Source organism: Rana temporaria, chromosome 4 (assembly GCF_905171775.1).
Source record: "Rana temporaria chromosome 4, aRanTem1.1, whole genome shotgun sequence".
In the NCBI taxonomy this organism is placed as follows: domain Eukaryota; kingdom Metazoa; phylum Chordata; class Amphibia; order Anura; family Ranidae; genus Rana; species Rana temporaria.
The window spans coordinates 464,398,997-464,521,258 of NC_053492.1; the positions used below are offsets into that span (position 1 = coordinate 464,398,997).

General features: G+C 46.1%; 1 protein-coding gene across 1 annotated transcript; it reads right to left on the reverse strand.

Moving 5' to 3' along the window:
* Positions 1–32,557: 32,557 nt before the first annotated feature.
* TMX4 (thioredoxin related transmembrane protein 4) lies at positions 32,558–109,236 on the reverse strand (the record flags this gene model as incomplete). Its single annotated transcript, XM_040347852.1, has 7 exons — positions 32,558–33,048; positions 45,776–45,839; positions 49,862–49,963; positions 87,980–88,025; positions 101,989–102,117; positions 103,690–103,735; positions 109,095–109,236. Coding segments are annotated over 7 exons (819 nt in total), but the record flags the coding sequence as incomplete, so codon positions are not given.
* Positions 109,237–122,262: the final 13,026 nt, after the last annotated feature.

Sequence of the window (122,262 nt, forward strand, 5' to 3'; positions counted from 1 at the left end):
ACAACACAGTCCTTAATGCAAAGCATTTTCTGATTGGACGAGGTGAAGAGCCTGAAGTCACTTTTACCCATCTCATTCACACAGTGGCAGTGCGTCCATAGTGGGCGCAGGAGCGCCGCCCCCCCCCTCCTCTCCTGCACCGTCACTCAACAATACATAGATTCATGCATTGTATGAATCTATGTATTGTCGCCGCTGCTGCCCACTATTCAGGTGGCCGGACCCCTGGTGAGCGCTGGCCATTTGAATAACAAAGGTGGGTGTGTTCTGGAAGTGTCTATCAGAGCCAGCGGCTCTAATAGGCTTCCCGATTACAGCCTGTGGGCTCTAATCGGCGTCCAAATGGTTAACCAGAGGTCACACCGGGTGTGCGTTCCCTGGTTAACACTGACACGCGTCTCAGCCAATCAGGTTCATCGGGTCTGGTTACCGGTCACCTGATTGGCTGAAGCGACATCAAGGGCGGGAGAAGACATCGAGGGATCATGAAGGAGGATGGCTGACCCGAGAAAGGCAAGTGCCGGGCAGGTGGGGGTTTATCTGGCGGTATTTTGGGGCAATCTGGCGGCATTTTAAGGGGCAACCTGGTGGCATTTTAAGGGGCAAACTGACAGCAATTGATGGGAACAGTGGCGACAATTGATGGGCACAGTGGCGACAATTGATTGCTGCGTTTGATGGCACAGTGGCGACAATTGATGGCACAGTGGCTGCGTTTGATGGCACAGCGGCTGCGTTTGATGACACAGTGGCAACAATTGATGGGCACAGTGAGGCTGCAATTGATGTTTGTTTTTCGTTTGTTTGCGCCCCCCAAAAGTTTTGAGCACCAGCCGACACTGCATTCACATAGATGCAACAGGGAGACAATTAAGTGGATTCAGAGAGAGTTAGGCCGGCGTATCAGTAGATACGCCGACCTAACTCGGAATCTGCGCCGTCCTAAGTTTAAGTGTATTCTCAAACTGAGATACACTTAAACCTAGCTAAGATACGACGGCTTGCGCCGTCGTATCTTAGGGTGCAATATTTAGGCTGGCCGCTAGGAGGCGCTTCCATTAAGTTCGGCGTAGAATATGTAAATCACTAGATACGCCTATTCACGAACGTACGTGCGCCCGTCGCAGTAAAGATACGCCGTTTACGTAAGGCATTTTCAGGCGTAAAGTTATTCCATCAAATAGCTGGACTAGTAATGTTAAGTATGGCCGTCGTTCCCGTGTCGAAATTTGAAAATTTTACGTTGTTTGTGTAAGTCGTCCGTGAATAGGGCTGGACGTAATTTACGTCCATGTCGAAACCAATACGTCCTTGCGGCGTACTTTGCCGCAATGCACACTGGGATATGTACACGGACGGCGCATGCGCCGTTCTTAAAAAAGGTCAATCACGTCAGGTCACCCTCCATTAACATAAAACACGCCCCCTCAGCCTAATTTGAATTAGGCGCGCTTACGCCAGCCACGTTTACGCTACGCCGCCGTAAGTTAGGAGGCAAGTACTTTGTGAATACAGTACTTGCCTATCTAACTTAAGACGGCGTAGCGTAAATACGATACGCTACGCCGCCTTAAAGATGCGGCGGTCTTTATGAATCCAGCTAAATGTCTGTGTGCAGTTGGCCACTGTTTTGTTGAAGTCTTCTAGAGCAGTCCAACGTAAACTTTTTGGCACCTGGGACCGGCATTGTGGATGAAATTTGTGCCAAGGCCCAAGGGGGGGTATCTGGTTGACGATGCGTTTTTTCGCTGCCTATTTGTCAGAAAATGGCTGGTGTTCGCACTTCAATCATCACAATATCATGGTTAATATGGTATAAGGATGATTGAAGTGCATTATTTTTATCATTATATTGCAATATAAAGATAAATAGTTAACTCGCCATAATGCAGAATCTGCCACCAGATGCAGCTTGCCACGGTGCCTGTAACCAGATTGCCACTTGCCACATCGCCTGCCACCAGTTGCAGATTGCTACATGCCACCAGATGCAGATTCCCACAGTCACATGCCACCAGATGCAGATTTGCACATGCCACCAGATGCAGATTGCCACAGTCACTTTGCACATGCCACCAGATGCAGATTGCCACATGCCACCAGATGTAGATTGTCACATGCCACCAGATGCAGATTGCCACATTCACTTTCCACTTGCCACCAGATGCAGATTGCCACGTGCCACCAGATGTAGATTGCCACATGCCACCAGATGCAGACTGCCACAGTCACTTGCCACATGTCACCAGATGCAGATTGCCACATGCCACCAGATGTAGATTGTCACATGCCACCAGATGCAGATTGCCACATTCACTTTCCACATGCCACCAGATGCAGATTGCCACATGCCACCAGATGTAGATTGCCACATGCCACCAGATGCAGATTGCCACAGTCACTTGCCACATGCCACCAGATGCAGATTGCCACATGCCACCAGATGTAGATTGCCACATGCCACCAGATGCAGATTGCCACAGTCACTTGCCACATGCCACCAGATGCAGATTGCCACATGCCACCAGATGCAGATTGCCACATGCCACTGTCTCCTGCCTCCTAGATGCAAATTGTCACTAAGCAGAGTGAGTTCCGCGTGAGAGAGAACAGCGGTGATGCGGGGCGGGGGCGGTGAGAGATAATGTCATCTCTCTGCTCCCCTGCTTCACCTCCAACAGTATACCGGCCGGGCTGTGTGGGCGGAACAGCAGTGATGCGGACAGGCGGTGGGAGATGATGTCATCTCTCTGATTGCCTGCTTCACACCCAACAGTATACCGGCCGGGCTATGTGGGCACTCACCAGAATTCTGAATGGGATGCGCCCTAATCACACTGATAATCCACCGTTATGTTTTCCACTCAATCAGTAGTCACACTTTCGCGGGGGGTTCAGCAACCATATATGGAAAAATTAACACTGTATACTGTAAGTATTTGATCACTAAAGTGCAAATGTTATGGTTACCAGTTTGAGATTTGGTATGCCGTCCCTTTGTAATGCAATCTATGTGCCGATTTGAGCCCCTAGCGGCTGTGCGGCATAGTTGGAGGCATGGCAACCATCGCATCTAAGGTTGTTAATTGGGGGGCGGCACCGAACACTCAATACTTAAGCTATAGGCTGCCGACTGAGATCAGGCCCTCAGACGAAGTCCTGAAGCGACGAAACGATCAGAGGCGTGATCTCGGTGGCCTAGACCGGAAGTGACGCGTGCGCTCCACGGATCGCAGGAGAACCAGTAAATCACAACCAAACGGCTGATGTACACAGACGGCTTTCCCAGTTCACCGCGGTAACCAGTCGAATACGCTCACAAATTCAATTTAGCTTGAGATATTATCTTTGTGGTACACTTAACTTGTTATGGGTTTTGGGGGGTTTAAATAAAACTTTTAATCAACCACTAGCCACCCGGCAGGCGACTATTTACGGCCGCAAGGTGGCTCTAATCTGCCGGGAGGCCGTCTATATATGGCCTCCGGCCGCGAGCCTCAGGTGCCGATGCGTGTGCCTGGCGGCTGCGATGTCCGCCAAGTACCCGCGATCGGCAGTGTAAACACAGAGCTCCACGTCCTGTTAGGGAGAGGAGACCGATGGTGTGTCCCTTGTACATAGGGACACAGATCGGTCACCTCCCCCAGTCAGTATCCTCCCCCCACAGTAAGAATCACTCCCAGGGTACACATTTAACCCCTTCCTCGCCCCCCTAGTGTTAACCTCTTCCCTGCCAGTCACATTTATACAGTAATCAGTGCATATTTATAGCTCTGTTCGCTGTATAAATGAATGTGAATGGTCCCAAAAATGTGTCAAAAGTGTCCGATGTGTCCGCCGTAATATCACAGTCGCGACAAAAATCGCAGCTCGCCACCATTACTAGTAAAAAAAAAAAAGTAATAATTCTATCCCCTATTTTGTAGGCGTTATAACGTTTGCGCAAACCAATTACTATACGCTTATTGCGATTTTTTTACCAAAAATATGTAGAGGAATACGTATCGGACTAAACTGAAAAAAAATTATTATTATTTTTTTTTAAAAATGGGATATTTATTATAGCAAAAAGTAAAAAATATTGGCCCAGATTCACAGACAGCGACGCACATTTATGCCGCCGTAGCGTATCTCCTTTACGCTACGCCGACGCAGCGCAGAGAGGCAAGCACACAATTCACAAAGCACTTGCTCCCAAAACTGCGCTGGGTTTCTAAGGCGTAAGCCGGCGTAGGTGGAAGTGGGCGTGAGCCATGCTAATGAGGCGTGACCCCATGCAAATGATGGGCCGAGTGCCAGACAGATACGTATAACGAACGGCGCATGCGCCGTCCCGTGGACACATCCCCGTGCGCATGCTCACAATCACGTCGGAACAACTGCCTAAGATACGTCGAAGCACTGCCTACGGCGTGAACGTAAGCTACGCCCAGCCATATTCACGTCCAACGTAAACTACGTAAAATACGACGGCTTGCGTTCCCTGGTTCATACCTTTGCATGGGTTGCGCCTCATATATGGGGAATAACTTTACGCCGGACGTACATATTATGCGCCGGGCGCAAGTACGTTCGTGAATCGCCGTATTTCCCTCATTTGCATATTTGAATAGAAAATCAATGGGAGCGCCACATGCGTCCAGTGTAAATATGCGCCCACTCTACGCCGGCGTAGGCAAGTTACGTCGGTGGGATGAAGCCTGTTTTTAGGCGTATCTTAGTTTGTGGGCCCGGCGCACAGTTACGACGGCGCATATCTGCACTTACGCAGCGTATCTGGAGATACGTCGGCGTAAGTGCTTTGTGAATCCGGGCCATTGTGTCTTTTTCAAAATTGTCGCTCGATTTTTGTTTATAGCGCAAAAAATAAATACCGCAGAGATGATCAAATACCACCAAAAGAAAGCTCTATTTGTGGGGAAAAAAAGGACGTCAATTCTGTTTGGAAAACAGGTCGCACGACCACGCAATTGTCATTCAAAGCGCGACAGTGCCGAAAGCTGAAATTTCGCCTGGGCAGGAAGGGGGTATATGTGCCCAGTAAGCAAGTGGTTAAGCAATATTACACTATGTGGGCAATTCATTTTTCCATACATGGTTGCTGAACCCCTCGCGAAAGTGTGACTACTGATTGAGTGGAAAACATAACGGTGGATTATCAGTGTGATTAGGGGCATCCCATTCAAAATTCTGGTGAGTACATCCCCTAGAGGGGAGGAATCCCTCCCACGTGGTGAAGTTTGGTGGAAGGCGCACAAATTGAGATCGATTACCTTATTCAACACTACTATACTCCTATATATCCCTTCATTTCCTATATGAACATTATAAGGAATTCAGGCCAAATTCAGAGTTTGACTAAAAGCGCTGCTACAGTATTATTGAGGACTCTATGAACTTTGAGTGTTTTAAACCACTTCCCGCCCGCACGGCTGTTTTTTTACGGCCGCAATGCGGCTCTCAATTGCCGGCAGTGCGTCTCCAGGCCACTGCAGGGCGCGCGAGCGGTGCCGACGGGGCGCGCTCCCACCCGCCACGTCAGTCAGTTGCCCATGCACGTGCCTGGCGGCCGCGATGTCCATCAAGCAGCTGCGATCGGTGGTCACAGAGACAAGGACATGGAGCTCTGTGTGTAAACACAGAGCTCCACGTGCTGTCAGAGGAGAGGAGACTGATGGTGTGTCCCTTGTACATAGGGACACCGATCGGTCACCTCCCCCAGTAACCCCCCTCCCCCCACAGTAAGAATCCCTAGTGTTAAGTTAACCCCTTCCCTGCCAGTCACATTTATACAGTAATCAGTGCATATTTATATCATTGTTCGCTGTATAAATGACAATGGTCCCAAAAATATGTCAAAAGTGTCTGCCGCAATATCGCAGTCCTGACAAAAATCGCAGATCGACGCCATTACTAGTAAAAAATAAAATAATAAAAAAAAAATTAAAGCGGGAGTTCACACATTTATTTATTTTTAGACCTTTTCCCCTTAGATTCCTGCTCGTTTTGTCTAGGGGAATCGGCTATTTGTTTTAAAATATGATCCGTACTTACCCGTTTTCGAGATGCATCTTCTCCGTCGCTTCCGGGTATGGGTCTTCGGGAGCGGGCGTTCCTTCTTGATTGACAGCCTTCCGAGAGGCTTCCGACGGTCGCATCCATCGCGTCACTAGTAGCCGAAAGAAGCCGAACGTCGGTGCGGCTCTATACTGCACCTGCGCACCGACGTTCGGCTTCTTTCGGAAAATCGTGACGCGATGGATGCGACCGTCGGAAGCCTCTCGGAAGACTGTCAATCAAAATAGGAACGCCCAGTCCCGCAGCCCATACCCGGAAGCGGCGGAGAAGATGCATCTCGTAAACCGTAAGTTCAGCTCATATTTTAAAACAACTAGCCGATTCCCCTAGACAAAACGAGCATCCATCTAAGGGGAAAATGTGTAATCTATGGGTGAACCTCCACTTTAAAATGTCATAATTCTATCCCCTATTTTGTAGACACTATAACGTTTGCGCAAACCAACCACTATACGCTTATTGCGATTTTTATTTTTACCAAAAATATGTAGAATACGTATCGGCCTAAACTGAGAAAAAAAAATATTTTTATTTTTTTTATTGGATATTTATTATAGCAAAAAGTAAAAAAAAAATATTTGTTTTCAAAATTGTCGCTCTATTTTTGTGTTAATAGCGCAAAAAATAAAAACCGCAGAGGTGATAAAATACCACCAAAAGAAAGCTCTATTTGTGGGGAAAAAAGGACGTCAATTCAAAGTGTGACAGTGCTAAAAGCTGAAATTTCATCTGGGCAGGAGGGGGGTATATGTGCCCAGTAAGCAAGTGGTTAATATTGTTTTATATACATTTACATAGGAGTATAAAGTGGACCTGCCATGGGTCTATACATGTATATAGAAGTATAAAGAGAACCTGCCATGGCTCTATACATGTATATAGAAGTATAAAAGGACCCGACAGGGTCCATGTGTATAGGAATGTAAAAGGATGTGTCATGGCTCAATACATGTATGTAGGAGCATAAAGAGAACCTGCCATGGCTCCATACACGTAAAGGAAAAAGTGTCCGATCTGTCCGCCGCAATCCCACAAAAAAACATTAGATTGCCTCCATTACTAGTAAAAAAAAAAGACATAAATCTATCCCCTATTTTGTAGACACAGTGGCCCGGATTCACAAAGGAGTTACGACGGCGTATCTCCAGATACACCGTCGTAACTCCGAATGCGGGGCGTCGCATCTCGGCGCCTGATTCATAGAATCAGATACGCCTCACAGTTGCCTAGATACGAGCGGCGTAAGTCTTCTACGCCGTCGTATCTTAGGGTGCATATTTACGCTGGCCGCTAGGTGGCGCTTCCGTAGATTTCCGTGTCGAATATGCAAATTAGCTAGATACGCCGATTCACGTACAACGTACGTGCATTCAACGTACGTGCGCCCGGCATATCAAGATACGTCGTTTAAGTAAGGCGTCGGACCGGCGTAAAGTTACCCCTCATAAAGCAGGGGTAAGTCATGTTAGGTATGGACGTCGAAAACGTACGAACAGCATCGTATTTTACGTTGTTTGCGTAAGTTGTCCGTAAATGGGGCTGGGCGTAGGTTCACGTCGACTAAGCATTGAGCGGGTGTAATTTACTTCAACGTGATACTGAGCATGCGCGCGCATGCGCCGTTCGTAAAAAGCGTCATTTACGTGGGGTCACGAAAAATTTACATACAACACGCCCCCTAACAGCCTAGTTTGAATTAGGCGGGCTTACGCCGTGTCAGATACACTACGCCGCCGTAACTTAGAGCGCAAGTTGTTTCTGAATACAGGACCTGGCGCTCTAAGTTACGGCGGCGTAGTGTATCTGAGATACGCTACGCCCGCCTAAAGATAGGGGTTTGTATGTGAATCTGGGCCTATAACTTTTGCGCATTCAAGTATAGAGAAATGTAACTACTAGTTAGTAGGTGGTGGCTGTGACCTCAATTTCATTCCGGGACACTGTATTGTCCCGGAACGAAGGTGCCCGGGACCAGGGACAGAGATGGCAATTGCAGGATAGTCCTGTGCAATCCAGGACACGTGGGCACCCTACACCAAATGAGTTCCCAGGAGATGTAAGAAACTCCTCCAGCCTTTATTAAAATCTAAAATTTGAATTCAGGGAGGAATGACACTATAAAAAAAATTCCTTTTATGTTTGACTTGAGATGTTTTGTTTTCCTCTGTGCAAAGGGCATGAGGATACTTCGGAAAAGTCTTGGACTTCCCGACTTAACAAAATAAATAACTGACATCAAACCCCTCGTTCTGATGACATGAGGGCACTCAGATGAAGTCAGACTACATTCCCAGCACTGTAAATACATTTGGAATTACCTTAAAAAAAAAATGTAGGTTGTGAGCAGGGCTGTGGAGTCGGAGTCGAGGAGTCGGAGTCGGGGGAAATTTTGGGTACCTGGAGTCGGAGTCGGCAAACAATGCACCGACTCCGACTCCGACTCCTACTAAATTTAGATTGGAATAAAAAAAAAAAAAGCAAGTTTAAATGTCCCAATTCACAAAAAGTTATAATTTTAGGGCCAGATTCACAAAGGTTAGCGGATCTTTAGATCCGTGTAACCTATGTGTTTTAAGATCCGCCCTCGCAAGTTTGTGAGGAAAGTGTCAAATTCACAACACACTTACCTCCAAACTTGCGACGGCGGATCCTAACTCCCCCAGCGGAATTCAAATTCCGCGGCTAGGGGAGTGTCATATTTAAATCAGGCGCGCTTCCGCGCCGATTTAAATACGCATGCGTCGTCCGGGGAATTTCCCGGCGTGCATTGCTCCCACTGACGTCAATAGGACGTCAGTGGTTGCGACGTGAGCGGGACTTGCGACGCGCGTGTTCGTGAATCGGCGTACGCAAACGACGTAGGAAATTTCAAAATCGACGCGGGAACGACGGCCATACTTAACAATACTTACCCCTGCTTTTAGCAGGGGTAAGTATACGACGGGTACCGCGCTACGGAAACGACGTAAGAACACAGCGTCGGGTCCGCGTACGTTCGTGAATTTCGCGTATCTCGCTGATTTACATATTATTCAGTGTAAATCAGCGGGAACGCCCCCGGCGCCATTTTTAAATAAAAAAAAAAGATCCGACGGTGTAACACAGTGTGACACTGTCGGATCTCAGCCCTATCTATGCGTATCTGATTCTATGAACCAGGTGCATAGATAGGACCAGTAAAAATCCGAGATACGATGGTGTATCTGAGATACTCCATCGTATCTCTTCTGTGAATCTGGCCCAATGACTTCTCTACTGTAAGAATAAAGACCAATGCATGCAGTGCCTCACGTAACCGCAAAACGAACATGTTAAGTGCCCGTGACGAAGCATGCTTTTCACGTGCTTCACTATATGGCACGCAACGCACAATTAGGAGCTGCAATACTTATACTTTCCATAGTGTTGTGTTCTGCTGTTACAGGGAACGCAGCGTCCATGGGTAACCTAGCCTCTCACTGATAAGGGATTAAATATGTTTTTTGCAGGACTAGAGAGTGAGACACTTGTATAAGTAAAGGGAATGGAGGGCCAATAGTTCAAGACTGAAGCTGTAAACCATTGGAAAAACTGCTGTCATTTAGCTAAGGCTATAAAAACTTGTAAACTCCGATTGTTAGCTTAAACTTTAAACATGACTATGGGATTCTCCTAGGAAAATCCATGTTTTAGAATAAAAAACGTTGTTTTCATTGTGTTTGTCTTTTGCTTAAACTGTGCAATACAGTAGACTGTTGGCTTTCCAGCCAGTAGTCCTGTGGTAGGTTGCGTTTCTTTCCCTCAAGGAATGTATAAAATACATTTGCATATTAATACAGAGGAGTCGGAGTCGGGGAGTCGGAAGTACATAAAACGTCGGAGTCGGAACATTTATCTACCGACTCCACAGCCCTGGTTGTGAGGGACATTTTGAGGATCTGTAACACGAGCCCAACGTCTACGACTCTGGCTTGGAGAGCCATGGATGCCAGCACAATAAAAGATTTGTCTGTGACCCCAACCTGGTTTCCTTAAAAAAAATCAGCAAGGAAATGTGAAGTGAGGGATTAAAGTCCTTCAGATCAGGCTTTCGCTGCTTTAGACAGAAAATATATTCAAATCCCAAAAAATATTTTTATGAAAGTAAAGCAAAGCAGGATAAGTGAGCGGTTTCAGAGGTTATATTATTACTATTTAATATGAACCTCATCTGGCATACATTACCACCGAGCAGAAGCTGGCATGGCAAAACAGTTCCCTGTGACCACAGCTGTTGGAATAGGAAGTCAATAGTTAGGGAGTTCAAAAAAAAATTGGGGAAGCCTAAATGTGCCTTCGGTGTACGGGCACAGATGCGTGCCGACATTAACCAGTGGCGCAGACAATAAGGTCTTGCAAACTGGAAATGCTCTTTGGTCTCGATGAAATATTTCTTGGAGGCTTGAAAGATTCAGCGCGGATATCATTGCAGAGAACAAAACGTTTTTTTGCAAGCTCCTTGAGCATGTACTATATGAAAGTCACACGGTAGGACTGAGGGAGAGCTTTATGGTGTGTTATATTAGAAGTTGTGACCTGGCTAATACATAACAGCCATCCCACATCCCCCTCCCTGCTACAGTTTATTTCATGTACTAAAGCCCAGAGGAACACTGCGGTTTTGTGAGTTCTCAGGGCAAAGAACAAAAATAGTCACCGTGCCGGAGGCTGCGCTGTGCCTTCATCTTACCAGTCTGAGGATTTGTGCTTGTGTTAGCTGTGTTCTGGGACAGCTCAACCTTCGTGAGAACGGGAAAGTCTTCTAAAACCGGCTATGTCCCAACAGTTCCGCCGAAAAAAATATTTTTTTTATAGTCAGCAGCTACAAATATTGCAGCTGCTGACTTTTAGACCCCTTTCACACTGAGCCGCTAGCGGGGCGCATTGCGGGCAGTATAGCAGTGGAGGAGCAGTAAACACCCCTCCACCGCTCCAAAGATGCGGCTAGAAGGACTTTTTTTTACCGTCCTGCTAGAGCAGGGCTTTCACACTGGAGACAATAGAGCAGCACTTTTAGGGCGAATTGCAGGCGCTATCTAATTTTTAGGGACTCATTAATGACGGGAATAGTACCACTGGATTGGCGCAGGGCCAATGTGGTGCCCATATTTAAAAAGGGAATAAAGTCTTTACCAAGTAACTATAGACCTGTCAGTTTAACTTCTATAGTTGGGAAGATACTGGAGAGATTAAAAAAAAGACCACATAGATGAGTTCTTGCTGGAAAAAAAACTATTTAAGTAACAGCATGGATTCATGAAAGACAGAAGTTGTCAGACAAACCTGATTTCTTTTTATGAAGATACCTTCACTTCTACGGCCACTAAACGCACGTACACTATGAAACATTTTACTGCTTGTTTCACCAGTTTTATAGTTTATCTTGTAACTTGTCCTTGCAAGTTACAATATGTAGGGCGTAATATCAGGAATTTTGCAATCCGGGTCAACGAACACCTGGCCAAAATCCATAAGGGTTGTCCAAAACATACTGGGCCAGATTCATGAACAATGGTGCAGATTTGCACCGGCGTGGTGCATAATTTTTAGACTACACCGGTCCAGCGCGGAGAGGCAGTTAGGTGATTCAAGAAACTTTTTTTGTCTACGATGCCCCAGCGGGGCGGATTTTAGACAGCGTAAGGCGGGGTAAGGCCAACTGGGAGCCACCCTATGCTAATGAAGTGCCGACCGTGGCGCAGGGGTCACGCCGGGGCGCATCTTAGACCGCACATGCTCAGTGACATCCAGGGGTAAATGCCCCAATCTGCACATGCTCAGAACTGCGCCCCGGCGTGATCCCTGAGCTACGCCGACCCACTACCAAAGCCCAGTCCATGAATCAGCCCAGACTTCCGCCCTGCAGGTGCAAATGTACTGAAGCTTTTTTTTTTCTAAGCTAGGTCGTTTGCATTGTGGTGGGGCAGTTATGGCTGATGAGGAATCCTCAGGTGGGCGGATGACCAATTTCAGCCCAGAGGAGAGGGCTGTAATTATTGAGGGCCTCTCCCAACATGGGGACCGCCTCTATGTGTTGTCCAGCAAGTGTTGTTGCTCAGTTCGTTTGTAACGCTGCTGCTTTAGCTGCTCTCCAGCTGACCTCTGCAAGTTTGGTGCAAAGTTACCCCTGCTTTTATGAGGTGTAACATTGCACCGGAAATTTCAGCTCCGCTCACCGGGAGTAGCCTGCGCCGGTCAAGCTTAAGTTGATGAATCGGCCCAAAAACCTCATTTGCATATTTAAAACACAAAAACCATGGCCGCGCCAGATCCGACCAGCGTAAATCTGCGCCAACGCCGCGCCGGCGTGGAAAGGTTACACCAAGGCGATGAAGTCTATTTGGAGGCGTAATCTGGTTCTCTGGGTAAGGCGCAGCGATCCGCCGGCGCAAATCTGCACTTACGCCGTGCATCTACCAAAAAAACAGTGTAAGTGCTTCATGAATCTGGCCCACTGTGTCCCGTCACTATCTAGAACATCATGATAAGGACCCCAATGGTACGCAGTTTCAAGTCATTGGAGGGGCGATTCCTGCCTATGAGGTGTTTCCAAGCTCGAGGCGTATTGGATACACAAGCTTAGGAGTTACTCACCCAATGGTATGAATGTTGATTGGGACATCAATTGTTACATTAACCGGGCGTGAGTACCCTGGGCTCATGTTCCAACCTTGGGTTGCATTATTGTCACCTGCCAAGTGTCCTGTGGTCGCCTTTTTGGCTATTACAACTGAGACATTTGTCTGTTTTTTTCATGTGGTGCTATGGGTTATTCAGACATCCACATTTTATATGTGGGCATTTTTGTGTAACACATTCAGTATCACATATATATTTTTTTGTTTTTGTTTTATTGCTTTGAATATTGTAGTGTAGGCTATGTTTGTATATATGCATCTTTCCCTCTGGGTGCGGTGGTGCATATTTGATACAAACACTAAGTTTTTACTACGCATATTGGGGAGTACATTTTTGGTATATCATCGCCTTTCCCCATCTAGGTGTTAGGTGGTGTCTATTTATTTTTCCATGTTCCCCTACTGTGCAGTTCCCACTTCTTTTCCCATCTCAAACATGGAGACTGTGGTTTGTTTGGTGTGTGCATGGCCGGGGACGCGGCGGCTCCATTTTGCATATTTAGTTCCAACCATGTGACCCTTTGTGGTCACATGGCTCTCTATGCAGGAGTTCGATTGTTCCGGTGCTTCCCCGACCATGTGACCCATTGTTATGGTCGCTGAGTTCCGCATGGTGGGTTCCCATTGGTCGGCATACTCCCATGTGACCGCCAGGATGGGCGCTGTGATCTTGCTGCAACGTAACGCTGCGAGAGACGTGGCGTTTCTCACACACGAGGGGGGCATTTCCGGTTCGGAGAGGTGTCCCCACGAGAGGATTCCCCACAGGCACTGGCTCCCTGAGTGATGCAATTGCAGCGACGATCGCTGTGACGGCACTCTGTGGCGCCATAGCACCGATTAGCGTGATTATGTCAAGCAATGTGGGATTCCCCCACGTGGAGGGCACTTCCGGCTGTGTGAGGTGTCCCCAAGTGGGGATTCCCTATAAGCATTGGCTCCCTTAGTGTTGAGGGATGTATTGGTGATATTGAAGTGGTTTAGCTCCTTATCCAAGGGGGTTAGCCACTTTGTCCATGATTGCACATACACTTATTGATTAGTCATGTTGTCACCAGATTAACTCACAGTGTCACATGCAGAGACAACATGTGAATGTTCACATTGGGGTCACTGGAGATATTCAAGAATACAGTGACTGGTGGTTGGTCAAAGCATTGACACAGGAGTTCATGAGTGTCTTGCAATGTTCTTTGTGGGGTATTTTCTAATACGGCTATCTTACCTGTTTTTTTGCCAGATTACTCATGTACATTGGTACACTAGGTCGAGAGACTGAAAGACTTGTGTGCAAATGCAAATATGGAAAGCATTTAAGTGTGTGTATTATTTTATCTATGTGTGTAGGTTAAGTTTACGCACTGCATCACTTCCTGTTTGACCCCGCACCTTGCAGAGGCGGGTTCGGGTCATGTTACATTTATAAAAGCTAGCAGTATGGGGGTGCAGTGACATGCCCCTGGTGACGGCTTTCTGAGCAGAAACGTGTCAGATCCTTTGCTTCACAGCACCCCATACTGCTTTTATTTCGTAATTTTCATGATCACTTTTATTCTGTTTGTCATTTTTGTATGACCTTTCTTTTAAAATAAACCGTTCATGGTTTTCATGACCTGCACCATTTGGAGCACTCTTTTTGTCTCTTCTATTTTTTGGAGCCTGTAGCAGAAGGTTTATTGGTCTATTTGCTCAGCTTCTGGGATTCACCCCACCGGAGTCATTGAGATCATACCACCAACCGGAGAGACCGTCCGCATTGATTCAGGTCCTTTGAGACCACAAGCACATCAGACTTACTGTTGCAAAACCGATGAGTCCACACCATATGGTAAGAGTACCCTATTTTGTCTATTTGTGAAGTCTTCGTGATTCCTTCAGGCAATTAGTCACTCACTGTTTAGTGTTGGTATTCAGAAGAATATTCCACTTTGTGTGATCACTGCACATGGACTTTTATTTAGTAGTTGCACACATTGCTTTTGTGTTCATCTGATTCATCTAGCACCGTAATATTCCACGTTGTTCGGATATCGCACATGGACTTTCACATCACTGTAGTTAGTTGTGGTCCTTGCACTAAATATCATTGATTTTATGTCACTACATAATTTTTTATGTTTGTTTGATTTATTTAGCGCTGCACTATTTATTTATAATCCTGTTTTACTTTGTTTGAGTGCTGGCTGCTTTATACACTTTCACCTGTGGGTTAGCACAGTTTTTTCCTATTTTTACATTTCTTTTTATGAAGAGGCAAGTAAAACCTTGGACAGAGGGGTGGCGGTGGACGTGGTATACTTGGACAGAGGGGTGGACGTGGTATTCTTGGACAGAGGGGTGGACGTGGTATACTTGGACAGAGGGGTGGCGGTGGACGTGGTATACTTGGACAGAGGGGTGGCGGTGGACGTGGTATACTTGGATTTTGCAAAATCATTCGATAAAGTTCCGCACACATGACTCATGTGTAAGGTAAAGTCTACAGGATTGGAAATATCAGTTTGTAAATGGATAGAAAACTGGCTAAAAGACAGAATTCAGAGAGTCGTGGTTAATGATTCTTACTCTGAATGGTCTAAGATTATCAGTGGTGTACCCCAAGGTTCAGTGTTGGGACTCTTACTTTTTAATATCTTTATAAATTATATTGGGCCTGAGATCAAAAGTAATATTTCGGTCTTTGCAGATGACACCAAGCTATGCAGTGGAATAACGTCCTTGCAGGATGTCTCCAATTTACAAGCCGACCTCAATGCTCTGTCTAATTGGGCGACTGTGGGGCAGATGAGGTTTAATGTTGATAAATGTAAAGTTATGCACTTGGGGGCTAAGAATATACATACTAAGTTGTACAGTTTATAGGTCACATTAAAAGGTGGAAAAAATTCTGAAATTATTTTTCTTCTTTTCATTTTTTTTACATCACAGAAACCTGACATATTACCAGAGGTGTGTAGACTTTGTATATCCACTGTATGTCATACCGTGCCAGCCAATGCAGGTAGCCAAAGACTGGCACTCTGAGGGAGTTGGGAAGAAGATGCCAATGAGGGACCCCTTGCAAACTTTGGACGGTTGGAGAGGAGAGAAGTATGGTAAATTTAGTTCCACTTTAAAGTGGTTCTAAAGCCTTAAGGTTTTTTACCTTTGAAAGAAAGTAAACCCTGATGGGTTTTACTTTCTTTGTATTCCCCTGCAAAGTAAAAGCATATTGGGCTCGTAAAATCAGTGAGGCAATCACACAAGCAATGCCATTTCTGGGGGGGGGGGGGGGGGGGGGTTCTGTGAACCATGTGTATTACAGAGCGCCACCAGGTGGCCATATTGCCTTTCCAGAAAATTATAGCACTGCAGATTGAGAAGGAAAAGTAATTAGTAGGAATGCTCAATAGCATTCCCAGTATTGTTATTCTTTTTTTATTATTCTTAATTTTAATTCTAATTTTATTCCGTACGTTTTTTGGCTCTGCGTAACTTCTGCATACTTTCCGCTATTAAGACCATTCAACTTTTAAAATGTTCAGCTCTTTCAGCTATTGATGGGACTTCAACTTTTTTCTACTATTTATACTTTTTAAAATATTAAGCTTTTTAACATTTTTTTTTTAACACTGAAGTCAATGAGAGCATGCTTCAAATCTCCTTCCGCTCCCAAAAGTTAAAGCTCCTTCATACTTTCACCTACAGACTTTAAAATGTTCACAGAACATTCAGCTATCCGGCTATATCTTTTCAGTTTGATATCTTTTACAGTTTTTGTGAAAAAGCTGTTTAAGTTTAGTGATCATTTCAGGAAGTTTTGGCGATTAAACAGAATGTCTATGGGGCTGGTTAGAGTGGATAATGTCATAGCTAGAGCACAGAGCTTTAAAAAATGATCTTAGTTCCTTCTCTATAAATTGCTCTCACACCCACAAGAGCTACTTGTCATACACAATTTATACATCAAAAACGTAGGTATTTTGTCTAGTTTCAGGCAATGTGCTCAGTTTTGTGATACACCTTTTACTTTTGGCTGGTTGAGCTTCCAAATGACAAGAGTGCTACACTTTCTTCCATTGAATGTACCGTATAAAATTCTTCAGATTTCCCAGCGAAACACACAGCAAACTTACTTTTTAAATCGCTGACATGCCCACATTTTTGAGATTATCAACATAAATTTTATTTTGATACGTTCACAAAGACCGTGTGTCTCTAACAGTAAAGTCGCTGTTTTGATAGCATGTACTGTTGTGGATTTATTAAGGCTTGTTTGAAGGGTTGAAAAAAAAGAGGGGGGTAAGCTGCGCTAATGGAACCCAGACTGGGTGAAACCAGTCCACACAAAATATGGGTATTGCTCCAACCCTAGGGGGGTGAGCAATGGTATAGAACAGTCCACACTAAGTGATTAAAAGTTTTTTTCCGTCTTTCAAGAGTCCGGATAATAACCAACACCCAATGCTCCTTCAGCTGGACAGAATTTTCCTGTGATAAATTGCAGTTGTCACCCTGTGGATCCACAGCACACTCTAGGTGAAAGCCCACCACCACTTATGTCAAGCAGCTTACCAGAAGGTTACCAGTATACAGCGGTCGGCTATAACCCAGCCGCGGCCTTTTAGGGGGATCCTACTTCCGGGAATCGTACCACCTTTAGCTTCCGTACGTATGACCAACACCACCATACGAATCATAAGTAAGAGAAGGCAGACATAGTATAGCACCGCAAGATATATTTATTTTTTAAAAAAAGCAATCCGAAAATTACTCACATGGTTTAAAAGTTAAACAGACGTTTAAAATTTGGTTTGTTGCCGGCCGGCGAACGAGTGAAGCGGAGCCCTTCCTTCTTCCTTTAAACGTCTGTTTAACTTTTAAACCATGTGAGTAATTTTCGGATTGCTTTTTTTAAAAAATAAATATATCTTGCGGTGCTATACTATGTCTGCCTTCTCTTACTTATGATTCGTATGGTGGTGTTGGTCATACGTACGGAAGCTAAAGGTGGTACGATTCCCGGAAGTAGGATCCCCCTAAAAGGCCGCGGCTGGGTTATAGCCGACCGCTGTATACTGGTAACCTTCTGGTAAGCTGCTTGACATAAGTGGTGGTGGGCTTTCACCTAGAGTGTGCTGTGGATCCACAGGGTGACAACTGCAATTTATCACAGGAAAATTCTGTCCAGCTGAAGGAGCATTGGGTGTTGGTTATTATCCGGACTCTTGAAAGACGGAAAAAAACTTTTAATCACTTAGTGTGGACTGTTCTATACCATTGCTCACCCCCCTAGGGTTGGAGCAATACCCATATTTTGTGTGGACTGGTTTCACCCAGTCTGGGTTCCATTAGCGCAGCTTACCCCCCTCTTTTTTTTCCATACTTATTTATGTGCATCTGCACATGAGCTGCTGCTTCCCTAATTTTATTGTGTTAATTTCCACCTGTATTGATAAGCGCAATTTTTCCTTTTGTGTGTTTGAAGGGTTCTCTCACTTATTAGGTGTGGGGATTAATGATCAAAGAGAGGCTTTATAAGCACTGAAGGAACACTGCTTGTATGTCCTAAAGATAGTGTAGTGGTTATGGTGAATGGCTTTGGTGTGGGCTTAGCTATTCAGCATTTTCTGCAGGAAAAGCATTTTCTAGTTTTTTTTTTTTTTCAAAATTCTTTATTTACTCACAACAAAAAGCGCGTCCACATGGACCACATCAATGCAATGTAAACAGTAACATCTTCATACATGCCCGTTTATATCAGTACAACACAGTAAAACGTTGGTTATAACAAAATCCGCGGTTGTGCAGCATCATGCCCTGAAGACAGAGTTTCCCCAGTCTACTCCTGATGGGCATGCCCACCAGTGGGCATCTATCTACAAGGTGCATTACGGTTTCAGTGATCCGTAGACACGCCCTTCTTTTCTCGTTATCCAAAAAGAGAAGGTGGGGGAGAAGAAAAGAAGACAGAATGAGAAGGAAAATGAGAAGGAGGTAGCAGGGGAAAGGGGAAGGGGGGGGGGGAGGGAGTGGGGGGCTGTCCGCGAGCATGGGGCTCAGCATCTTTCTGATTTGTTTTTTCTCTACCGGGTGGCCGGGCTAATCTTTCCCTAGTGGGGGGGGGGGGGAGTCCTGGGTGGGCAGTCTATGTCGGTCTCCTAAGTGTTTGTCCTTCGTCGGAGTAGGTAAAAACGTTCCACAGCTGCCATGTCTGCTTGTACGATTCCTGCCTATCACGATCTGTGAGGATGAGATCTTCCATCCTGTTGATATCATCAACCCTCCGGAGCCACATTGCCACCGTAGGTGGGTGTGTAGACTTCCAGCAGGCGGGGATGCACGCTTTGGCAGCGTCCAGGAGATGTCGGACAACCGATTTTTTATATACGCGTGCGGGGTAGGTATTGGCGTGTAGCAGGAAGTATGCTGGGTCATTCGGAATCTGGCGTTCGGTAAACATCTGCGATATTCTACTAACCTCCGACCAGTAGGACTTCAACAGTGGGCAGGACCAGAAGATGTGGGTCAATGTTCCCACATCTCCCTGGCAGCGCCAGCACACTTCCGACGTGGACCCAAAAACCTTGTGGAGCAAGGCTGGGGTGCGGTACCAGCGGGTCAGGATTTTGTAGTTCGTTTCTTGTATTTTGGCGCAAATAGAGGATTTGTGTGTGAAAGTCAGGATCTGTTGTCTTGTTTTAGCCGAGAATGTGCATTTCAGTTCCTGTTCCCATTTCGCAATACTGGGGATCATATACCCCTCTTTTGGTGTGATCAGCGCGTTGTGTAGGATGGATAGTGCGTGTGGGAGCGTGCCCGTCTCTGAACATATCTCCTCAATCGGCGTGAGGGTCGAGTTTCCCGTCTGGGGGGGGGTCATGGTGCTTAAGAAATGTTTAAGTTGGTTTGCCCGCATAAAGTCTAGTTGGAATCTCCCTTCCTGATCCATTAGTTCTGTAAGTGTCCTCCAGCGGCCCGATATGCCAAAGTGGGAGGCCTGATATACACCCGACTCTCTCAGGGCTCGAAATCTACCGTCATGGACTCCTGGGTCGAACTTCGGGTTGCCTAGTATCGGACGTAGGGGCGAATTTCCCGGCGGTGACCCTAGTTGACGCAACATCTTCGTGCAAATTTTGGTTGTTGTCCCTATCAATGGGTGAGACCTCAGGGCGCTAGGCAGGGTCGTGTCACACCATGGGGCTCTCTGTAAGGGAATCTCGCTTTGTGCTTGCTCTATGTGTGGCCACAGTTTGGTGCTCCCGTGTCGGCACCAGTCTACGAGCCGGTTCAAGTGTGCCGCGTGGTAGTAAGTGCGGATGTTGGGCAGGGCTAGTCCACCGTGTGCCTTGGGTAGAGACAACACTGTCCTATGAATCCTGGGGTGCTTCCCGGCCCACAGAAAATTTTTGAACATAGATTGCACTCGGCTGAAGTAGTCCGCCGGTATGTGTATAGGAAGAGCTTGGAGTAGGTATGTAAATTTAGGAAGGATGGACATCTTAAGTATTCCGCACCTCCCAAGCCAGGAGTGGAGGCCGGTTGTCCATTGGTCTAATAATTTCTGGGCACTTTTTAATAGTGGCGGAAAGTTAAGTTTGAAAAGTTGAGAGAAGGTCGGGGTAATGCGGGTTCCTAGGTAGTTTATGGCTGTGTCTGTCCATTGTAGACTAAAGCCTTGGCGCAGACGGTCTAATCGGGGGTTCTGGATTCCCACCCCCATCGCCACTGACTTCCCCATGTTAATTTTCATGTTGGACAGTCGTCCATAGACCTCAAACTCTCTCATCAGACTCGGCAGAGATACCTCAGGGTTCGTCAATGAGAACATCAGGTCATCCGCATAGGCGGAAACCTTGTACTCCCTGTCCCCCACTCCAACTCCCGCAATGTCCTCATTCAGGCGTACGTGTCTCAGGAAGGGTTCGAGGGTCAACGCAAATAGTAGGGGTGATAGGGGGCATCCCTGTCGCGTTCCGTTTCTGATTTGGAAGGCCTCTGACAACACCCCGTTATCCCTAACCCGAGCCGTCGGTTCTGTGTACGTCGCCGAGATCCAGTTCAACATTCTGTGGCCCAGACCGATGTGTCGTAGTGTGTCAAACATAAATCGCCAATTAACGCGATCGAACGCCTTTTCGGCGTCTGTGCTCACCAGGACACACGGTGTTTTAGTGGTGTTTACCACATGCAACAGGTTGAGGACTTTAACCGTGTTGTCTCTAGCCTCCCTAGTAGGGACGAACCCCACTTGGTCTAGGTGGATGAGGTCAGTGAGATGTTGCTGGAGTCTCGTCGCCACAATTTTAGTCAAGAGTTTGAGGTCTACATTAAGGAGTGAGATAGGGCGGTAACTACCGCACTGGCTCGGGTCTTTCCCCTCCTTAGGGATGACGGCTATTTGTGCTTGCAGGGTGGACCCGTGTAGTTTCCCCCCCATTCCCAATCCATTAAACAGCTTGACCATATGTGTGCCCAGGACAGAGAGCACTGCCCTGTAGTACGCTACCGTCAGGCCATCTGGGCCCGGGGCCTTGCCTGGCTTGGTAGTGCCCAACGCTGTTTGGAGTTCCTGCAAGGTAATGGGGTCCTCTAGGAGGTTTCTGGCGTCGGCGGATAATGTTGGCATTGCCGAGGTTGTCAGGTAGTCATGGGAGGGGTCTTCGTCCGGGTTCAAAGCTGTCGGGGGTATATTATATAATGTGTCGTAGAAGTTCCTAAATTCACGGGCGATCGCCTGTGGGACCGATATTTTCTGACCACTTTTAGTGACAATGTGGGGTATGTACGCTGCGCTATTTTGTGTACGCAGTGATCGGGCTAACATCCTCCCACACTTATTCCCCGATTCATAGACCTTACGCCTGCAGATCTGAATGTCTGCCTTGGCCTTGTACGTAAGGACGTCCGTCACCTGTCGTCGTACTGTATCTAACTCCATTCCCACCTGTACTGTCGGCGTCTGTTTATGTTTCGTCTCTAAAGCTTTCAGTCTGGCTAGTAACGTCGTCAACTGTTCTGCCCTAAGTTTCTTTCGTCTGGCTCCATGTTTGATAAAGATGCCCCGTATTACCGCCTTATGGGCCTCCCACACTACCTCCGGTCTACTGTCTGGGACGGTATTGGTGGTGAAATAGTGTCCCAGCTCCTTTACTACATCTGCCAGTATGTCCGGATCTTGCAATAAGGATTCGTTCAGTCTCCATGGATGTTTCCTTTCTATCTCCGCGTCTGACAGGGCATATATTAAGACTATTGGAGCGTGGTCCGACCAGGTTATTGACCCTATCTTGGCATCTTTGACCGCGATCAGGTTCCTATGTTGGACCGCATTTTCTAGTTTTTAATAACATTCATATACAATATGACTTGTGTAGCAATTTTATATGCTATATTATTTTTGTATTTGATATTTCTTCCTACAAAAGTGGAGTTAGCCTTTAAATGAGCCATGCATGTATTTCGTCAGACCGCCAGCAGAGGGCAATGTTGTAATGTATGAAGGTCAATCATTTGAAGAAAAGTTGGCTAAAGTGAAGCTATACCATTAAAAAAAATAAAAAAATGTTGAGCAGGTGGACCTGTTAATTGCCGAGAAGACATTCTGGGGTTGAGTCACTAAAAGGTAAAGACTATGGTCAGCGGGAGGAACAGTGCACCATCATTGGTGTCAGCGGGAGGAACAGTGCACCATCATTGGTGTCAGCGGGAGGAACAGCGCACCATCATTGGTGTCAGCGGGAGGAACAGTGCACCATCATTGCCCTCTGCAAGTGCAGTTGCTCCAGAGCTTAGTAAATGAGCAGAATATCTGTTGACTTCCATTATCCAATCATGTGCAAGCAAAAATGCATTTTTTTTTTAATTTTCCCTGCACGTGATTGGGTACTCCATGCAAAGTGAAGCTTAAGCTCATTTACTACGTTCTGGAGAAACTGCATTTGCAGAGTGCACAGTCTTTTTGCCTTTCATAAATCAACCCCTATGTGCCTATTATTTTGCAATAAAACACTTACCTGCCTGTTCTCAGTCTGCTTTAGTAAACTTGCAGCGGATGTCTATTGTATTTTCCCCAAATAACCTTAGACTGTAAGCTCTTTAGGGCAGGGACTGGTTTGAATGAACAATAGGTCTGTAAAGCGCTGTGTAAATTGTCGGCGTTATTTAAGTACCTGTAATAAATAAAAAAATTATAAATGCAGTCAACATTTACAAACTCACCGTTTGCTAAGCAAATATATGTCATCTGTGGTCGATTGATCCGTTATCATCATGTGTGATCTTCCTGGTACCCAGGGTCCACACAATGCATGTACATTATCATGATCACGCCGGGAACCCCATCAGGCTGGAATTTCCCATTTACACATGGCAGACATGGAAAGACATTAGAGGAGTCAGCCGTTCTTAAAGAAACATCACATTAGCACTTCTCAGCATGATGTAGAACAAGAAAGCTTTTCTTTATGAAGTCCTCCACACGAGGAAACCGAAAGGAAGACATTTTTTCCTTGGTGGAATCTACAAGCCATCTACCACAATGATGTCATTTCCTAACAGTAAGAACAGCACAATGTATCAGCCACAGTTCTGTTCCAGCGACTTCATTTTTTTTTTATAAATTTTTGTAATGACTTGTGAAATGTTGGAATTAGTATGAATTTCATGCCACGAAAATACTATAAGTTACCACAATAACAAAATATGTGAATAATTAAGTTACAATTATGTGAAAAATAAATTAATAACATAAATTGGAAGCAGCCTCCCTAAAATCAGTAGCCTGAACAGTAGTATGAAATTGGTAGGGTAGGGGGCGCTACGTGCAAATATTAGGTGAGCTATACCCTAATAACAAAATAAAATAAAATACAGAAAAGTCCATGCGTAGTAAAGTGCAAATAAAGTCCCAGGATATTACATTCAATGAATTCCAAATATAAACACTGAATATGTGCAATGAACGTTGATTGCTGTGAAGAAAATCTGTGCTTGTGAAAGACCTTCACCATATAGTAAACATTGCACCCGACGTGATCAGATATAAGATGGCTCCTTACCAGCTTTAGTTGACTCTTTAATTAAAAAGAAGTCAAATGCGCTTGTGTGGGAAACTCTATCCAAAAAGCCAGGGTTCCAGTATTGCAGTCAAATTTGGAGGTATATAAACCGGAACGAGAGACCATAATAGTGTGATACCGTTTATTACGGGTCTGCTGGTTGTCGGCGGTGACACGCACGCTACTTCGCTGCAGCACACTCCAACGGAGGCCCTCTCCCAATACTGACCCACGCTTTCAGCCTCAGTGCCGGGATCGAGGCACCAGACCTAGTAAGGAGCCATTTGGCTATTTTTCTATGTTTTTAAAGTTTTAATAAACGGTATCACACTATTATGGTCTCTCATTCCGGTTTATATACCTCCAAATTTGACTGCAATACTGGAACCCTGGCTTTTTGGATAGAGTTTCCCACACAAGCGCATTTGACTTCTTTTTAATTAAAGAGTCAACTAAAGCTGGTAAGGAGCCATCTTATATCTGATCACGTCGGGTGCAATGTTTACTATATGGTGAAGGTCTTTCACAAGCACAGATTTTCTTCACAGCAATCAACGTTCATTGCACATATTCAGTGTTTATATTTGGAATTCATTGATTGTAATATCCTGGGACTTTATTTGCACATTTGCACCTTACTACGCATGGACTTTTCTGTATTTATATTTTATATTATTTTGTTATTAGGGTATAACTCGCCTAATATTTGCACGTAGCGCCCCCTACCCTACCAATTTCAATGACTTGTGAAACACAAAATCTGGCTTATTATTCAATTATTCAAATAATAATATTTTGCACTGCACCGAAAAATCAGAAGCAGAACCTTTTATACGAGAAAATAATTCCAAAATCAATGAAATAATACCTGGTGATCCTGCCATGAAGGTCCTTGTTCAAGCACTTCTTGTTAAAGGCAGTGGCGGCTGGTGCTCAAAATATTTGGGGGCGCGAACAAAAAAAAAAAATAAAAAAATCAATTGCAGCCACTGTGCCCAAAACGCACCTACTGTGCCCATCAATTGCTGCCACTGTGCCCAAACGCAGATATTGTACCCATCAATTGCCGCCAGTGTGCCCATCAAATGCCACTACCAGTGGCAGCTGATGCTCAAAATTTTTAGGGGGGCGCAAACAAACTGAAAACCCCCCATAAATTGCAGCCTCACTGTGCCCATCAAATGCTGCCTCTGTGCCCAAACGCAGATAATGTACCCATCAATGCTGTCAGTGTGCCCATAAATTGCCACCACTGTGCCAAACGCAGATATGTACCCATCAATTGCTGCCAGTGTGCCCATCAATTGCCACTACCAGTGGCAGCTGGTGTTCAAATTTTTTAGGGGGGCGCAAACAAACTGAAAAAAAACCCCATAAATTGCAGCCTCACTGTGCCCAAACGCAGCTGCTGTGCCCAAATGCAGCCACTGTGCCCAAACGTCGCCACTGTGCCATGCCATCAATTGTCGCCACTGTGCCCATCAATTTTCGCTTGATAGTCTTCCAATTACAGAACCTGTAATTTCAGCCAATCAGGTGACAGGTAACAGACCCGAGCACAAAATCTGGCTTATTATTCAATAAGTCAAATAATATTTTGCTCTGCACCCAGAAATAAGAAGCAGAGCCTTTTATACGAGAAAATAATTCCAAAATCAATGAAATAATACCTGGTGTTCCTGCCATGAAGGTCCTTGTTCAAGCACTTCTTGTTAAAGGCAGTGGCGGCTGGTGCTCAAAATATTTGGGGGCGCAAACAAACAAAAAAAAAAAAAAATCAACTGCAGCCACTGTGCCCAAAACGCACCTACTGTGCCCATCAGTTGCCGCCACTGTGCCCATCAATTGCCGCCTCTGTGCCCAAACGCAGATATGGTACCCATCAATTGCTGCCAGTGTGCCCATCAATGGCAGCTGGTGCTCAAAATCTTTAGGGGGGCGCAAACAAACTGAAAGAAAAACAAATTGCAGCCTCACTGTGCCGAAACGCAGCTGCTGTGCCCATCAATTGCCTCCACTGTGCCATGCCATCAAGTGTCGCCACTGTGCCATCAAACGCAGCCACTATGCCATCAAACGCCGCCACTGTGCCATGCCATCAATTGTCGCCACTGTGCTATGCCATTAATTGTCGCCACTGTGCCATGCCATCAATTGTCGCTTGATAGGCGTCCAATCACAGAACCTGTCATTTCAGCCAATCAGGTAACAGACCCGAGCACCTTATTGGTTGAGAGGCGGTTCTGGGTTAGGAAAGCGAATATTCATTTGCTTTCCTAACACAACGCTGAGTGAACTGCGAATGCCCAGCATGGCGAACGCTGTTCACCTTTTTTGGACGCCTATGGCTCCAATCGGGTGCTTCAAAAAATACCCCGCCGCTGTAATTCAGGTACCCAGTGCCCAAAAAGGGGATCCTCTTCTTCTGGGGTCCCTCCCCTTATGGGAAGCACTCTCACAAGGGGGTTATCTTACGGGCACGCTCCCATGTGATACAGTGGCGGCCATAGCCGCCAAGTGTATCACTTGGCCCCGCACCTCGGTGCCCCACAACATTGATTTAATTGACAGCAGCGGGAGCCAATGGCTGCACTGCGATCATTCTCCAATGAAGAGCCGCCTCAAGCTGGGGGAAAGAATCAAGGGATTGCGCCCACGGAGTTTCGTGGCTCAGATAAGTAAAACGGGGGCCCGCCCACCCCCCTCCCCCAAGAGTGCAAGGTGTTTTTTCACCTTAATGCATAGGATGCATTAAGGTGAAAAAACATGAAGCTTTACAACCTGTCATGGATCTTGAGATATTAAAGTGTTTCTACTTGACATCTGTTACACAGGAGAGGGACATTACAAGCTGTTGGCTTATTCAATGCAAGGACACCTGCGTTTAAGATGCTAAGTAAGCTGAATTGTGAAAGACATTTCCATTATGTGATAAGCCTGTTTAAAGCCGTTTGATTAGCAGGTGTGGGTATCTTCTGTTAGTAGAGACAGACCGTCTGTCTAAAGATGTGGAATGACATACCATGTTCTATTGTGTGATGCCAATACTGTGTTGTAACTGATTAAGTCAAAAGGGTCTCTGCCCTGTCTTAAGGCTAACTCACTCTCCAGACGGTCCCGTTGTTCTGTGGCTGGCTATTGTGTACATTGATTGCCCCCTGGGGCTTCTGTCTCAATACACATAAGCCTTTCTATCCAAGCTATTGGGCCAATCCCTGTTGACTATTTCAAGTCCTCATTTGCATGGTCAAGGAGGACCCGAGTGAGAACTGCATATACTTTACAATTGACCAATAGGAAAGCGGTTGTTGGGAATGGGATGTTCCAAATTCTGTATAAAAGTGTGCTGTGTACTTGAAAATAAAGAGTCCTGTTTGAACTTGCATACAGCCTGCCTGGTGTTTGTTCTTAATGGGTTCGAATGGCACATAGCTGTAATTCGGATCCCGGAACCTTGGATGACTGGACCATCAGACGTTGCAATCTGCAAGCTGATCCAATAGAAGCAGAGGGGTGTTGGGAGAGCAGAACCGGGCGAGCAAAGGATCTCGTCACATTGGTGGCAGCAGTGGGATTTGCTCTCCAGTTACTGGGACAACTCCAAACCACCACCATGAATGACCAGCTATGCAGCCTGGAGGAGAACCATGCTAAAAGACTTGCTTGAGAGCCGTGGAGGGACCGGTGGGAAGAACAAGGCCACCCTGATCATTGCGCTAGCCGAGATGGATCAGAGGGATGGTGATGCAGGACCCCGGTCAGTTGAAGACTTGTTCCAGCAGCGAGTTCAACAGCGGTTGGCATTATATGGTGCTAACCCATCAGAGACCGCCATACAGAATACCATTAGAGACATCCAGCTGCAGGAACAGAGAGAACGAGAGCGGCAACAGAGAGAACGAGAGCGGCAACAGAGAGAACGAGAGCGGCAACAGAGAGAACGAGAGCGGCAACATGAGCTGAGAAGTGCAGAAATATGGCAATCGGTGACAACGTCTGAAGAAGCAGCACCAAAGGAAAGAAGAGGAGAGGTACAGATACCAGTAACCATGGAAGAGAAATTCAGAAGGAGGTTGCGAGAGAAGCAGATACAGCGCAGAGGACCAGTATCAGAGGAGGTCCTGCTTGGGTGGTCTGATTCAATCCGCTGCGAACTCTGGAAAGAAGCGCTAGCCCGTGAGAGAAATACGGCAATCGGTGGATGGGACTGTGGTCTCCACTCACAGCAACCCAGCGGAAGAGCTGGCAACAGAGCAGAGTGCCCCAGGCCTCTGCTCTCAACTAACAGGAGAGGGGGTTCCTGTGGTAGTGGATGGGACTCTGATCTCCACTGACACAACCCCAGAAAATGGTGCGGCACTGAGACAGGAGGATGTCGGTTTTGCTTTGCAAGCACCGGGGGATTTTCACCTAGCATCAGTGGATGGGACTTCAGTCTCCACTGGTATACCCCAGGAATGGTGGCCAGTTGGCCCAGATCCCCAACAGCATGATGAACTGAGCCCAGCCACCCTGTCTTCTCTCCAGCGGCTGAAAGGACTCCAGGGAGAAGGGCCAGTCCAGGCCTCTCCCCAGCGGCAGGCGTGTTCTCTGAGAGAGGCAGAGATTGGCTGGGTGAGTAATGCTCTGTTTGGGACAAGGTATCTGGGGTACTGGGTGGGTACCGGAATTGGGATCTCTCCCAGTGTTAGTCTCCTGCCAAAGGGGGAGATGTGTGACAGACCTAGCCGGCACATGGGCTTTTGGAGAGGACTGAATGCGAGCCTGTTGCCGTCCGATTATGGGCCAGGACCTCAAAACAGGAAGGCAGATGGGTCATCCCAGCAGACAGTCCTGGAACCTTAAGACTACTTTTCCAACATCCTCGAGTTGACCCGTTCGGGTCCCACTGCGGCTGTTGGACTGTTTCCCAGGGAAAGTAATGTCATGGATCTTGAGATATTAAAGTGTTTCTACTTGACATCTGTTACACAGGAGAGGGACATTACAAGCTGTTGGCTTATTCAATGCAAGGACACCTGCGTTTAAGATGCTAAGTAAGCTGAATTGTGAAAGACATTTCCATTATGTGATAAGCCTGTTTAAAGCCGTTTGATTAGCAGGTGTGGGTATCTTCTGTTAGTAGAGACAGACCGTCTGTCTAAAGATGTGGAATGACATACCATGTTCTATTGTGTGATGCCAATACTGTGTTGTAACTGATTAAGTCAAAAGGGTCTCTGCCCTGTCTTAAGGCTAACTCACTCTCCAGACGGTCCCGTTGTTCTGTGGCTGGCTATTGTGTACATTGATTGCCCCCTGGGGCTTCTGTCTCAATACACATAAGCCTTTCTATCCAAGCTATTGGGCCAATCCCTGTTGACTATTTCAAGTCCTCATTTGCATGGTCAAGGAGGACCTGAGTGAGAACTGCATATACTTTACAATTGACCAATAGGAAAGTGGTTGTTGGGAATGGGATGTTCCAAATTATGTATAAAAGTGTGCTGTGTACTTGAAAATAAAGAGTCCTGTTTGAACTTACATACAGCCTGCCTGGTGTTTGTTCTTAATGGGTCCGAATGGCACATAGCTGTAATTCGGATCCCGGAACCTTGGATGACTGGACCATCAGACGTTGCAATCTGCAAGCTGATCCAATAGAAGCAGAGGGGTGTCGGGAGAGCAGAACCGGGCGAGCAAAGGATCTCGTCACACAACCCCTTTAAATTCCCTTTCTTATGCTCAGTGTGACCTTCAGCAAGTCGTCTTCACCACGTTTAGATGCCTAAATGCATTGAGTTGCTGCCATATGATTGGCCTATTAGCAATTTGGGCTACCAAGCAATTGACTCCAAAGACATGTTGGTAGGTTAATTGGCTCCTGTCTAAATTGTCCCCAGTATGTGTATGTATGAATGTGAGTTAGGGACCTTAGATGGCAAGCTTCTTGAGGGTAGGGACTGATGTGATCGTACAAGGGCCGCCATTAGGGGGTACAGGCAGTACATCTGTAAGGGGCCCGGAGGTCCCCGGATGGCAACCCCCCTTTTTTTTAGTTAAAAAAAATAAAAATTATATAAGGGATAGCGGAGGACAGGGATAACGGAAGACAGGGATAGCGGATAGGGGAAGACAGGGATAGCGGAGGACAGGGATAACGGAGGCTCAGGATAGTGGAAGACAGGGATAGCGGAGGACGGGGATAGGGGAAGACCGGGATAGCGGAAGATTTTTTTTTACATATATTTTTTATTTCTTTGTTGTTTTTATTAAAGGGCCCAGAGGTCCCCAGATGGCTAATCCCCCCCCAGCGTCTCAATACACGTGGCAACCCCCCCCCCCGCTTCTCAATTTGAGGCGGTAGCACCCGCCCCCCAGTTCTCTGCTCCAGTGGGCCCATGCCTGAAGCGATGTAAGGGGCCCCATATTTCCTGATGGTGGCCCTGTGTATATGTGAAGTGCTGCGTAAATTGACAGCATTGTACAAGTACCTGAAATAAACAATGAATTGAACAGGTGTACCCAATAAAGTGGCTGGTGAATGTATACTTGGGTGCAAACAAATGATAACCACACACATAGGAACACTGTAAACTTTTTTTAATGTTTAATTTTTAATAAGTTGGCTTTAAGCTATAGGTACTAGATGCTCAAAAAGAGCGTATCAAACAAATAATTAGACCTTCAGGTCTAAGCTGTACATAATGACACAAAAGGTGAGCCTTAAAAATCAACATTGTGCTACATACATTGTCTTGAGCGAAGAAGAGACATTATTCTGCATTAAGAAGTTTAAAAACATCAGTAAAAGAAAAAAAAAATTCCTTCACTTTCCCAATTTGGCTTTTTTTTACCATTCACTCAACAAAAATGAAAAAAAAATAAAGAAATAAAAAAAGACACAAATACAAAGCATATTACAACAAATGGTCGTCAAACAGAGTAACAATTTATCATTGCATAAAGAAGTCCTCCACCCAAGAGGACCCTAGAATAGATGGAGAAATGTAAACATTACCCGCCTCCTTTCTTCTAAATTCCTCAACTTTAGAAACTGTCAGACATAAAAAAGGTGTTTTCTTTTTTAATGGAGCAAAATTAGCATTTTTTTTCTTTATGGAGAAAAATTTGCAAAATAAAAAAGGCGTTGCCATGAGCTTCCAAAACACATTTCAAGGGAAACGGGCTTCTGTGAGCAACGGCTCAAATTTAAATTCTGTTTAAAGGGTAAGTTTACCTTTACAGAAAATCTGTAAGATGAAATTACACTGGACTCCCCCCCCCCCCCAGTCCCGCTGTACCCAAGTCCTGCGATCACCCGCTAATAGACATCAGGTCACCGCTTTACCGGTCCAGGGATTTGTTCTTCCCCTTTGCTATATCAGCACAGTGGTTACGGGTTAGGGTGCAATCACACCTGCGAACGCCCCCTGCTGGCGATTAGATGTGAAAACCGCAGAAGGGGGTTCCCCTCTATAAGCTGCGAGTTGGCAGTCCCATTGAAAGTACTAGGAGGCTGCCAGCTCACGCAGCTAAATCGCACCCACTCACATGTAATCTCTCTAGCAGCAAATAAATGCAAAGTGATTGGCTATCGACGCAGGCAGTCTACGTCCAGGGCTGATCACTCATGTGCGATTTCTGCATGAGCCCCAAAACCCCCCCCCCCCGGTTCACGCTAGTGCGGTGCGGGAAACTCAGCGATTCCTCTGCATTATCTGCACTGTATAACAGTCGCACTGTTCTGCGATCTGCTGCAGGTGTCCATGGAAATGTAACCTCTCCAAAAGCAGATTGAGAACGCAGTGAGTTTGCCTCACCCAGATAGCATGGATATAAAACACCAATATAATCCAGTTCCAGTGCAAAGAAAATAAAAAATAAAAAAAAGTTGCCTGCACCTTTTTGATGCGGAGCAATTTGAGCGTTCCAAAATGAATGGGCTCAAATCACACCGCAAAGAATGGCATGCGATTTGCACAGGAATGTGGTGCTATTTCTATGCGATTCACAGTGTAAACCTAGGCTCAGTGATTACATGAAAGTGGGAGCGATTAGCTGAGAGAACCAACAGCCTCCCATTACCCTGCCAGTTCCTCTCCATCTCTGGGTCTGCTAAAACTGATTAAAATCAATGCAGTTCCTGCCCGACTTCTTTTGGCGTCTCATCAGTTATTCAAAAAGAGTCCTGACTGATGGTATAAAGCCGACCATAGACTGTGTGAGTGTCAGCCGGTTCAGCAGGAAACAGCCGAGATTCAAACCATATAATGTGCAGGCTGAATGTACCCAAGATCATCATTCAAGCAACTTGGGTACAATCAGACTGTTGGATTTTACATGCGATTATGGCTAGCGACTGTTATAGTCGTGGTTGCAGGAAAGGAAAAAATAAATAAAAAAATCGCGCCTTTGGACAGAGGGATGGCCAATAAATAAGGAATCCACAAATCTATATATAAAATATCTTTATGAAGCTATGCTACAGAAAATACGTTTAAAAAAAATATATATATTTCTTTCAAGCAATTACAACAAGAACTCAAATCAGAATTCCCACTATAATTTCCCTTTAACCACTTGCCTACTGTGCACATATACCCCCTTCCTCCTTCCTGCCCAGGCGAAATTTCAGCTTCCGGCACTGCGTCGCTTTAACTGACAATTGCGCGGTCGTGCGACGTGGCTCCCAAACAAAATTGACGTCCCTTTTTTCCCACAAATAGGAGCTTTCTTTTGGTGGCATTTTTTTTTTGTGCTATAAACAAAACAAAAAAAAAAGAAGAGCGTAAATTTGTAAAAAAAACAAAAAAAACACAATAATTTTTTACTTTTTGGGGGTACTTGAGGACTGAGGGCGAGAACCACTGATTTATATCTTAGGAATGAACAAACATTTGCTACAAAAACTTAAAAAAAAAAAAAAAAAAAAACCTTCAGCAACAAAACGACTCATCTTTGGTCCTTAAAAAAGGTAAGCATCTAAGCATACAGAAATGACTAATGTCCGCTGTCGGCCGCTGCTTCACTTCTGCGTTGTCTCAAGGCACTTTCAGATTCGGGTGTGCTTGAAGGTGGTACATGCGTGCCAACGTCGTCTTCCTCTTCTGTCCCAGAGCCCTCCGCTTCAGAATTCTCCCCAGAACCCTCAGCATTAGAATTTCCAGCTTCTTCATTGCCCTCTGCTTGCTCATCCTTCTCCTCTTCATCTTCTTCGCTGACATCCTCGTCAGACACTTTTTCATCACCCGGGTCCTTCTCTACCTCTTCAATGTCTTTCCTAGGAATATCTGAAATAAAAAATAAAAAAAATATTTGTTCTGTTGGGTACACCATTACATGATCTGCATGCAGGATTTCTGTCTGAAAGCTGCAGGAAGTGTCACTAAACTAAGAGAGCTCGCCAGCGCCCTTACAATTGGGAACTACAAGACGCCTGCCGCAGTGGCAGAGGGCATGAATGATGAGGGTGTGTGGGCTCCAGATACAATGCATCTCCCTCCCCCCAATCAGAGGCTATCACAGTGATCAGGTGACCTGGAACCAGGATTTCCGGGTCCCAATCATTAGTATGGGACACGAGGACTCCCAGTGAGAGCCCAGTCTCTGTGCTAGGAGAACGCGACGCACTCCCAGCACAAAAGACAGATACGCTTACATGCGGCCCCACGGAAAAAAGCCCAGTTCAGCAAGGCCGCACTGTCGGCTGGAAGGGTTTAAGCAGCATCTTGTGGTGGAAAGAAAAAAATAAAATAAAATCGCTCAATTTCCCCATTAACACAGTGAGGGGAGGAGCCTTCCTGGCTGGCAAACTACAATACTTACTGCTAATGGCTATAGCCACCAGCAGAAATCGCATGTAAAAAAATCTGGACAGGCTGGTTATACACAAGTGGATCAATGGATTGATTTGGGTACAACCAGCCTACCCACACATGTCCCTACTGAATTGGCCGAGATTGTATTCATCTATGGTCGGCTTTACCCTAGGTCCATACCTGTGCAGGTTGCGGTTTGCATGGGCACGAGAGCCCATTATTTGAATGGACTGCCGTGCCTCGCAGGAAAGAAGTCCCTGCACTACATAGGAAATCGCAGTCCGCATGGGAACTGCGAGTACAGTGCAGTTCCCAGTGCGCGTGCGATTTTCAGTGCGGGCGGCGAGCTATTAGGATTAACGGGTCCCACATTTTGCTGTGCGGGTGGTTGCAGCTATGGGAATTTGTGCGAGTCTTGCAGCGGCACCACCAGCACAGGTGTAAACCTAGCCTTATGAAACCCTCCTGCAAGCGTCAGCGGGGCTACTCATTTCTTCTACATAACAAGGGGACTCCAGCTCCCCTGTATTTCCAGTGCGGGCAGCGTGCTATTAGGATTAGCGGTTCCCGCATTTTGCTTTGTGGGTGGTTGCAGCTACAGGAATTTTTGAGAGTCTCGCAGCAGCCCCACCCGCACAGGTGTGGGTGAACCTAGCCTTATGAAGCCCTCCTGCAAGCTTCATTGGTGCTAGTCATTTCTTCTACATGACAAGAGGACTCCAGCTCCCCCATATTTCCAGTAATGTCCCTCTTTCTTGTTCAGAATAAATCAGACACACAATTTCTAGTGCAGATAGTTTGGCGTAAGCTGGCAGACATATGGCGCTTTTCATCCACAAAACGTAGTCACCTCTACAGCAACGTACATATGAATTTCTGGTTTTCGGAAGGTCTTTGATGTTTACATGAACATCTGGTATCCTTAGAAAACCAGAAGAAACAGATCATTATTCTACCTCAAATGGAACGCTTATGTGGAACATACAATCTAACAGGAATTGTAATTCATTATCTACAAACACATGGATAAGGATCGACGTTCCCCTCCAGCTGTCTGAGGAACTGAAAAATGATGAACCTCTTGGCCAAGGCTGATCATCTTTATTTGTGGAAGAACACCAGAAGAAAAGGGTCCCGATACAAAGGAGATAATAATCAGATGGGCATTGGAAAGCGATCGCTACACCGAGAATTCAGAACTGGAAACTAATGCTATTCATCTGTAAAAGCTTGACCTCTATAATGACATCTGCCATTTTCCTCTTGTTGTTTCAGAATGATCAACATTGACGTGTATTACGTCAAGCCAAAAAACAAAATAACTCCAGGATAACCAGGATAAGTGCAATGCTTTGCAGTAAACTAGTCCCAGCAGGCTCTTTTTGGCAACGCTTATAATTTACAATATGGAGTGACTTCATGTTGCCCCCGAGGGCTGGCTTCCTATCAAACATCCAATCAGGTTTCAGGATTAACTTGTATTAAAAAGTTTCTCTGATGCCGCATACACACCATCACTTTATGTGTTGAAAAAAAACGACATTTTCTGTGAAGTAAAAAGTGACGTTTTTGAAACTTAAATTTTCAAAGACGAAGTTGCCTACACACCATCGTTTTTCTCACAATGTTCTAGCAAAGCGAGGTTACGTTTCTCACGTTTTTCCATTGAAGCTTGCTTCATAAGTAGCTTCTGGGCATGCGCGGGTGAAAAAACGTCGTTTTAAACGACGTTTTTTGCTACACACGGTCAATTTCTGTGAAGTAAAAGTTTACGTTTTGAAAAACGACACATAAAATTGAAGCATGCTTCAAATTTTTTTTTGTCGTTTTTCACAAGACATAAAACGACGTTTTCCCCCACACACGGTCATTTAAAGTGACGTTTTTAAAAACGTAATTTTTTTTCATCACATAAAGTGATGGTGTGTATGCGGCATAAGGCTTGGTTCACACTGGTCCGATGCGAGGAACCCAGTGAATCCAGTGCGGGTTTCCCACATCGCACACAGGTTCACATGGAGATCTGAGAACCGCTGCGGGTGTCAATGTAATGAGATTCGGTTTTCAGATCGCCGTGCAAACTGAAATGGTGCAGGAATCGAATCAATGCGATCCGATTCCAGTGCGGACCAAAAAAAAAGGGTCCTGCACCACCTTGGTGTGACTGCAATGTGATTTCAGACATACAGGGCCAGATTCACAGTTGTCTACTGATACGCCGGCGTATTTTCAAATTTGCCACGTCGTAGCGTTGTTTTGAATCCTCAAAACAAGTTACGACGGCTTTAGGCTTCGATCCGACAGGCGTACGGCTTCGTACGCCTTCGGATCGTAGGTGTAATTCTCCGGCGGCCGCTTTGTGGAGTTTGCGTCGTTTTCCAGCGTTGAGTATGCAAATTAGCTGATTACGGCGATCCACGAAGGTACGCGCGTTCGTCGCATTCTCTTACGTCGTCGCTAGTCGGCTTTTCCCGTCGTAAAGTTGCGGCTTCTATTTCATGGCTTATATTTAGACAGCCCATGTTAAAGTATGGCCGTCGTTCCTGCGTCAAATTTTAAAAAATGTTTTGGTTTGCGTAAGACGTCCGGGAATACGAAAGGACGTAACGCACGTCGGCGTTCAAAAAACACGTCGGGGCGCCGTAATTTCGCGCAAAGCACGGTGGGAAATTTCCTAACGGAGCATGCGCAGAACGTTCGGCGCGGGAACGCACCCAATTTAAATGGTACACGTCCCATTTGAATTAGGCGGGCTTGCGCCGGACGGCTTTACGTTACACCGCCGTAAGTTTACACGCAAGTGCTTGGTGAATAAGGCACTTGCGCTGAAAACTTGCGGCTGTGTAACGTAAAGACGATACGTTACGCCGCCCAAGATCTCTGTGAATCGAGCCCACAGTTTGTATGGCTGAAATCGCATCACACAGACATCGCATGTCATCTGAACAGCAATGCAGTGCGAATCACGTGATGTCTGGCATCACACTAGTGTGAACTGGGCCTTAGACCCCTTTCACACTGGGGACATTTTCAGGCACTTAAGCACTAGAAAAAAACCCTACTAAGCGCCTGAAAACCGCGCCTCTCATTCATTTCAGTGTGCCTTTTCACACTGGGGCGGTGCACTTGCGGGACAGGAAAAAAGGTCATGCAAGCAGCATCTTTTGGGGTGGGTTGGGAACGATGTATACCACGCTCCCAAAACGCCCCTGTCCATTGGATTAAAGCCCCGCAAAACGGGAGTTTTTAACCCCTTTCTTGGGGTTAGAAGTGCCCCACTAGCGGGCAAAAGGCGACACAAAAGCGTTGCTTAAACAACAGTAAATCGCCGCTAAAACGAGCGATGCTTTAGCGCCAATGCGTCCGCAGCCCCAGTATGAAAGGGGTCTTAGGTTTGATTTCAATGGGCCGGCCAAGGTGTAAAAAACAAAAAAAAAAAAGACTGGACTAAAAAAAAAAAAAAAATTCCCTTATGCTTTCCCCAAAAAATGCCATAGCACCATGTGTTTTGATGTGCACATCAGCAGATTTGTGGGAGTGCCATTAACAATGAATGACACCACCATGCGTCCGATAAATTTGCGTATTTCTGCGTTTGTTGGGAAAGCATGCGTTTCCGACACAAAAAGACCTGAGCCTAGCCTTAAAGTCACCTCTGTGTCCTGTCATGTACTCCAAGAAAAGGATTTTACAGGTAAGCCGTTATAAAAATCCTGTTTTCTTTATCGTACACCAGGGGACACAGAGCCATTAATCATTACATAAAGCAATGCCCCATATGAAGGGAGGGAGACACAGATCAAGCAAACCGGGACTAGAAGCTCTATACTGCCGCCTGCAGCACACTTCGCCCAAAGGCGGCATCCTCACGTGCCCTTCTATTTGATAAAATTTAGAGAATGTGTGGACTGATGACCAAGTTGCAGCCTTACAGATCTCAGTCACCGAAGCCTGGTGGTGCACTGCCTATGAAGCACTTATTGCTCTGGTTGAGTGCGCCTTAACAGAAAAAGGAGGAGTCTTATTCTTTAATAGTCTGTCCAATCCACTTGGAGATAGTGGATCTTGATGCCGCTTGTCCCTTCTTGGGACCATCCGGCAAAGTAAACAAAATATCTGTCTTGCGTATCTGAGCGGTCGCTTGCAGATACACTCTCTAGATCTTATGAGAGTTGTAAAGGTGTAACAACTTTTCCTCCGCTGTCTGCGGATTTGGAAAAAAAGAAGGTAGGACTATGTCCTAATTTAAATGAAAAGCCGACACCACCTTAGGTAAAAAAGCCGGTTGGGGTCGTAGTACAATTTTATCTTTATGACAAACTAGATAAGGCTCTTTACAAGCAAGAGCTGCCAATTCAGATACTCTTCTCGCTGAAGACATAGCAATCAGAAACGCCCATTCCCTGCTTAAAAGAATCAGCGGAATGTGGCGGATAGGTTCAAAGGGTTGCTTCTGCAACACAGACAAAACTAAATTCAGATCCCATGGACATAAGGGGGACTTAATTGGCGGATTGATCCGTAGTACCCCCTGAATGAAAGCCCTCACTAGGGAATGAGATGCCAGAGGTCTTTGAAAAAGAGGACAGAGAGAGCCGATATTTGGCCCTTAATAGTACTATGGGCTAATTTCATATCCACTCCTAGCTGGCAAAAGGCAAGAATCCTACTATGTCATATCTCTGAGGATTCCATCTATTAGTTTCACACCATCAAACATATGACTTCCATACTCTATAGTAGATCTGTCTGGAAGCTGTTTTTCTGGCATTAATAATCGTAGAAAGTACTGATCCTGAGAGCCCTCTTTAGAATGTGGGTCTCAGCAGTCAAACCGTCAAATTTAGCCCTTGTAAGAAAGGGTGGAACACTGGACCTTGAGATAACAGGTTGTGACGAAGCGGAAGTTTCCACGGTGTCCCTACTGCCATCTTTATGATGTCGGCGTACCAGGGTCTTCTGGGCCAATCTGGAGATTACTGGAATTCCTTCCCTCTTGATTCTGCAAATCAGTCTTTGTAGAAGGGGGAATTGGTGGAAAGGCATAAAATCAGTGAAAACCGATTCCATGGCACTATCAGTGCATCCGATCCGTAAGCCAGAGGATCTTTTGTTCTGGATACAAAATTGTCCAACTTCCTGTTGAACCTGGAAGCCAATAGATCTACATCCGGGGTCCCCCATCTCTGGCAAATGGCCTGAAAGATTTTGGGGTGGAGAGACCACTCTCCTGGTGATAACCGCTGGTGACTCAAATAGTCCGCTTGCCAGTTCTCTACCCCTGGAATGAAAATAGGAATATGTTTTTCTGCCCATCTCAAGATACGATTCACTTCCTTCTGGGCGCCCTGGCTGTAGGTGTCTCCTTGGTGATTGATGTAAGCCACTGCTGTAGCATTTTCGGACAAAATTCGAACAGGGCGGCCCTGTAACCTGCTTGTCCAAGTTCTGATGGCCCAATACACTGCCAGCAACTCCAATAGGTTGATAGGCAAGCTTCTTTCGGCTTTGGTCCATCTTCCCTGGGCTGAAGCCTGTTAGGCTGGCATCTGTTGACATCACCTTCCAGGTGATTGGGTGAAAAGATCTTCCTTTCTGCAAGTTCTTGCTCCTTAGCCACCGACTGAAGTCCCGGCGCACCTGTGCAGACAGGTGCATGGGTAAATCCAGGGCTTGGATCTTCCTGTTCCAGGCCGTTAATATATCGGTCTGAAGCAGTCTCGAATGAAACTGGGCATATGGTACAGCCTCGAAAGAGGCCACCATCTTCCCCAATAGTCTCATGCAAAGACGAATGGATGGCTTTTTCTTTGCCTTCACCTTGTGGATCAGATCCTTTAGTGATTTCATCTTTGACTCTGGTAGAAACACCCGGCTTTGGGCTGTATCTATGATCATTCCTAGATACTCTACCCTTCTTCGGGCTTGTAGCAAGGATTTTTGTAAGTTTACTATCCATCCTAATCTCTCCAGGCATCCTATAGTAATGGATACCGCGTGATTTAACCCTGCCACTGATTGATCTATCACCAGTAGATCGTCCATCCTGTTATCCTTATGCCCTGTGCTCTGAGATTTGCTAGTACCTTTGTAAACACTCGGGGTGCGGTGGCTACCCCGAAAGGCAGAGCTACAAATTGAAAGTGGCAATGCTTTACCGCAAACCTTAAGATTCTCGGGTGAGCGGGATGGATAGGTACATGTAAATAGGCGTCCTTGAAGTCTATTGACGCCAAGAAATCTCCGCCTAGTAGGGTGGAGCCTGCTGAACGAATAGTTTCCATACGGAAATGGCAAATGTTGAGAAACTGATTTAGAGATCTTAGATCCAAAATGCCCGTGCGTTCTTCCGTGATTTCCAGTCCTTATGGCTTTAAAAGTGCGTGCACGTGCGCACCCGCGTGTCCTTTCGCTACTGCAGTCGCCTGGAGGCATGGGGAGAACTCTTTACCCCTCTTTGGGGCATTTTACTTTCCCCCCTGTTCCTTCTTTTAGCACAGAGAAGCAGAGCTCTGGAGCAGAAGCGTGTGACTGGGCTCTGGCATGTGTAAAGTCTGAGGTAAGCAGATTTTACTCTTTACTCCCTCCGGTGGCACTTAGGCTCCTCTTCCCTTCCCTTATCCCCACTGTAGGGTTACCCCAATCTTCACCCATCTCAGCGGGCTTTGTCTGCCAACCTTCAGGGTTCTGGGTTCCTATTTAAAGGATACCTCTTCCCTGGGCCTTGTAAAATACTCTGACCAGGCCTTTTAGCTGCAATAGCGAAAGTGCTGGAACCTCAGAGCCCAGTCCTCCAAAGATAGACATTACAGGCGATGTCTCCTGCAAGAGGCCCGAGTCGCATACAATTTTGGCTTAAAATTTAGCATCCTGGATGGACCCGATGGTCTAGCTCTTCTGTCCCCAAGCAGGGTTTGCTCGAGCTTTCCTTCGCACTTCCTATGCGTCCAATCCTTAGACACTGGCAAAAAAACTGAGGAGCTCCCCTGATGGGAGGGGCTATATGGAGGGAAACTGTCTCCGATTGTTTGTGCCAGTGTCCAATCACCTCTGGTGTCCATACAACCCATTATGTAATGATTAATGGCTCTGTGTCCTGTATTGTATGATAAAGAAATAAAAAAAATCACCGTCACTGGATAAAATGACACTGGCAGGAAAGCGGTTAAGAAATGGGGCGATCAAAGGGTTAAGGGTGCTCTCAGAGAGGTCTTTCTTAATGTGGGGGATAATGCTCAACAGAAATACAAGATCTCGATTTTCCTCCATCACAGGCCGCCGTTACGCCTCTTCTCTAAAGGATGAGCGTGGCCACCGGACACCCTGACTGTCTCTTGTTGTATCCAATCACAGTGGGCCGCCGGCAGTACGAGCGCACGCCTCAGACCTCATGCACGGAATCACTTACAGATACTCTATTTTGCGCAGCCGGGCCACCCTGCCGCAGTATATATGTGGTAGGTGATCTGAAAACAGCTAAAGGGGTTTGTGTAAATAAAATATGAATCTGCTCTCAGTAAACTGCTCAAGGTTTACTTTGTTGCCCGTTTACCTGCTGGAGCTCACTTAAACGATTAACTGTTATCACATCTGATAATCATGGGAGCTGATTTTTTTTACCATTTAACAACCACTTCCTTTTATCTGGAAAAACGGTGGCTGTGGATGTAAATATGTCACGGTGGCTGCAGGTAAAGGGAGTAATGGTTGGGTGGGGCAGTAAAAGCACAGCTCAATAGCTAGGGTTCTCTGACCCCCCACAATCTCAAGTGTGAATGAACCCCAAGATAGATCAAGTGCTGAAAGGTCAGACTACCACCATTAGTAAGGATTACAGTGAATTTTATTGGGAGGTATGGGACTTTATGGGTGCACATGATATGAATCCATACAAACACAAATTATATAAAAAAAATAAAAAAATGTTGTACTCACCGTAAAATCCTTTTCTCTGAAGTCCATGGACAGACACAGCACCTTATATTCTTGACTTGTGGGACGTCCCCAAGCAGTGCCAAAAACCGAGGGGTGGGAACAGCAATCATACAGTTTTCACCCCCAAACAAACAGAGCTCCTCATCGGAAGAGCTGCAACCTCAAACAGCTGCCTGCAAAACCTTGCGGCCAAAGCAAGCACCCGAAGATGCACTCACATCAACCTTGTAACATTTTGAGAAAGTGTGAACGGACGACCAGGTCGCCTCCTTACATACCTGTGAGACAGACGCTTGATGTTTCGGAAAGCCCATGAGGCACCAATTGACCTGGTTGAATGCGCCGTGACAGGAAAGGGAGGCCCCTTAAGGGCATAGGCCTGGATGACAGTCTGCCTGATCCACGAGAAATGGTGGCCAACGAGACCGACTGGCCTTTCTTTGGACCAGACACTGACACGAACAGTGAGTCTGACCTCCGGAATGAAGCCGTAGCAGACAGGTATACCCGCAGAGCACGTACCACATCTAAAGTATGTAAAGCAGCCTCTCTGGGATGCGACGGCTGAGGACACAAAGATGGAAATACAATGTCCTTATTCAGGTGGAAGGCCGAAACTACCTTCGGAAGGAAGGCTGCTGGCGTAACACAGCTTTATCCTTATGGAGGACCAAGTATGGTGACTTGCAAGACAAGGCCGCCAATTCGGAAACCCTTCTGACCGATGTGATGTAATGACAACTAGAAAGGCAACTTTGAGAGAGCGTCAAGAGAGGAATCTCCCTGATGTTCTCAAAGGGAGATTCCTGAAGTACCGAGAGCACCAGATTCAAATTCCACGGAGCAATTGGTGGTCTAATCTGGGGAACCACGTCCTGACAGGACGCCCTTGAAGCCTCTGCAACCACTTGAGGGGGCATAACATGATCGCCCGAAGTTCCAGGTCGTGATCGGCAGGTAGGATTCTTCCGGAATCCAGCAGCCCTGGGCCGACTGAACCCCCCAGACCCCCCCCCCCCCAACCGGTTAGGCTGGTGTCCGGCGTGAGCACAGTCCAATGGAAGGGAAGGAACGACTTCCCGGACTGAAGGCCCGGGGATTTCAGCCACCAACCCAGAGAGGCCCCGACTAGGTGACTCACTTGAATCCGATGGTCCAGAGACAATGGAGATTTGTTCCATTTGTATAGAATCTCCTTCTGCAAGACTTGAGTGTGGAATTGGGCATAGGGTACTGCCTCGAAGGAGGCTACCATGAGGCCCAGGACTTGCATTGCAAAAATGGAGAGACGACCCATTGCGGGAATTTTACCGCAGACTGGAGTGTCTGTAACTTGTCCAAAAGGGGAGAAAAACCTCTCACCTCAGGGAGGAATCCAAAATCAACCCCAAGTATTCCAGGCGCTGAGTCGGCACCAACACCGACTTCTGGAGGGTTTGACTGGCTATAGACACGTCCTCCTCAAATTCTAAGCTTGAAGCAGCTCTCAGAAGAAGAAGATCGTCCAAGTAGCCCACAATAGCAATACCTTGCTGTCTCAGAAAGGCCAGAATCGGGGCGAGCACCTTGGTGAAAATTCTTAGTGCCGACGCTAGGCCAAAAAGGGAGAGCCACAAATTGATAGTGCGCAGACGGGGATATGCAAGTAAGCATTCTTGATGTCCAAGGATGCCAGAAAATCCACCGGATGGAGCACAGCAACCACCAAACGAACAGATTCCATCCTGAATTTCCATACCTTCACAAAGGCATTGAGGTCCAAGATTTCTCTTTGAACTCCATCCCACAAAACAGATTTGAGTAGAATCCCTGAAACCTTTCCTGCAGAGGTACCGGTATGATTACTCTGCACTTCAGCAAGTCCTGTACCGCCCCCGTTAGGACATCCCGACGAGCCAGAAGGAGAGGAAGATTTAACAAATAATTTTGGTGGACAAGAGAGAAACTCTTATCTTGTACCCTGAGGAGACCACTTTGCAAACCCACCGGTTGGAAAGCAGCGAAGACGTTCCCCCTCCCAAGAGTTGGGTGGAGGCATAACTTCATGCGGTAGCAGACTTGTTTGCAGGTTTGGCTTGCTTGCGCACCCAGGGGCGCTTCTGTCCCCCAGCTGGACCTTTTTCGGCTTTGGAGGGTCTGCCGGCAGGCCCTGACTGACGAAAATACTGCCTTTGTGCGGAAAAGGAGGGTTCTGGCTTACGGCACGGCTCCTTCCCTTTAGTGGACTGAGGGAAAAGTGTGCTCTTACCCCCAGTGACATTCTTAATAATGTCACCAAAGGCACCAAAGAGCCGCCCACCTTTGAAAGGCAAATCTGCCAGAGCCTTTTTGGACCACGGACCAGCATTTAAGCCAAATCAGGCGGCGCAATATGACCACAGATACAGAGGCGCTGGAGATTAAAGGGGTCGCATGCAGAGTAGCATCACAGACATACACAAGGCTCTGAATCAACTGTTCAACCAGTGTCACGCATTCTGAAGGAAGCTGATGTTGCTTGGTGCAACGTTTTAGCCCATTTAGCGAGTGTCTGGAACACCAAAGTTGCAGCCTGTACAGGCCGCAAGGCCGACCCCAGCATGGTGAACACGCTTCAGACCTCCTATCAGTAGGGTCCTTAAAGGAAGGAGTCCCCTCTACTGGAATAGTGGTTACCTTGTTTAACCTTGACACTGGGGGGTCCACGGCTGGAGGAGAAGCCCATTTTTTCAAAAGGCTCTCCTCAAATGGGTAACGGGTCGCTATGCGCTAAGGGACCACAAAAAGGATCTCTGCGGCCGTTCCCATTCCTTATCTATGAACTTGTCAAAATAAGTTGCATAAGGAAAAACCTTAACAGAGCAGGTCAGTTTGTGAGACCCAAAAGGGACCGACGGCTCAGTGGATGTCCCAACCTCATCCTCCAGCTTGAGAGTGTCTCTCACTGGGGTGATAAGAACAACTACAAGTGCTCTGTCCTGCGCTGACCCGGACGAGGGGTCCCTCCTTACCGCCTGGACGGTCTTGGTCCGCATCATCTGACACTTCAGAACAGAGGTCCTGTGCCACAGCCAGGCCAGAGTCTGAGTAATCCCCAGGAGATGGCGGGGGGGAGGGAGCGCTTTTTACCCCCCTTACGCCTGCACGCCGCTTCCACCCTGGCAACAAATGATCTCAGGACCGCCGAGAGAGAGAGAGAGAGAGAGAAAAAAAAGGGAGGACAGGAGACCCCCTAATCGACCCCCCAGGATTGCCCAGCTGTTCCATCCTGTCGAAACAGGAGGAACTTAACTTACCCGTCAATGCGAGGACTTGCTGGTGTGTTCCACAGCCCACAGCCGAACAGTATGGAGTGGCTGTCGGCCACGGTCCACTGTGACCGAGACAACGGCAGCCCGGTCATGTGTGGACCCCAGAACATATAGCTCACCGGCCACCCCTGGTGCAAACGGGGCATGTCATGGCCGACCCAGCGCGTAGCCAAGGTCTGATCACGCTTGATGGCCGGACTGGGGGGGGGGGGACTACCAGTATCTATAGTATCCAGCCTGTCACCCAGCCGGCAGTTGATAGTAAATCTCAGGATCAAAAAAAATATAATAAAAAAAAATAAAAAAGGTAAAAATTCTTCAGTACTCTGGGCCCAAAGGGAGCCAGGTCCTTCTTCTCTACTAGGCAGGAAAAAACTGAGCTGCTGGCTGCAGTGTGAGGGGTTATGACCAGAGGGACTGCCCGCTGGGCGGGGCTGTGCAGCTTTGCTAAATTTACATGTTTTAAATGTCTAACATGTCTGTCTAGTCCTCTCCTAATAGATGGAACATAACCCACAAGTCAAGAATATAAAGAGCTGTCCCCGTCCATGGACAAAAGAGAAATAAATATATTTTATCGAATTGCATAGGAAATAAAAACATCCCACACAATACATCCACTTCCATTTGTGTGAAAAGGACACAACTTTCAATGTTATATTGCTGTTTCCATGCTTTTGATTGTACACGTTTCGCCGTGAGGTTTCTTCAGGAAAAAACGTGGAATCTCAGCTACTCAAAAGTAATGAGGAATTGAAGCCAATTTATGACAAAGTCATGGTAGAGGAGTAAATTCTGATGGCCCTGTACGTCCAATCAACTGTAGTTGATCGCCCACATAAGGCAGATCTCCCGCAGGGAAGGATATGGAGTCAGAAATTGTATACAATAGGAGGATAAAACGTAATATAAAAAAATTCTATATAGGAAGCTGGGAGCCCAAAATGACACCATTGGTAAGGTAAAACACTTACCTGATCTCAGAACTTCAGACTTGGGTTTGGCTGGGCAGAAGCAATCTATTAGCAGGACCAACATCTGTATGCCAAACAAAACAGAGAATACAGATTTATTAAAAAGGAACCGGACAAGACAGATATGGATAAGTTGCCATTGTGACATGCATCAGGTCCAGTGTCATTATTGGCTTGTTCACGGTAACGGGAGCTGTCTAAGTTTTTGTACCCTCTTTAGAATCCTTTGTTTGGAGTCCACTGGAGGAAACACAGGAGGTCTTAAACCTTTAGCTTATACTACCGTCTACAGGAGGACTGGACATCGGCAAACAAAAAACTGTCAGCTAGCCTCGAGTATACCACCATCACCACCAGCATTTTTGTTTGTATCGCAGAATTACAGAGAGTACGATCATAAAAGCAATGGGGTGGGGCCTGTGCCCCTCAATGGAAGCCAAGAAAAGGGTATTATGGTGAGGACACAAATCAGATTTTCTGTCTTGTCCATTGAGGAACACCGGAAGTATTAAAAGATAAGTTGACCTTTTCAGGAAAAAAAAACAAAAAAAAAAACACACTTTTTTTGCAGGTAAAAGAAAAAAAAATATATGCTCATTTATTATTTTTTGTTGCAAGAGCCTGTAAAGCAGGGGTAGGCAACCTGGGGCCCTCCAGCTGTTGCAGAACTACAAGACCCATAATGCCTCTGGGAGTAAACTGCCAGCCTTGCAATGCATTATGGGAAATGTAGTGCCACAACAGATGGAGCGCCCCAGGTTGCTTACCCCTGCTGTAAAACATTGCACCCAGGATCAGCAGATCGCTGATGCCACGCAAATCTGTCATTGTATAGGCCTGCTCGTACCCCATACCAGGAAGCCGAGACATGCTGACAGGAAGAATGAATGAACTACCAGAGTTCACAGTGCCGTGGTAATTCATCAAAAACTACAAGCCGACAGCCACAAAGGCTGCAGGACCTTGTCGTTTTCCATTCACAGAGCTCTGCCAATGAGTGACACGGCCAGGTTTTTTTTCTTAAAATGTTGACAGCTAGGGGGTGGAGAAGAACATACGCTAGCTAGTTGACATACGCAATTAATTACAAATTCGTTCTTCAGCGAAATTCGTAAATATTCAAATAAACGAAAACCCCGTTTAACAAATTTTCCCCCGAAAATTCGAAAGAATGAAAATTCAAATTTTTTTAAAATCCGAAATAACCAATAAACCATTATATTATAGGTATTGGAATTGCTTTTCAAATTTGGCTGTTCGTAAATGCAACGAATGCCACATCTAGACTGGTGGAACGTAACCAATTAATAATAATAAAAATTATTAATTCATTACGTTCCATTCGTTTAGATGCAGCATTCGTTATTTCGGACAAATTCGTATTCATTATGAAAGAAAAGGAAGATCGAAAGGAAATTCTAATACCTATAATTTAACCAGTTCAATGCCAGGCACTTGCACCCCCTTCCTGCCCAAGCCAATTTTCAGCTTTCAGTGCTGTCGCTGTTTAAATGACAATTGCGTCTTGCTACAGTGTACCCAAACAGAATTTTTATCATTTTGTTCCCACAAATAGCGCTCTTTTGGTGGCATTTGATCACCTCTGTGGTTTTTATTTTTTGCTAAACAAAAAAAAAAAGACCCAATTTTTTTTAAAGTTTTTCTTTTGTTTTCGTAAAAAAAATTGTAAAGAAGTACGTTTTATCCTTCACTGATGAGGCGCCACTGACAGGCACTGATAAGGCGGCACCGATGGGTACTTATAGGCATCACTGATGGGTGGGCATCTGAGGGGGGCTGCACTGATAAACAATCAGCACAGCCTCCGTCAGGAGACGCAAGTGAGGAAAAGCCAATTAACGGCTCTTCCTGTTTACATCGTGATCAGCCGTGATTGGACACAGCTGATCACGTGGTAAAGAGCCTCCGTTGGCTCTTTACCGATCTCAGTGTAGCGGTGTGTCAGACTGACACACCAACGATCGCCGCGATGCGCCCCCCCCCCACCACTGAACCACCGCCCGGCCGTTATTTTGCTATAGGCTGGGCGGCAAGTGGTTAATAGTTTGTTATAAGTTATTATTTTGGATTTTTAAAATTCGTAATTTTTGTCCTTTTGAATTTTCTGATCCTGATGCAGTACTGCATAGCCAGGCTCAGGACGACTGTACCAGATAGAAGCAACTGAAGAGACAAAGTTCCAGCAGCAACATAAAGCAGACTATTGTTTGAATAAGAAAGAAAAAAAAAAAGCTAAGGTTTAATGCAGCTCCTAGGCCTCATTGGCAAGCTTCTGTGGACAGGTGTCTTTTATACAGGTAACAAACTGAGATTAAGAGCACTCCCAATCTCAGCTTGTTACCTGTATAGAAGACACCCGGGAGCCAGAAATCTTGCCGGGGATAGGGGATCAAATACTTAAAATTTCCCTCAAGCAAATCAATTTATAACTTTTTTTGAAATGCCCTTTTCTGGATATTTTTGTTGTTATTCTGTCTTTCGCTGGTAAAATAAACCGACCATTAAAATTATAAACTGATCATTTCTTAGTCAGCAGGCAAAACTTACAAAATCAGCAGCCGATCAAATACTTTTTTCCCCCTCACTGTATACGGGATCCAACTTAGTTGGGACCGCAGTAAAAAGAGGTGCCTTGACGTGGACACTACTGCAAACGAAACCTTCTGTTTTCAACGTGAATTGATAGTCCAGGCCAATTTGGTTGTTTTGTAGGCTGGCAAGTGTGCCGGTAAACGTTTGTGATGTGTGTTGGCCCTCCATGTGCACCTTACTGCAAAGGCTAGTTATAGGTTGTGGTGGTTGCCACTTTTTTGTTTATATTGCTAGGAAGAGTAGCTATCCTGGGCTGGCCTAGAGAATTTTTTGCTTGCCAATGTCCAATCTTTCTATATACAACAGTATTTAACCCGAAGGTAAAAGAAAAAAAGAAAACACTATCCCATTCGAACCAGGAGATTTAAACAAATCAGCAATGCAAACAGCCGGCGGTTGGAGCTAGGAACTCCAGGAATCCTTGACAGATCCAAGAAGCCAATGTATGATTTCATCCTCTAATGAGGCCATTCCCAACTAGGGTTCCTCCACATGTTGCCAAGGGTTCCTTGATCGACTATGATGGTGTCTGCATAGTTCTGAGGCCTACGATACTTGGCAGGGCCAGCAGCTAGTACTTTGGTCCCCTGATTATGGTGTGTAACAGTAAAACATATTATTTAATCTTGTATTGCTCAGTAACACAAAATGGAAGGAGGGAAGAGGGGAAAAGGAAGAGGGGGAAAGATGGAAAGAAGAGGGGGGGGGGGAAGATGGAAAGGGGGGGGGGAAGATGGAAGGGGGGGGGGAAGATGGAAAGAGGGGGGGGGGAAGAGGGGGGGGGGGAAGATGGAAAGAAGAGGGGGGGGAAGATGGAAAGAAGAGGGGGGGGGGGGGAAGATGGAAAGAAGAGGGGGGGGGAGATGGAAAGAAGAGGGGGGGGGAAGATGGAAAGAAGGGGGGGGGGGGAAGATGGAAAGAAGAGGGGGGGGGGAAGATGGAAAGAAGAGGGGGGGGAGATGGAAAGAAGAGGGGGGGAGATGGAAAGAAGAGGGGGGGGGGGGGAGATGGAAAGAAGAGGGGGGGGGGGAAGAAGAGGGAGGGGGGAAGAAGGAAAGAAGAGAGGGGGGGGGGGAAGAGAAAGAAGAAGGGGGGGGGAGAGAAAGAAGAAGGGGGGGGGGGAAGAGAAAGAAGAAGGGGGGGGGGAAGAGAAAGAAGAAGGGGGGGGGAAGAGAGAGAAAAAGAAGAGGGGGGAGAGAGAAAAAGAAGAGGGGGGAGAGAGAAAAAGAAGAGGGGGGAGAGAGAAAAAGAAGAGGGGGGAGAGAGAAAAAGAAGAAGAAAGGGGAGAGAAAAAGAAGAGGGGGGGAGAGAGAAAGAAGGGGAGGGGAGAGAGAAAGAAGGGGAGGGGAGAGAGAAAGAAGGGGAGGGGAGAGAGAAAGAAGGGGAGGGGAGAAAGAAGGGGAGGGGAGAAAGAAGGGAAGGGGAGGGTTGAAGAGGGGGGGGGGGGGAAGAAGAAATGTAAGCTTGTCGTACCAAACCAAGAATCAGTCCAATCATCAAAGTGGCCATGATGAAAATGATGTAAGAGCCCCAAGCAGACATTCCCAAAGGGCCTGTCAAGTAGTTGTGAGTTTGCTAAAACAAAAACACAAAAAGACAAATGAGGATTAGACAGCAAACAGTAAAATCCCTTTAAGAAACAATAATGGGTCTTTATGCATGTTCATTGGATATCAAGCAGTTTCTATTTAACGAAAAGAAGTGATGCTTAACATGTATGAAAATCAATATAAAATGCCAGCTGAAAAGAAACAACATTTTGTGCTCCAGCAAAAGCATCTAAAGGATTCGGTGAGGTCAGCCTGTGCTCAGAGTCATTAGTGTGACAAGCCGACACATTCTTGGTTCACAATACAGAGAAACATGTTACACTCTGCAAAGTCATCAATGCGACAAGGTCACTATTAAGTAAAAAGGCACACCAGCCATGTGGCACTTGTTGTTTAAAGGGACACCAAAAACTGGAATCTATCAAAACCTGAAATATCAAAGAGTTAAACCACCTAGTAAACTCCTATAAGATTCAGGGACTCTAGAAGTGAGATCTTGGCATTTGACTTTACAGGCCTGTACACTTGCTGTGGTCTGTGGGTCCCATTCTCGCTTGCAAAATTCTAAAGTGATTGTAAATGTTCTAATTTTTTCTTATTAACAAACATGTTATACCTACCTTCTCTTTGCAATAGTTTTTTTTAGAAAGCAGCAACATACACACTGGAGTTCTCACCGTAAAATCCCTTTCTCCGAGTTCATTGAAGGACACAGCAGAGATCCTCATCTCTGACCATTGGGTTATGGCGCCACCTTCAGAAGATTAGGATGTCCACTGTGTCCTTCAATAAAAGAGAAAACATTGGATTTTTGTACTCACCGTAAAATCCTTTTCTGTCGTCCATGGACGGACACAGCTCCTTAAATCTTGACATTTGGGTTATGTTCCTGTTTATAGGAGAGGACTAGGCAGGACATGTCATCTTAAAACATGCAACTTTAACAGAGTTGACCAGCCCCGCCCAGGGGGCGGTTCCTCTGGTCATAACCCCTCATCCTACAGCATGCAGCCTCAGTTCGTCAAAAAGCAGTTCAAACTTAAAAAAGGAGGGGTGAGTGCTGTATCCGTCCATGGACGACAGAGAAAAGGATTTTATGGCGAGTACAAAAAAATCCTATTTTCTCTTTTTATCCATGGACGGACACAGCTCCTTAAATCTTGACATTTGGGATGTCCCCAAGCAGTGTCAAACAACAAGGGGTGGGAAACCGTAATCAAAAGAAGACCTAACTTCACCCCAAACAAGCAGAGCTCCTCAACGGAGGAGTTCCAACTTTAAACAGCCGCCTGCAAAACCTTGCGGCCGAAGGAAGCATCTGAAGATGCACTCAACCATGTAAAATTTGGAAAAAGTGTGAACGGACTTAGTCGCCGCCTAACTCACTTGTGAGACAGACGCTTGATGTCGGAAAGCCCAGGAGGCACCAATAGCCCCTGTTGAATGCGCGGTAACAGGAAAGGGAGGCGCCCGCTGCTTAAGGGCATAGGCCTGGATAACGGTCTGTCTGATCCACCTAGAAATGGTGGCCGACAAGATGGCCAGGCCCTTCTGCGGACTAGACACCGCCACAAACAGTGAGTCTGACCTCCGGGAACGGAGCCGTAGCAGACAGGTACACACGTAGAGCACTTACCACGTCCAAAGTATGGAGTGCAGCCTTATTGGGATGCGATGGTTGAGGACACAAGGAAGGCAGGCAGAACAATGTCCTCATTCAGGTGAAAAGCTAAAACTGCCTTCGGAAGAAAGGAAGGTTGTGAGCGTAGCACTGCCTTATCCTTATGAAGGACCAAGTAAGGAGACTTGCAAGACAAGGCTGCCAACTCAGAAACTCGTCTGACAGATGTAATGGACACTAGAAAGGCCACCTTCGGAGACAGCGTCAAGAGAGGAATTTCTCTGATGTTCTCAAAGGGAGGTTCCTGGAGAGCCGAGAGCACAAGATTCAAATCCCATGGAGGAAGCTGTGGTCTAATTGGGGGAATCACATGTTGAACCCCCTGTACAAACGTACCCACCAGCGAATGGGTCGCCAAAGGACATTGAAAGAAAACAGCCAAAGCTGAAATCTGTCTCTTAATGGTGCTAAAGGCAAGCTTCTGATCCACTCCGCGCTGCAAAAACAGCAGGACTCTGGAAACAGAATATGCCCGTGGACGCCACTCCATCTTCTCGCACATAGAGATGTAGGCCTTCCAGGTGCGATGGTAGATCTTCCGAGAAGATGACTTCCGCACCCTCAGCATGGTAGAGATGACCGAATCTGACAGACCTTTGTCCCTTAGCACCTGGCTTTCAATAGCCATGCCGTTAAAGCCAGCGACTGTAAAGCAGGACGAAGTATAGGACTTTGAGACAGCAGGTCCTCCCGAATTGGCAGCCATCATGGGGTATACGCCACTAGGCACACAAGGTCGGCGTACCAGGGACACCGGGACCAATCCGGAGCGAATTAGAATTACCGGGATCCCCTTGGCCTCTACTCTGCAGAGCAGACGTGAAAGCAACTTCAGTGGAGGGAAAGGCATAAATTAGCCGATACTGACCCCACGGGGCCACAAACCTGTCTGACGCGTCTGCCCAGGGATCTCTGGACCTGGCCACGAACCTCGACACCTTGCGATTGAGTTAAGAAGCCAGGAGATCCACGTGCGGCGTGCCCCACCACCGGCAAAGGAGTTGAAACACCTCCAGATGCAACGACCATTCCCCTTGGTCCAGCATCTGGTGCAGAGACAAGTAAATAATGCGCATAATTACACAAAAACTTCTAGTGTCAGATACAGCATAAATATCAAATATTTAAAAGAGCGGGCAAAAGTCAGGGGATGACAGTTTAGCATAAACTGATCAAAAGTCTGTGTTTGAGATAAAATGGGTAAAACACTTCCAGGGCTGCCATCAGGGGGGAACAGAGACCATGTTCCGGTTTCTAGAAAAAAAGGCAAGGAGAGAGGCGCCTCTGGGTGTAGTGGCTTTAAGCAATTTAATAGTTAAAATCATACACATGTGGTTATTACACTCACATTTGAGCAGTATGGAGCAGGCATGTAATGGTTTCTTTAAATGGGGTGAGCTGTCATCCGAGGAGAGGAGTTCCTTTTCCAGTCAGGAGGAGCGCTGTGCGGGGAGGTCACTGCTTCATCAGAAGGAGGGCATCCATAGGGATGTAGAGGGTTCTCAACCCGAGGTCTGGAGCGCACGTGAAGGGCTGGCGAGGGCGGATGACGTCACTAGTATGCGACGCGTTTCAGAGTCTCAAAGCAGTTGATTGATTGACTGCTTACACTTCTTTCTCAAGCATAACAGAGGAGGGGGACGGGACTAGTATTTATTGGTGTGGAGGGGGCGGAGCAATGCGCGGAGGGGGCGGGACGGAACACGGCGTATAGTGTAGAGATTACTGGTGGGCGTGAACTCAGGAGTGTCAGTATGGAAAAGAGAAATGATGTGATGGACACGGTGATGGGCGTGTGGGACGGGGGCGGGCAAGAGGAGAGTGGCTGGAAGTTAAACGAACGGAGGAAGAGGGGGTGGGGCCGTGAGTGAGACTCGATGGGATGTGATGGGAGGTGTCAGGCGGGGACGGACAGGGACATGTAAGAGGATGGTATAAAGATGAAGTGCAGTGTATACGCAATGGGTGATAATAATACAATAATACATAAAGCAGTAGTAGATATATGAGTTACAAATATATGGGAATGGGCACTAATGAAAATATGTTAATGTCGCAAGAAGTGCGGCATACAAGTCAGGGGGATGAAGAAATGTGTATAGAATAAAAACAGAACAACATATGCTATTAAATATTTATATTAGTATAAATTAATACTAACTATAATTTAAGTTTAGTGAGTGTGTAATCGCTAGATAAATGAAGTGGGAGTAATGGTACTAATATGTGCCAATATACCCAGGGGTGGCTGAGGGTGGCTGAATTATGAAGGGGGGGGGGGGGAAAGAAGAAGGGGGAAGAGGGGGGGGGGAAGGAAAGAGTGGCAGGAGGGAAAAAAAAGAGAGAGAGAGGGGGGGGGGGGAAGAGGAAAGGAGAGGAAGAAGGAGGGGGGGGGGGGAGAAGGACAGGGGATTGGGATATGATCCATGAGGTGTGTACAGTATACATACAGCATATGGATAAAAGGTCTTATTAGATTCATCCTTAAAATGAAATAAAAAATGTATATATACACACTAAATGTTCAGAGGTTGAACAGCAGAAGACATATGTATACAGTAGTATGGACATACATGAATAAATAAATACATATACATTTATATACGAACTACATCATAATACGGAATGTATGGTGAAAAAGTATGAAATACAAGATTTAAAAGTCGAGAATTAAAATAGTTAATTGAAATTAATTAAAAACTATATATGGAGGGAATTGGACGTATATAAATGCATACAATGGCTAAAAAGTATGTACCCATCCATATAAATCTGTATGTGCAAGGATGGATGTTCACCAATAGAGGTACCCTGTGAGCTCTTTTAGCATTATCAATAAAGGCAGATACGTCCATATGTGGAGACATATATGTATATGTATCAGATGATACAGGGGGAGCGTATATACGCCCGTAGGCCTATATTAAAGGGAACGGATGTATGGAAGTTTATTAATAGGAGACAGGTTATAGAATGGTGGCAATCTCTATGCTTTCGTTGATGCCACCCGGGGAGAGGGCATCTAGGGTGTATATCCAATACGTTTCCCTGGCGCATAGTTTTTTGAATCTTTCTGCTGGGGTAATGGTGTTGCTAATTTGTTCTATAACCCATACTTTGAGTCCTATGGTTGTTTTCTGGTGTGCAGTCAAGAAATGTTTTGGCACACTATGGGGATCGGTGCCGCCCTCTATATTTCTTCGATGTTCCCCGAACCGTTGTCTCAGGGGTCGAATAGTGCGGCCTACATACAGCAGGCCGCAAGGACAGGTGAGGGCATACACAACGAAATCCGAAGAACAGTTGAAGAATTCCTTCAAGGGGTAAATTTTTCCTTTGGTTTCAAAACTTTTTTGTCCATGTTGGACAAAGTGGCAAGTTTTGCATTTTGGTTTACGGCATTGGTACATGCCAACCAGAGGTATAAGGCAGGGCACTGCGGGCAGGTTTGGGGTGTATTTCAGTTTGCTTGGGGCAATTTTGCTTTTAAGGTTTGGTGCTCTTCTATAGATCACTTTTGGACGAGCAGGAAGAATCGACTTCAGGTGAGGATCTTGTAGCAAGATGTTCCAATGTTTGGAAATAATTGCTTCCATATTTTTATGTTTTTGGTGGAAGGTGGTCAGAAACCTGGTGGAGCAGTCATCAGTATTTTTCTTTGCTTTGGGGGGTGGTTTATGTAGATAGTGATTGAAGGCATCTTCTATCAACTGTTCCGGATATTGTTTGTCTCTAAACTTTTGTTTGAGATTTTGGCTGAGAGTGATGTAGTCAGTATCTTTGGTGCAGTTTTGTCTAAGTCGACAAAACTGTCCTTTAGGGATATTGTTGGTCCAGTTGGATAGGTGGCAGCTCTTGTAATGCAAGTAAGAGTTACCAGCTGTGGGTTTCGTGTAGCTTTTTGTACAGATGGTGTTGTCTTCATGTCTTAACTCGAGGTCCAGAAAAGCCATGGTGAGGGGATCGGAAACAGAGGTAAAAGACAAACCGTAGGGATTGTGATTACAGTGTTCTACAAATGATTTGATGGAGTCAGTAGGGCCATCCCAGATGATAAGGATATCATCGATATACCTTCCGAAGAAGGCAATATGCGATGTATATGGGTTGTTATTGAAAATATGATTGTTCTCCCAAAAGCCCATCGCAAGATTGGCGTATGAGGGGGGCAAAATTGGCTCCCATGGCAGTCCCCTGAATCTGCTGGTAGAAGGTGCCATCAAAGGTGAAATAGTTATGTGTCAAGCAGAAGTTGGTGGCTTTGTGGATGAAGTTGGCCTGGCGTGGGTTGAGTAGTGGTTCAAGGAGAAGAAATTGTTCCAAGGCCATTAGTCCAAAGGAATGTGGTATGGATGTATACAGTGAACATACGTCTAGGGATAGCCAACTGTAAGAAGGTTCCCACTGATAGTGGGACAGTAGTTCTAATAGGTGTGAGCTGTCACGTATGAATGATTGTAATTGGGAGACTATGGGTTGGAGAAATTGGTCTATATAAAGGCTGAGACCAGTGGTAACGCTGTCCATAGCTGCCACTATGGGTCTTCCTGGGGGGTCAATGAGGTTTTTGTGTACCTTCGGTAAATAGTAGAAGTATGGGATTTGGAAAAACTTTTTTCGAAGGTAAGAACCTTCTGTTTTAGTGATTATCTTATCTTCTAGTGCCTCAGAGATCAGGTCATATACTTCTTTGGCATAGTCCATGGTTGGATCACTTTTAAGTTTTTTATAGGTGCTGTCATCCGATAGGAGTCTGTATGCTTCTTTGAGATATGCATCTTTGTTGAGGAGTACGATCCCTCCCCCTTTATCGGCTGATTTAACTATGATGGAATCATCTGATATTAAAGAGTCTAAAGCTTTTATTTCTGACGGAGTGAGGTTATTGTATTTAGATGGAGAGCTGCATAATTTTGTTAGATCAGCGTAAACCACTCTGTAGAAGGTTTCGAGATATGGACCTTTGGACTGATGGGGAAAGAATATGGATTTCGGTTTTAATGTTGACTGGATAATCGGGGGTGATGTAACCGGGTGTTGGGTGTAGAGTCTTAGGAGATCGTCTTCGTCAGACGTCTCATAGCAGTATTCAGGAGAGTAGACGGAGAGGTCAAGGGGACTGCGGGTAGGTGAAATGAGGGGGATGGGCGGGGTAGTGGGATTAAGTTTGTCTTTTTCTTGTTTTATGTGAAAATGTCTCTTTAGAGTCAGGTTTCGTATATAATGGTTCAGATCCTTGAACAAAAGGAAAGGGTTGGGATGATTGATAGGTGCGAAACTCAAACCGCGGCTAAGGAGAGAGGAGTCAGCTGCAGTAAGTAGGTGTGAGGACAGGTTGAAGATTTTTATAGTTTCTGGTATTTTTGTGTGTTTAGACGATTGTTTTCTTCGCCCTCCTCTACAGCCTCTTCTGTGAGCTTTCTTTTTCGTGAAACTGAGGCTGGGGGAGGGCTGGGTACTAAAAAAGTTGATGATGGAGGTGGTGTAACAGGCACGATATTTGTTGCGATGGAGACAGTTGCAGGGATGAGAGGTTCCGGAACTGTTATGTCCATTTGCAGGTTGTTGGAAGATGACGTAGGATTATTAGTGGTTTGAGAGCATATGGGGGGTATCAATAGTGAAGTGGGAATGGCTGGTCTATTATAGAACTGGTTGAGGGCTGTAATCAGTCCATTCTTCTTATCTTTATTAGATGTGTTAGTTTTAGTTTTGCGGGGACCTGCTGAGTAGACAGAGGTAGGTAGTGTGTTCTTAATAATGGTGGTGTGGCATGGTAGTGCCCTATGTTGTCTATATGGAGCGAAATGAAGGGGGAATTGTAAACTCATGAGTGATGGGAGGGGTTGATTGGGTGGGTTTTGGAAGGTAGGGGATGAGGTGGATTTTATGTATGTGGGGGCTGGTGAGTGTTTCTTGTTCCATGAAAAAATTCTGTCTGAGTTATAATCATCAATATCTCGTTTGAATTTTCCTGTTTTAGTATCGATGAGCAGCCGTTCATCTTGTTGTGTATTGTTTTTGAGGGTCTCTAGCCAGCTAGATGGGATGGGTAATTTTTGGCTGGCGATGTCATTTATGATAATTAATAATTGATTTTTGAATTTCTCGTATCTATTGTTTCTATGAGTAATAAGTATTTGCATCCATTTGGTTGTACAGAATTCAGCAATGCTAGCCCATTCTTTTGAGCTCTCGCTATCCAGGAAAGTGGGGCATTCTTTCATCACCCTTAGGCCTCTAGGAGAGACTTTAGTTTCTATATATTGTGATAAGAAGAATTGGTCCCACCATTGTTGGTTGGTGGTTTGTATTAGTCGTTCAAGTTGTTTGAACTTTCCACATAGCGTATAGCGTGATTTGCCAGAGAGTTTGGCGTCATCAGAAAAGTTGATCGGCGTTAGCATGGAGTAGATTTGTTCTAAAATCACATTATGGTTCGTCTCTATATTAGAGATGATGTCCATGATGAGGAAATGAAGTTAAGTAACTGATGGAGTGGTGTGATTCGTGTATAGAAAACAAGAAGAGATAATAAGATGTATTGACGGAAAAGGTATAGATGGAAAAAGTAGGTGTATGTGAGCACATGAACTTTTAGGTCATTCTCATATATATATATATGTAGTTGTATATATATATATATCTTTAGGTATATGCACATACATGTGTGTGCATAAAAAATAATAACGTACTGACAAGATGTTATCAACTGATTCACGGGTGGAGGGGTGATGTGGGATGGGGAAATAAAATAAATAAAAAAATAAATTAAATTAAAATCGGATTAAAATCAAATGAGGTGAATAACCTTAAAAAATGGAAAAAAGAGAATAAGGTAAAATAAAATAAAGTTGGTAGGGAGAACAGGATAATATATATGCTGTGCGCTAGAGAGTATTTAGGTCTGCAGCATTAAAATGGTTCAGAAAACAGCACAGAGACAAGTAAATAATGCGCATAATTACACAAAAACTTCTAGTGTCAGATACAGCATAAATATCAAATATTTAAAAGAGCGGGCAAAAGTCAGGGGATGACAGTTTAGCATAAACTGATCAAAAGTCTGTGTTTGAGATAAAATGGGTAAAACACTTCCAGGGCTGCCATCAGGGGGGAACAGAGACCATGTTCCGGTTTCTAGAAAAAAAGGCAAGGAGAGAGGCGCCTCTGGGTGTAGTGGCTTTAAGCAATTTAATAGTTAAAATCATACACATGTGGTTATTACACTCACATTTGAGCAGTATGGAGCAGGCATGTAATGGTTTCTTTAAATGGGGTGAGCTGTCATCCGAGGAGAGGAGTTCCTTTTCCAGTCAGGAGGAGCGCTGTGCGGGGAGGTCACTGCTTCATCAGAAGGAGGGCATCCATAGGGATGTAGAGGGTTCTCAACCCGAGGTCTGGAGCGCACGTGAAGGGCTGGCGAGGGCGGATGACGTCACTAGTATGCGACGCGTTTCAGAGTCTCAAAGCAGTTGATTGATTGACTGCTTACACTCCTTTCTCAAGCATAACAGAGGAGGGGGACGGGACTAGTATTTATTGGTGTGGAGGGGGCGGAGCAATGCGCGGAGGGGGCGGGACGGAACACGGCGTATAGTGTAGAGATTACTGGTGGGCGTGAACTCAGGAGTGTCAGTATGGAAAAGAGAAATGATGTGATGGACACGGTGATGGGCGTGTGGGACGGGGGCGGGCAAGAGGAGAGTGGCTGGAAGTTAAACGAACGGAGGAAGAGGGGGTGGGGCCGTGAGTGAGACTCGATGGGATGTGATGGGAGGTGTCAGGCGGGGACGGACAGGGACATGTAAGAGGATGGTATAAAGATGAAGTGCAGTGTATACGCAATGGGTGATAATAATACAATAATACATAAAGCAGTAGTAGATATATGAGTTACAAATATATGGGAATGGGCACTAATGAAAATATGTTAATGTCGCAAGAAGTGCGGCATACAAGTCAGGGGGATGAAGAAATGTGTATAGAATAAAAACAGAACAACATATGCTATTAAATATTTATATTAGTATAAATTAATACTAACTATAATTTAAGTTTAGTGAGTGTGTAATCGCTAGATAAATGAAGTGGGAGTAATGGTACTAATATGTGCCAATATACCCAGGGGTGGCTGAGGGTGGCTGAATTATGAAGGGGGGGGGGGGGGAAAGAAGAAGGGGGAAGAGGGGGGGGGGAAGGAAAGAGTGGCAGGAGGGAAAAAAAAGAGAGAGAGAGGGGTGGGGGGGAAGAGGAAAGGAGAGGAAGAAGGAGGGGGGGGGGGAGAAGGACAGGGGATTGGGATATGATCCATGAGGTGTGTACAGTATACATACAGCATATGGATAAAAGGTCTTATTAGATTCATCCTTAAAATGAAATAAAAAATGTATATATACACACTAAATGTTCAGAGGTTGAACAGCAGAAGACATATGTATACAGTAGTATGGACATACATGAATAAATAAATACATATACATTTATATACGAACTACATCATAATACGGAATGTATGGTGAAAAAGTATGAAATACAAGATTTAAAAGTCGAGAATTAAAATAGTTAATTGAAATTAATTAAAAACTATATATGGAGGGAATTGGACGTATATAAATGCATACAATGGCTAAAAAGTATGTACCCATCCATATAAATCTGTATGTGCAAGGATGGATGTTCACCAATAGAGGTACCCTGTGAGCTCTTTTAGCATTATCAATAAAGGCAGATACGTCCATATGTGGAGACATATATGTATATGTATCAGATGATACAGGGGGAGCGTATATACGCCCGTAGGCCTATATTAAAGGGAACGGATGTATGGAAGTTTATTAATAGGAGACAGACAGAATTTTTTCATGGAACAAGAAACACTCACCAGCCCCCACATACATAAAATCCACCTCATCCCCTACCTTCCAAAACCCACCCAATCAACCCCTCCCATCACTCATGAGTTTACAATTCCCCCTTCATTTCGCTCCATATAGACAACATAGGGCACTACCATGCCACACCACCATTATTAAGAACACACTACCTACCTCTGTCTACTCAGCAGGTCCCCGCAAAACTAAAACTAACACATCTAATAAAGATAAGAAGAATGGACTGATTACAGCCCTCAACCAGTTCTATAATAGACCAGCCATTCCCACTTCACTATTGATACCCCCCATATGCTCTCAAACCACTAATAATCCTACGTCATCTTCCAACAACCTGCAAATGGACATAACAGTTCCGGAACCTCTCATCCCTGCAACTGTCTCCATCGCAACAAATATCGTGCCTGTTACACCACCTCCATCATCAACTTTTTTAGTACCCAGCCCTCCCCCAGCCTCAGTTTCACGAAAAAGAAAGCTCACAGAAGAGGCTGTAGAGGAGGGCGAAGAAAACAATCGTCTAAACACACAAAAATACCAGAAACTATAAAAATCTTCAACCTGTCCTCACACCTACTTACTGCAGCTGACTCCTCTCTCCTTAGCCGCGGTTTGAGTTTCGCACCTATCAATCATCCCAACCCTTTCCTTTTGTTCAAGGATCTGAACCATTATATACGAAACCTGACTCTAAAGAGACATTTTCACATAAAACAAGAAAAAGACAAACTTAATCCCACTACCCCGCCCATCCCCCTCATTTCACCTACCCGCAGTCCCCTTGACCTCTCCGTCTACTCTCCTGAATACTGCTATGAGACGTCTGACGAAGACGATCTCCTAAGACTCTACACCCAACACCCGGTTACATCACCCCCGATTATCCAGTCAACATTAAAACCGAAATCCATATTCTTTCCCCATCAGTCCAAAGGTCCATATCTCGAAACCTTCTACAGAGTGGTTTACGCTGATCTAACAAAATTATGCAGCTCTCCATCTAAATACAATAACCTCACTCCGTCAGAAATAAAAGCTTTAGACTCTTTAATATCAGATGATTCCATCATAGTTAAATCAGCCGATAAAGGGGGAGGGATCGTACTCCTCAACAAAGATGCATATCTCAAAGAAGCATACAGACTCCTATCGGATGACAGCACCTATAAAAAACTTAAAAGTGATCCAACCATGGACTATGCCAAAGAAGTATATGACCTGATCTCTGAGGCACTAGAAGATAAGATAATCACTAAAACAGAAGGTTCTTACCTTCGAAAAAAGTTTTTCCAAATCCCATACTTCTACTATTTACCGAAGGTACACAAAAACCTCATTGACCCCCCAGGAAGACCCATAGTGGCAGCTATGGACAGCGTTACCACTGGTCTCAGCCTTTATATAGACCAATTTCTCCAACCCATAGTCTCCCAATTACAATCATTCATACGTGACAGCTCACACCTATTAGAACTACTGTCCCACTATCAGTGGGAACCTTCTTACAGTTGGCTATCCCTAGACGTATGTTCACTGTATACATCCATACCACATTCCTTTGGACTAATGGCCTTGGAACAATTTCTTCTCCTTGAACCACTACTCAACCCACGCCAGGCCAACTTCATCCACAAAGCCACCAACTTCTGCTTGACACATAACTATTTCACCTTTGATGGCACCTTCTACCAGCAGATTCAGGGGACTGCCATGGGAGCCAATTTTGCCCCCTCATACGCCAATCTTGCGATGGGCTTTTGGGAGAACAATCATATTTTCAATAACAACCCATATACATCGCATATTGCCTTCTTCGGAAGGTATATCGATGATATCCTTATCATCTGGGATGGCCCTACTGACTCCATCAAATCATTTGTAGAACACTGTAATCACAATCCCTACGGTTTGTCTTTTACCTCTGTTTCCGATCCCCTCACCATGGCTTTTCTGGACCTCGAGTTAAGACATGAAGACAACACCATCTGTACAAAAAGCTACACGAAACCCACAGCTGGTAACTCTTACTTGCATTACAAGAGCTGCCACCTATCCAACTGGACCAACAATATCCCTAAAGGACAGTTTTGTCGACTTAGACAAAACTGCACCAAAGATACTGACTACATCACTCTCAGCCAAAATCTCAAACAAAAGTTTAGAGACAAACAATATCCGGAACAGTTGATAGAAGATGCCTTCAATCACTATCTACATAAACCACCCCCCAAAGCAAAGAAAAATACTGATGACTGCTCCACCAGGTTTCTGACCACCTTCCACCAAAAACATAAAAATATGGAAGCAATTATTTCCAAACATTGGAACATCTTGCTACAAGATCCTCACCTGAAGTCGATTCTTCCTGCTCGTCCAAAAGTGATCTATAGAAGAGCACCAAACCTTAAAAGCAAAATTGCCCCAAGCAAACTGAAATACACCCCAAACCTGCCCGCAGTGCCCTGCCTTATACCTCTGGTTGGCATGTACCAATGCCGTAAACCAAAATGCAAAACTTGCCACTTTGTCCAACATGGACAAAAAAGTTTTGAAACCAAAGGAAAAATTTACCCCTTGAAGGAATTCTTCAACTGTTCTTCGGATTTCGTTGTGTATGCCCTCACCTGTCCTTGCGGCCTGCTGTATGTAGGCCGCACTATTCGACCCCTGAGACAACGGTTCGGGGAACATCGAAGAAATATAGAGGGCGGCACCGATCCCCATAGTGTGCCAAAACATTTCTTGACTGCACACCAGAAAACAACCATAGGACTCAAAGTATGGGTTATAGAACAAATTAGCAACACCATTACCCCAGCAGAAAGATTCAAAAAACTATGCGCCAGGGAAACGTATTGGATATACACCCTAGATGCCCTCTCCCCGGGTGGCATCAACGAAAGCATAGAGATTGCCACCATTCTATAACCTGTCTCCTATTAATAAACTTCCATACATCCGTTCCCTTTAATATAGGCCTACGGGCGTATATACGCTCCCCCTGTATCATCTGATACATATACATATATGTCTCCACATATGGACGTATCTGCCTTTATTGATAATGCTAAAAGAGCTCACAGGGTACCTCTATTGGTGAACATCCATCCTTGCACATACAGATTTATATGGATGGGTACATACTTTTTAGCCATTGTATGCATTTATATACGTCCAATTCCCTCCATATATAGTTTTTAATTAATTTCAATTAACTATTTTAATTCTCGACTTTTAAATCTTGTATTTCATACTTTTTCACCATACATTCCGTATTATGATGTAGTTCGTATATAAATGTATATGTATTTATTTATTCATGTATGTCCATACTACTGTATACATATGTCTTCTGCTGTTCAACCTCTGAACATTTAGTGTGTATATATACATTTTTTATTTCATTTTAAGGATGAATCTAATAAGACCTTTTATCCATATGCTGTATGTATACTGTACACACCTCATGGATCATATCCCAATCCCCTGTCCTTCTCCCCCCCCCCCCTCCTTCTTCCTCTCCTTTCCTCTCCCCCCCCCCCCCTCTCTCTCTCTTTTTTTTCCCCCCTCCCCCCCTTTCCTCCCCCCCCCCCCTCTTCCCCCTTCTTCTTTCCCCCCCCCCCCCCTTCATAATTCAGCCACCCTCAGCCACCCCTGGGTATATTGGCACATATTAGTACCATTACTCCCACTTCATTTATCTAGCGATTACACACTCACTAAACTTAAATTATAGTTAGTATTAATTTATACTAATATAAATATTTAATAGCATATGTTGTTCTGTTTTTATTCTATACACATTTCTTCATCCCCCTGACTTGTATGCCGCACTTCTTGCGACATTAACATATTTTCATTAGTGCCCATTCCCATATATTTGTAACTCATATATCTACTACTGCTTTATGTATTATTGTATTATTATCACCCATTGCGTATACACTGCACTTCATCTTTATACCATCCTCTTACATGTCCCTGTCCGTCCCCGCCTGACACCTCCCATCACATCCCATCGAGTCTCACTCACGGCCCCACCCCCTCTTCCTCCGTTCGTTTAACTTCCAGCCACTCTCCTCTTGCCCGCCCCCGTCCCACACGCCCATCACCGTGTCCATCACATCATTTCTCTTTTCCATACTGACACTCCTGAGTTCACGCCCACCAGTAATCTCTACACTATACGCCGTGTTCCGTCCCGCCCCCTCCGCGCATTGCTCCGCCCCCTCCACACCAATAAATACTAGTCCCGTCCCCCTCCTCTGTTATGCTTGAGAAAGGAGTGTAAGCAGTCAATCAATCAACTGCTTTGAGACTCTGAAACGCGTCGCATACTAGTGACGTCATCCGCCCTCGCCAGCCCTTCACGTGCGCTCCAGACCTCGGGTTGAGAACCCTCTACATCCCTATGGATGCCCTCCTTCTGATGAAGCAGTGACCTCCCCGCACAGCGCTCCTCCTGACTGGAAAAGGAACTCCTCTCCTCGGATGACAGCTCACCCCATTTAAAGAAACCATTACATGCCTGCTCCATACTGCTCAAATGTGAGTGTAATAACCACATGTGTATGATTTTAACTATTAAATTGCTTAAAGCCACTACACCCAGAGGCGCCTCTCTCCTTGCCTTTTTTTCTAGAAACCGGAACATGGTCTCTGTTCCCCCCTGATGGCAGCCCTGGAAGTGTTTTACCCATTTTATCTCAAACACAGACTTTTGATCAGTTTATGCTAAACTGTCATCCCCTGACTTTTGCCCGCTCTTTTAAATATTTGATATTTATGCTGTATCTGACACTAGAAGTTTTTGTGTAATTATGCGCATTATTTACTTGTCTCTGTGCTGTTTTCTGAACCATTTTAATGCTGCAGACCTAAATACTCTCTAGCGCACAGCATATATATTATCCTGTTCTCCCTACCAACTTTATTTTATTTTACCTTATTCTCTTTTTTCCATTTTTTAAGGTTATTCACCTCATTTGATTTTAATCCGATTTTAATTTAATTTATTTTTTTATTTATTTTATTTCCCCATCCCACATCACCCCTCCACCCGTGAATCAGTTGATAACATCTTGTCAGTACGTTATTATTTTTTATGCACACACATGTATGTGCATATACCTAAAGATATATATATATATACAACTACATATATATATATATGAGAATGACCTAAAAGTTCATGTGCTCACATACACCTACTTTTTCCATCTATACCTTTTCCGTCAATACATCTTATTATCTCTTCTTGTTTTCTATACACGAATCACACCACTCCATCAGTTACTTAACTTCATTTCCTCATCATGGACATCATCTCTAATATAGAGACGAACCATAATGTGATTTTAGAACAAATCTACTCCATGCTAACGCCGATCAACTTTTCTGATGACGCCAAACTCTCTGGCAAATCACGCTATACGCTATGTGGAAAGTTCAAACAACTTGAACGACTAATACAAACCACCAACCAACAATGGTGGGACCAATTCTTCTTATCACAATATATAGAAACTAAAGTCTCTCCTAGAGGCCTAAGGGTGATGAAAGAATGCCCCACTTTCCTGGATAGCGAGAGCTCAAAAGAATGGGCTAGCATTGCTGAATTCTGTACAACCAAATGGATGCAAATACTTATTACTCATAGAAACAATAGATACGAGAAATTCAAAAATCAATTATTAATTATCATAAATGACATCGCCAGCCAAAAATTACCCATCCCATCTAGCTGGCTAGAGACCCTCAAAAACAATACACAACAAGATGAACGGCTGCTCATCGATACTAAAACAGGAAAATTCAAACGAGATATTGATGATTATAACTCAGACAGAATTTTTTCATGGAACAAGAAACACTCACCAGCCCCCACATACATAAAATCCACCTCATCCCCTACCTTCCAAAACCCACCCAATCAACCCCTCCCATCACTCATGAGTTTACAATTCCCCCTTCATTTCGCTCCATATAGACAACATAGGGCACTACCATGCCACACCACCATTATTAAGAACACACTACCTACCTCTGTCTACTCAGCAGGTCCCCGCAAAACTAAAACTAACACATCTAATAAAGATAAGAAGAATGGACTGATTACAGCCCTCAACCAGTTCTATAATAGACCAGCCATTCCCACTTCACTATTGATACCCCCCATATGCTCTCAAACCACTAATAATCCTACGTCATCTTCCAACAACCTGCAAATGGACATAACAGTTCCGGAACCTCTCATCCCTGCAACTGTCTCCATCGCAACAAATATCGTGCCTGTTACACCACCTCCATCATCAACTTTTTTAGTACCCAGCCCTCCCCCAGCCTCAGTTTCACGAAAAAGAAAGCTCACAGAAGAGGCTGTAGAGGAGGGCGAAGAAAACAATCGTCTAAACACACAAAAATACCAGAAACTATAAAAATCTTCAACCTGTCCTCACACCTACTTACTGCAGCTGACTCCTCTCTCCTTAGCCGCGGTTTGAGTTTCGCACCTATCAATCATCCCAACCCTTTCCTTTTGTTCAAGGATCTGAACCATTATATACGAAACCTGACTCTAAAGAGACATTTTCACATAAAACAAGAAAAAGACAAACTTAATCCCACTACCCCGCCCATCCCCCTCATTTCACCTACCCGCAGTCCCCTTGACCTCTCCGTCTACTCTCCTGAATACTGCTATGAGACGTCTGACGAAGACGATCTCCTAAGACTCTACACCCAACACCCGGTTACATCACCCCCGATTATCCAGTCAACATTAAAACCGAAATCCATATTCTTTCCCCATCAGTCCAAAGGTCCATATCTCGAAACCTTCTACAGAGTGGTTTACGCTGATCTAACAAAATTATGCAGCTCTCCATCTAAATACAATAACCTCACTCCGTCAGAAATAAAAGCTTTAGACTCTTTAATATCAGATGATTCCATCATAGTTAAATCAGCCGATAAAGGGGGAGGGATCGTACTCCTCAACAAAGATGCATATCTCAAAGAAGCATACAGACTCCTATCGGATGACAGCACCTATAAAAAACTTAAAAGTGATCCAACCATGGACTATGCCAAAGAAGTATATGACCTGATCTCTGAGGCACTAGAAGATAAGATAATCACTAAAACAGAAGGTTCTTACCTTCGAAAAAAGTTTTTCCAAATCCCATACTTCTACTATTTACCGAAGGTACACAAAAACCTCATTGACCCCCCAGGAAGACCCATAGTGGCAGCTATGGACAGCGTTACCACTGGTCTCAGCCTTTATATAGACCAATTTCTCCAACCCATAGTCTCCCAATTACAATCATTCATACGTGACAGCTCACACCTATTAGAACTACTGTCCCACTATCAGTGGGAACCTTCTTACAGTTGGCTATCCCTAGACGTATGTTCACTGTATACATCCATACCACATTCCTTTGGACTAATGGCCTTGGAACAATTTCTTCTCCTTGAACCACTACTCAACCCACGCCAGGCCAACTTCATCCACAAAGCCACCAACTTCTGCTTGACACATAACTATTTCACCTTTGATGGCACCTTCTACCAGCAGATTCAGGGGACTGCCATGGGAGCCAATTTTGCCCCCTCATACGCCAATCTTGCGATGGGCTTTTGGGAGAACAATCATATTTTCAATAACAACCCATATACATCGCATATTGCCTTCTTCGGAAGGTATATCGATGATATCCTTATCATCTGGGATGGCCCTACTGACTCCATCAAATCATTTGTAGAACACTGTAATCACAATCCCTACGGTTTGTCTTTTACCTCTGTTTCCGATCCCCTCACCATGGCTTTTCTGGACCTCGAGTTAAGACATGAAGACAACACCATCTGTACAAAAAGCTACACGAAACCCACAGCTGGTAACTCTTACTTGCATTACAAGAGCTGCCACCTATCCAACTGGACCAACAATATCCCTAAAGGACAGTTTTGTCGACTTAGACAAAACTGCACCAAAGATACTGACTACATCACTCTCAGCCAAAATCTCAAACAAAAGTTTAGAGACAAACAATATCCGGAACAGTTGATAGAAGATGCCTTCAATCACTATCTACATAAACCACCCCCCAAAGCAAAGAAAAATACTGATGACTGCTCCACCAGGTTTCTGACCACCTTCCACCAAAAACATAAAAATATGGAAGCAATTATTTCCAAACATTGGAACATCTTGCTACAAGATCCTCACCTGAAGTCGATTCTTCCTGCTCGTCCAAAAGTGATCTATAGAAGAGCACCAAACCTTAAAAGCAAAATTGCCCCAAGCAAACTGAAATACACCCCAAACCTGCCCGCAGTGCCCTGCCTTATACCTCTGGTTGGCATGTACCAATGCCGTAAACCAAAATGCAAAACTTGCCACTTTGTCCAACATGGACAAAAAAGTTTTGAAACCAAAGGAAAAATTTACCCCTTGAAGGAATTCTTCAACTGTTCTTCGGATTTCGTTGTGTATGCCCTCACCTGTCCTTGCGGCCTGCTGTATGTAGGCCGCACTATTCGACCCCTGAGACAACGGTTCGGGGAACATCGAAGAAATATAGAGGGCGGCACCGATCCCCATAGTGTGCCAAAACATTTCTTGACTGCACACCAGAAAACAACCATAGGACTCAAAGTATGGGTTATAGAACAAATTAGCAACACCATTACCCCAGCAGAAAGATTCAAAAAACTATGCGCCAGGGAAACGTATTGGATATACACCCTAGATGCCCTCTCCCCGGGTGGCATCAACGAAAGCATAGAGATTGCCACCATTCTATAACCTGTCTCCTATTAATAAACTTCCATACATCCGTTCCCTTTAATATAGGCCTACGGGCGTATATACGCTCCCCCTGTATCATCTGATACATATACATATATGTCTCCACATATGGACGTATCTGCCTTTATTGATAATGCTAAAAGAGCTCACAGGGTACCTCTATTGGTGAACATCCATCCTTGCACATACAGATTTATATGGATGGGTACATACTTTTTAGCCATTGTATGCATTTATATACGTCCAATTCCCTCCATATATAGTTTTTAATTAATTTCAATTAACTATTTTAATTCTCGACTTTTAAATCTTGTATTTCATACTTTTTCACCATACATTCCGTATTATGATGTAGTTCGTATATAAATGTATATGTATTTATTTATTCATGTATGTCCATACTACTGTATACATATGTCTTCTGCTGTTCAACCTCTGAACATTTAGTGTGTATATATACATTTTTTATTTCATTTTAAGGATGAATCTAATAAGACCTTTTATCCATATGCTGTATGTATACTGTACACACCTCATGGATCATATCCCAATCCCCTGTCCTTCTCCCCCCCCCCCCTCCTTCTTCCTCTCCTTTCCTCTTCCCCCCCACCCCTCTCTCTCTCTTTTTTTTCCCCCCCCCCCCCCTTTCCCTCCCCCCCCCCCCCTCCCCCCTTCTTCTTTCCCCCCCCCCCCCCCTTCATAATTCAGCCACCCTCAGCCACCCCTGGGTATATTGGCACATATTAGTACCATTACTCCCACTTCATTTATCTAGCGATTACACACTCACTAAACTTAAATTATAGTTAGTATTAATTTATACTAATATAAATATTTAATAGCATATGTTGTTCTGTTTTTATTCTATACACATTTCTTCATCCCCCTGACTTGTATGCCGCACTTCTTGCGACATTAACATATTTTCATTAGTGCCCATTCCCATATATTTGTAACTCATATATCTACTACTGCTTTATGTATTATTGTATTATTATCACCCATTGCGTATACACTGCACTTCATCTTTATACCATCCTCTTACATGTCCCTGTCCGTCCCCGCCTGACACCTCCCATCACATCCCATCGAGTCTCACTCACGGCCCCACCCCCTCTTCCTCCGTTCGTTTAACTTCCAGCCACTCTCCTCTTGCCCGCCCCCGTCCCACACGCCCATCACCGTGTCCATCACATCATTTCTCTTTTCCATACTGACACTCCTGAGTTCACGCCCACCAGTAATCTCTACACTATACGCCGTGTTCCGTCCCGCCCCCCTCCGCGCATTGCTCCGCCCCCTCCACACCAATAAATACTAGTCCCGTCCCCCTCCTCTGTTATGCTTGAGAAAGGAGTGTAAGCAGTCAATCAATCAACTGCTTTGAGACTCTGAAACGCGTCGCATACTAGTGACGTCATCCGCCCTCGCCAGCCCTTCACGTGCGCTCCAGACCTCGGGTTGAGAACCCTCTACATCCCTATGGATGCCCTCCTTCTGATGAAGCAGTGACCTCCCCGCACAGCGCTCCTCCTGACTGGAAAAGGAACTCCTCTCCTCGGATGACAGCTCACCCCATTTAAAGAAACCATTACATGCCTGCTCCATACTGCTCAAATGTGAGTGTAATAACCACATGTGTATGATTTTAACTATTAAATTGCTTAAAGCCACTACACCCAGAGGCGCCTCTCTCCTTGCCTTTTTTTTTTTCCAGCATCTGGTGACTTAGGTAGTCCGCCTGGCATTTTTCTACGCCCAGAATGTAAACAGCTGACAGAGCCGGCACACACCTTTCGGCCCACCATAGGATGTGAGCGACCTCCGATGCCGCAGCCAAGCTCCTTGTTCCCCCCTGATGGTTGACATAAGCCACCGCCGTGGCGTTGTCCGACTGGATCCTGATTGGACATCCTTGCAGCCTCTGTGACCACGAGGAGAGGCATAGCCTGCTCGCTCGAAGTTCTAGCACATTGATCGGCCAACAGGACCCCCCAGACTCCCGCCAAACCGGTCAGGCTGGCGTCCGTCGTGATCACAGTCCAATGGAAAGGAAGGAACGACTTCCCGGACAGAAGCGCCGGGGATCTCAGCCACCAACTCGGGGAAGCCCTGACTAGGTGACTCAGCTGAATCTGACGATCCAGAGACAACGGAGACTTGTTCCATTTGGACAGGATCTCCTTCTGCAAGACTCGAGTGTGGAATTAGGCATATGGTACTGCCTCGAAGGAGGCTACCATGAGGCCCAGAACTCACATGCAAAAAAACGGAGAGACGACCATTTGTGGGATGCTAACAATTTCACTGCCGACTGGAGTGTCTGCAACTTCTCCAAAGAAAGGAAGACCTTTGCCTCCAAGGAGTCCTGAATTAAACCTAGGTACTCCAGACGCTGAGTTGGTACCAAGAACAACTTCTGAATGTTCAGCACCCAACCAAATTCCCGGAGGGTCCGACTGGCTATAGACACGTCTTCCTTCAATTCTGAGGCAGAAGCAGCTCTCAGAAGAAGATCTTCTAAGTAGCCCACGACAGCAATGCCTCGCTGTCTCAGCAAAGCCATAAATCGGGGCGAGCACCTTGGTGAACACTCTTGGTGCTGACGCTAGGCCAAAGGGAAGAGCCACAAATTGATAGTGATCTTCGCCCATCGCGAAGAGCAGAAACCTCTGATGCCCAGTGCAGATGGGGACATGCAAGCATGTGTCCTTGATGTCCAGGGATGCCAGAAAGACCCCCTGGATGAAGCGCAGCAACCATCAAATGAATTTGCACCCTCACAAAGGCATTGAGGTCCAAGATTGGACATACACCGTCCTTCTTTGGGACCACAGATTCGAATAGAATCCCTGAAATGTTTCCTTCAGTGGCACAGGTAAAATTTTCCCCGCACCAAAGCAAGCCTTGTACTGCTCCCATTAAAGCAGCCCGACTATTTGGTGGACAATAAAGAAACTATCTTGTACCCCAAAGTTACCACCTCAGAGACCCACTGGTCGGAGAGCAGGGAGGTCCACCAAGCTGCAAACCCGCAAAGCCGTCCCCCCACCCTTGAGTCAGACGGGGCAAAACTTCATGCGGTAGCAGGCTTGGTAGCCGGGTTGTTTGGCTTGCGCACCCAGGGATGCTTCTGTCCCCCAGCTGGAGCTTTGTCAGACTGGGAGGATCTGCCAGCTGACCCAGACTGACGAAAATACAGCTTCTGCAGGGAATAGGAAGGCCACGGCTTACGGTGCTGCTCCTTCTCCTTAGAGGACTGAGGGAGAAGTGTGCACTTACCTCCAGTGACATCCTTAATAAATGTCATCCAGCGAGGTACCAAAAAGCCTCCCACCTTTGAAGGGCAAATCTGCTAGAGCTTTTTTGGATGCTTGGTCAGCGGACCAACATTTCAGCCAAATTAGGCGGCACAATACCACCGCCGATACAGAGGCTCTGGAGATCAAGGGAGCTGCATCCAGAGTGGCATCACAGACATACACAAGGCCCTGTACCAACTGGTTGGCCAACCTCACACACTCAGGGGGAAGCCGACGCTCCTCCATTGTCTGGCGCAAAATCTTTGCCCATTCAGTAAGTGTCTGAGACACCAATGTTGCAGCCAAAATAGGCCGCAACGCAGACCCCAGCATGGTAAACACGGAACGGGTCACAGCTTTAGACCTCCTGTCAGTAGGGTCCTTAAAGGCAGGGGTCCCCTCAACTGGGAGAATGGTAACCTCATTTACCCGAGAGACCGGGGGTCCACGACCGGAGGAGAGGTCCATTTTTTCAAAAGGATAACGGACCGCCATGTGCTGATGGACCCACAAAGGACTTCTGCGGCAGTTCCCATTCCTTATCTATGAACTTATCAAAAAAAGTAACATAAGGAAAAACTTTCACAGAACGGTTAGATTTGTGTGACCCAAAGTAGACAGACCCCTCTGTGGAAGTCCCAGCTGCATCTTCCAGCTTGAGAGAGTCCCTTACAGCATCAATAAGTGCACTCACAACTGCCCTGTCTTGCACTGACCCAGACGAGGGGTCCCCCTCACCAGGGAGGTCCTGGTCCGCATCCTCTGACATACCAGAACCAGGGTCCTGAGCGGCAGCCAGGCCCGAATCTGTGTCAGAGCATTCCCCAGAAGATGGCGGGGGTAGGGGGTGCTTTTTACGCCCCCTACGCCTGCACGCCGCTTCCACCCTGGCAACAAATGATTCCAGGACTGCCGACAGCGTATCCATGGGAACCGCAGGTGCAGGGGCACCGTTTGCTGCCTCTGGCAATTCAGGGGAAGAAAGGCCAGACACCGACTCCATTATCACCCACTGACAGCCCTCAGGGACTAAGTGAAAAAACACTTAAGTCGTCCACCCTCCTTGCTGCACCAACCGGGGGGGGGGGGTGGGGTTACCCAGGGGACTCACCACCCAGAGGGAGACCGCTCAGCACCGCTGCTCGCCTTCCTGTATACAAAGCGTGTGTGAGGAAAAAGACTGGGGAGAATGAGCTGTGCGCCGTTCAGAAAGCCAGTGCTAGAGGCCAAAACCCACTCCAAAATGGCCGCCAAACACCATAGATAAAAGGGTGCGGACTACGAGAAAATGGCCACCCGCAATGCCGACCTGCGTCACAGCGCTGCCACGGCAAAATGGCCGCAAATGTAATTTTTAATTGAGAAAGGCAGGCACGCAAAAAATTGTGTTGGTGCTATAAAAATGGTGCCTGAGCACTGCAATGTGGACGAGAAGGCCGTGCAGGGACTTTCCCAGGTGTCAGACCCCCCCCCCCTCACAGAAAGCGGACCCCGGCACCCCACGGTCCCCCAGAGGGACCCGGAGCCCCCCACAGGTACACCCCGGTCGCAGCGGGCCCTAGGGCAGGAGAGAAAAGGGTGACAGTGCAGGGAAAGGGAGGACAGGAGAACCCCTTAATTCCGGGAATGCCCAGCTGTTCCATGCTGCCGGGCAGGAGGAACCGTACTTACGCGTCCTCGCGAGAACTTGCTGGCGCGTCCCTGACAGACCCACAACCGATGGTACGGAGTAGCTGTCAGCCCGGTCCACTGTGAGTGAGACAACCGCAGCCCAGTCATATGTGGCCCCTGGAGCCATGGGGTATGTCGTGGCCGATCCAGCGTGTAGCTAAGAACTGTTCGCGCTCGATGACCAGACTGGGGAGACTACCAGGATCTATACTATCCAGCCAGCAGTTGATAGAAGAATCACAAAAACAAAAAAAATTAAAAATTAAAAATCTCTTCAGGACTCTGGGCCCAAAGGGAGCCACGTCCGTCTCCTCTGCTAGGCAGAAAAAAAAAAACTGAGGCTGCAGGGTGAGGCGTTATGACTGGAGGGACCGCCCCTGGGCAGGGCTGTTTAACTCTGTTAAAGTTACATGTTTTAAGATAACTAACATGTTCGGCCTAGTCCTCTCATATGAACAGGAACATAACCCAAATTTCAAGATTTAAAGGAGCTGTGTCCGTCCATGGACGAAAAGAGAAATTCTATTTTTTTTTGGTACTCACCATAAAATTCCTTTCTCTTAGTTCCCGATGCTCTCCAAGTTTTCCCCTGGCTGTCTATTTACTGTACATTCGTTTTAATCAAGATGGTCACTCAAAGCAGATTTCCCATCCCAAACAATGCCTTGTTGCAGCATGTCTTTAAAGCTGCCCAGAGATGGATTGAAATTCGGTCAGTTGAGCAGGGATTGACCAAATGTCCCCATCCTTTGGAATTTCCTACCACAATCTGTCCAACTATCTCTTACTATATCTACCTTTTAGGTGATTCCTGAAACATTCCTCTTCAGAGAAGCCTATCCGGCCCCCACCTAGTACTTTTATTTTCTCCATCAGCCCACAGCTATTACCTTTTATATCACTTGACCTTCCCTTCTAGATTGTAACCTCTAACGAGCAGGCCCTCTGATCCCTCCTGTATTGCATTGTAACTGTACTAGTGTCTGCCCTCATATTTGTAAAGCGCTGCGCAAACTGGGCGCCATTTAAAATCCTGTATAACGATAATAAATAATAAGTAGTGCTTCTTATTAACACAGCCAATAAAGTCTTCCATGGCTCGATTTGTAAATTATACAAGCACTCTAAAGCTGGACGTATGCCAGTAGAATTTCATTTGAAAATTTTGGAATGTTAGATTTCCTAATGGTTAGTGGGGTAACTTTCATTTTTCGACTGAAGAGATGAAATTTTTTTGAAGGAACAGGAAGAATTATTTCTTAAAAAACGAAAATGAACTGTGAACGAAGTTTTTGTTCTGAAAAAAAAAATAAAAAAAATAATGAAAACTTTACAATACATCAGGGATTCTATCCAAATAGAAGGCCTGGGCAAACATTTAAGGCAGAGTTCACACCTATGCGAATTGGATGAGAATTTCTCCGCATGACAGGAGACCGAGTAGCTCTCTACAGAGCCGGTTCACATATCTCCGCAGGCCCGGTGCGATTTGCTGAAAAAAGGTGTGCCTTTTCGGTCCGTTTCAGGTCCGAATTCAGCCCCAAATTTGGGCTGAAATCGGACCTGAAATGGTGAACCAGCACGCACCGGACCCCTGCTGTGCTACGGATCTGGCGATGGTGTGAACCCAGCCTAAAAAGGAGAAGTATAGCCAAAGCCATTTTGGCTGTATGGTGTAAACCCAGCCTAAAAGGAGAAGTATAGCCAAAGCCATTTTGGCTGTATTTCTCCTATAGATCACAGGAGTGGCACATCGTTCTGCTCTCCTGTAAACCGATTTCAGCCAACAGCGGGCTAAAGCCTTCTTGTCTGCCGACGTCGCAGAGCCGATGCAGGCTTTGAAAAGATCTCGGTTTTAAGGTCGGGATCCGCCCAGATGCCTAAACTGGCACTTGTCTCTCAGTCCCTCAGCGATCTGCCCAGAGCCGAGCCAGACACGCCTGTCCCCTCCACAGCCCAGTACTCCAGTGAACCCTGGAGGGGCAAAGCAGAGAGTCGGTGACCGTCAGACACCGGCTCACTGAAGACTGAGAATTGAGCAATCAGTGGACAGATGTTGCATCCACCTAGGCGAGTATGTAGGTTTTTTTTTTTTTTAAAGGGCTTTCAAAACAAAATTAGTTGGACAAATGATTTTTCTATGAAGGTTTGAACAAAATTCCAACAATGTTTGGCCAGCTTCAAGTGCTTAGTGCATGTTCCAGGTGCTGTCTAAAGATGGCCATAGATGGTTCGAGTCTCAGCTGGTTCAGCAGAAACTGGCCGAGATTTGAACCATTTGAAATTTGAACCAGGCCGATTCTACTCAGGTTGATTGAAACCATCAACGTGGATATAACCAGCAAATACTGTCATTCCACATATGTTCCCAGCACAACCCCCCCCAAAAGAAATAATATTACCCCTCCCTAGCATAGATCCTCCACCTTTCAAAATTTCCCCTCCGAGTACAAAATCCTTTCCCCCTCAATTCCTCCACCCTTGCACAAGTTCCCTCCACTCCTAATCCCCCCTCTAAGCACAAATCCCCCCCCCCCCCCCCCCCCCCCCCCCCCCCAAGTCTGCTCCTCCACCCCCCAAATGTCCCCTCATAGCACAAATGCCCACCCCTCCAATCATCTCCATTTGACAGATTCCCTCCCAAGGGAAAAAAAAAAAAAAAAAGTCCCCTCCTAGCACAAATCCCCTCTCGTTATATTAACTTTTCTAGTACAACCCCCCCTCAAAAAGTCCCCCCTCCTAGCACAAATTCTCTTCCTCCATCCCCTCACTAGAACAATTCTTACCCCCTGCCCTCAAAATCCCCCCTTCCCAATACAAATAACCCCCATCCCCAAATCATCTTGTGGTGCCCCCGCTCCTCAAATGATACCATAGTGCCCAGGGCAGCCACCTGTCCTTCCCACCCATTGTGCCCGCCCTGTCCCCTATCAACACAACCTGTGTTGTTGGGGGAATTGAATGCTTGCAAGAAAGAAAATCGTTCCATCTATCGTGCCCCCCTGGTTGTTCGGGCAATGGAATTGCGAACTTGCCCGAGCCTGGATTTGCTTTGTGACGTCAGCGGACTTCAGCCTGCTGTCTGCTGAAAACGGGTCACAGGAGTGCAAAACGAACTACACTCCTGTGATCCATAGGAGGAGTACAGACAAACGAGCTTCGGTTTTACTTCTACTTTAAAAAGGAGAAGTCCAGCCTGAGCTTTTTAGGCTGGGTTTCTGCTCTGGGTCACCGCTCTGGGTCACCAGAGAGTAATTCGTTTTGCACTCCTGTGACCTGTTTTCAGCGGAGAGCGGTCTAAAGTCCCCTCTCTGCTGATGTCACTGCCTTCAGTCGAGGCACCACGTCATACCAAGTCTGGATCCGCCTGCTGCCCCGATTGATGGCAGTGTCAGCGAGCCGACCGCTCTCCGCCGCTCCATGGCTCAGTGCTCCAATGAGCGCGAAGAAGTAGAGCAGAAGCGATGCTGACTGACAGTCAGCATCGCTCTGCTTGGGGAGGAGTGAGAACCGAGCCAGCGGCAGTGTTCGGTTCTCAATGTGGAGACGCCGGGGACAGATGCTGCATCAGTCTGATGCTCCATCCACCGAGGCAAGTATGACCATCCTCTTATGTTATGGTCACATTTTTCAGCACCCACCAGAATAGGAGTTTATCAAATCCATTGCTCCTCCTGCGATAATCTAGGGAGATGTAGTAAACCGTTCTGTGATAAGCGGCATTGTGAGCTCTAAAAAGCTGTGCCGTAAAAAAGCAATTTTGAAAATACAAAAAAAAAAAAAAAACATCCGATTCGCAGGTGCTCCAATAACGGTATGGCACCAGAAATACAGGAGGAGACACAATGTGTGAGAAGGTCACCTTCACAAAGATAAACTATTGATCTCTCACACACCCTCAGGATAATAGGCAGCAGGGGCAATTTTATTCCTTTTTCTATTATCTTCCTCTGCGTTGTGACACAGACAGAGCGCGCTCAGTACATGCAGCGGATCCTGGGCTCAGCTCATTCAATCAGGAGATCAATATGTTTGAATTCACAAAATCCATACTATCAGAGAAACCAATCAAGATAGGCGTATGTCAACTTATACTGTCTTCATTTTTCAAAAAGGCCAATCACGGCCCCTTGTCACTAAATAAAATGGTCACCTTACAGTCCTCTTCGCACTATTGTGTTTGCTTGGCTTCAAAAATGATACCCCATCTGCTTCCTTGGTGCTTTAACCACTTAAGGCCCCTTTCACACTTGTGCGACTTGGGACTGAAAAGTCGCATCCTACGATTTCCAATTAGTAACGTTCATATCTGTGCGACTTCAAAGTAGTAAACAAAAAACAAGTGCGCAGGAGTTTGTGTTCCGTTGTTTGGACTTCAAAGTAGTCCCTGCACTACTTTGGTCCAATTTTGATGTGACTTGAGGTCCATAGAAACAGGCATAGCTTCAAGTTGCGTCAAAAATCGTGCAACTTTCAAATCACGCTTTAAACCGGAGTTCCACCCCAAAGTGTAACTTCCGCTTATCTGATCCCCCCCCCCCTTCCGGTGCTAAATTCGGCACCTTTCGGGGGAGAGAGGATACCCGTCTTTGACCACGGGGCTCCCTCCTCGGCCGCTGGGCCAATAGGAGAGAGGGGCGGGCCTTGTGCATGCGCAGTAGGGTTCCCAGCATTAAGTGGAAAGGCTACACTGCCGGGTTCCCTTACCCACAATGGTGGCGGCAGCACCAGACTTTCAAATCAAAGTGTGAAAAGTACTTAAAAGGACCGCCCCACGCAGTACAGTTACAATGCATATCATTTAGCACTGATCAATGTAATGATGTCACTGGTCCCCAAAAAGTGTCACTTTGTGTTTGATTTGTCCGTTGCAATGTAGCAATCCCAAAAAAATAAAAAATAAATAGTCCATAAATCTATCCCATAGTTTGTAGACGTTACAACTTTTGTGCAAACTAATCAAACGCTTATTGGGATTTTTTTTTTTTTTAACCAAAAATATGTAGCAGAATACATATTTGCCTAAATTGATGAAAAAATGTGATTTTTTAGTTGTTTTTTTTTTTTGTTGGGTATGTTTTGTAGCAGAAAGTAATGCCGCGTACACACGATCATTTTTCAGCATGAAAAAAAACTAACTTTTTTCCAACTTCATTAAAAAACGACGTTGCCCACACACCATCGTTTTAGAAAAATTATGAACAAAGGGCGGTGACGTACAACGGCACTATAAAGGGGAAGTTCTATTCGCCTTTGGGCTGCTTTTAGCCGATTCCGTGTTAGTAAAAGACGATTTGTGCTTTTCTGTCTGTTACAGCGTGATGAATGTGCTTACTCCATTATGAGCGGTAGTTTTACCTGAACGAGCGCTCCCGTCTCATAACTTGCTTCTGGGCATGCGCGGGTTTAAAACGTCGTTTTAGCCCACACGCGATCATTTTTTACATCCTGAAAAACAACATTTTAAAAAACGACGTGAAAAAATGCAGCATGTTCGATTTTTTTTTTTTGGTCGTTTTTCAGAAGATGAAAAACGATGTGAAGCCCACACACGGTAATTTTAACCACTTGCCGCCCGCCAATGACAAATTGACGTCGGCAAAGTGGTTGTAGAATCCTGACCGGACGTCATATGACGTCCTCAGGATTCTGAGCCGCTGCGCGCCCCCGGGGGCGCGCATCGCGGCGATCGTTGTTGCGGGGGGTCAGTCTGACACCCCGCAACACCGATCTCACGGAGACTCTTTACCACATGATCAGCCGTGTCCAACCACGGCTGATCACGATGTAAACAGGAAGAGCTGTCGATGGCTCTTCCTCACTCGCGTCTGACAGACGCTAGTAGAGGAGAGCCGATCGGCGGCTCTCCTGACAGGGGGCGTTCGCGCTGATTGTTTATCAGCGCAGCCCCCCCTCGGATCGCCACATGGACCACCAGGGAAGCCCACCCTGGACCACCAGGGAAGGGCAGGAAGAAAAAAAAACGGGGCAAAAAAAAAGTCTAAAAAAAAAAAAAAAAAAAGTTTGAAAAAAAAAAAAAGTCTGGAAAAAAAAAATAAAGATGCCAATCAGTGCCCACAAATGGGCACTGACTGGCAACAAAAGTAAAACAGTGCCGCCCCACAGTGTCCATCAGTGCCGCCCCACAGTGTCCATCAGTGCCGCCCCACAGTGCCCATCAGTGCCGCCCCACAGTGCCCATCTGTGCCGCCCCACAGTGCCCATCTGTGCCACCCCACAGTGCCCATCTGTGCCACCCCACAGTGCCCATCAGTGCCGCCCATGAGTGCCCATCAGTGCCGCCCATGAGTGCCCCCCATGTGCCCATCAGTGCCGCCTATGTGTGCCCATCAGTGCCGCCCATGTGCCCATCAGTGCCGCCTATGAGTGCCCATCAGTGCCGCATATCAGCGCCCATCAGTGCCGCATACCAGCGCCCATCAGTGCCACCTCATCTGTGCCCGTCAGTACTACCTCATCGATGTCCATCAGTGCCGCCATATCAGTGCCCATAATTGAAAGAGAAAACTTACTTATTTACAAAAAAAATTACAGAAAAAAATAAAAACGTAATTTTTTTTCAAAATGTCCAGTCTTTTTTTAGTTGTTGCGCAGAAAAAAAAAAAAAAAAAAAAAATCGCAGAGGTGATCAAATACCACCAAAAGAAAGCTCTATTTGTGGGGAAAAAAGGACGCCAATTTTGTTTGGGTACAGTGTAGCATGACCGCGCAATTGCCATTCAAAGTGAGACAGTGCTGAAAGCTGAAAATTGGCTTGGGCGGGAAGGTGTATACGTGCCCTGTATGGAAGTGGTTAAATGACGTTTTTAAAAAACTTTGTTTTTTTTCATGCCGAAAAATGATCGTGTGTATGCGGCATACGTATCTTTTTTCCCCCCAAAATTGTCTGCTTTTTTGTTTATAGCGCAAAAAATAAAAAGCTCTATTTGTGTTAAAAAAAAAAAAGGACAACATTTTATTTGGGCATAGCATCGCACAGCCTTGCAATTGTCAGTTAAAGTAACGCAGTGCCGTATCGCAAAAAATGGCCTGGTCATGGGGGGGGGGGGGGTAGAACCATCTGGAGCCAAAGTGGTTAAATCAGGAACGATTATTTCTGCCCCCTCCTGGGTTTTAAAAATATACTGTATTTTCCGGCGTATAAGACGACCTTTTGGGCTTAAAAACTTGCCTCAAAACCCGGGGGTCGTCTTATACTCCGGTACCAGACATCGGGCATCCATTATTCAAAATCCGCGCCTCCTCCTTGTGGTGTTCCGTGATAGGTGGAACACTTGGTTTCCCAGCAGAGCCTCTGTTTGGTGTTCTGCCTATGATGGATGTCTTCTTATCCTCGGCTTCAGACGAGAGGACCTCTGTGATAGGCGGAACACAGGCGCCTATCACGGAACAGGAGGAGGCACGGCTTTTGAATAATGGACGCCCGCAGTACAGCAATAAGGTACGGCACAGCGAGGCATGTTGATGGGCACAGCGAGGCATGTTGATGGGCACAGTGAGGTATATTGATGGCAAGGGCGGATCCAGAGTCTAGTCTCGGGAGGGGCACTGCCAGAAAATAAGGTGTTGCTTACAGAACTCAATTAGGTGTCCGGTGTGTCCGCTGCAATGTTGCAGTACCGCTAAAAAAATCAATGATCGCCGCCATTACTAGTAAAAAATATTTAAATATAAATGCCATAAATCTATCCCATAGTTTGTAGACGATTGTCAGGGACAGCAGACATGGTACAAGGGATGGTCAGAGACTGCAGACATGGTACAAGGGATGGTCAGAGACTGCAGACATGATACAAGGGATGGTCAGAGACTGCAGACATGGTACAAGGGATGGTCAGAGACTGCAGACATGGTACAAGGGATGGTCAGAGACTGCAGACCTGGTACAAGAGATGGTCAGAGACTGCAGACATGGTACAAGGGATGGTCAGAGACTGCAGACATGGTACAAGAGATGGTCAGAGACTGCAGACATGGTACAAGAGATGGTCAGAGACTGCAGACATGGTACAAGAGATGGTCAGAGACTGCAGACATGGTACAAGAGATGGTCAGAGACTGCAGACATGGTACAAGAGATGGTCAGAGACTGCAGACATGGTACAAGGGATGGTCAGAGACTGCAGACATGGTACAAGGGATGGTCAGAGACTGCAGACATGGTACAAGGGATGGTCAGAGACTGCAGACATGGTACAAGAGATGGTCAGAGACTGCAGACATGGTACAAGGGATGGTCAGAGACTGCAGACATGGTACAAGGGATGGTCAGAGACTGCAGACATGGTACAAGGGATGGTCAGAGACTGCAGACATGGTACAAGGGATGGTCAGAGACTGCAGACATGGTACAAGAGATGGTCAGAGACTGCAGACATGGTACAAGGGATGGTCAGAGACTGCAGACATGGTACAAGGGATGGTCATGGTACAAGGGATGGTCAGAGATGCCCGGTGTCATACACGCAGGAGAGAGGGGGAGGGCTGCAGTCAGCTACAGCTCAAAGCAGCCTCAGGACAGGCAGCCTACCGGGCTGAGAGAGAGAGAGAGAGAGAGAGAGAGAGAGAGAGAGAGAGAGAGAGAGAGAGAGAGAGAGAGAGAGAGAGAGAGAGAGAGAGAGAGAGAGAGAGAGAGAGAGAGAGAGAGAGAGAGAGAGAGAGAGAGAGAGAGACAGAGACTCGGCAGCTGCAGGCACCGCAAAGCAGTTTTAACAAAAAAATTATAAAAGTAAAAAAAAAATATATATATTTTTTATAAGCCAATGTGACATGATTGTCTCGGGGGGGGGGGCAATTTCCCTGTTGCCCCCCCTCCCTGGATCCGCCGTTGATTGATGGGCACAGTGAGGCATATTGATGGGCACAGCGAGATTTGAAAAACCCGTCTGTTTTTTCCGGCTACCCCTCAGCTTCCAGACAGACTTGTAGGAAGGGGGGGTCGTCTTATATGGCGAGTATATCCCAAAACCAAAATTGTAGCTGGAAAATTAGGGGGGTCGTCTTATACGCCGGCAAATACGGTAAGCACGGAGTTTACTAAAATTTAAATATTTCAAACTACATATATTTTTTTAATTAAAATTACAACAAAAAAGGGAGTTAAAATAAAAATAAAAAAGTGTGTGAAATGGAATCATTTTATGGCAGAATAACTGACTTGCATTTCATGGACACAGGCAGTAGGTGGCAGCAAAGTACCAGAAAATAAATTCAGTTTTGGAAATCTCATACATAGAAGAGAGAAGGAAAAAAAATGTAATTACAACATTACAGTAATACCATCAAACGTGCCAAGTTCACGAGACATGATGGAAGTGAAGTGAGGCGTGTAGACAGAGCTTTACACCGACAGCAGACACAATGAACGATGATGATCTGGGGGAGGCCACTGACATCCTGTACTTAGAATGTTACCAATAAATCACAATGGGATAAAGTCGGAATACTAACATTTTTATGCTCCTGTAATATCATTTGTTAAATAAGATGGTATTTTACTGATGCTACTACAGACAACGGCTCTTTATAAGACAATTATATGGTGTAAGGGGCGGTTGCCACAAAGTCGGCCATCAACAGTGCAAAACTCGCCCCCCCCCGCCCCTATCAGACGATATAATAGTAATACACAGGCCACGGAGGGCGTGGCGTGTGTATTACTATTATATCGTCTGCAGGGGGGGGGGCGAGTTTTGTACCGTTGATGGGCGACTTTGTGGCAACCTCCCCTTACACCATATAATTGTAATACACCCGCCCCTTTTGCAGAGTGGAGCGAGCATCGGCAGCGTGTGGCACAATATTGTACTCAAGGGCCCAGATTCAAGAAGCTATTGCGCCGCGCAACCATAGGTTGCGCGGCGCAATAGCTGTTTTGCTCCCGCGTAGCGAATGCCCCTGATTCAGGAACATCGCTACGCGGACTGCAGCCTAGGATGTGACAGACATAAGCCTCCTTATGCCTTCATATCTCAGGCTGCATTCTTGCGTTGGCCGCTAGGGGGCGCGGCCATTGTGATCGGCGTATAGTATGCAAATTGCATACTACCACCGATTCACAAAAGTTGCGCAGGCCCTGCGCACGCAAGGTACGGAGTTTCCGTACGGCGACTTTAGCGCAAGGTTGCTCCTGCTAATAGCAGGGGCAGCCAATGCTAAAGTATAGCCGCCCTTCCCGCTCGTGAAATTTAAATTTCACGTCGTTTACGTAAGTGATTCGTGAATGGCGCTGGACGCCATTCACGTTCACTTAGAAGCAAATGACGTCCTTGCGACGTCATTTGCCGCAATGCACGTCGGGAAAGTTTCCCGACGGAGCATGCGCTGTTCGCTCGGCGCGGGAGCGCGCCTAATTTAAATGATTCCCGGCGGGATCATTTACATTAGGCGCCCTTACGCCGGGCTACTTAGCATAGCGCCCGCACAATTTACGGAGCTACTGCTCCGTGAATCGCGGGCAAATCGAAATATTTGCGTGGGCGCAGAGCAAAAATCGTTGCCCTTTGCCCACGCAAATATTGCGCGGATCTACCTGAATCTGGGCCAATGTGTCCAGGCGATTGAGAGGTGTGTTGAGGTTCGGCAATTTCCGTAGGATCGCTGCGCCTGCGCAGGACAAAGCGGGCAAAATCTGCCGGAGGACAATTCTTGGCAGGACACCGGCAAAGGAGGCGGGACTGTGTGTGACCGAGCGCCGAGTAAACAGGAGATCCCGGCTCTGTGTAACGCGGCACAGATCAGGCTGCATTGATGGGCACTGGTGAGGATGCATTGATGGGCACTGACCCTTATTTTGCTTCAAAGTTCTTTAATTTAACCACTTCCATACAGGGCATTTTCACCCCCTTCCTGCCCAGACCAATTTTTAGATTTCAGCGCTGTCGCACTTTGAATGACAATTGTGTGGTTGTGCGACGTGGCTCCCAAACCAAATTGGCGTCCCTTTTTTCCCCACAAATAGAGCTTTCTTTTGGTGGTATTTGATCACCTCTGCGGTTTTTATTTTTTGCGCTAAAAAAAAAAAAACAAAAGAGCGAAAATTTTGAAAAAAAAAAAAAAAAAAACACAATATCTTTTACTTTTTGATTTAATAAATATATTAATTTTATTTTATTTATTTTTTTTAAACTTTTTTCCCTCAGTTTAGACCGATACGTATTCTTCTACATATTTTTGATAAAAAAAAAAAAAGCGTATTTGATCGGTTTGTGCAAAAGTTCTAGCGTCTACAAAATAGGAAATGGAATTATGAAATTTTTTTTTTTTTACTAGTAATGGCGGCAATCTGCGTTTTTTTTTTTTTCTTATTGTGACCGTGACATTGTGGCGGACATAACGGACACTTTTGACACATTTTTGGGGACATTCACATAGCGATTAGTGCGATAAAACTGCACTGATTACTGTGTGACTGGCAGGGAAGGGGTTAACACTAGGGGGCGCTGAAAGGGTTAAATATGTTCCCTAAAGTGTGTTCTAACTGTTAGGGGGAAGGGACTCACAAGAGGAGGAGATCGATGTGTGTTCCTTTGTACTGAGAACACACATCAGTCTCCTCACTGCCGACAGGACACACACACACAGATCCATGGTCCTGCCGTGATTGCGGGGGCAATCGCGGGTGCCCGGCGGACATCACGGCCGCCGGGCACGCACACCGGGTCACGAGCAATGCGGCGGGGGCCCCCCTAGTGGCCGGAGAAGCAAGGACATCATATGACGTCCAGTCTGAAGGACGAGAGGTCCCCACCGAGGTCATTTTACTATGACTCGGTGGGGAAGAGTTTAAAAATGTATGTTTTTTTTTTCCCCCCCTGAAACTTGCCTCATAAAATGAAAATGAATATATGCCGATAAATACAGTACATGCGCACAGCAGGCAGCATACAGGGACCCCATTTGTTTGCTGCATTTGATTGCTGCTCTTGGCTGAATATAAACAAATGCGCAGGCACCGCCTAGTACAAAATGTTGGTGTGAATGAGTCAGTGATGCGGCAGCAGTACATGGGCAGAATGACATTCATGATTATTGAAAGAAAAGGAAGGCGGCACACCGGTCTCATGCAATACTATAAAAACGTGATTAAATAAAACCAATACCAGTGTACTCACGAAAGGTACGCTACATAATACTTATTTCAAACCTGGTCCCATCAAGGGAAACATTTCCATCCACAGGGGCACAGCTGACGGGTTTCAGAGCCAAAGCCCTCTTTCTCTTCTCTGAATAAGAGGGCTTTGCCCTTGAAACCCGTCAGCTATGCCCCTGCGGATGGACACGTTTCCTGTGATGGAACTGGTTTTGATATATGCACTATGTAGCGTACTTTTGCGAATACATTGCTACTGGTTTTGCTTAGTAGAGAGTTTGTATGGTATCGGACGAGGCCGGTGCACCTTTTTCGTTTGTTTCAGTATCGGTTTGCCCCCGAACTGCAGTAGGCAGCGAGGCCGATCTAGTGTGCGGTGTGAAGGAGTCCAGAGGCAATATCCGCTTTGTGTGGACCAGTGGCGGTCCGCCCCCTCTGGCTCTCGCACAGCCACTGAAATACATAGATTCATGCATTGCATTTTACTGGGCACAGTGGCAACAATTGCGGGGCACAGTGGTAACAATTGATGGGCACATACAGGTCACAGTGGCAGCATTTTACTGGGCACAGTGGCGACAATTGATGGGCACAGTGGCGACAATTGATGGGCACAGTGGCGACAATTGATGGGCACAGTGACTGCGTTTGATGGCATGGCACAGTGGTGACAATTGATGGCATGGCTGTGTTTGATGGCACAGTGGCAGCATTTGACAGCATGGCACAGTGGTGACGTTTGATGGCATGTCACAGTGGCTGCGTTTGATGGCATGTCACAGTGGCTGCGTTTGATGGCATGTCACAGTGGCTGCGTTTGATAGGCACAGTGAGGCTGCAATTTTTTTTTCCCCGTTTGTGCCTCCCCAAAAATTTTGAGCACCAGCCACCACTGGTGTGGACGAGATTGAAGGGGAGCCCATTTGGATGTCGCCTTTGGATTTGCACCCCGAGGGTCTCTCATACCGATAGCACTGACAGTGGTGGTTGTTTTGCGATTCTAGAATGACCTCTGACAATTATTCATAAGCAAAAGGCACGACTCATTCACACGGACAGTGTTTAATCCACAGCCCCAGGCACTGCTTTATACACATGTTGGCCCTAGCAATGGCGGCCACCGATCCCTGTACACATGCAAACATTGCAGAAACATAAAAATACATACAGCAAATACACAGGATCTTTCTGGCAGCAAGACCCTGCATCTTATGAAGGAGGTTCCCACCAGTGTGATTTAACAGTTCAAATCGCATGACAAGACGCACCCCACTACCAGCAATGGAATCGATCAAATCTTGACTCAAGTCGCAGCGGCTTTGAAAAAGGTTCCTGCACTACTTTTTTTGCAATTTCGTTGCAACGTGTACTGACTTCTGTTGCATTAAGTCAAAAGCCACATTGAATCAAAAAAGGTCCAAATCGCACTGATTTGCGGCTTTAAAATCGTGCTGAAGTAGTGCGTATTCATAGCCGCACCAGTGGGAACCAAACCTTAGGTCTACTATAAATTGGTACCAATACAGAAAACACATTGCACAGCCATCTGGTTGTAGTTCTTACCCGGATCCATCCAGAGAGATAAAACAGTCCCGACATTCCAGCCATCCTAAAAGTGAACAGAATTCAGTATCATTCAGAGCAATGCAAAAAAGGGAGGGGGGGGGGGGGGAGAAAAAAAAAAGGGGGGGGGGGGACAGGGGGAAGAGGGAGAGAAAGGAGAGTCTTCCACTGGGTGCCTCACAATTTATTCCCAGCATTCATCTTCTACACCTGGCTGCCCTGTTCTTGCTGTTAGTATTAGCATTAGGTATGCATGCCACCTACCTTACTACTGAAACCACCCCACAAAATCTACAGTATGTGAAAAACGTTGCAAATGTAACATAAAAGAGAACAGCCAGTCAGGGGTGTCAGGAGGGGGTGGCTGGGGGGGCTGAAGCCCCGAATGTGACCCTGAAAAGCCCAGAGTCTCATCATGGCAGGTCTCCATTGTTAGTCCCGAGCGAGTGGCGGGACTGATCTGATCCCATGTGCCGCCGAATGTAGCCAAGTGCCATAGCAGGTCCCGCCTTCTGACGCCTATGATGGACGTTCCACTGGTCCAATGCCGCGACCGCGGTATGTGTGACGTCCATCATAGGCGCTGTAGGCTCCAGAAGGCGGGAATTACAATGCGGCCGCCGCACCACATACCTGGTTTGGCTCTTCTCTCCTCTGCTGACGACTGATGGAATGACTGATTGCCTGTAGGTCAGACAGTGTAATGTGTATGTAAATGTCAGTGTGTGTAGGTCAGTGTATATAGGTCACTACTGTCAGTGTATGTAGGTCACAGGCCAGCCAAAAAAAAAGCCTGCGTTTACAGCCTTGGACTTTGGGCTGAAGCCCCTGGTCAATGATGGGGCACTATTCCTTCCAACAATACCAATTATGAGGCACTATTCCTCCCAATAATGCCACCTATGGGGTACTATTCCTCCCACTAACACCAAAACAAGGCGATGTTTACTCCCACTAGGAACATTTTCATTCCCGCTGGCCACAATCCGGTCCCCCTAAAGTCTGAAGGGCAAAAAACTGGCCAATTGTTTAGAAATCTTAGAGAACTCTGCATTAGATGGATGAGAGCACCACCAAGCTTGATTCAGTCCAGTAAGGATTCAAATTGTTATCAAACAGTAATGAAAAAATCCAACTCCTTCCAGGAGCTCAAAACTCCCCCTTCATCAGGGCTTGTGCACTGAAAGCAAGTTCAAACTTGTGCTGGACAGCAATTTTAAAACACAAATAAGATATCCGGGTCACCATACTAGCAGCCAGTAGTCTAGTGCAGGTGTGTCAAACTCAGTTTCATCGAGGGCCGCATCAGCATTATGATTGCCCTCAAAAGGGCCGGTTGTATCTGTAAGATTAGATGTCCAGAGCATCCCCATCCCTTACATTAGATGTCAAGAGCCACCCCACCATCAGAAGTTGAGTTCCCCCACTCTCCCTTACATCACAGTGCACCCTTCTTTCCTTAGGCTGGGTTCACACTACTACACTACTTTCATCCTACTTTGCTCTGTGTTCAATGTTTCCCTATGAGAGCGTCTTGTAGCGTCCTACACAAGTCGGTCCGACTTTGAAAATGCTCCCTGTACTACTTTTGGTCCTACATTGATCCTACTTCAGGCCCATTGAATATCATTGAAGTCGGACCAAAGTAGTATCCTGTTCATGAAAGTAGGATGGATGTAGGACCAATGTAGGATAAATGTAGGACCAATGTAGCAGAGCAAAGTAGGATGAAAGTAGTGTAGTAGTGTGAACCCAGCCTTAAGCTGCTACTGGGAAGACGCTGGATGCATTGCTTAAAAGCAGAAAGTAAAGTAAAATGGCCTGGAGGGCCGGATTCGGCCCGCGGGCCTTGTGTTCGACACCTGGGGTCTAGAGAAAGCCTCACATATGCATATTGGTTTTACAATTGTGCAGTACAAGTCTTGCTGGCAGCACATACTGTAAGTCTGGATGGAGGGGGCCCCAGAAACACATTCGCTTTTTTTTTTTATTACAGTTTGGTGCCAGATCGGCTTCGGGTGCCGACATTGTGGGCTCCCTGGACAGTAGGGGGTGCAACGGATCGTCATTGATCCGAACAAGTCAACGTCCGCGGATCGGCACACCATGCGATCCGCAGATTGAGCCCATAGGAAAGGCCGTGGCTTTGGCCCATCTCCGGAGCGGCGACCATCTTGGTACACCCAGTGTCGACCCAGGTGAGCTTCCCAGCGCAGCGCTGACTGGGGAGATGTGGACATTACAGTGGAGGGAGAGGACGTGGATATTACGGTGGAGGGAGAGGACGTGGACATTACAGTGGGGGCTATGTATGGTGGTGATCCGAAAAATGATCTGAATCCGTGGCTCTGATCCGAGGAACGATACGAACCGTGAGTTTTTTGATCCGTTGCACCCCTATAGGGCAGGTAAGTGTCCTTATTTCAAAAGACAGCAGCTGCAGTATTTGTAGCTGCTGACTTAATGTTTTAATTTTTTGCAGGCGGAACTCCGCTTGAATACCTTTGTTACCAAAAATGTCAGAGTAAAAGAAATGTAATATACGCTGTTTTGGTAAGATGGATCGGCCCACATTTTCCCATTTTCTGAGAGTTTGCAAGAGCTAAGAGAATAAAATTTAGTAAAGAGCATCAGCTCCCAGGACAGAGCCTGGGGAGCCAGTGAGGGGGGGGGGGTGTTCACCCCCAAAAAATGTAAATTCCTATAGGCAATGCCATTTTATATCACAAGGGTAAAATGTGTTCGGCCGGCTTCTCTGGTAAAAAAACTAAGCAAGCACTAATCTTCCTATACAGTGGCGGGGAGATGTCTGTGGACATTACAGTGGTGGGGCTGTGGTTATTACAGTGGGGGGAGATGTCTGTGGATATTACAGTGGGGACTATATATGGTGGTGAAACCCGAAAAATGTATGTGCGTTATAATTAATCAAAATTAGTCGATTAAAATTTTCGTGTTCGATCGATTATTTTTTTAAATCAGTAATAGCCCTAATTATAATATATATATATATATATATATATATATATATATATATATATATATATATATATATATATATATATATATATATATATATATATATATATATATATATATATATATATATATATAATGTGTGTATACACATACACACACCTATCCATCTCCAGCCAAACAACAGTACAATAAAGTGATACCATCCGCCATAACGATCTATGGAAGCCCTTTCAGTGCCCATTATACCTATTGCTGCATTGTTCGTTTTTTTGTGGAGCACAAAGGCAGCCATCTTGGATGGATTGCCGACACCACCTTACTTGCCTACAGTAATATCCACTCACCGGACACTATTAGGTACACCTTGCTAGTACCGGCTTGGACCCCCTTTTGTCTTCATTCAAGGTGTTGGAAACGTTCCTCAGAGATTTTTGCTCCATAGTGACATAACATCACACAGTTGCTGCAGATTTGTCGGCTGAAAATTAAATGATGCGAACCTCCCATTCTACCACATCCCAAAGGTGCTCTATTGGATGAGATGTGGTGAGTGTGGAGGCCATTGGAGTGCAGTGACCTCATTGTCCAGTGGTGAGATGATTGGAGCCCAGTGACCTCATTGTCCAGTGGTGAGATGATTGGAGCCCAGTGACCTAATTGTCCAGTGGTGGGGTGATTGGAGTCCAGTGACCTCATTGATTGGAGTCCAGTGGTGAGATGATTGGAGTTTTGTGACATGGTGACATTATCTTGCTGGAAGGAGCCATCAGAAGATGGGGACACTGTAGTCATAAAGGGATAGACATGGTCACCAACAATACTCAGGTAGGCCGTGGCGTTTAAAGTGGTTGTAAAAGGTTCACTTTTTTTTTTTTTTTTATATTATATATATATATATATATATATATATATATATATATATATATATATATATATATATATATATATATATATAACAAACATACCATAATACATTTTGCATCGAGTGGCCCAGATCCTTGTCTTCTGGGGTCCCACAGCGGCTCTTTCAGCTCCTCTTCACAATAGCCAACCCCCTCTAGGAAGCCCTTTCTCTCTCTCTCTCTCTCTCAAGAGGGTTACCTTGCGTCCAGAGTGTATGACTCTGCCCTGTCCCCCGGCAGCCGCGTCATTGGATTTGATTGACAGCAGCAGGAGCCAATGGCTGCACTGCCATCAATCTATCCAATCAACGCCGAGACTCTGTGGAGAAGAGGACACCTGGGGACACGCAGAGCAGGTGACCGGCTCAGGCAAGTAAAACGGGGGGGCTAGAGGGGCCCGTGTTTGCCAGGTGTTTTTTCACCTTAATGCATAGGATACATTAAGGTGAAAAAACATGAACCTTTACAACCCCTTTAAACTCAGTTGGTACTAAGAGGCCGAAAGTGTGCCAAGAAAAAAGAGATTTTTAATACAGCTTACCTGTAAAATCTTTTTCTTGGAGTACATCACGGGACACAGAGCGGCATTCATTACTATATGGGTTATATGGAGTACCTTCAGGTGTAGACACTGGCAATCTCAAACAGGAAATGCCCCTCCCTATATAACCCCCTCCCATAGGAGGAGTACCTCAGTTTTGTAGCAAGCAGTATGCCTCCCAAAATGGTCCTCAAAAAAGAGGGGTGGGAGCTCTGTGTCCCGTGATGTACTCCAAGAAAAAGATTTTACAGGTAAGCTGTATTAAAAATCTCTTTTTCTTTATCGTACATCACGGGACACAGAGCGGCATTCATTACTATATGGGATGTCCCAAAGCAATGCTTACAATGAGGGGAGGGAGAACATCTCCAAGACAAAAAGGATTTAATTTAGAGATATACTCAAATCATAATAAATCCAACTTAGTTGAGAAAAATAATTTTAAATTTTAAATTTAACTCAAAAAAGAGGAGCCCCCGGAATCCGAGGGTCTCAAACTGCAGCCTGCAGCACTGCCTGCCCGAAGGCAGTATCAGTATTCCTTCTTACGTCCAACTGGTAGAATTTTGTAAACGTGTGGACAGAAGACCAGGTTGCCGCCTTGCAAACTTGAGCCATAGAGATCTGGTGGTGTGCTGCCCAGGAGGCGCCCATGGCTCTAGTAGAATGAGCCTTTAATGATACTGGAGGAGGCAACCCTTTCAAGCCGTAGGCCTGAGTGATTAATTGCTTAATCCACCTAGAAATGGTGGACTTTGCAGCTGCCTGCCCCTTCTTGGGCCCATCCGGTAGAATGAACAGCACATCTGTTTTCCGGATCTTCTTTGTAGCTTTAAGATAGGCCTTCATGGCCCTGACAATATCCAAGGTATGCAGCAACCCTTCCTTTCTGGAAGTAGGTTTAGGGAAGAAGGATGGTAATACCAAATCCTGGTTCAAATGAAAACTGGATATGACCTTCGGTAGGAAGGAAGGATGAGGGCGGAGAACGACCCTGTCCTTATGAAAAACAAGATATGGTTCCTTACAGGATAAGGCCGCTAGCTCCGAAACTCTTCTTGCGGAAACTATGGCAACCAAAAATACTAACTTCCTTGTCAGTAGAACCAAAGGAATTTCAGCCAACGGCTCAAACGGTTGTTTCTGTAAACTTGACAGAACAAGATTTAAATCCCACGGACAAAGCGGGGATTTAACTGGAGGTCTAATACGTAAGACCCCTTGAAGGAAGGTCTTAACCAGCGAGTGGGTGGCCAGCGGCCGCTGAAACCACACTGATAGAGCAGAAATCTGTCCTTTGATTGTGCTTAATGCCAATCCTTTATCCACTCCTAGCTGGAGAAAACTTAATACTCTATCGATGGTAAATTTGCGAGAAAGCCATCGCTTGGACTCACACCAGCCTACATAGGCCTTCCAGACCCTGTAATAAATCACCCTAGAGACCGGTTTCCTGGCTCTGATTAGGGTAGAGACTACTTTCTGAGACAGACCTCTACCCCTGAGAATCAGGGATTCAGCTTCCAGGCCGTCAAATTTAGATGCCGTAAGGCAGGGTGGAGGATCGGACCTTGCGATAGCAGGTCTGGCCGTAGAGGAAGAGTCCAAGGGTCTCCCACTACCATCTTTAGGATGAGTGAGTACCATGCCCTTCTGGGCCATGCTGGAGCTACCAGGATGACTGGTATGTGTTCCACCCGGATCCTGCGCAGCAGGCGGGGTAGTAACTGGAGCGGGGGAAACGCATAAAGAAGTTTGAACTGATGCCAAGGGCAAACCAACGCATCGGTTCCGCAGGCCATCGGATCCCTTGAGCGGGATATGAACCTGTCTAGTTTCTTGTTGAGTCTCGATGCCATGATATCCACGTCCGGCACTCCCCATCTTTGGCAGAGTGCTTGAAAGACTTGTGGATGCAGAGACCATTCCCCCGGCCATAGAGTCTGGCGGCTTAAGAAGTCCGCCTGAAAGTTGTCCACTCCTGGAATGAATATTGCCGATATGCAGGGCACATGCGCCTCTGCCCATAGGAGAATCAAGCTCACCTCTCTCTGAGCGGCTTGACTCCTGGTTCCCCCTTGGTGATTTATGTATGCCACGGCCGTGGCATTGTCTGATTGAATTCTCACCGGGAACCCCTGCAATTTTGACGTCCAAGCCCTGAGGGCTAGTCGAGCAGCTCTGAGCTCCAAGATGTTGATGGGCAACTGCTTCTCTGGCTTTGCCCAAGTACCTTGGCGAGTGCAACCATCCAAAATTGCTCCCCAGCCCGTCAGGCTGGCATCTGTGGTCACTATCTTCCAAGCCACTGGGCTGAAAGACTTCCCCTTCAGTAGATTCTGAGGGTCTAACCACCAACACAGACTTTGTCGGACTCTTGATAAGAGCGGCAACGGGATATCCAAGGCCTGTGGCCTTCTGCTCCATGCTGACAGGATGGCTGCCTGTAGGATGCGAGTGCTTAGAACCAGTAGGATTAATTCCTTGATGGCTTTTACCTTCCTCAGAGGTAGGAACACTCCTTGTTGTTCTGTGTCTAATCTCATGCCGAGATATTCCAACTGCCTTGTGGGCTGGAAAGCTGACTTTTCTCGATTTAGGACCCAGCCGAACCTCTCGAGGTATTGGACCGTGAGGGCCACTGCTCGCTCCAAGCCGGGAGACGAGTGGTCTGACTAGGAGGTCGTCCAGGTATGCTAGGATCGTGACCCCTTGGATCCTTAGCTTGGCTAGGATCGGAGCTAGGACCTTCGTGAACACCCGGGGGGCCGTAGCCAACCCGAAGGGAAGCGCCACGAATTGGAAGTGACGCGAAGCCACCATGAAGCGTAGATATCTTTGATGTGGCTGATAAATTGGAACATGAAGGTAGGCATCCTTTATGTCTATGGACGCCATGAAGTCGTCCTTCTGGAGTGTGGCAGCTGCTGACCGCACGGATTCCATCCGAAATGAGCGGATCTTTAGATATGCATTTACCATCTTTAGGTCCAAAATTGGCCTGACATCTCCATTGGATTTTGGGATGATGAATAGGTTGGAGTAGAAACCCAGCCCCTGTTCCAGGACTGGTACCTCTACTATTACTTCCTGTGAAAGTAGATGATCTAATGCCGATCTTAATGCGGCTCCCTTTTCCGGATCGTTTGGAATCCTCGACTTCTGGAAATGAGGAGGAGGAAACCTTAGGAAATCTAATTTGTAGCCTGTGGCCACGGAAGACCGTACCCACTCGTCGGGAATGCTGGCTTCCCAAATCTCTGAAAAGAGTCGCAGCCTTCCCCCCACCTTCGTGGGTGGGGGCGCCCCTTCATAAGGTTGGCTTGGGGGCTGGTTTTGCTGGTTTGCGAAACCACTGCCTTTTGCCTCTAACAGCCTGTCCTTGTGATTTGCTGTTGAAGCCGAAGTTTGCTTTTGCAGGAGGCCGTCGATACTGCTTGGCATTAGAGGGCCCCTGCCCAGGGGAATACTGTCGTTTAAACGCAGGCCCCTGAACCTTCTTCTTAGTTGGCAAGAGAGTACTCTTGCCGTTTGAAATGGTCTGAATGTATTTATCTAGGTCTTCTCCGAAGAGTCGTCCTCCATGGAAGGGGAACCCTACCAGGAGCTTCTTGCATGGGGGCTCAGCCTCCCAGCTTTTTAACCATAAGAGTCTTCTCATATGGATAAGGGATAACGATAAACGTGACGCTTGCTGGATAGAATCCTTGATTGCGTCTACCGTAAAACATATGGCCTTAGGGACATCCGAAAATTCTTCTGCCTGCTGGGCAGGAATAAGTTTAAGCATCTGCTTAAATTGATCCGATAATGCTTGAGCGACCCCAATCGCAGCCACAGCTGGCTGTACTACTGCCCCTGCAGTAGTGAAGGAGTTCTTAAGTAGTGCTTCCAAGCGCTTATCAACTGGATCCTTGAACACCTGTATGTTTTCTACAGGGCATGTTAACGATTTGTTAACACATGAGATGGCTGCGTCCACTGCAGGAGTAGCCCATCTTTTGGAAAATTTTTCTTCCATAGGATATAGGACAGAGAACTTCTTAGGTGGTAAGAAGATCTTATCTGGCTTGTTCCAATCTTGGAACAAAACTCCCTCTAATAGAGGATGGATCGGAAACACAGCATTGCTTTGAGGCGCCCTCAGTGAGCCTAAAGCTGAAACCGTCGATACCTGGAGATCTGGTACTGGCAAGTTGAATGCCCTATGGACCAAGTCCGACAATCCTTGAATCCACCAGCTCTCCCTCAGGGAGACTGCCCCAGACTCCTCTGTATCCGGATCCTCGATCCCTGAACCTACTTGGTCCTTGTCCAAGAGGTCGTCCAATTCCCCTGAGGAAAGGACCTCCTCTTCTGAGGGTCCGCGCTCGGGCGACGGAGATCTATTCCGCTTACTGCCCCGCATAGCTGCGGCTATCATTTTACCCATGCTTTTCTGCATCTCTTTTAAAGAGGTGAGTAATACCTCCTCCGTGACCATCTTAGGGTTGGACTGACCCGCGTCAGCTCCAGCCCCAGATCCCGATGGCCCCAAGGCTCCCTGTGGGGGAAAGCAGCGGCATAGCTTTGTCCGAGACCTCAGACTCTCTGGGGGAATCCCCACCTCTTGTACCCTTGTTTTTTGATGCCATGGTACAATACCGAGGTACACCTGCTACTTATTGGTACCTGGGACTTATAAATAGTTAAATGCCCAAACACCTGTTTGGGGGATAAAAAAATGCTTCCTCTCCCCTAGATGACACTTTTTTTTTTTTTTTTTTTTTTTTTCAAAAAAAAAATCTCTTTTTTTTTTTTTTTTTTTCAAATCTAGGAAAGAAAAAACATTCTGTCCCCCTGAGTAGTATTGCAAGAAAAACTATGAGATGGAAAAGAAACAGCCTATTCCTAGGCTTGAAAACAGTCTTTCTGAAGACTGCAATATTCTTTCTGGCCACTGTGTGTCCTCGGCGCCCCGTGCTTGCCGTTCTGGTCTTTCCTCCTCAGTTCCAAAGTATTGAATGAGCTATATGGAACAAACAAGGAAGGGCCGCCCCTTCCTTAAGCCACTGACCCGCCCTTCCCCCCCAGCAATCTCAAACAGGAAATGCCCCTCCCGACAGGGGGGGGGTGGGGTTGGGAGGAAGGGACCTCTCTGCTCCAGCAAACTGCAGCCTGCAGCCTGGAACCATGAGGAGGTCAGCGTTTTGCCTGCTTTGCAGGCCGTGAGGAGGAAGACTGAATGGAGCATCGCCTGGAGGCTTGCAGGTAAGCACAGCTCTCTGACACACACATATACTTTTATATCACACAGGCCCCACTCAATGCTTTTCCAACACTACAAGGGAGGTCACATCTTATGGGGAATAATACATATAGAGCCATCCTATCTTTATGATATGTGACTAGTTTGCCAGATGCAGTGCATAACTTTAGGCATGTCCCCTGTGACCCCCCAGAAAAAACCTGCTAAGAACCAAGTTCCGCAAGTTTTCCCCTCACTTACCTGCTCCATGCCGCAGGACTTTGCCAAGCAAGAGGCCCAATCTTCCCCCAACTCGGTGGGGATGTCTAGACCTTCAGGCCCTGGGTTCCTATGAAGGATCCACTGTCCTGGGCCCATATAGCACTCTGGCAACAGAAACATTAGGCACCCAAAGGTTTCTAAGTTCTGGGCCCAGGGTCCAGCTCTCTAAAAAGAAAAGCATTATGGGCTATACCCCAAGGGTTTGGGGTCCGGTTACTGACCACTTTAGCGCTGAGGCTTTTTTGGACAGAACCGGTTAGCTCACCTAATCCCAAGGATGTGGAGGCAAGCTAAACCATGACTAACACCTAAGACACTGGCGGAAAAACTGAGGTACTCCTCCTATGGGAGGGGGTTATATAGGGAGGGGCATTTCCTGTTTGAGATTGCCAGTGTCTACACCTGAAGGTACTCCATATAACCCATATAGTAATGAATGCCGCTCTGTGTCCCGTGATGTACGATAAAGAAATATCCCCCCCACCATTACACCCCCATCACCAGCCTGAACCGGTGATACAAGGCAGGATGGATCCATTCTTTCATGTTTACTCCAAATTCTGACCCCACCATCTGAAATCGAGCCTCAGACCAGGCAACGTTTTTCCAATCTTCTATTGTGCAATTTTGGTGATCCTGTGCGAATTGTAGCCTCAGTTTCCTGTTCTTAGCTGACAGAAGTGGCACCCGGTGTGGTGTTCTGCTTCTGTAGCCCATCTGCTTCAAGGTTCTACGCGCTGTGTGTTCAGAGATTGTATTCTGCAATCCTTGGATGTAACGAGTGTATATTTGAGTTACTGTTGCCCATTCTCCTCTGACATCAAGGAATTTTCCTTCACACAACTGCCAGTCACTGGATATTTTCTCTTTTTCGGACCATTCTCTGTAACCCCGAGAGATGGCTGTGTGCGAAAATCCCAGTAGATCAGCAGTTTTTGAAATACTCAGACCAACCCGTCTGGCACCAACAACCATGCCACGTTCAAAGTCACTTATTTCCCCTATTCTGATGCTCAGTTTGAACTTCAGCAAGTTGTCTTCACCACGTCTAGATGCCAAAATGCATTTGGTTTTTTCCATGTGATTGGCTGGTTAGCAATTTGTGTTACCAAGCAATTGAACAAGGTGTACCTAATAAAGTGGCCAGTGAGTGTACACACACACACACACACACACACACACACACACACACACACACACACACAGATTATTTCAGCTGGAACGCAATGTTATAAAGTACCGCCATTTGACACTGGCCCCATTCACCAAGGTCACTTGTAAACACAGAAGCTGCCATAGAAAAGTTGGCAATGCAGAAAACTTCCTTTACCTGCTTCTGTGTTTACAAGTGACAGAGCACCTCACCTTGAGACTCCTCCACTGCTTTGCACCATACTTCTCACTTTAGAGGAAGGGGTGAGGGAGGGGCGATTTACACAGTGGAGTGGCACCAGTCTGGCAACAGCCTCCTCCAGTGTGTGATGTGTGCAGGTACTGTACCAATGCATGGGTCACTAGCTATGTGTATAAAAGGAAAGACCCTGTATGTACAGTATCTCACAAAAGTGAGTACACCCCCAAGTGAAGATGTCCAAATTGGGCCCAAAGTGTCAATATTTTGTGTGGCCACCATTATTTTCCAGCACTGCCTTAACCCTCTTGGGCATGGAGTTCACCAGAGCTTCACAGGTTGACATCACAGAGCTGGTGGATGTTGGAGATCTTGCGCTCCTCCACCTTCCATTTGAGGAGTCCCACAGACGCTCAATAGGGTTTAGGTCTGGAGACATGCTTGGCCAGTCCATCACCTTTACCCTCAGCTTCTTTAGCAAGGCAGTGGTCATCATAGAGGTGTGTTTGGGGTTATCATGTTGGAATACTGCCCTGCGGCCCAGTCTTTGAAGGGAGGGGGATCATGCTCTGCTTCAGTATGTCACAGTACATGTTGGCATTCATGGTTCCCTCAATGATCTGTAGCTCCCCAGTACCGGCAGCACTCATGCAGCCCCAGACCATGACACTCCCACCATCATGCCTGACTGTAGACAAGACACACTGGTCTTTGTACTCCTCACCTGGTTGCCGCCACACACACACTTGCCGCCATCTGAACCAAATAAGTTTATCTTGGTCTCATCAGACCACAGGACATGGTTTCAGTAATCCATGTCCTTAGTCTGCTTGTCTTCAGGCTTTCTTGTGCATCATCTTTAGAAGGGGCTTCCTTCTGGGACAACAGCCATGCAGACCAATTTGATGCAGTGTGCGGCGTATGGTCTGAGCATTGACAGGCTGACCCCCCCACCCCTTCAACATCTGCAGGAATGCTGGCAGCACTCATACATCCATTTACCAAAGACAACTTCTGGATATGACGCTGAGCACATGCACTCAACTTCTTTGGTCGACCATGGTGAGGCCTGTTCTGAGTGGAACCTGTCCTGTTAAACCTCTGTATGGTCTTGGGCACTGTGCTGCAGCTCCGTTTCAGGGTCTTGGCAATCTTCTTATAGCCTACGCCAGTGATGGCGAACCTTGGCACCCATGATGTTTTAAAAAACTAAGTTTCCCATGATGCTCATGTACTCTGCAGTGTAGTTGAGCATCATGGGAAATGTAGTGCCAAAACATCTGGGGTGCCAAGGTTTGCCATCACTGGCCTAGGCCATCTTTATGTAGAGCAACAATTCTTTTTTTCAGATCCTCAGAATTCTTTGCCATGAGGCGTCATGTTGAACTTCCAGTGACCAGCATTAGAGAGAGTGAGAGCGATAACACCAAATTTAACACACCTGCGACCTTGTAACACTAACGAGTCACATGACATGAGGAGGGAAAATGGCTAATTGGGCCCAATTTGGACATTTTCACTTAGTGGAGGTAAGTATAACATGTTTGTTATTTTGTTTTTTTAAATGGGAACATTTAGTGTACCTTTAAAAAGGCAGTGCTGGAAAATAATGGTGGCCACACACAAAATAGTGACACTTTGGGTCCAATTTGGACATTTTCACTTAGGGGTGTACTCACTTTTGTTGCCAGCGGTTTAGACATTAATGGCTGTGTGTGGAGTTATTTTTCTTTCTTTACATTGTAGCAAAGTGTCATTTCTTCAGTGTTGTCACATGAAAAGGTAGAAGAAAATTGTAACGGGAGGGCCGTGGGACCCAGAGGCTCTTGAAGGATGTGGGGGTACTCCCGTTTCAGCTTCACCAATAACTCTTGGGTCTAGGGTCATCCTATGTCCAATAGGGGCATAGGATGACTGAGAAATTATATCATGAATCACATGAGATGGGACAGTAATGATAATTCACAATGTATTGCAGGATATCTTTAAATATTACAGGTGGTTTATTCTGGACCCAACAGGTCAATAGGACAGTATTCATTCATGTGGGGACACATACTGTTGAGGTGTTGAGTCTGGCTCCTAAGATATTTCATTGTGCTATGCTAATTGACACTGTAATGTGTGAAAGTCTATTGAGGATAGATGTGTTGGGGGTTGGCAGTCTGAAAGGTCAGATATCTGACTTTTCAGCTGTAGTGGATTAGCATGTCAATTACATCTACAAAGGAATGTGTATTGTGTAGCAGGTGAGAATAGCTTATAACGGAGTCAGAACGTCTGTCTAAGATGTGGATTGAGGGGGACTCGTTAGGAACCATTGTATGATGTTGTGGGTGGAGTGCGTCATTGTCCATTTGATTAATGCAGCATTCATTTTGTGTATATAAAAGCCTGCCTTCTCAATAAAAATTGTCAATCCGTTTGGAACCGGAGACAGAGCAGTGTGCGTCTCGTTTCTGGGGAAAATACAATGGGTCCTGTCTGCCGGATTGTCGATGAGCTGTCTTGGGTTGGTGGAATGGAATATCGTAAACGGCGTTAACCCCTGACCGTTACAAAAATATTTACAGAAATGTGAGGGGTGTACTTACTTTTGTGAGATACTGTATGTAACCTATAAGATGGATGGAATGTTTGTCAAACTATTTCTTAATTCAAAATCATGTCAACAAATACCTCACGAGTCTTTTACAGATCATTAATACAAGGATATTCAGGGCTTACAAGACAGAGGAAGGCGACTTCCATCCCGCAACCGGCTCTATCACATTCCATTTGTTCTCTGCAATGAAGGTGTGGAGATCTTCAACCATTCGGGAGCCATGATAACATCGGAACACTCCATCTTTGGCACTAAAAATGAAGACAAAACATGCTTTGAGTGTCTTTGACAAGGGCCAAATTGTAATGGCTAGATTGATGGATAAGAGTAACGCCAAAATTGCAGCTCTTTAGGATGTTCCCAGTCTGCAGTGGTCTGGACCAACCAAACGTGATCCAAAAAGGAAGTGGAAACCGGTGAACTGGCGACGGGGCCATGGGCGGCCAAGACACACCGATATACATGGGGAGGGAAAGCTGGCCTGTTTAACCAAATCACTGGAAGAATCCCCCCCCCCCCCCAATGACCAGGCCACTTTTTGCGATACGGCACTGCGCCGTTTTTACTGACAATTGCGCGATGCTGTACACAAAACTAAATTTGTGTCCCCCCCACATATAGAGCTTTCTTTTTGTGGTATTTGATCACCTCTGCAATTACTATTTGCTATATAATAAATATCCCCCCCAAAAAAAAAAAAAAAAGTCAAAAAGAAATTACTTCATCAGTTTAGGCCGATATGTATTCTTCTACATATCAATAAGCATATATTGATTGGTTTTGCAAAAGTTATCGCGTCTACAAAATAGGGGAAAGATTTATGGCATTATAAAAATAAAAATATTTTTTTTTACTAGTAATGGCGGCGATCAGCGATTTTTAGTGGGACTGTGACATTGCGGCGGACATATCGGACACTTTTGACACATTTTTTGGGACCATTGACATTTATATAGTGACCAGTGCTATAAAAAATGCACAGATTACTGTATAAATGACACTGACAGGGAAGGAGGGCAATCAAGGGCTTAAACGTGTTCCCTGCTGGATGTTTCTAACTCTATGGGGATGTGACTTACTAGAGGAGGAGCCAGATTGCTGCTCCTAGCTAGTAGGAACAGACAATCTGTCTCTCCTCTCAGAATGGGGATTTGTGTACACACGCGTGATCGCACGTGGCCATCAGATATAGCGGCCACCAACCACGCGCATAGTGTCCCCCCGTGTCTGCTGGAGCAGTTTAAAGGGCCCACGTACAGCTACGGCGATTCACGGGAATGTGTCAACCTGCCGCAAGATGACGGCGGCTGGTTGGCAAGTGGCTAATCCGATCCAATAGAAGAGCTACTGGAGCTCAAAATGGCTGAAAAAGTAAATGCTGGTTCTGACAGAAAGGTTTCAGAATATACAGAGCATTGAAGTTTGTTGTGTATGGCAGGTGACATGACAGGTTCCAGAAGACTTTTGGGCCCAGTCACAGAACGCAGCACCACACACGCACGTGCAGTGTGCACCCAGCTGTAAAGCCACAAGCTGTCACAGCCGGATGCCATAGTGAAGATGCCAGGGAGGGAAGACACAGGGGGGAAACAACTAGGGTGATAACACAGCTGGATCCTTGGGACAGGGGATTGGACATTTATTAAGTCAGTAGCTACAGTTTTTGTAGCTGCTGACTTTTAATTTTCACTTCAGAGACTTTCCTCTATAAGCAGGGGGTCTGAATTATGAATAGCAGGTAACAGCCAAAAGTAATCAAAAGAGAAACTTAATAAAATATTGTAAACATTGTTTTCGCTTTAATAATTGACTAGTAAACTTACTGGAAAATCGTTGGAAGTTTTGTTACGAAGAACCGGCCGCTCACTCCTAGAAAATAAAAGCAAAACATTCACCATTTCTGTCACAGTACAGACAACCAGGCTTATTGATGAACCACATATGAAGAGCTGTGTGAAAGCTGCCTATAGTGCATAACAAAACACTTTTTAACCACTTCAATACCTGACATTCCACCCCCTTGCTGACCAGATCAATTTTCAGCGCCATCGCATTTTTGAATGACAATTGCACAGTCATGCAAAACTGTACCCATGTGAAATTTTTATCATCATTTGTATGAGACAGATAGAACTTTCTCTTGGTGGTTTTAAAATTACCACCGTTTTTTTTTTGGCTAAACAAAAAAAAAAAAAAAAAAGAAGTAAAAAAAATAAAAAATAAAAGAAAACAAAAACCAAACACTTTTTTCTTAGTTTCTGTAAAAAAAAAAAAAAAAAAATTGCAAATAGGATTTTTGTACTCACCGTAAAATCCTTTCCTCTGAAGTCCATAGACGGACACAGCTTCCTTAAGTCTTAACATTAGGGTTATGTTCCGTCTATTAGGAGAGGACTAGGCAGACATGTTAGATATATAAAAACATGTAATTATATACCAAAGCTGAACAGCCCCGCCCAGGGGGCAGTCCCTCTGATTATGACCCTGCACTCAGCAGCTCAGTTCGTCAAAAAGCAGTACAAACTTAAAAAAGAAGGAGGGGTGTGTGCTGTGTCCGTCCATGGACTTCAGAGAAAAGGATTTTACGCCGAGTACAAAAATCCTATTTTCTTTCGTCCATGGACAGACAAAGCTTCCTTAAAAGGGGTTGTGAAGGAAAAAAAATGTTTTCCCTATCTAGCTTCCTTTACCTTAGTGCAGTCCTCCTTCACTTACCTCATCCTTCCATTTTTCTTTTAAATGTCCTTTAAAAGCAAACACCGTAATGCAAGGCTTTCTCCCTGGTGTGGAGAAAGTCTCTTGAAGGGGGGAGGTGGCGAGCAGGCAAGTCAGGACGCTCTCTACTTTGCAGATAGAGAAAGGAGTTGTGTGTTGGCGAGCGTCCCGATACTCCTGCTCGCCCCCTCAAGAGGCTTTCTCCACACCAAGGAGAAAGCCTTGCATTACTGTGTGAAGTTACAGACAGAAGAACAGGAAGTGAGGATTTCTCAGAAGAAATAAGGACATTTAAAAGCAAAATTGAAGGATGAGGCAAGTGAAGGAGGACTGCACTAAGGTAACTTTACAACCCTTGACATTAGGGACGTCCCCAAGCAGTGTCAAAAAACGAGGGGTGGGAACAGCAATCAAACAAACTTCACCCCAAACAAACAGCTCCTCAACGGAGGAGTTGCACCTTAAACCTTGCTGACGAAGCAAGCATCCGCAGATGCATGCACGTCAACCTTGTAAAACTTAGTGAAAGTGTGAATGGACGAACAGGTCGCCGCCTTACACACCTGTGAGACAGACGCTTGATGTCGGAAAGCCCAGGAGGCACCAATTGCTCTGGTCGAATGCGCCATGAAAGGGAGGCGCCCACCCATTAAGTGCATAAGCCTGAATCACAATCTGTATGATCCACGGAGAAATGGTGGCCAACGAGACCGCCAGGCCTTTCTTTGGACCAGTGACCGACACAAACAGTGAGTCTGACCTCCGAAACTGAGCCGTAGAAGGTGTAACGCAACCTCTTTGGGATGCGACGGCCGAGGACACAAGGATGTTAGTACAATGTCCTCATTCAGATGACAAGCCGAAACCACCTTCGGAAGAAACAAAGGCTCCAGGCGTAGCACCGCTTTATCCTTATGGAGGATCAAGTAGGGGGACTTGCAAGACAATGCCGCCAAATCAGAAACCCTCCTGACAGATGCAATGGCCATCAGAAAGGCAACTTTCTGAGAGAGTGTCAAAAGAGGAATCTTTGATGTTCTCAAAGGGGAGGTTTCTGAAGTACTGAGAGCACCAGATTCAAATCCCACGGAGGTAGTGGTGGTCGAACCTGAGGAGCCACATGTCGGACCCCTTGCACAAACGCACTCACCAGTGAATGAGCCGCCAAGGGTCATTGAAAGAAAACCGCCAAGGCTGAAATCTACCCCTTAAATGGTGCTTAAGGCAAGTTTATGATCCACTCCACGCTGTAAAAACAGCAGGATTCTGGAAACCGAATATCCCCGTGGACGCCACCCCATCTCCTCACACAGAGAAGTAGGCCTTCCAAGTGTGATGATAGATCTTCCGAGAAGATGACTTTTATGCCCTCAGCATGGTGGAATTTACAGAGTCTGACAGGCCTTGGTCCCTTAGAACATGACTTTCAACAGCCATGCCATTAAAGCCAGCGACTGTAAAACAGGATGAAGTATAGGACCTTGCGACAGAAGGTCCTCTCGCATCGGCAAGGGGCATCCGGCACACTAGGTCGGCGTACCAGGGACGCGGAGGCCAATCTGGGGCAATTAAAATCACCGGAATCCCCTCGGTCTCCACTCTGCGGAGCAGACAAGGTAGACGTTTCAGTGGGGGAAAGGCATAAATTAGCCAATACTGTCCCCACGGGGCCACTAACGCATCTGTCTCGTCCGCCCAAGGGATCTTTTGACCTGGCCACAAACTTAATATCGACTCCTCGCTGTCTTAGCAAGGCCAGAATCGGGTTGAGCACCTTGGTGAAAACCCTTGGTGCCGATGCCAAGCCAAAAAGTGAGAGCCACAAATTGATAGTGATCGTCCCCGACTGAAAAACGCAGAAATCTTTGATGTCCGACATATATGTGGACATGCAAGTATGCGTCCTTGATGTCCAAAGATGCCAGAAAATCCCCCAGATGGAGAGCAGCGACCACAGAGCGAACCGATAACATCCTGAACCTTCGTATCTTAAAAAGGAGTTAAGGGCCTTGAGGTCCAGGATTGAACGGACCCCGTCCTTTTTTGGGACCACAAACAGATTGAAGTAGAATCCCTGAAACCTTTCCGGCAGCGGCACAGGTACTATTACCCCGAGCCCCAGCAGGCTTGCAAACATAGGGACGCTTTTATCCCTCAGCTGACCCCTTGTTGGCCTGGGAACGCTTACCTGTGGGTGCAGACTGATGGAAAAAACGCTTCTGAGTGAAAAAGGAGGGCCCTGGACTACGGCGTGGCTCCTTACTCTTTCTGGATTGCGGAAGCAGTATGTTCTTACCCCCAGTGACATCCTTAATAATGTCGTCCAGCGAGGCACCAAATAGCCTCTCTCCCTGGAAGGGCAAATCCGCCTGAGCCTTCCAGGAAGTCTGGTCCGCGGACCAGCAATTTAGGCAAATTATGTGACACTGTACCACAGCAGATACCGAGGCTCTGGAAATCAGGGAAGTTGTATCCAGGGCTGCATCGCAGACATATTTAAGGCATGCACCAACTGGTGGGCCAGTTCTACGCAGACCGGGGAAGTCTGTTGCTTCTCCAACTCCCGGTGCAACAATTTTGCCCATTCGGTGAGTGTTTGTGACACCAGGGCCGCAGCCAATACTGGCCGTAATGCTGACCCCAGCATGGTGAACAGAAACGCGCCCCGTCCCGACGAGCTTGCGCGCAGAAGCGAACACATACGTGAGCAGCGCCCGCATATGTAAACAGTGTTCAAACCACACATGTGAGGTATCACCGCGATTGGTAGAGCGAGAGCAATAATTCTAGCCCTAGACCTCCTCTGTAACTCAAAACATGCAACCTGTAGATTTTTTTAAACGTCGCCTATGAAGATTTTAAAGGGTAAAAGTTTGTCGGCATTCCACGAGTGGACGCAATTTTGAAGCGTGACATGTTGGGTATGAATTTACTCGGCGTAACATTATCTTTCATAATATTAAAAAAAATGGGGATAACTTTACTGTCGTCTTATTTTTTAATTAAAAAAAGTGTAATTTTTTCCCCAAAAAAGTGCGCTTGTAAGACCGCTGCGCAAATACGGCATGACAGAAAGCATTGCAACGATCGCCATTTTATTCTCTAGGGTGTTAGGATAAAAAATATATAACATGTTTGGGGTTTCTAATTAGAGGGAAGAAGATGGCAGTGAAAATGGTGAACAATTACATTAGAATTGCTGTTTAACTTGTAATGCTTAACTTGTAATACCAACGGCCACCACCAGATGACGCCAGCATACACATCTGGTGGTAATAACTTGTAATACCAACGGCTCACCACCAGATGGCGCCCGGGATTTGTCGAGCCCTATCCAACATGTCTGCCTAGTCCTCCCTTAATAGACGGAACATAACACTAATGTCAAGACTTAAGGCAGCTGTGTCCGTCCATGGACGAAAGAGAAAGGAAAATTTTCTTCACCGATGGGCAGTAGTAAGGCGCCGATTGGGATGCGCAGTGGTATGATGGGCACTGGTAAGGCGGCACTGATAATCAGGGCATTGATAATCAGTTCCCAGATTATCAGTATAAAATGTGCCCTGTCCCGGTTATTGGCAAGTTTGTTTAAATGTGATCAGCTGCGATTGGACAGCTGATCATATGGTAAAGGGCAGATGTTATTGGCCCTGATCACATGGTACAGGGCCGCTGTGATTGGCCCTTTACATCAATCTATGATCAGCTGCATGCAGAGGACACAGCAGTCACAGTGCATGCTCCAGGGGGGAGGACGTCCACTAGTCCATCTTTTGTTCAGATGAGTTTTGGTCGTGGACATAACATTTTATTGTAGAACATTATGAAAAATTCATTGGACTTTAGGAAACATTTCTTCAAGTGTTGTTCTGTCCTCTTATGATTAAGGATGATGTGCAGAAGACAACAGTACAGGGATGTTCTCATTTAGAGGCCGCCATCTGTCCTGACACAATCAATAGAAACGCCAAGCTGCACCATGTGACGGGTATACCCGGCAGACAAAAAGTCGTGACCTGTTGTAATAGTTTATGACGGCCTATCCCGGTACACATGAGATCATATTCTGCAGGGTGACATTAGCTGGAAAATCTGAAGAAAAATAAAAAGCAATGTTTCAGAAACCAGTTCCCTCTACTATTCATCTTCTAACCTGCACCAGGTAAATAGGACAAGTGTTTGGATTGGCTGCTATGGACAGACAACTCTAGTTATTATAAATCAGCAAATAATTAAAATGGGTATTGGGATAGTGTTAAAAAAAAAAAAAGAAGAAAGGGGAATGTCCGCTTTAAGTCCAAAATTTTATATCAGTGATGGAGAACCTTGGCACCCCAGATGTTTTGGAACTACATTTCCCATGATGCTCATGCACTCTGCGGTGTAGTGGAGCATCATGGCAAATGTAGTTCCAAAACATCTGGGGTGCCAAGGTTCACCATCAATGTTCTAGATCATATCCCTTCTGCAGAGCACACTCCCCTCCACCATGTAATAGAACCAACCATCTTACCTGGTTGTTGAGTGACGTCCACTTTGGCAACTTTAACATTAAGGCCGGAACTTCGTTTTGCAAAATTCTCCCAATCTGCTTCGATCTGCTGGCATGCTGGACACCAAGGAGCATAACTGCAAATGACAAATATCTGTGTATTACATTAGAGTCTCACAATATACACAGGGCTTTTTTTACCATTAGGAAAATTGGTGCAGGAACTCAACCATGACCCCTCAAAACCCCCTTGACCCCCCCCCCCCCCACACACACACACACACCCTTCAAACAGCATCAAATATTGAGTGTGGTCATTTTCTGTCCATTTAAGATGGTCTTAAATGGACATTAACCACTTAAGGACCGCCGCCTGTACATATACGTCAGCAGAGTGGCACGGACAGGCATATGTACGTACCGGTAGTCCCCTTTAAGATGCCGCCGCCGCGCTCGGGACCCTGCCGCTATCTCCATGATCCCGACCGTGGGTGCCGCATACTCACGATCGCGGGGGACACCTGCGATCGTCTCACGGAGAGAAAGAACGGGGAGATGTTTGTGTAAACACAACATCTCCCCATTCTGTCTAGTGACACGGTCACCGATTGTGTTCAGCAAGTCACATCCTCTAAAGGTAAGAATCACTCCCTATGTTACACTTAACCCCTACAGCGTCACCTAGTGGTTAACCCCTTCACTGCCAGTGTCATTTTTAAAAGTAATCAGTGCATTTTAATATCACTGATCGCTCCAAAAATGACAATGGACCCAAAATGGTGTAAAAAGTGTCCGATATGTCCGCCATAATGTCGCAGTCACGATAAAAATTGCTGATCGCCACCATTACTAGTAAAAATAAATAAATTATTATTATTATTATTATTATTATTATTATTAATAATAATAATAATAATAATAATAATAAAAATGCCATAAAAACTAAACCCTATGGCCCAGATTCTTAAAGACTTACGACGGCGTATCTCCAGATACGCCCTCGTAAGTCCGAATGGCCGCCGTCGTATCTATGCGCCTGATTCATGGAATCAGTTACGCATAAATTCTGCCAAGATACGAGCGGCGTAAGTCTCCTACGCCGTCGTATCTTGGGTGCATATTTACGCTGGCCGATAGGTGGTGCTCATGTTGATTTCCGCGTCGAATATGTAAATGAGCAAGATACGCCGATTCACGAACGTACGTCGCAATTAGTTACGCCGTTTACGCAAGACATACGCCGGCGTAAAGATAAAGCTGGTCTCTAGGTGGCACAGTCCATGCAAGGTATGGACGTCGGAACAAGCGTATCTATTTACGTTGTTTACGCAAGTCGTACGTGAATGGGGCTGTGCGTAGGTTACGTTCACGTCACAGGCATTGAGCCGGCGTATCTTTGGGCGTAAATACGACGGGATACTGCGCATGCGCCGTTCGTTAGGCCATGCATCTACATGGGGTCAAGCTTAATTCAAATACAACACACCCACGACCTGCCTACTTTGAAATACGCGTGCTTACGCCGGCCGATTTATGCTATGCCGCCGAAACTTAGGACGCAAGTGCTTTGTGAATACAGCACTTGCCTCTCTAAGTTGCGGCGGCGTAACGCAAATAAGATACGCTACGCCCGCACATAGTTACGCCGCCCTATGTGAATCTGGGCCTATAACTTTTGCGCAAAAAAACAAACGCTTATTGCGATTTTTTTTTTACCAAAAATATGTAGAAGAATACATATCGGCCTAAACCGAGAAAAAAAAAAAAAAAGTATATATTTTTGGGGGATATTTATTATAGCAAAAAAAGTAAAAAATACTGCATTATTTTCAAAATTGTCGCTCTATTTTTGTTTATAGCGCAAAAACTAAAAACCGCAGAGGTGATCAAATACCACCAAAAGAAAGCTCTATTTGTGGGGGGGGGGGGGAAAGAACGTCAATTTTGTTTGGGAGCCACGTCGCACGACTGCGCAATTGTCAGTTAAAGAGACGCAGTGCCGAATCGCAAAACGTGGTCTGGTCCTTTAGCAACAAGATGGTCCAGGGCTTAACCTCTTTCCCACCGCGCCATAGACAAAAGACGTCTACAGCGCGGTGGAGTTATTCTGGGAGGACGTCCTCCCAGAATCCTCCTCTCGCGCGCTCCCAGAATCATCTGTGAGCGCCGGGTCGTCTAGACGACCCGGCGCATCACAGATCGCGGTAAATTGCCGCTGATAGCAGCTGTTTACCACGTGATCGCTCTGTCAAATGACGGAGCGATCACTTGTAAACAAACCGGCGTCATGCGATGACGTCGGTACCCCCCCCCCCCCATACTCTGCAATAACCCCCCCCCCCCATACTCTGCAATAACCCCCAATATGACAGAAACGAGAATTTATTTTTTTATTTTTACAGAATTTTCAGTGTTTTTTCTTTTATAGCGCAAAAAATAAAAAACCCAGGAGGTGATCAAATACCACCAAAAGAAAGCTCTATTTGTGGGGAAAAAAGGACAAACATTTCAGATGGGCACAATGTTGTATGGCTGAGTTATTGTCATTCAAATTGTGAGAGCACCGAAAGCTGAAAATTGGTCTGGTTAGGAAGGGGGTTTAAGTGCCCAGTGGTCAAGATGTTAAAGGAGTCTTCAAGGTATACAGACAGAATAGTGTAATGATTCTGTTAAAAAAAACAAGTAAATACCTATTAAATTCCTTCATCTATATCACCTCCGGCGTTCTAGTTTTTGTTCTCTCATTCACTTCCTGGTTTGCGGCGCTCGTTCATGTAAGAACTACATTTCCCAGTATGAATTGCGGCACGCCTAGTAATTCACACCTCCTTGAAGTCTCTAACACGTAGAGAGCGTCCTGCCGCACAGATATAGTTCCCAGGAGGGGGCGAGCACGTCACTGAACACCGCAGTAAAGCCTCCCATCACGGTGGTCAGTAAAATCAGACAAGCAGGAAGTGAACAGAACAGAGAAGAAATAGAGCAACTTCTGAGCAAAAACGAACAATGAGGAAGTGAAAAGAGGAATGTCTGCAGGTAAAGGATGCTTATTATGATTCCCCCCCCCCCCCCCCTTTACAACCCCTTTAATAAGTGGTTAAAAGAGAAGTATGGGGTTTTCTTTTTATTTTTGATTCATACTTGCCTCGGTGGATGGAGCATCAGACCGATGCTCCAGCTGTCCCCCGCCATCTGTGCGCTGAGAACCGAGCCACAGAACACGTGAATCCAGCCTCACCATCTGTCAAATGCTCTCTGAAGAGTGATTCAAATGAAAATTGCTCTTCCTAGATCAAAGCAGGTGTGAAGGAGCCGAAAAAAAAAAAAAAAAAAAAAAAAAAACAACACACACACACAAAAAGCTTTTACCTCTTCTTGCACCCATTAACCACGTGCTGCCCGCTCACAGTAGATACAGGGGCCGTGACGTACCCATACATTGAGGTATACTTTCTTGTTGGTTGGCGGGCTTTGCCTTCGGCTGGCCTGTGCTGTGATTGGACACCGCACAAGTTTGTCAGCAGATTTCAGCCAATATTTTAGCCGAAACCTGTTGATCGGCTCTGTCCAATCACAAGCACAAAGTTACAGACAACGATCTGTATGTTTCTTCTCCCTGAAATCAGCTCTGAGCTCAGGGAGAAAAATCAAAAAGATCTGTTAGTAAAAGCAGTACAGATTACACTTGTTAGGCACACATTTCACAACTTGATGTTAACCCCTTCCTGGCCAGTGCCATTAGTACGGTATCATCTGATCGCTGTATTAGTGTCACTAGTGATATCGGTGTCAGTGACCCTCCCAGCCAGTGTCCGTTAGCACCGGATTGTCCGCCACACCAAGTACTGATCACGGCCATTACTAGTATTAGCTTTTGTATGGATCAGCATCTTGGATTATGATCAGAACTATACTAGTGTCCCCAATAAAAAGGTGTCCCCAGAAATGCAGCTTGGCATTTACCAGAAGCGTTCGCTTCTGCGCGCGAGCTCGGCGGGACGGGGCGCGTTTTCTGGCTCCTAACTTTTTCGCTGGCTCCTAGATTCCAAGCAAATTTGTCAAACCCTGCTGTAAGGTCCTTGAGGGCAGGGACCGGCGTGAACGTACAATATAGTATGTAAAGCGCTTCAAAACTTGACTTAGTGCTATACAAGTAATAATAATAATAGTAATAATAATAATAATAATAATAATAATAATAATAATAAATAAATAAATAAATATTGTATAATGGCAAAGTCTAGACTAGATATGCTCAGAATTTAAATCTATTTCTGCAGAGAAAGCTTTCCATTCTCTCTAGGGCCACTTACAGTTGTATTCAAAATTATTCAACCCCCACTGAAATTGATTGTTTTGCCCAGTTTGACATTGATTTTGATCATTCAGTCATCCTGCTTACAATTAAATCAAAGAGGCACGTGTAGGTCAGACAAATATAACATAACATTTATAATGAAATAACCACAAATGTCTTTTCTGTGCTCACATCATTATCAGTTTTATCCAACCCCCAAGTGACATTCAATCTTAGTACTTAGTACAACATCCTTTTACAGTTATAACAACTTTTAAACTTGAAGCATAGCTTGACACAAGTGTCTTGCAGCGATCTACGGGTATCTTCGCCCATTCGTCATGGGCAAAAGCCTCCAGTTCAGTCACATTCTTAGGCTTGCGCACTGCAACTGCTTTCTTTAAGTCCCACCAGAGGTTCTCAATCGGATTTAAGTCTGGTGACTGCGATGGCCACTCCAAAATGTTCCAGCCTTTAATCTGCAACCATGCTCTAGTGGACTTGGAGGTATGCTTGGGATCATTGTCCTGTTGAAAGGTCCAACGTCTCCCAAGCCTCAGGTTTGTGACGGACTGTATCACATTGTCATCCAATATCTCCTGGTACTGAAGAGAATTCATGGTACCTTGCAGACGCTGAAGCTTCCCTGTACCTGCAGAAGCAAAACAGCCCCAAACCATGATTGACCCCCCGCCATGCTTCACAGTAGGCAAGGTGCTCTTTTCATCATAGGCCTTGTTCTTCCTCCTCCAAACATAGCGTTGATCCATGGGCCCAAACAGTTCTAATTTTGTTTCATCAGTCCACAGAACACAATCCCAAAACTTCTGTGGTTTGTCCACATGACCTTTTGCATACTGCAGTCGACTCTTCTTATTCTTTGGAGACAGCAAGGGGGTGCGCCTGGGAGTTCTGGCATGGAGGCCTTCATTACGCAGTGTGCGCCGTATTGTCTGAGCAGAAACTTCAGTACCCACATCTGACAAATCTTTTCTCAGTTCCTCAGCAGTCACACGGGGACTTTTCTCCACTCTACGCTTCAGGTAGCGCACAGCAGTCAAAGTCAGCATCTTCTTTCTGCCACGACCAGGTAGCGTTTCAACAGTGCCCTTTGGCTTGAATTTGCGAATGATGCTTCCTATGGTGTCTCTTGGTATGTTTAACATCTTTGCAATCTTCTTATAGCCATTGCCCTTCCTGTGAAGAGTAATCACCTCTTCTCTTGTCTTCCAGGACCATTCTCTTGACTTCACCATGTTTGTAACCACACCAGTAAATGTCTAGAAGGAGCTGAGTATCACAGTCCCTTTAAAGCTGCCTAATTGGTGCTTATTAGGCTTTATTGCTGCTCCCTGACATCCACAGGTGTTTCCAATACCTGATTGAAAACACTTCAATGAACCTCTGTTCTTCAGAGTGGTAGTCTTTAAGGGGTTGAATAATTGTGTAAATGAAGAATTCACAAAATAAACATTTACTACTGTATTACAAAACCAATTGATGTCATTTTGGTTGCATATGGTTCTTTAAGAAATCCTTGTAGGATTTCATTCTGAATACAATTACAAATGTACACTAAATTCCCTAAAACCCTTTACAGCATTGGGGGGTTGAATAATTTTAAACAAAACTGTAGAACAGTGTTTTTCAACTCAAGTCCTCGGGGCACCCCAACAGGTCATGTTTTCAGGATTTCCCTCAGATGAAACTGATCAAATCACCTGTGCAAAATAATGGAAAGCCTGAAAACAGGACCTGTTGGTGTGCCTTGAAGACTGGAGTTGGGAAACAGTAACTTAGAAGACTGGAGCCGACTTCAAAATAAAAAAACAAAACAAAAAATAAAAACATTTGTTGAATCCGTTGGACTCTTCCGTCCTGTAATGACCGAGCTTCTCATTGGTTAGGTAACTGATAGGACACACTCACTCACTATCTCTACAGAACAGACAAGGGAAAGGCGCGGCGGGGAAAGGCGCGGGTACATTTAAATGTCTTTTTCCTATTTTTGTGCCACACATTTTAAACCGATTCTGACTCATCCAAAACTCTACCACCTGTAGAAAGAAAGAACGAACGTTCTCAGATCTTTACAGCTTCACAACGAAGGGCGCTAGAAGAGATATTTATTAGTCTGCTCCCTGCCGAGCACAAGTGTGTAAAAAATCTGAAAGATTCGGAACCAAGCATCACCAAATAAGATTTCACCCCCCCCCCCCTCCCTCCCAATGTTTATTTAGGACGGATTCACACCGGAACTTATCTGTTCCCACGTGGCGCCACGCATCCTGGTTTTGACAGCCCATTTATTTCACTGGGCTGCCAAACGTACCGGAACTTGGAAAACACGGCTTCTATCAGATCATTCCGCACCAAACCACACGGTACTGCAGGATCATGCAGCTTGGTGGTCAAAAACGCACAGATTTTGCGAGATGCATTTTAGGTGCCATTAAACAGTTAATTGGCATCAACCTGGTTTTCGCAAGGGCAGCTCGTTTACACGTGGAGCAGGGAACGCACATGGAACGCGCCTTTTCCGCATCGTGTTCCAGTGTGGTCGGGCCTTAAATATTTCGATGATTTTGGCAAGAATACATATATAATGATTTGAGTAGTGGTTGGGATCTTATCTGATATAGAGGGCCGTAAATGCAGCCCCTGACATCTAAAGGTCACAGACTGATCAGAGACTGCAGACGTGACGCAAGGAGATGGTCAGAGACTGCAGACGTGACGCAAGGAGATGGTCAGAGACTGCAGACGTGGTCAGACTGCAGACATGATACAAGGAGATGGTCAGAGACTGCAGACATGATACAAGGAGATGGTCAGAGACTGCAGACATGACACAAGGAGATGGTCAGAGACTGCAGACGTGATACAAGACATGGTCAGACTGCAGACGTGATACAAGACATGGTCAGACTGCAGACGTGATACAAGACATGGTCAGACTGCAGACGTGATACAAGGAGATGGTCAGAGACTGCAGACGTGATACAAGACATGGTCAGACTGCAGACATGATACAAGGAGATGGTCAGAGACTGCAGACGTGATACAAGACATGGTCAGACTGCAGACGTGATACAAGACATGGTCAGACTGCAGACGTGATACAAGACATGGTCAGACTGCAGACGTGATACAAGACATGGTCAGACTGCAGACGTGATACAAGACATGGTCAGACTGCAGACGTGATACAAGACATGGTCAGACTGCAGACGTGATACAAGACGTGGTCAGACTGCAGACGTGATACAAGACGTGGTCAGACTGCAGACGTGATACAAGACGTGGTCAGACTGCAGACGTGATACAAGACGTGGTCAGACTGCAGACGTGATACAAGACATGGTCAGAGACTGCAGACGTGATACAAGACATGGTCAGACTGCAGACGTGATACAAGACATGGTCAGACTGCAGACATGATACAAGGAGATGGTCAGAGACTGCAGACGTGATACAAGACATGGTCAGACTGCTGACGTGATACAAGACATGGTCAGAGACTGAACATGCTACAGAGGGGTTGTGAGTAGGGTTGTCCCGATACCACTTTAGGACCGAGTAAAAGTACCGATACTTTTTTTTTTTTTATGTACTCGCCGATACCGAATACCGATACTTTTTTTTAAATGTGTCCCCAAATGCAGCCATGTCCCCCCACAAAAGGAAGCCATGTCCCCCCACAAATGCAGCCATGTCCCCCCACAAATGCAGCCATGTCCCCCCACAAATGCAGCCATGTCCCCAAACATATATGCAGCCATGTCCCCAAACATATATGCAGCCATGTCCCCAAACATATATGCAGCCATGTCCCCCCACAAATGCAGCCATGTCCCCAAACATATATGCAGCCATGTCCCCAAACATATATGCAGCCATGTCCCCAAACATATATGCAGCCATGTCCCCAAACATATATGCAGCCATGTCCCCCCACATATATCCAGCCATGTCCCCAAACATATGCAGCCATGTCCCCCATACCAAATGATGATGCCGCCGCCGCCGCGTTAATCACCGTGCGGCGAACATTACAGGCAGCTTTCGTTTGAATAGCTGTTTTCCCTGCCACGCCGTGTATAGGACACTCCCCCTTGCTCGGGATTGGACAGATCCGTCCAAGGGGGAGTGTCTATACATGGCGCGGCGGGCAAAACAGCTATTCAAACTAAAGGTGCCTGTAACGGTGATTAACGTGGCAGCGGCGGATTTGCGATATACGGCGGCGGGGGGGGGGGGCAAGTATTCTATTTAGGCATCGGGGGTATTTGCGGGAGTACAAGTACTCCCGCAAATACTCGGTATCGGTCCCGATACTGGTATCGGGACAACCCTAGTTGTGAGAGACAGAGGATCCTCTACATGAGACTTCTAGGAGGACAGCCATTACTAATAAAGTGTGTAAAACATCTGGAAGATCCGGAAACCAAGCATCACCAAATAAGATTTACTCCCCCCCCCCCAAATGTTTATTAAGGGTGGGTTCACACCGGAACATATATGTTACCGCGTGGTGCCGCACATCCTGGATTTGACAGCCCATTTATTACAACGGGCTGCCAAACGTACCGGAACTTGGAAAACTACAGCAAGCACGGCTTCTATCAGATCATTCCGCACCAAATCACACGGTACTGCAGGATCATGCAGGATTGGTGGCCACAAACGCACAGCGTTTGCAGGATGCATTTAACCTTGAAGAAAAATAGAAATGATTTACTACTGTCTGGGGCCCGTTCAGACACACAGGGAGAGATTTGGTTCATGCGTTGCAGCACGCGACAACCTTTGGACACCCATATTTGCCATCTAAATGGAAAAGGAAAAAGTCCTGGAAGTTGCACAAATCTGCAAAACCCTGTAAAAGGTGTACGACAGTCTCAGCCCAGGCTCCAACCAGGCCAACGCATTTCCCTTCTCCCAGAGAGATTTAACAAGAGACGGGGTGAAATGCGTTGGAGAGGGCGTTGCCTGGTTGGAGCCCAGGCCGACATACATCTTCTTAAACGGTTTTGCAGAGATGTGCAACATTCCATTAGGTTGATCCACACAACCAGTTGACACGTTTCGGCCTACAAGACCTTAGTCATAACTAGTTATGAAGCGCAGCACGATTTGCATGTGCAGTAACCCGCTGTGTTAGTGGAGATAGCGGCAGAACCCAATAGTGCAGTGGTCGTCAACCCCCGGTCCGCGGCCCACTACCGGGCCGCAGCCCTTCTGCAGCCGGGCCGCGGGTGCGAGCAGGCGGCATGACACTTTTCTTACTCCTGCCGTCGTTCTGTAATCCTCAGAGCCGACAGCAGGAGGCAGAACAATTCTGGGTGGAGGGCGGAGCTGCCCGAGATTATAACACAGGCGATTGGCTGCTAGGACTGTCCTTCATCCAATCAGCCAACTCCACTATTCTCTGTTTACTGCTGCTAACTCTCCTCAAGCAAGCTGCACTTCCGCCCTCAACTTGCTCTCCTTCCCGGGTCACTTCACCTTCTTCCCTGTTACTTTTAATGTGGTCAGCAGCTCATCTCCGCTCCTCCCCGTCTACACTTTTCTCTGCCTTTTCTGCATGATCACACAGTAAGTCACTCAGTACCTATCCTCCTCGCTCCCCTGCTTAGTTCATTTTTTCTCCTTCTCCGTGGTCTCTTATCTGCTGTTCTCTCAATAAATCTTCACCATGCTGCCGTCTCAGCTCAGCATTCCAGACAGAGATCTTACACCCTTTCCATCCCAGTTTGCTCTTAGCTCTCATAATTGTCCTGTACTCACCATGCAGCCTAGCACAATCTCTGCATTCTGTCACTAATGAAGACATTAGCACATACTTTTACCACCCCAACCTCCTCACCAATTCTCTCTGTTCTAATCTCTTAGCCCCCCCCCCCCCCCCTTCACATTGAAGCAATTTGTCATGCAGTTTGACAAGTCACATCCTATTGCCAGCAAGGCAGTGTTCAAATCAATGCAACGCCAACTTTGAGTCGCTGCATCAATTTGAAAAAGTAGTACATGTCTATTTAGGGTGCGACTTCAATAGACATCTGAATGAAGCCACACAGATGTCTTCAAAGTCGCAACCCAAAGTCACACTGAGATGCGGCTCTAAAATTGTGCCATTTTCAGGTTAGGTCGCACAATTTCAAAGCAACAGTCAATGTGAACGGGTGCCAATAGTAGATTCACACTGGTGTGCTGTGGTCTGGCCACAGTGCGATTGTATATGCAGTTTACCCACAGTTTTAGGTGCGCTCCCATTCAATTCTATTAGACTGTTTTCATGAAAGCAAATCTCAAACTTGCATGCTGCATCTTTGATGTGCAATCAGAAAACACACAGTCCACTAGAATTCAACAGGAGCACACCTAAAACTGCAAGTAAATCACACATACAAATCGCACCGTGGTCAAACCACAGCGCACCAGTGTGAAACCGCCATAAGGCTAGGTTCATGCGCAGTCAGGATCATGCACAAAATTGTGCCGCTTCATAGGAGTGAATGGAGGTTCCGATCAGGTCCGCCTGAAAAACTGACAGACAGACCTGATCGGAAAGCCCGTGTGAAAGGGGCTCAAGTTCGAACCGGGGGGGGCGCACTTTGCCATCTTCGCCCTGGGCGCTGGATGACCTAGTCCCAGCACTGGTGAGGGGGTGAAGTAAAGCGCTAATATCTGAATGTGGGGGGAGGATTCCGAGCCTCAGGATTGCTGTGATGTGGGGGGGAGGGGCTGAGGACATTAAAGAGGAGGAGCTGAGCACTGGAGTGTGGAGGGGGGGGGACCGAGACTGGAGTGTGGGGACTGAGGACTGTAATGTGGGGGGGTCTGAAGAAGTTAAATTGGGGTGACCAAGAACTGTCATATGAGGGGGGCTGAGGATATTAAAGTGGAGGTTGGGAATGTAATGTGGGGGGTAGGCTGCCACTGATTCTGCATTATGGTGGGTTTAACTATTTCATTTATTACTACAATGTAATAGAAATAATGCGCTGACAAATTGCCCGCGAAAAATCGCTTACCCCCCGCATGCCATCCCCAACCGGGCCTTGGCAAAATTTTGTTCCACTCAGCCGGTCCCCGGTGCCAAAAAGGTTGGGGACCACTGCAATAGTGGAATGAAAAAAAAAAAAGGCTTGGGTGAAGACACCGCTGGATCCCTGGACATGCAAGTGTCCCAATTTTAAAAGTCAGCAGCTACAGTATTTGTAGCTCCTGACTTCATTTTTCTACAGGAGCTCCACTTTAAAGCGGAGTTCCGGCCACAATTTCACTTTTTAAATATAAATACCCCTGTAATACACAAGCTTAATGTATTCTAGTAAAGTTAGTCTGTAAACTAAGGTCCGTTTTGTTAGGTTGTTACAGCATTTAGACACTTTATAAAATAGAAATTGACTGGGGCCATCTTAAGTGTGGGCATCATGAAGCCAGACTGTATGACTTCCTGGATTTCAGCCTTGCAGATCTCGCACATGCTCAGTGCTGCCTAAGCAGTGTCAGATCAGGTTTCAGCACCTGTACTGTCCAAGTCACATGATTCTTCGAGACTGGGGAGTGCACAGACTCCTGGAAAGTTACACCCACTACATTCCCAGGAGTCTGTGCGGTGTAGGTTAGGAAGCTTATGCACCTAGGTGCAGGAAGTGGGAAGATTAACTATTCTGCCTAGCAACAACACTTTGAAGGCATCTAAAAAACAAAAAAAAATGTTCTTAAAGGACTAATGATATTTTTTTTAAACTACTGATGTAATGTTATATTTATGGGTGGAACTCCACTTTAACTCCTTCCTGCCGACCATACGCACATATGCGGCCTTGGCTTTCCAGGGATATACCAGGAAAGCTACTGTTTTTATAGAGCGGGCGGTCGGCTCTTCAGAGATAACAATCAATGCGGCTAAAAGCCGCACAGCTGTTTTACCGGAGGAGAGAGAGGGGACAACCCCCCCCCCCCAACCCCCGCTGCTCTTCCTGGGCCTCCCATCCCACCAGTGTCAAAAAAGCTCACGCACAGAAGCGCACGCATACGCGAGTAGCGCCCGCATATGAAAACGGTGTTCAAACCACACATGCGAGGTATCGCCGCGATCGTTAGAGCGAGAGCAATAATTCTAGCCCTAGACCTCCTCTGTAACTTAAAACATACAACCTATAGAATTTTTTAAACGTTGCACGAAGCTCCTCCCCATTCATAAACTGAAATAAAAATAAACAGATAAAAAAAAAAAATGTAACAGAAAATCAAATGACCAAAATGCAAATAATACACCCCTCGCTGGCATTATCCAAAAGAACAAACAACATAATATGAAAATGACACAAACAGCTGTGCAACATACAGTAACTACTAGGGGTGCAACCGAGCGTCATTGATCCGTGATCCGAACGGGTCAACGTCCGCGGATCGGCACTTCACGCGATCTGCGGAATGAGCCCTTAGGAAAGGCCGCGGCTTTGGCCTAGCTCCGGCCATCTCGGTACACCCGGCTGCGGCCTAGGTGAGCTTCCCAGAGCGGTGCTGACGGGGGAAGATGACGTGGACATTACAGTGGGGGGGGGGGGGAGATGATGTGGACATTACAGTGGGGGGGGGGGGGGAGATGACGTGGACATTACAGTGGGGGGGGGGGGGAGGTGACGTGGACATTACAGTGGGGAGGTGACGTGGACATTACAGTGGTGGGGGAGGGTGACGTGGACATTACAGTGGGGGGGGGTGACGTGGACATTACAGTGGGGGGGTGACGTGGACATTACAGTGGGGGGGGTGACATGGACATTACAGTGGGGGAGAGGAGGTGACGTGGACATTACAGTGGGGGGGGTGACGTGGACATTACAGTGGGGGGGAGGAGGGGGTGACGTGGACATT